This window comes from Podarcis melisellensis (assembly GCF_964234715.1).
Source record: "Podarcis melisellensis genome assembly, chromosome: 6".
NCBI classification, from domain to species: Eukaryota; Metazoa; Chordata; class Lepidosauria; order Squamata; family Lacertidae; genus Podarcis; species Podarcis melisellensis.
The window spans coordinates 79,836,803-79,958,698 of NC_138538.1; the positions used below are offsets into that span (position 1 = coordinate 79,836,803).

Consider the following 121,896-nt stretch of genomic DNA (forward strand, 5'->3'; position numbering starts at 1 on the left):
TCCAGTAACCCTCCAGCCTCTCCTGAGCTGCAGAGGCTCGGGTCAGAGAGGCGGAAGGAACTAAGTTCCCGCAGGAGGAGTGCTCGCCTCCAGGCCAGGAGAGGCGAGTCACCTGTGGACTGGGGCCGCCCTATGCCTCGGGGCAGATAAAAGCCAGCCAGGCCCAGTCCCAAGTTGCGGGAGCAACGTTGTTGGTAGCCAGCTCCTGCCTGCACCCTGTCCTGCCGGATCTCCTGACCTCACCCGACTCCCTGCCTTGGACCCAGCTTCAGCTTTGATGGACGTCCTCAATACTGCTCCCTCGACCTCGGACTGGACTCGGACCTCGCCTCATGGAAACCCACAGGACGAGCACACTCTTCCTTCATCCTCATCTTCCCACCAATCCTTTTCCATTCCTCCTTCTACTTGGTTTTCAGTTTTCTCTCTCTCTTGACAGTTATAATTTTGTGGGTATTGAGCATTCTCAATCCTCATTGAGCTGTTTTCAGTTTCACCCCCCCCTTACATGAATCATTATTTCGGTCACTGACCAGAGTGCCCCTCCCTTACAGATTCTCACCCACCCCGCTATCCCTCCAAAAGTCTATTTGTATTACTGCAAAACTCAGGGTTACCTAGACTCTGCTCATACCTCCCTCTTGGGTATGGCTATTGGCATTTTGGTTACATAAGCACTAGGAGGATGGAATCAAAATTTAAATGTAGGATGATTACCCTGATCTAAGAGGAGAGACTCACATGTAGAAATAGGCTTCGTTGTGCACAGCTGATGTGGAAGGGAATGCAAACGTGGTGCTTATCCAAGCTCCACTGAAAAGGACGGGGGCATATTTTAATGCAGATGGGGAATGATGCAAATCTTCATACGGATCCGCTAGCTGTTGCACATGACTAGTCAGCTGCAATTAGAGCTGGATTGTGGAAAATATGTGTTTCTGAGATGCGGTACGTTAGGGCAGGCAGTAGACCCACAAAGCTTTCTGTCTCCCAACTGTTCAACAATAGCAACACCCCAAAAAATGCTGCTGAAACAAAGGAAGATCAGGGTGGGGATAAACCAGGACTAGATTTTTGAGTGAAAGGATGGTGAGCTCAGTTATGATACTGGAAACGAATTCTCACACAAAGCATGTGTTTGGAAAAACTTGGTTCCTAATTCCGAGTGTAAATCCTTACACAATTCTGTACCGAACTGCTGTTGGTGTGATTCTAAATTCTGGTCCTCAAGCTTATTCATTACCAGCCTACCTATTATGTTCATCACAGGGATCCATAACATGGCCATTGACCATCGTTTCTCTGCCACTGACCATATGATTTTGCACTAGTCACTGGCAAATCCTAGCCAATCCACATTGCCCCCCACATAAAGCTGACTACACCATATTGTGACCAGTCGGATTGTAACTTACTGGTAGAGCACACATTCAAAAGGTCACTGATTCAATTTCTGGCTTCTCTAGGTATGGCTGGGTGAGATCTCTTCCTGAAACCATGGAAAGTTGCTGGCAGTCAGTGTAGACACTCCTGAGTTAGATAGACTAGTGATCTGACGCAGTTCCTATGCATCTGCCCTTCCACTGAGCTATGGTCCCTGTAGCTTTGTGTTTCCTCATTTCACAACTCTGTTCCATTGCTCAGATACACACGCAACACATTCAGAAACAGTTACAGACTATACAGCCCACAGAGCAGTAATTTACTAAAAAACTTATTTATCTCCCTAAATTAGTAGCCAACCAACTGAATCGAAAATTGTCAGTATGGGGAAAACATCCCCCCCCCCCTAAAATGCTTCCACCTTGAGAAGTAATCTAAAAATAAATTCATTTAGATAAATTAGGCCATGAAAAATGAAATTTGCTTTCTCAAGCCAGATGACCTAAATGGCGAAATCTGACAGCGGCCAAGAAAACAACGTAGCAAGGAAAGGCTTTGCAGAATATTGATTTAATGCATCACTTAAGCAACAGAATATCTCAAACCAACATTATCCATGCTCTATTTCCCTATAACTTGGACAGTTTATCTATTCACTTCTCTCAAAGGAACACACACATATTTCTACATGAATTGATTCTATCTGAGGCATTGCTCTTTGCCACAGAGCCAAAATGGAGTTCCTGTTCAACTCAGCCTCTGTAAGACAGATGTACTTTCCAAAATCCTAAATTAAGGCTTAGGGATGGGAGAGGTATTTGATTCAGTTCACATTTAAAAGCAAACCTGAATGATTTGCACTTTCTGAAACATTTCGTGAACCGAAACACAGAATTCTTTGAAATTTGCAGTTCTCTGAACTTTGCAAGGGAAGAGTAATGCGTACAACAATATATATACTAGGGCAAAGTGAGCTTAGAAATGCATATCTTAGGAAAAATGATGCACAAAAATACATTGTATTAGAGGGAAACCTCCCTTGCCAGAAAGAAGCACACTTTAAGGCCCCCAATTGTGCATCAGCAGGCATGTTCCCACCTGCTCATATGATGATAGGTGTAGGGAGGGGTGGAAGTTTTGTAGAAACAGCCTCATGGGACACATTTAAGCCCATGGGCCAGAGGTTCCTCACCCCTGCCTTACTGCAGATGCCAACCACTCACACCAAGGACAAAATAAAGTACAACTTGGGGACACCAACGAGATGGGATTAGAAAGTCCCTGCACTGTGTGACCCCAACCACTGAGAGCCAACCTACTACTCAGGGCTGCACCTCAGCAACAGAAGGAAGATGATGTCAGTGAGGACAGAGGAAGCCCCGAAGAGACCTGAGGCAGATTAGGGCTTTGCTTAGGCTCCTCAGCCTCCCCACCTAACAGCTGATGTGTGGGGTAGCGCAGCAGCTGCTGCCACTTTCCCCTTTTGTCCTCCACCCACCAGCTGACGCCAGGGCTACAACTGTAGCTGGAAAGAGAGTTGTGTGGAGAGAGAGTGGGAGAGAGTGAGCTGGAAAGCAGGGCAAAATAGGCATTTAGAGGCTTTTTAGAGGCTGCTCCCCACTTATGCGATTTCCCTTACATGAGGGGACCCAGAATGTAACTCCCCCAGAAGGGGAGGGGGAGATGCCTGTATAGAACAATTCTCTGACACAGTATAAGGTAGATTCCCATTTCAACTTAATGTTTCCTGATCATCTGTGAATGTGAGTAGACTTTGGGAACTGACTTATGCACTGATGACCCCTTTTTGTGCAGACTGCTTTGGCGGGCTGGGCTTTCACCATGCATGCTATGCACTTGTAGTGTGCCATAATGGTTAGTGGGCAGGGCACTTTATGCTGGAGTACCGTTTAAGATGCTCTCAGGTCTTGTTCCACCCCTGCAATTCTAGGATTCTATAAATTACCAAGGACAGCCACTTATAACAGCAAAGAATCAACAGCCTCTTAGAAAAGTGTTTCATATTTAACAAGCCATCTTGAAAACATCTGAATTCTAGTGTGTGCTTGCTAGCTATCTTAAATGATTAAAACCGTGCAATTTGCAGTTTCATGCGCTTTCAAAATAATGCATCTATGATGAGGCCATGCACTGGGCTTTGCTTCCCACAAAGAAAGCCAGTGATGTGGGCAGAAATATCTTTATGGTATTAATATCTCATATATAAAGTTTAAAGCCATTTCTTTCGCAGTAAGCTATGGGTGGAGTGTGAAAGAAATCTGCAGGGCAGATGGGATTCAGATGGACGTTTTAATGAACACCTTGTTGATCTGAGACCACCCAAAAAGTGGAACAAGAGTGGAAAAGGGCCAACTACCTAAGCTCATTAGTAAGACTACTCCCCCCCCCCCCGCGCACCAAAATTTAAATGTTGGAAATAAAAGGGGCACTTATCGTATTGGGGCATCAGTTTTGTACTATTGAAATATGATATTATGAAGAGAAGAAGACTGATCCAAGAAAGGTCTGCCAATGTCAAAATATGGAAAGGAAACTGTAAGAGCTTAAATTATCAAAGAAATATGCAGTTCTCTCCCTGCTTGGCACCCTCAACAAGGGAACAGAAAGATGCTTCAGTTTTTGCATATCTGAAACTGGGATTCAGTGTAATAACTAGAGATGTATGCACCACCCTCCCAAGAATGCTCACTAATTTCACTGAAAGCATTTTAGATGCTTCCTCACAATCCTTTGATTGTTTGCTCAAGCACCAGCCACTTAAATTACTCCCATGATTTGCTGTTGGTCGGGGTTGGAGGATCTGTGGCCTTTCAGATGTTGTTGTACTCCAACTCCCATTGGGGCATGGCTAGTGGTGAGGGATTATGGGAGTTGTAGTCCAGTAACATCAGAAGGGTCACAGGTTCTCTGCTCCTGTTTTATGTGAAATTCAATGGCATATGAACAATGAAGACTTAAACTGTGGGAGTCATTCTAAGCCCCCTATGAATCCCAGAGACTGTAGTTTTTTGAGACGTAATTATAGCCTTGGGCTGATAAATACATTGCAACCTTTTAAATGTGTCTGTAGGAAGTGGGGTTATTGCTCTGCTGTTTTGTTTTACTTATTTTCATGTTTTTATCCTGTATTTTATTCTGTGAACTGCCCTGAGATCTTATGATGAAGGGCAGTGTATCAACCAGCCAACCAACCAATCAATCAAATAAATAGTGGAATCCAACAACATCTGGAGGACCCACAAGTTTCCCACTCCTAAACAAGAGTAAGGTCACATACACACAATGCAGTAAAAGCACACGCATCCCTGCAAAGAATCTTAGCAATTTAAGAGACCCTGTTTAGTTCTAGACATAATATGTGACAGCAGAAGAAAAATAATGGACGGTGTGTGTGGAGGGAGAGGAATATGACTTAGAAGTCTCCGGAAGCCCAAAGCAGAACTAAAAGAACAATAACATATTATGATGGGGAAAAGTAACTTTGAAAACAGAATTACTTGAAATTTAACTAAATTTAACTAAATAGTTCTATTTAAAACCAACATTTGAAGAACTCCCAGCATTTCAGGTCAGGAGGTACACCAGAAGGCACTAAACTTCCACTACACTTTTTTTTAAAATAGCAGCAAATATAACTTAACGTCTGTAACAGAGTCTGATGCTGAAGTGTTGGCTCTGCAGCCTTGCTGACTGAAGCTTAAACAGGATATAAACAGTACAGGAAAGCTCTTAAATAGCCAGTGCAGGGTATTATTTCCTATGGCTGAACTTTCCCTAAGCAGCCTGCCATACCAAGAGAGTCTACCTTGACTTGAGAAAATGACTTTAAGCTGGTTTCCAGGTGATTTCAATTTCCTACCTACATGTTATTTGGAAAATCTTTTTAACAGATGCTGACCGTGTAAAGCAGGGGCAGCCAAAGTCTCTAAGCCACACACCAAACTCTTCATATGTACAAGATGCTTTTATTCTCCCCATATCTCATACTGCCTGTTCCTCTCCTAACATCATGAATGTGCTATATATGGCTGGGTGGGAGAGAATGAGAAAAAGGGGGAGAGAGAGATCAATACAGTACTGTACAGTCAGTAGAGACTCTTAATCTCAGGGTAATCATATTGGGCAAAAGATTCCCACATTGCAGGGAGCTGGACTAGATGACACTAGTTGTCCCTTCCAACTCTACAATTGGATGATTCTATGATAAGCTCCATCCCTGGCCTTTGCACTTTCACTAGAACCTGTGCACAGAGTCTCACCACATGCACAGGTGCATTTGCATTAGGCTCTCAATGTATGTTCCTATGGATGTACATAAATCAGAGGCAGAATTCCACCCTACCCACCGATAATGCTATCCTGCACATCTGTGTTCATTTGGCCATTTTAAAAACAGAATGCAGAAATGTGGCATCCATATCTATCCAGCTCGGCTCAGTTTGCAGGCCCAATTTGCAGTCCTGGTTTGGACTTTTGAAAGCCTTTCGTGGCTTAAGCTCTGAGGACTTGAAGGACTGTCTTCAAATGTTCCTACTTGTACATTAGGGTCTTCTGTGACCGGCCTCCTGTGGGTGCCTCTGCTATTCACACCATAAATTTAAGATGCATGGCTCTCCCCTCAAAGAATCTCAGGAATTGTAGTTTACCCCTCACAGAGCTAAACTTCTCCACACCCTTAACAAGCCACAGCTCCTATTGTTCTTTGGGCGAAGCCATTGCTTTAAATGTGCTTTAGATGTCTGGGTGGTGAAGAGAGACTTCGGTTGGTGGCCTGTTTTTGGAATGGGGGCCAGGTAGGAATTTTTTTCCAATGTGGCAGATTGGCTGTGGCCACTTGGTTTTTGCCTACCTCTTAGCAATCGTCACAACTTTGTAAGGTTTGGTGGTTAGGCATTGGTTTAGGGGAATAATAATTTAATAATAATAATAATATATTATTATTTATACCCTGCCCATCTGGCTGAGTTTCCCCAGCCACTCTGGGCGGCTCCCAATCAAGTGTTAAAAACAGTACAGCGTTACATATTAAAAACTTCCCTGAACAGGGCTGCCTTAAGATGTCTTCTGAATGTCAGGTAGTTGTTTATCTCTTTGACATCTGATGGGAGGGCGGGGCACCACTACCGAGAAGGCCCTCTGTCTGGTTCCCTGTAACTTGGCTTCTCGCAATGAGGGAACTGCCAGAAGGCCCTCGGTGCTGGATCTCAGCATCCGGGCTGAATGATGGGGGTGGAGACCCTCCTTCAGGTATACAGGACCGAGGCCGTTTAGGGCTTTAAAGGTCAGCACCAACACTTTGAATTGTGCTCAGAAACATACTGGGAGCCAATGCAGATCTCTCAGAACTGGTGTTATGTGGTCCCGGCGGCCACTCCCAGTCACCAGTCTAGCTACCGCAAGGGGAATGTGGGGAGGGGAGGTGCAGCCATCACCTGCCCCTCCAATGAATAGGGTATTCTGTTAAATGAATCCGGGGGTCTGGATCTTGTCCAAATCCCGGAGAGGGGCTAGGGCCATGCCAGGACCCCAGGGAACCCCAGGGGTGAGCACCAGTCAATATACACTGACAGAGATCCCCCTGCTGGTTGTTTACCCTTCCAAACGTCCTGCAGGGTGGGGCAGGAGCCAGATATCGTTTGATACCAATGCCTAAGCCAATACCAGTCACATTTGTGTATTTTAATAAAGTTGTGGCCAAAATTTGCCCATTAACATTTAAACTAAATTCTGTCTCCACTGTGTCTTTATTTCCATTCAGGATGGGTTTTGGGGCTCGAAGCACAACTCCCTGTTGTGTAACGCTACCCTCAGAGAGAATTTACATCATTCTCCTTTTGGTCTCAGGCAAAGACATTTCTTGTGATGAGCTTCTTAGAAGTCGTTTTAATCCTGGTGTCTGTTCTATGATGTTTTTTACTTTTTTGTATCTTTCAGATTATTGTATTTTGTGTATTTACCTTTTAATTGTTTTATTATTCTTGTAAACCGCCCTGGGAATATGACTGAAGGGTGGAATAAAATATGTCTACTACTAGTAGTAGTTAAATTTGTCTCCCCCTCTTCCTCTTCCTCCTAATTCTTCCTCCCCCTCTTCTTTCATCAAAAGAGGGAGCGTGGCTTTCATTTCTCCACCAGTGGAGTGCCTGTTCTCTAAATAAAAGTATGTGGCAAATTTAAAAAGGGGGAGGGAGAGGTGCCTCAAGGGAAAGTCTTGTAAGTTTTTCAGGTGCCACAAACTGAGTATGGCATTCAGTTTTTGTGGGCTACATCAAATGCATGAAGTGTTATCCTGAGTTACTTGGGTGTGTTTCTTCTTGAGATTGATGAGTTTCCATTCCATACATCTAACTCAGGACAAAACTTCATGCATCTGATGAAGTGGATTTTAGTCCCCAAAGGCTTATGCCATAATAATTGTCTAAGTGTTTAAGGTGCTCCAAGACTCTTTGTTTTGCTGCAACAGACTAACACGGCTACACGTCTGGAAATCAGGGCTAGGATACTGCTTATATACTGTTGGAAACAAATGAATACCCACAGGATTTCTTCATTGTAAACCAACTTCTTGGGCACTTGACAATGAATAGTGTTTCCTCATAAATATCACAAAAGAGTGCATTTTAAATTTGACATAAGGGTACAAGCTCATGCATTGTCTTTGGCACTTCGAAAGTAGTTGTACACAGAACCTTTTCAACTCCCATTCAGGACTGCAAGTGTTTGTTAAATGCAATCTAAATTACTGTGTTAAAGTCAGAACAGCTGACCTAGAATTCCAGGTAGTAGATAAAAATATACTGCTCTAAGGGTCAAATTGGATACAAAGAATTAATTTTAAGAAAGAGACCCCGAAAGTCTCCTTGCAGATGATAGAGCTGTTCTACAAGGCTTAGGTTGCTTCCCAAAGAACAAGCATAAATCTGCAAGTCTCACTCACCTATAATGCAATATAGGTGAGTATAGGAACACTAAGAGATAGGCTTCAAAAGGAACCAAACTGTATGGAAAAGGAGAGTTTTTCTCCTGTGGACATGTGTGGACAAGGACACATAGTAATGGTACTTGTAGTCTGTGATATCAGTAGCAGATATTGGCAGATTCAGGTGGATGACAAGAGTTCCAAGCTCTGTACACTCAAATTGTATAAGATTACCATTTAGTACCTCCTTGATCCAAAGGACATTTCAATATCTGGTGTCACATGCTAGATGGGTATCCTAGTGTGGGGGAAGACCAAGAAGGAACATAATAAGAAGCTGAAGCTACTTGAGGGATATCTGAGAGAATGCTGCAAGGGTAGCCAACATGGTATTGCTGTACTCCAGCTCCTATCCTCCCTGACCATTGGCTATACTGGCTGAGGCTAATGGGATTTGTGGAAGAAGTCTTGTTGGCCGTAATCTGAAGGAGAAGGAAAACTCTAATCCTAAACCTCCACTGCCTTGCTGGATATTTTTGAGAGAAGAAAAGACAAAGGAGCAAACCACACACAGATCCAGTGTGGAGCCCCTAAGATGGTTGGATGGCGCCTTGTATAACTCCTTCCAGCAACTCCTGCTGCCAAGCTGGTACCAAACATGTTTCTCTGCTTTCCTTTGGACCATATCAGCAAAGCTGAGAGGGGAGTCTTTTCACAGCCCAGGACCTCCATACATACTGCCCAGCCTTGTGCCTGGGGGAGGTTGCTTTGGTGCTGCTAATGCAATGCTTTGACTTCACCCCCAGAGGTGCGCTCCATTGTCCCTTGAGACAGATGGGTGCCAACTACTTTCTGTTTTGTTGTATTTCTGTTTTGTTCTCTTCATTTGTCAAAAGCTTTCATAATTCTGGGACCGTCCCTGGAAAATCAGGACACTTGGTGGGTATGGTGTATTCATGGAGACCATAAGAAAGTAGAGGGTGTCGTGGGAACCTTTGAGGCTCTTGAAGTTGCTGAGCTACAACTCCCATCATACTTGGCAATTGGCCGTTCTTGCTAGTAAAACAACCCCCATCACCTCATACAGGTGTATGATAGGCTGTTGTTCTGAACCATGATGGAAACTGTAATCCAAACCATCTGGAGGGCACCAGGTTGGGGAAGCCTAATGGACATCATTTAAGAGTAAATGGCCTAGTGGAAATTTTCAGGCAGATTTTTAATGTATTTGGTAAAGTTTGCCTGCATTTGACAACAGGAAACCATATCCCAAGAAGCTATGTTTTCCCAAAGTCCAATTGGAAAAATCATGTTGGCAGGTACAAGGTGCTGAATTTCTTTTTAAAAACACACACAAAACCCCCAAAACCCACAGCTGTAGAAATGTCTTGAAGTAATGAGTGACTTCCCTCCAGGCAAGAATCAACAAAATTTCTCGTTTTCATGCAAGTGATCCATAAAATGACAATATTAGCATGATGAAATATTTGCTTAAACGTATGGAAACAGTCTGTGTATCCGCTGAAGGGTAAGCATGTCAAAACAGGGTGCTGCATACAGTTTAACAAGTAACAGGCTTTCAAAAGACAGCAGCATGAATGCTTTTAAAATGTGCAGGGGCTTTTCCTAAACGCAACACATGCAATCCTAACCGACCTTAGGGTCACTAGTGGATTTCAATTAGAAGTGAGATATTATAAACAAAAGCAAAATAGCTCCAGATTCTGCTAGATTTGCCCCCTTTTGTTTTGCAGAATTCCGATACTTTGAATCAAGTGCCTCTGACCATGTGCAACATTCTTTCTACACACACACACACACACACACACAGACACACACATATATATTAGAATAACAAACTCCCTTGATCGTGTAAGTCTCTTGCGTGGGAATTATTTGCTAGGAGATCAGTTCATTATCCTCAGCAAACCAGTGGCCCTGGCCTAAAACAACTGTGCATAAACTCTATGAAATAGTGTTTATCATGGGAAAAGCACAATCGAAAACCACCATTACAGCAACAGAACAAATAAAACTATTGAAGACATCAGTAACAGAAGTGAAACCTTTCTGATAACAATTCTTCCTATGGCCATAGAAGTTTTTTGTGTTGGTTTTTTTGTGTGGATTTGATATCCCACTTTATCACTACCCTAAGGAGTCTCAAAGCAACTAACAATCTCCTTTCCCTTCCTCCCCCACAACAAACACTCTGTGAGGTGAGTGGGGCTGAGAGACTTCAGAGAAGTGTGACTAGTCCAAGGTCACCCAGCAGCTGCATGTGGAGGAGCGGGGAATTGAACCCAGTTCGCCAGATTTCGAGCCAACCGCTCTTAACCACTACACCACACTGGCTCTGTAGAGCACATGCTTCCTACCACTGGTAGGTCTTACAGCCTCTGAAAGCCAGGGAAGATGTGGTCCAGCAAACCTCCTCTGGAAGGCCCTACCCCCGGTGCCACCACCTCTAAGCTCCTGCTGAGCATAACCTTTAATTTACATAGTATGTCCCTTCCATAATATTTTGCTATGTTCCGGCATAAACTTCAGCTAGAAAATCACATGGTGCGTCACCAATGGCACAGGGGCTGAGCCACACCATTTCTCAGCTCTTTGCAATGCGACAAACTACTTCGTTTTGGAGGCAGCTTGCTTCGTAGGAGAAGATGCTGAATGTGTACCACTTTCTCTCATTCACACACCCACCCCTTGCACTGGGAAAAATATAATATACACATATCTCCTTACCTATATAATATTTGTAAAACAATATACCCAGATTATTCCTAATCCTGGGAAATGCTGACATTGACTGGCGATTTAGAATGAGATCACACATTTAAAAAAAACAGCAGCAAGAAAATAAAACAGAAATGACTGTTCTTTAGAGTGAGGTTTCTTTTATTACGATTTCTTTCCACTTTAATTGAATGAAAGAGAGAGAAGAAAAATTAAAGACCACCAGCCATGACCAAAAGAGAAAGCGAACGCTTCTCAGACTTTGTAACTCTGCTCCCTCTGTGTTCTGGAGCCCAGATGTGGAAAGCCTATTAGATCAGGATACAGTGACAGGGAGGGAAGAGAAAGTCTTCTTGCTACTGACCCATCTATACTTCATTGTAACCATACCAGCAACTGCCCATGCAATAGGACCATCCCAGGGCTTGTAAGAAAGGTAAAATGTTTTATTATGTAAAGTTGCCTTCATGTTTGACCTATGGCAAGGTTCTGTTAGATACTCAGGTCCAACAATACAAACAGCAGGCAGGAAGAGGACAATGCAAAGAGAGAACTCAGAGGCGTCTTTCCATCAAGCAAGTTGCCCAGACAGACAGAGCTCAGCAAATGTGAGAATATTTTTCACATGGTGGCCTGGGATTGGTCATCTGGCATAATGTGATTACCTGGGCATGGAAGATTCTGGGCCTGTTTGTGTCCCCATGATTCCATCTTCTGCCTGGTGGCTCATGAAGCAGAAGACCAGTGCTTCTACTGGCTTGAGCCTCACAACGGCTGACAAGGTGGAGGCAAAGCTGGAGGAAGATTCAGCTCATCTGAAATGCCTGTTGGAATTTTGAGAGGTCTCAGCTGAGCTGAACGTTTTCACCTGAGAACTCTGGGCTTGAAATTAGAAAGGAGAGGAGAGAATGGGGCAAAAAGCTTAGAGAGGTTCATGGGCAGTTAGTCAGGTGCCATTCATTTTGATAGTGGCACTTTTTTTCCCCCTTAACTTTTTTTTCACTGACCCCACCAGAGTTGCAGGTGGTGGGGCCTCTGTGGGTCATTGATAGACAGGCTCCATTACACACACACACACACACACACACACACACACACACACACACCGGATTCCCTAAACATAGCATCATTTCAAGGCAATTTTTTTTTGGAGGGGGAAAATGAGAGCTGCCAGTTTCCAACATTTTAGGTGCTGGGAACCTGCCTCCCCGTGATTCTGTAATTCTCTTGCTTTTCAACCCCTCGATATCTTTTGGAAGTCATCTGTTCTGCCCTCCACCGCAAAACTCACTGAAAACAAAATCGATTCCACCCTGGACTGCTTCATCCATTCTTCTTGCCACCACCAGCTTCTTAATAAGGTATCACAGAATCGATTGATTCACTGCCCACCCAAATGTTCATTTTATCAAAATTAATAACAGAAGCAATTTACATCCCCTCCCAAAGCTAAAAAATCAGTGACATGTTTCCCATGCCCACCCCCTTACGCTCTCCCTCTTTCCCCTCCACCAAAGGCTCAGAGAGGCATATGGTGATTGGCTCAAATTGCTGTTCTAAGCTGCTCTCCTGGCAAAGTGAAGCGAAACAGTGGGAAGGCCAGCTTTGTTTTCCATATGGAGTCACAAGTATGCTGCTAGAGTGGCAGAGAGTGCAACCACACACACACACACACACACAACATGTAGGAAGAGAACGAGTTTTCCAGATCCAAAAGCTATAGTATGGTGGAAGAGGTGCAGGCTGAGAATTTGGAGCTTGGGCTTTGGAGCTGCAAGCTGAAGAATGGAGCAGCCCAAAGCAAACGCTATGATTCTATGAAAGTAAAAATTCACCAACCTGATGCCCCCCTTGAGTTTGCAGTTTAATGTGGAACTACTGAATTTCTCCCATTCCTACATGTAAGTCGTCGTAACATGAAGTAGCATCAGAATCCTAGTCTTCAGTTTCTGCAATAAACAAACAAACAAACAAACAAACAAATAAACAAAAACATAACATTGAGTTTGTAGTGTCATTTTACATCATCTTAAAACATTGATGGTCAATGTAGGCTCTCAACATATATGTTTGCGAAATTGGTGGGAGAGATTTCCTATTAAATTTTAAATAGCAAATTTTATTTAATCATTTTTTTAAGAATCACAGTCTTCTAGGAAAAAGCAACAGCAGCCTTTCCTCCCAAATGCCTAAAAACCACCAACGTGCATATGTGAATGTATTATATTTATTGATTCGAAATGTATCCCACCTTTTGATCCCAGTCTTCAAAGTGACTCACAACGACAAATATGTTATATAACAAATACTTAACTTAAAAAATTAAAACCATGGCGGAAATGGATCCACGTGGAAAGATTGTTAGGCGGGTGGGGTAGAGAGTAAAAGAGAAGTGGGGAACACACATGGGAAAACTGTGAACATGCGGAAGTGAAGCAACAAAATGGCCGACCATGAAGTGTTCCATGAGTTGGAAGCAGATGGCTGTCTTTGTTTGTCTCCTGCTTCTCTTACATAGGCTGGCCAGTCTTGCATGGCTTCTGCAGATGACCTCCCGGGATCTTCACTTGCTTTCCTCCATCCCACCCTCCTTCTTCAGGTACTCTTGCTGAAGGCACAGAAATGTGGAATGCCATTATTCAGCCCTGTTGCTGGAAGGCTGAAATAGCCAAAGGAAATAAGTCCCGCAATAAATGCTGCCGTTGTGTCCGAGCTGGTGATACCTGCCCAATGTTACTTTATCCAGGACATAACACCTACCATGGTGTCACACACGGACTAGCAATATTACTGTTAATCAATCAGAAATCACATTATACATCTACTGTTAATAAAGGCATACTTCCAGCTAAGTCCTTGAGACAAGCAGGCATTCTGAGAGAGGAAATGGATGAAAAGTTTGCTATGAATTACAGCAGTCATTAATCTGGCTTCCCCTTTATTGCCCCTCGAATCCATCAGTCGCGTAGCTTTCATTCAGAAATGGGCCTGTAGGAGGAGGATTTTTATGTTTTATGCTACCTTCTCTTTAAAAATTATATTTGCTGAGGTTGATTAAAGAAACTGGACAAGAAGTACAGGATTAAGGGGTTATAAGGAGTGAGAACTGGGTAGTACCAAGTTGACAGTTTTTAATGTTTTCTTTACATATTCTGAATAAGAACATAACTTCTCCATGTAAAGCAATAAAGAATATATATATATATATATATATATATATATATATATGCTTTCGTAGATTTTCACGGGTACAGGAATGCAGGTTTTGGTGTCCTCGGGTGTCTTCCCGTGTAAAAGTTGGGGTGTCTAGGCGACGTTTCGACGAGGTCTCACTCATCATCTTCAGGCTGGTGCTTTCGGCTTCTTGTTACTGGAACAGAGCAGGATCTCAGTGTTTGAGTTCCTATAAATACTGTTGAGGGGGTGTGGTGTATAGCCTCCAATGTTCTGGGCAGAGAGGAAGTTCCCAGGCTAGTGTGCCTTTTCTTCTTTTGTTCCTTAATTACTTGAGGGATATCTTGAGTGATTTCTTGAGTGATATCCTGAGTACCACTTAGGTGGGTCATTAGGTGTGGATCACCAATCAACCACACCAGACCCAAACCCAGACCCTCTCCACAGATAAATTACAGACACCATCCAGCAGCCAAACCATGGTGGCACCTCCGGATGCTGCACCCCCCTGCAACCCCTACACAGATCTGGCTGACACAGGCCACAAAACCACAGCTCGCCCCTATACACGAAGCCAAGCCAGAGCACAACTAAGTGCAGTACAGCCATCTTCTCAGAAAAACTCTTCACAAAGTTCAAGAGGTCAAGACACAAAGACTTTAGCAACTAATCCACACCTAATGACCCACCTAAGTGGTACTCAGGATATCACTCAAGAAATCACTCAAGATATCCCTCAAGTAATTAAGGAACAAAAGAAGAAAAGGCACACTAGCCTGGGAACTTCCTCTCTGCCCAGAACATTGGAGGCTATACACCACACCCCCTCAACAGTATTTATAGGAACTCAAACACTGAGATCCTGCTCTGTTCCAGTAACAAGAAGCCGAAAGCACCAGCCTGAAGATGATGAGTGAGACCTCGTCGAAACGTCGCCTAGACACCCCAACTTTTACACGGGAAGACACCCGAGGACACCAAAACCTGCATATATATATATATATATATATATATATATATATATATATATATATATATCCGACCAACTATCCATGCAAAGGCATAGTGAACTAAGCAATTAGCTGGAGAGGCATTAGGTCACAAGCTAAGAACATAAAAGCTCTGCAACGTGCCTCTTGTGCAATTATACCTGGAAAACTATGCCCAGCTGAAGTGATGACAAGAGCGCAGAGGATAAAGTCTATAAATACTTTCAGAGGTAAACATCATGGAGGGAGGGAAACTGTCAAAACCAGGACAATCAGTCTTAGCAAGCCATGATAGGGAGGGTTTTTCTTTTCTTTTTAAGAGCATGTTTTAAGCGAATATCACTAAAACAGTCACAAGCACGGTTCATATATGGCTATTGGAAAACCTTACCTCCATGGGCTGGTCCCATATCAACCTTGGCCACATGAAAATTCTTGCCTCACAAATAACCCTGATCACATTGTTACATTTCATGCCACCATTGCCTTGGGTCACTGGTAATGAATGTTATGATGGGATTGGTGGAATCCATGATTATTATTATTATTATTATTATTATTATTATTATTATTATTATTATTATTATACCAAGCTTTATCAGAAGATCCCATTTAAAACACATTACAGAACATCAATGATAAAAACATAATAAAAAGTATACTGGCAGACAGCCTAATAATAAAACATTCATCATAATAACAATCTTCTCCCTGACACTTTTACAGGTCATAAATTATTTATTAGTGGTAGACCTGGGTAAAGAGGAGTGTTTTTGCCTAGTGCCTAAAGACATGTAATGATGGTGCCAGGCAAGGCCCTCTGGGGAGAGCATTCTACAACTGGGGAGCCACCACAGAAAACGCCCATCTAATCTCTCCAGGATGGGGGACATCGAGAAGGTCCTCAGATGACAAGTGCAGAGTCCGGGTCAGTTTGTATGGGGAGAGGCGATCCTTAACGTGTTGAGGTTCTGAGCAATGTAAGGTTTTATAGGACAACACCAGCACTTTGAATCTATTTTCACCAGAGTGGTGGTGGACTTCAGGTCCAAGGACCAAATTTACACCCACCCACCCTCCACCTCTCTATCTGACTGTCAGAACTCTCCCTGGGCAATATCCCTCACTGGCTTGCTCCACACCTTCCTTGAGGCTTTTTACTCAGCTGGAATGTTTCCTAGAATTCTGATGAGTCCTTTTGCTTGTCTAGGAGGAGCATAGAGACAGAAGGTGTGTGTGTATGTGTAAAAACTAGCCTCCAATAATATAGTCTACTGCATTGTACAGAACCACATGGTCACTTCCTATTGTTTACAACTGGACCTTTAGAGCGAATAATAATAATAATAATAATAATAATAATAATAATAATAATAATTTATATCCCGCCCTCCCCAGCCGAAGCCGGGCTCAGAGCGGCTAACAACAGTAAAATGACAAAACATTATAAAATCATTTCATTTTAAAATTAATTCCAATCAACTTCCAATATTCAAGTTTGCTATTTATCAGTAGTCCACAGAGTTTCAAATGTAAAACAACAACAACAAATGTTTTATTCCATACAATGAATGGAATTGTTTACAACTGAACCTTTAGAGTGAAGAATCAACTTCCAATATTCAAGTTTGCTATTTATCAGTAAAACAACAAATGTAAAACAACAACAAAATGTAAAACAACAACGTTTCAAATGTAAAACAACAACAAAAAATGTTTATTCCATACAATGAATGGGAAAAAACTCAAAACTGCAAGAAAACCCATTAACTGTACATTTTTTCAAGGTTAAGAATGTAAAGATCAGAACAAAATTCAAACAACCAGTACCCTTTAAGATGTCAATAAGTACTAAGAAAAATATATTGGGTCTGATGGCACAAGATTACGCCTTGACGAGCATGTCCTCTCCGATCAGCTGATTGTATAAATAAACCATTCACTTTTTTGCATGCCTTATTTTGCTTTTCTGTGTTGCTATTTTTTAAAAATATTATTATTATGGCTAGGAGTCTCAAAAGCTAAAAGTGACCTATACCTCTAAGGGCATCTGGGGGGCCCCAAATACACAATGTAAGCACATATAATGTTTCTAGCTGCTCATGTGCAGGTGGTATAGTATCTGCACATTGGACAAAAACGTACATTTCTGAGGAATTTTATCATTCTATGGTACTTAATAATAATATAAATAATACATAGTGATTCAGAGTGTTTAGATTGCTTCCGTACATTATCCCAGTAAACCTTCCAGCAACCTTGTAAAGTAGGTCAGAGTTATTAACCCCATGCTGCAGATGTGTGTATTTGTGTGCAAGGGAAACAACAGCCTAAGGCCACCTAATGCATGTTACTGGTTGGGTTTTTATTTATTATTTCAAAATTATTAAAGGGAAAAGGGGGGGGGGACCCAAAAGTATGGAAAACAAACACACAACAACAACAAAACAAAGCCATCAGTTCACAGTCACAATACAGGAAACATCCTTCTTAATTTAGACATACAGATATGCCTTCCTAATGTCCAAGTAGCTATCAAAATGAAGTTGATGCTTATATAAAGTATGTTCAAATGTGGCAAGGGCAATGATGCCTTCAGACCATTGCATAATAGATGGTGAGAATTTATCCTCCCAGGCTTCAAGTATAAGTTTCTAATAAAAATCCCTTTTTGTTCTCCTGTCCCCATACTACAGGTGTGCCATTTAAAAGTACGTGACTTTTCCATGAATATAGGAATTTGCCAAGACAAGATTAATACAGACAACAACTTCAGACCAAAGAGCAGATTATCAGAAGGACAAGTGTCAAGGAGGCATTTCACCTCCAGCATATATATGAGTTAAACAACACCTTATTGTAGAGAATCGTGGAATAGACTTGGAAGGGACCCCAAGAGTCGTCTAGTTCAACCCCCGGCAATGCAGGAATCTTTTGCCCAAAGTCGGGCTCAAACCCATGATCTTGAAATCAAGTGTCTCATGTTCTACCAACTGAGCTGTCTCAGCTGTCACCTCCACAGAAGACATTGTTGAGTCCAACATACCCAAAATATCATATATATATATTGCTGAATCAATCTCATATTTAAATCTAAATGAATATCATGTGTGGGTCCTAAAGCATTTCTCCATTGTTTAAGTTACTTAGCTTGTACATTCTAACTCCCAATTTCAGCTGTTGGCGAGAGCTGAACCAAGGTCTTCCCTGCTGTCCAGTTACTGCGCCTACAGAATACTAGCTCTCCGCCTGGGTCTGGCTTAAATTCAGGACGTTTCCCTTTCCCTGAGGAAATCAGTCTACTGACTGTATTGGGGGCATTAAGTGGGTACTTAGGCAGATGGAGAAGGACAGCTGCTCAGTGCTAGAGCCCTTGCTTTGCATGTAGAAGGTTGCAGATTCAACCCCCAAGTAGCACTGGGAGAGCTGCCTGTCAGTGTAGGCAATAGAGTTGGATGAACTAATGGCCTGACTTGGTGTAAAACAGATTTCTGTGGCCGTCCTATTCTGCTTTCCCAGCCCCCACAGCTGCTCCTTCTCACTTTAGAGACACCTCCAGCAGCATATCCCTTCTCTCTCTCTCTCTCTCTCTCTCTCTCTCTCTCTCTCTTTTCAATGCTTCCAGTTATTGGCATTTATGGCGAGAGTTAATCTGAGGCGGCCACACTTGACTATGTGCTATTTTAAGTTACGGTCAATGCCAGCATAAGAAATTGAGACAGGCAGATTTTGAACTGGAGCTGAATACCATTTGCAGCCCCAATTAGCATCTTAATAAATGCTTCGTTATTGCAATCATGCCATTGTTATGTTTTACAAACCTCTTGCGGATTGAATTTGTGTTTGTCCAACCATGAGACTTTTGTGCTACACAGAATAATGGTGAGGTTGAATTTTACATAGGTAGTCAGATGACACATACTCTTTCGTCTGTGACCCAGTAAAAGGGGCTAATGTTTTTAGCCAGTAGCTAATACAAAGCCACAATTAATGTGATGGATTTATGTCTCCTGGATGTCACGTTAATGTAAAACCAAGGCTGTTTCTCTGACATAATGAAAACTCAATGATAAAGGGAGCCCCAGAAATGAATCCCTTTTGAGTTCTGCGAACACCTTCAAAAAAGAATGTGTGTAAATATGAGAGAAAACAGTTTCAAATGAATGACAAAATTAATCAGTGCTACCTTTTGGTGTATTGAAAATGTGAAGCACATGTCAAAACCAGTATCAATTCGTGGTTTATTATCCAAGTGTAAAGGAATATTGGGAAAAAATATTTCATGGTTGATAATATATAGGCAGTTCAGCGAGACTCTTCTTGTTTCTTGTCAGCCAATACAAAAAGTATAAGGAATTCTTTCAAGGTAAGAAAATAATAGTTTCTAGGATTGCAGTGGCCAGAAACGGATATGCTACAAAGAGACAGGCGACAAAGTGAAATTCCAGGCAGATATGGGCGAAAATGTGGAAGATAACAGGTCATGTGTGTGGAAAGAGGGAAGACAAAAGACTGAATTGGTTAAAAAGGTCGAGACCACGTTTGCCAGATTTCCTAAAAGAAAGTGGAGCCCAAAGTTGGACGTACTTTCCATTCATTGTGGGGGGGCACGTTTGAGAGATTCGTAGTTGCACTACGATACGATTATTATTTTTTGAAAGGGAGTGAGAAAATATGAACAGTGCGGAAGCGCATTCCTTTTGTTCAACAGGCTATGAAACGCGCAGACGCTCTTCTGAGGGAGAAATTCCTCAGCGTGAAGCGAAGCCCTTGTTCATGGTGTGTCGACCAAAACCCCCCAAATCCTTAAGTGAACCCTGAACGGAAGCTTTTCTTTCTTTCTTTCTTTCTTTCTCTTTCTTTCTTTCTTTCTTTCTTTCTTTCTTTCTTTCTCTCTTTCTCTCTCTCTCTCTCTCTCTCTCTCTCTCTCTCTCTCTCTCTCTCTCTCTCTCTCTCTCTCTCTCCTTTCTTTCTTTCTTCTTCAAACACTTCCCTCAGACCCCAAACGAAGCCCCGTGTGGAAAGCGCGCGCTACGGACGCGCCTCGACGGGGCTCGCTTTCCTCACCACACAATACACACACACGCGTGGTCTATGTGTATGTGTGTGTGTGTCCCCGTGTGCGTGTAGGGGCGGTGGCCTGCCTCCTCCCAGTCCCCACCCACCTACCCACCCTCCCGCCTCAGCCGGAGAATGACTTCACGCTCGCCGCCTCGCGCCTCTACTAATCCCGTCCCCTTCGGAAACCCTACAGTCATTCTTCCACACGGACTGTGGCGGCGGCGGCGAGGAGGAGGAGGAGGACCCAGACAGACAAGACAGACGAGCTCTCCCTCGGCGCGCGCACTCCCAACTCTCGCCGAGCGACGCGTCGGAGAAAGGCGAAGGGGTGCCCAAGTTATGCTTTCGCCGCCAATGGGGGAGCGCGTCGCGCCTCACGTGACGATGCTTAGACCCCCCCTCTCCTCCCCACCCCACCCCACTCCGCCTGCCCGCCCGCCCACCTCCAACAATCACCATCACCCTGTCTCTTCACACGGGCGCTATTTAGTTCTTCAATTCAGGTCGGCCAGCTCGCGCCGGCGGTGGGATGTCTCTGCGCGCGCCAAAGGGGAGCGCCCCGTTCGCGGCGGCGGCGGCAGCTGCTGGACAAGGGAGACTTTCCCACCACCGCCCTCCTTTCCGTTTCTTCTTCTTCGGCCCGGCCCGACACAGCCCCTGCCCCGGCCCCCCACGCATCCAACCCCTGGGAATTCTGCATCTTTGGTATGCTTCTCACGCCGCGTCCAGCTCGCCGACGACGCCGGAGGGACTTCGCCTCAGCGGGAAACGGTGAGTCCCGTCCCCCATCCCCTTCTTTCTTCTCCGAGCGGCGGGTTCGGTCCCGGGCATGTGTCAAAAAACGCTTCCCCTCACTCTCGGCGGAGCCGCCTTTGGCGCGCAGGTGGGGGCATTCCTGAGGGGAAGACTTTGCGGGGGGGGGGGGGGGGAGAGAGGGTCTCCTGCCGATTTTCCGAGAAAGCCCTCAACTTCATATATATATAAAATGTGCAGAGTTATTCCCTCAGGGCAAAAGTCTGCGAAGCCACGCCGCTGCTTATCACAGACAGTGTCCTGCTTTGTTCGTGAGGGAAAACGAGGAGGGGGAAGGTGGGGTGGCTGGCTGGCTGGCTGGCTGGGGGGGGGGGCGGCGGCGACGAGGAAAGAGGCTCTTCTGGGGGGACGGACGACGAGGACGCTCGGCTCCTTATTGATTTTCCGCGTCTTCCTTTCTCGGGGGGTCTTGAGTGAGGCGCGGCGCTCCGGGTGGGGCGTCGGGGAAGCGAGGGACAAACTTTGCCAAGTCAGCTGGCGAGGGGAGGACGCGCCACACTTTGCAGGCATCTGACAGTTATGATAATGAGGCCGCCCGGAGACACTACGGGGACAAAACGCCTCGCAGGTTCTTCTGGACAAGGTTCTGTGGGGCAAGAGACCCCCCCCCACTCCACTCTCACCCCCCCTCTTTCGAGTAGAATGCCTTTCTTTCTTTCTTTCTTTCTTTCCTTCTTTCTTTCTTTCTTTCTTTCTTGACATATAAATAAATAAATCTCTTTCCAGCGATTTATTTATTTATTTGCCTGCCTAGGATAATTTAATTGCACCTGGGGGGGGGAGAGAGGCTGCTCCCCCGCCCCCCCCCAAAAAAGAGAAACCCCAACACACATAGACACGCATTGGAATTCTCCTCTCGCCTTTGATTTTGAATTTGCTTGAATTCCCAACGGGCTTGGGAGAAGAAGAAGAAGAAGAAGAAAAGAAAAAGGGGGACTCTCTTCATAGCACAAGATCAGAGGGAAGAGAAGACAAGGCGATCAGAAGACATTCATAATAAGGAGCCTTTCCCTGGTGCTTTTTACACACACACACCACGAGAGATTCAAGTTGCTTTTGCTGCGTGAGATTTACGAGTTCTCAAGCAGGAGCAACAGACAAAGCATAAGGAGGGGGTAGTTTCTACTCCTCCTTCTTCTTCTTCTCCTTCTTTGCCCCCTTTTTCTCCCCTCCTCCCGAGAAGGGGAAAAATGAATTCAAGAGTCTCGGAGTATAGCAAGGCACTTTGATTTACAGCTTATGCTCGCATAAAGAATTCTCACCAGGCACTAAAGAGTAGAAAAATGCGACCCTTTATGAGAAAGTTGCATTCTGAAACTAGCTTCACAGGGGAGCGGTTTGGGACGGAGGGGAGGGGAGGAGGGGAGGGCGAACAGGACAATAGAAATCTGATTCAGACCCAGCTAAGCAGGGTCTGTAAGAAAGTGCAGAGCAAAACCTAACACAGAGAGAGAGACATGCAAACTGTTTCTAGCTTCACCCACAGCGAAACAAAACAACGCCCCTTGAAATATGAATTTCAATTAAAACGAGAAAATGGTTTAGTGAGACTCCAGACGTTCCTAATTACAGTTGGAAATAAATCTTCGCGGGCAGAGCCTACGCTTGGTGTGGTTTGTTGGGAAAGGAACCCAAGGAATGCATTTTCTAAAAGGAGGACTCTGCGTGAAAATATCTCATAACCTTTTTAAAACACGCACACAAAGCTACACTCTTTATTTTTTCCTCTTCTTTGTCTGCCGTACTGTTATCTACACCTCCCCCAACCACCGCCCACTGTGAGCTGAGACACCTGAAGGCCAGACATAATGATCAACAGAGCGCTTTACTCCAGCCTGTCTGGATTCCAGCCAGGTCCCCCCCCCCCTTTCCCCATTCTCCAATCAAGCAGCCTGCACGCAATGCACACCAGGCTTATTCTTCAACTGCATGCAGAAGAAGGGTGGGAGTCTTGCTCCTCACACCGTGGCAAGACCCAAGCAAACAATATCCCCTTTCTCTAGCCAGGCGAGGACCCGTTTTGACATGTATTTTCTCTCTGTCCCTCGCAATGCATTTGCAAGCACCGCTATCTGCTCCTCTTTGCAGTTTTGTCAAGCTCACAGTTTACTTTAGTATTCATGCGCTGTGCATTTCATATACTATGACAGTTATGTGACAGTTCCCACAGGTATTATTTTTAGAAAGTGTGGGGTGTATAGAAAGGCATTGCACACATGTGTCTTGCATGGTGCTTCTCTCCCCCCCCTTTAAAAAAAAAAGATTACTGTGTTTAGACGAACATACATAAACATTCCAAGGTAATTCAACAACCCATTTGTAAGAAGCATCAAGTCATTTACTTTGCTGTTATCCCCCTTGTTAGGCAGCTATTACATTGTTTTGAGAAACAACACTTTCATAAAGTTGGACTTTGGGGTGAAACACTGAGGTGTTTATGCCTTCAGAGCTGCACTTAAAATTTCGATGTGGCCTGTGAATTGGTTAAAAGGAGATGAGTAACTGTGCAATTCTACATTTGTTTACTTGGAAGTAAGTCTGATGATGTGCGGTTCAATGGCTTACTCCCAGGTAAGTATGTACAGGACTGTTGCCTTAAAGACAAGAAATATTTAGAGTCGAGTCACTAGGAAATTTTGCCTGAAACCAAATTCAAAGCGGTTTTGGATGATCTTGAACAGGTGATGCATAGGTATGAGTTTTGCAGGAAGTTAACAAAATGGTGATAAAGATTAGGAAAATATTTCCTGCGGCTTTTGCACGGTAAGTGTTTGTTATAAATGCATTATAATGTGCGGGTTGATTCTTTTATGGTACAGTTTAGCGCAGAGTACTGGTTGGTGTAGAACTGCTTTTACCAGCCTAAAATGTGCCAGGTTATGGAAACCTGGTGCAAAAGCAATGAAACTGGCTTTGAATAGGGATGTGTTGTGACCTTGTTGCCTCTTCACCTGACAAATTTCACTAATGATGCTTGAAAACAACAGTAACTTTTGCCTGAAATTTGGCCAGTTAATATTAGTGAAATCTCTTAGGTGAAAGGGTGGGAAGGTCACGCAAGCTAGTTTCACATACCAACCAGTATTCTGTGCCCAGCCATGCAATATAGAAATGGATATGGCCATTATAATACATTTATAGCAAATACTGTTGTTGAGAGTGAAACCTATGCTGTGAGGGAGGAATGCAAATAAAGTGTTGTTGTTTATTTCTTATTAAAGATACATCTGTAATTTTGTGAAGTGCTTTAGGTTTACACTTTCAGGTTTACTCCAATGAGTAAATTGATTTTCTATTCATTTGTTTTTGTTTTCAGTGGTGCATTCACCTAGTAACTTTCTTTCTAAAAGTTCCCCTGACCCACTGAAGGCATTTTTATGAGAGAAAGTATGTGTGTTGGGCAGGGGGCAGGAGTAATGGCATTCTCTAAATAATTTCAATGGAAACATTGTCTGCACACATATGGCAAAGTAACTTGAGTAACATGTTAACTGATATAGTGTAACAAAACATTTCCTTAAAATTTCTATTTAAAGAGGAGACCTATAATGTTGTCCATCTGCATTGTAATGCAGACTATTGCATGTGTATGAAAATACCATCCATATGACAAAACAACATTTAAAACTCCTTACTTAGTTCTGATAGGGTAGTGATAGGGTAGATTCCAGCAGTCTACGTTCTCAGTATGTAACAGCACTATACTATAAATGTATACCGAGAGTTCAAATGGACTTACTTCCTTGTAAGTGTGTATTGAAGTACTTAAAATTAAGTCCCATTAAGCCCAATAGAGTTTTTTCCAACGTGAGTGGGTAAGGAATTGAAAGGTTGTTCATGAAAACACATTCATTCTAGTGTTCTTAATGTGCTCTATTTTCATTATCACTGTCATTTATTCAGTTTACTTACCTCTTAAAGCAGTTTTTTAAAATTACTTCAAATAACTAGAGAGGTTACAGCATCTCGAAAGATGCATTTATCACTGATTTCTACCTATTTAATGCACCAACAGATGTTAATATATATTCAATACTTAAAGAGATTTCATAATCCCAGTGTGTTACTTCACATCTTACCTGTAAATGACCAGAACTTCACCACAATGGCCAATAACAGCCTTTAATGGCGGTAAGTGATCATGTGATTTATTTAAAAAAATGTACAGTACTGGTCTCCTTCAAAGTGTGAAGAGAAAGGTTGAAAACTGACCGTTCGCTGTTCTGACTTCCTCAATGGAAATTATATGGGCACCCATACAGTTTCTTCATTGGGGTGAAAACAGCTGGATTTCAGTTGATTTCAGCAGAGTAATGGTGGAAAGGGAGAGGGCTCAAAAATCCACTTGTGTTCCAAATCACAGCCTTTGTGGCTTTGTAAAACAAAAGAAATACGTAAAAAGGGAAGGAAAAAGAAGAAGAATCACAGTCAGAAATATACACAATGTACAGCTTCATCCCCACTTCTGAGTCAATATACATTCATTAGTACAAAAAGTTGTAAACTTAAAACTTTTAGTTACAGGACTGCTGCTCTAGCCTTTGGAAATGGGAACCTGCAACTGAATTAAGTTTATCCAGGATCAAACACCCTTGCTGTACAGTTCGCCCACTTTTAAGTGGGATTCATTACAATACTGATACTTTCCTTGGTATAATTTTCTGAACAGTAGCTACATCTAATAAATAGTTTGTTGCACAGTTGTGTAAGTTCATTCTGAAGGAGTATCAAAAATCAAGATATTCTCTCTTACTATTATTCATTTTGTGTTTGTGTGTGGCAGTCGTCATTCTCTCTACACACACACACACACACACACACACCATGCCCTGGAATGGTGCTTGGTCTAGAGCATTGTGGAGGATGCAAAAATGGTGGCTGGTTTGCCTACACAGTTTCTGCACCTGTGTTGCAACAAGACGGCAGCAGCAACAACAAAAAGAACTTTAGGGAGAAAAGAAGGAAGCCGTGCTATCGCCAGTGCAAATGGTCTCCCCAAGAAAGGGGAAGAGCTGTAACTCAGTGGTGGAGCGTATGATTTGCCTGTAGAAAATCCCAGCTTCAATCTCCGGCAGGTCCTGATAAGGTTGGGAATTCTCCAATCTGAAATCCTCGCAAGCTGTTGCCAGTCAGACAATAAGGAACTAGATGGACCATTGGTCTGATTTGGTAGAAAGCACCTTCCTATATTCATTTGTGTTAACTGTTGAATAATTTCTCCTCTCCCATAAGAAATTTGGTGAAAACACCAACGCACCACCAATTTCTCTGTCCACAGACTGAGTGGATAATTTTGAGAGTTCATTTGTTATTACCACTAGCCCTTTAAATTTATGATGTGACATAGTGTTGCCTGACTCAGAAATCTGGTTCTTCTGTATTTCCAAAATAACTGTGAAAATGTATATTCACAGTCTCCTGAAGAATCCAGTGTTGTACACCTGTGCCCTATCTATCTAGGTGCACAGATATGTACGTGCACTTACACATGCATACGTGCAGTTGAGTTTCCCTCTACTGATCAGCCTCTCCTATTCCTTGGCTAGAAGAACCCATTCAGACATTATGCAGCAAGCTTGTTTCTTCTAAGGACAGTGGCGTAGCGTGGGTTGTCAGCACCCGGGGCAAGGCAAGTAATTTGCGCCCCCCAACCCGTGGATTTGCGCCCCCTAACCCTAACCCCCAGATGTTGCGCCCAGTGCAGCCAGCCCCCCATGCACCCCCCACACTACGCCACTGTCTAAGGACGAAACCAGTGTTCACAGAAACAGGACCACAAACTTTAAGATTTGCCTTTTCAGAGGAACACGCAGTAGACCTATACTGGGAATAGCAAATTCAGCGTGACTCAATACCATGCATCCAGCACTGCTTTAAATACATGTCCTGATTCAAGGCATTGACTGCTGTAATTACTGCATGAAGTTTGCATCAGCCCTTACCCACATCTTCTCAAATGACGTGTTGGGTATTCTCACATGGTGCTAATTAGGCAACCATTGCTGAACCAGGTCATCCTACTTCCAACACCGGAATGTCTTCATCTCCATCTTTGCTTCCAGACTGTAGCAAACAGGGTACATTATTTAGGTGACTGCATGCAAAGAATAGATGCCAGAAGTGCCAGAAGGAGAACCCAAGGACAGGAGCCATTCTGAGCCTTCCAAAAAGGACAGGGTTGCATGTGCAGGAAACAAAGGTCGTTGCTGCATGCCTGCTTCAACCCCCCCACTGCTTCCAGCGTTGCCACCAACATCTGTAAATCGATGCAAGAAATACACTCAGCACCGCACCCTTTCCCTATAACCGTCACCTCTGAATGAACCTAGCAATAACACCTTTTTTAACAGATCGGCTTTTGTAACAAGCTGGAGTAGAAATCATGGTTATTGGAAATAATTAGAATTTGAACAATGCTTCCACTTGGTGTTCTGCCTGGTGGTAGGAGCCGGCAAGGGGGATGCAGATCATTAAAGAAGCACTTCTTATTGCAGTACTTCAGTGTTACAGCTGCTGTTTCAGTGGGACTGTGGCTGATGTATCTGTAGCGAACTTGCTCCCTGTGCCTTGACTAGTGGTAATGGTCTGTGGCCAGCCACCTGCAGATCAGTAGGTTTTGGAACCATTCACATTTGTGGTGTGCATATGCCAAAGTGTGGTGGAGGAGATAATTTGGCAAGCCTTTAGGATATGGTCTGATCTCAGCACCCCAAATTTCGGTGGGAAAAATGCTACGAAACTTTGATTCGTAAACATGCTGCCCAGTGTCGTGTGATGCTCAGTTGCGTGTAGTTAATTTGTAGCTATGAAATTTACAGACGGAATATTGTGTGGCTGGGATAGGTTGATGGGGTGGGGGGGGGGGTAGGGAAGGTGCTTACTAACCCTATACCCTCTGTATTTTTTTTCTTGTGTAAATCAATGGTAAAGTCACCAAGGAGTAAAGGCTTAAACAGCTCCTCCTTAGCTAGTCTTCCCCTGTAGCTTGTAGCCTGGTAAAAGAAAAGCAATAGTAGTATTTGGGGATAAATTTCAAAACATTTACAAAATGCCTGCACACTTACACAAATGGCTTGTGTACATTTCCAAAATAATTTGCATATTCAGTATACACTTAGACTTAGGCAATACACATTGTTCTGTTTAATTTCCGTCCACTTTTGTCCATCATTACTCTTGTATTTCCAGCAGGTTATTTTTTTTTAACTTCTTCCACATACAAATAACCCCCACCCCAATTAGAGAACTGCCAGATTTATGTTATTGTGCCCATGCAGTCAAAAAAGGGCGGTGGCAGCAGAGGAGGCATAGAATTCCAAATATTGTAAATAGCTGTACTGTGGATCAGGAGGTAACCTGGTTTCGTTCAACCCAAAATAAATTGACACATGGACAGCACATAAGTGCAAAGGTAGAAATCTACATTATGCATTTTGTAAAGCACCCGGTAATGCAGAAGGGGAGACAGGACAGCGGAAAGGGAAAAGAAATGGGTCGACACATCTGTCAGGAACCCAGAAATGTTTGTACCTCATTTAATGGGGTATAAACTTTCCCATGTCAGAAATGAAAGTTTAGCATAGCATGAGTTGTGGCTTTCCAGGATGCCTACTTAAGGTCAAATGTGTTATGGTCTACACCCAGATTTCATGCTGTTTCCAGAGCAGTAGCCCTTTCCATGTAGGAAAGGCTTAGTACGTGAAGCCATCCTTACAGCCTTGAGGAAAAAATTATATCAGAGACATTCTTAGAACGTTAAAAGGACTGCTTGGATTGCCCCGACCTTTATCAAGCCTGTTGCTGGCAACTGAGCCTACAAATCTTGCTAAGCACGGGACATGAGTAAGCGAACATATGCATCTATAGAAAGGAAACGAGCTGCGCAGAGCATTTTTGGAGATAAAAATATGTTAAGGGAACCTAAATGTAAACATACTCCTCTTTGATTCCTTGGCAAACTCTTGCACAGAAAGAGAGGCGGGGGGGGGGGAGAGAGTCTGAGTTTCAACGACTTTTCTGTACGGTAGAACTGAACCAGATGGTCACATGCTCTTTTCTTATTTAGATGAGAGTTTTCCTTTCAATAACATCTTTCTTCCTGACCTGCTTAAAAATTCCAGAGAATGAAATCAGCACAGGATTTTCAATTCTAATTGACCATGTGCAGAGGAAGGGCCAGTGGAGAAATCAGTAGAGCCATTGTGAGACATACTACATCAATCTCGCCTTTGTCTTGCGTCCTTGCTAGCCAGAGCTGAAATAATTAGGAATATTTGATGTATATGGGTTGGCCTAGAATTGCTATGTTAACTGTTTTTATGTGTCTGTGTGTGGAGGATGTAGGTGGAGTCCTTTTTCTAGAATGAGGTGGTGGCCAAGAAGGCATGGTTATCTAGGGTGTGTGCTATGCGTTCATTCACATTCGGTGCATTTAAAACAAAACGTGCTTGAAAATTCACAAAACTTTAAGATATTTGCTTTCCCTCAAAAGGTGTATTTCTAAATGCATTTCCTTCCAAATCACAAATTACTAAATGTACTTTCTTTGAAATCTCACACTTAAAAAAAACATTTCGATAGTTTTATTTTGCACCAACACCTGTGTTAGAACATTTGGAAAGTGTGAAAAGCCTTGGGTAACTTGGGTTCTGGGAGGTTGTGAATCAGTTGGTATCAGAATTCACAACAATCGGGTTCTTCAAGCATCCTTAGTGTCATCCTGCACGCAGGCAAACACTGCTTATTCTCACTGGATATGAGAGAGAGAGAGAGAGAGAGCGAGAGAGAGAGAGAGAGAGAGAGAGAGAGAGAGAGAGAGCGCCACAGACATTATAAGGGAGGGAGGGAGCAAATTATAGCATGCTTGATTCCTTGTCATTGTTAACTGTAGGGTGAGTGTGGCTGGAGAAAAGTGGCTGTGATATGTAATTTATAACTGCATACACTGAAATGTGTGCAGTACTTTCTTGCTGTGCTGTGCAATAATCTACAGGCATGTTCTAGATGTGACAAATAACTAGAAGATGCAAATCATAATACTTTAAAATATTTTTCAGCACAACACTGCCATCTAAAAATTGAGTAAAAGAGCTGGAATTATTAAAATGGCAGTATCATTACCAATGTTTAAAAATAACTATGGACTAACACTGCAAGTACAATCCAGCGGAAGTTAAGCCCCAATTATCTGAATGGGAGATATTTGTCTGTATTCTGAACATACCCATCAGGAGTGTGTGCTGTAAATGTTGCTGGATCATGCCATGCATTTTAATAGTTCCCTTTTAAATTTTATAAGCTCGTCATGAAGGTATGTTGTTTGCGTCACAAATTGTAGTCTCAAATTGTAGTTGAAATCACAGTATAGGACTCATAGAGTTCTCGCTTGCTTCAAGAAAGTCACGATATCTCACCACAAGCTGAAATTTTACTTTAGTCGTTGTATCTAAAAGGAGCATTGCTTGAATTAAACAAGCTGATCATCAAATGTCTGAATCAGAAAATTCCTCTGATTCTCTGGTCATACCATCATCAACAGTAATCAAAGCTGCATGTGTGTACATTTCACAGTATGTACGTGTGCTGAAAAACCACAACTGGTTGTGGCTTTCCATCCCATGGAGATGTATGAAAGTTATTAAAGATTCTAAGACATCTAGCCCAGTGGTTTTCAGTCCATTTTCTAGGAAAGCCATGGGGTTCCTTGGAAGCTTCTCAGGAATTCCTCAGTTAAATTAGTAATGATGCATGGGTTTCTCCAAAAATGAGCGTGCTCACCATTACCTTCCCTGCAATCTGTTGCCAGAGGAAAGTTTGGGGTTGTGCAAAGTCTAGGTTGTGCATTGTGTTTGTGTTGGGCTACGGTGAGGCCCGCTAACTTTGGGAAGTGCCCCACATGAATTGAGTCTGCACTCTGGAATTCATTGTTGCTGTATGGAAGATATGAAGCGGCTTCTCAAGAGATGAGAGAGGAGTCAATGTGGAAAGGTAGAAAGTTTGAAAATCACGAATCAACTTAAGTGACCCATAGTGGCCCAATCTGAAAGCTTTCAGAGATTTAATAGCATAAGTAGTATTTCTGTCTTTCAGTAGATGGTAATATTGGATTGTGGACCAGATCCAAGTGCTCTTGGAGGAAACTGATGCTCTAGGCTTGGTTTTGGCATAGAAACTGCTTTGGTCACCAGGTTGCTCACCTGGGTAAGGTGGTTTGAGCATGTAACACCAATCCTGGCCCAATTGCATTGGCTGCCATTGTTTCCAGGCCCAATTAAAAGTGCTGGTTTTGTCCTATAAAGCCTTAAACAGCTCAGGACAGTAATATCTTATTAATTGAAGGACTGCCATTCCCTATATGAAGTGGGGGGAGGGGAAGGGAGCAATACAGCTCCTTGCCAAGGGTGCAAGGGACCCTAGGTAGGTCTCTGCACAGTTAATACAAAATATGGCAGATAGGCAAGTGGAACACATGTTACCCATTTTCAAAGAGCTCCACTGGCTCCCAGTCTGTTTCTTGGCCTAATTTGGAATGCTGGTTTGAACTTTAAAAATCCTGCAAGACTCATGACCAAGATGCCACAAGGCCAATCTCTTTCCATACCAGCCTGACCATGGGTAAGAGACCCTTCTGTGGGTTGCTGTGATGAGGTGGGGATGACACGAAATATAGTCCTTTTTCTTATGGCACCCTGCCGTAACAGAACTTGCTCCCCCAGCAAAGCTCACCTGGCTGCCCTTTCTGTTACCCTTTTAGTTTGAAGTGAATACGTTTCTTTTCACCCAAACTTTTTATGATGCTTAATCTGACAGATATGTCTGTATGGCTTTTCTTTAAACCACTGTTACGAAACGGTGTTCTTTGGCTGTACCATATAAATCTTTATTGAGACAATTGTTCCACATTTTAGAAACTGCCTTGGAATGCTACACGCCTAAAAGCACTACTCAAATGGGAGAAATAAATGAGCAAAATTACAGCTGGGTATACTGTCAACTTTCGTGCACCAATAAAACGGCATGTACCAATTGGGTAGAATTATGCACTGTATATATACTGCTTACCTGCCAAGACATGGAAGAATTTGTGCATGGAAACATTGAAAGCGTGTTTTGGGATCTCTTAATTTTTCTGCTTGCCCATGAACCCCCACAACTGTGACCACAGTAAAGGACAAAAAAAAAGAAGGGGGGGAGTGATTCTAACAAGCAGGGCAGAATTCATAATCAGAGCACATATACCATGTTCCCTGAGACTTTCAATTGAATTTGTCCATGTAAGAGCTGCAGAATTAACCCTTGTAAACAAAGGGAGCAAAACAGAGATCTTGAAAATGCTTTGGGATAAAACTGCATTGATTCACAGTGAATGGTGAAGTGAGAAAGCATCTGGTCTTCCCTAGGAGTTGGTCCTGAAGGTCTGACAGTTTAAAACAGAATGAGCTGGTTTAGGGTATTTGACAGTTTTCTTTATTAGACAGAATGGAAAGCTTTTTATTCCATCTAAAGAAGAGTTCTGTGAAATTCAAAACTTTGCCAATGCAGCCCAGTTTGTTCAGTGAAAACCCACCTTCATTTGGGGACACTATTGCAGTGAGACCACTACCCTGACACAGACTGACTAGCCCACCACTAACAGGGATCCTGCAGTAGCACCATGTGCCTCTGACTGCAGATCAGGCCCTGTATACTTCTAAGCTCTTGCTAAATACTGGCCCTTACTCTACATACAGATCAGCTATCAATAAGTTATTGGAATGCTTGAATAGAGATATAGTTTTAACCTTTTTTTGGACCTTAGGCTGCAATCCTAAACAGACTTACTAGGGAGTAAGTCCTGTTGAACACAGTGAGAATTACACATGCCTAGGATTGTATTGTTAATGCAATCCACTTTGTGCTTTTAATACAATCAAGTGATATATGTAACTTGTGAAATGAATAGATTAAATAGCTGCTGGGGTAGAGGAGTGGGGGAGGGGAGCCCAGTTGCACAGGTGTGGCTAGAAGCATATTTTGGTATGTTTTCAGTTGGCTTTTGACAAGGACCGATAACAGAAAACATCTGGATTCATAACAGAAGTTTAGTGGATGAGCAGAGGTTGAAGTCTTAAATAACATTTTGTGTCTGTGCCTGCCATTTTGTAGGGACAGAAAATTGCTTTCTGACTCACATATGTGGGACTGAAACAAAAAAAGAAAAAGAGAAAGGAAAAAAAATAGGTTTTTGCTATTCCCCCACCCCCCCCACTTCGGTGAAAACACAATGGCACCCTGCTATGCATGAGCGAATCTGTTAATTTAGGTTTCTCTGTTTCTCATCTTCCCAATATTAAGGTGAGTTCTCCTCATTTCCGTATCAGTTTGCATTTTTTTTTTAAAAAAAAAGACATGAAAATTCATCAGCATTTTAGTGTGAATTTCTTCACATCCTTGGTATGCAGTTTTGCCTAAAGACATTTTTGCAAAGCAGTCGCCCCTAATATAGTGCACTTCTCTATGTTATTTACACCAATATATGCATTTTAATGCACACTTAATGCACACTCCAGCCCTGTATATGCATTTTTGAACACATTACTTGGCTGCATTGCAAAATTCAGAGAAGTGAACATGTTGAAAGTTGATTGTGTTCTGGTTCACATATTGCTGCAGAAAGTGTGAATTAGGTAAGTTTGTCTTTAAATGTTAACTTAATCAAATTTCTCCCTAATCCCTACACCCTGGATAGGACAAGAAAAGCTTCCTTCTGCCTGCTAAGCAGGTTGCGTTAAGTTCCACTGGGCATTTCCCATTGCCTTCTTGTTGGCTTCAGAGCTGTACAAAAGTGCATTAAGAAAGTGAAATGCCTCTTTCTCCTTTCACATTCTAGCATGGTTGAGGTGGGAAAACAGACAAGTTATGATGTGCTTTGGCCTGTGTGAAACCTTAGCCACAAACCATGCATAAGCTGGAGAATGGGAGATATTGTTTCCTTGCAAAGTAAGTAGGGATGGGGCTTACCTTGGCCAGCTTAATTTTAGTGACAAGGCACCCGAATGTATTAACATTTGAGCTGGTCCTTTGAGATAGGGTGGGGGGCAATGGGACTGCCTCAAACTTGATTTGGGCTCATAAAACCAATCCTGAGAAGTGCTTTGGCGCAGTCTCACAGTGTTGGCCCCAGACATGCAAATAGACAACTTCTTCTTCTTCTTCGGCTATCACTCGTAGCCTAGTAAGATTGTCTTCCATAAACACAGTTTTAACAATGAGTCCGTAAGTGACTGTGGAGGCCAATTCTGGATCCACACGTCCTTCCACAGTGGGACTGTACCATTGATGATGGGGTATGGGAAGCACCCCATGGGTTTCTAGAGCTCATTATAACTTAGCCAGCATGGAGAAATTATGCACAGCTGATTGCAGCCATTGCAGAAACCAGAGTTCAGAGACGTATTTCATAGTATTTCCGCCATCTTGTATAATGCTATAATTAGGACAGTTGGCATTAGATAATTGTTTTATGTGACTATTTGACATGCTCATGTATTTTGATCCAAAATAAGCCCCACAGTGGCTTGTAACAAGCAGCACAATACAATGACATGGGGTGGGTACTTCTACAGCATCTAGTAATTATTCAGCCAGATAGTTTGAGCTTCTGGACTTAATGGCCTGGGTTCATCCTTTCTTTAGATAGTAATGTGCATTGCTTCACTTACTTCAAAACGTGGTAAGCCTGTCCTGTTGCATTTGCGGGTGCCCTGCTCTCTCTGCTCTGCTGAACTCTGGTCTTCTGCTCCAAAGTCATTCCCTGATGGTGCCGCTGCTGTCTGAGCAGCAGATTCTCCCCTTTCCCAGTGATTCTCATGCTCAGCAGCTATGCCCCAGATGAGTGACTGGAGTTGGACCTTCTATGACCCTGATGCTGTGATGCTCCTGTGCTGTCCTTAGTGTCTTTGCCATAGCACTGCAAGTCTCTCTTTGTCTGTCTGTCTGTCTGTCTGTCTGTCTGTCTGTCTGTCTGTCTGTCTGTCTCTCACTGACACACAATCAGCCAAGAGGAGCCAAATGCATTCCAGGTGGATTAACACTGCCACCTCCTCCCCTGGTGGCCTCTTGTTTCCTTTAATTACTGCATGGAAAGGGAGAAATTTAGCAGTTTTCCTTTTACTGTGTCTCTGTTCCAGTAGAAAAGCAACCTGCTGTATTTGTACTTGTCCCCTAGCAGCTGAAGGCAGAGGAGCCTTGCCAGAAAAAATGTTGGCAATTCTATAAAGGCAGTTTTCTATTCCCTCCCTTCCCCAAAGATGCATTTCCCAAGAGAATGCTAAAAGCAAAGTTTGCAAATTGCTCTTGAATAAAATTACTCAGTTGCCTGACGTCCTTTCCTCCCACGCCATTGTGATGTGTGTTTTCCAAAATGTGTTGACCGATCTGAAATCGAAATGTAACCATGTTCCAGAAAGGTGAAGCCAGAGCATAATAATGGGGGGGGGGCAGCTTCTGACATTAAAAGAATAAGGATTAAATGCTTTGATACGTAAGGAGCAAGTAAAAGTGAGGGAAATCATATTTTTATTTTTTAAAAAGGATTTCTAAACTATACTAGTGATTTTATTTCTGTTTATGGATTACTTATGCTTTGAAAAGAAAACACCCTCAGAGCTATAAGGTGACACTGCAGGGGTTGTCTGGACTTTTAACTGAGTGTAAAGTCTGTTTAGTCAGTGCCTTCATGCCTAACGCTGACCTTTCACCTTGTCATGCTTCCCTACCCCAGGTGCAACACTCCCCCCAACAACTAATTAGTATGTGCCTGTTACACATGCATTTTGCAAAGTACAGGCTATTTAACACAGCACAGACCCTGTTTCACAAACATGACCTCCTCAAAGTGTGTCTTTTAGTGCATGTCCAAATTTGTTTGCTAATGTTTCCATTCCCACAATCCTATTAAATTAACAAAAAACAAACTAACATAGCAGCAGCAGTTCCCGCCAACCCTGACTTTGCTGCACCTTGTGGCCAGATATTGTGGTATTTCTGTCACACACATAAGAGCCCATTATTCTCTCTGCTCCAGGTTAACCAAGGCCCAGTATATTACAATCTGTAGAATAAAATAAAGAAACCACAACCCTATCCTGACAATAACAACTGAGGCTGCTGTGTGGGTTTGTCTGCAATCAATTCAACCCTGCAGAACCTTTGTCTTTCTCTGTGTCAGGGGATCACTGTTCATGAGGGCTATTTTCCATGGGTAAACAATCAGACCTGCAACCATTCATTAGTAGCCTGAATTAGGATAGTCCAGGAAACGCTCTGTTGCCATAGTCAAATCTGTCAGAATCAGGGTCGAGGTGAAGCAGTTGCACCAGAGCAAGAGGTTTGGGACAGTTCTAAGAAGCAGCAGATCCGGGCCTCTAGAGTGGCTGGGGAAGCCCAGCCAGATAGGCAGGGTATAAATGATGATGATGATGATGATGCCAGATCCTGGAAAACAACAGAACAATTTGATGTTTTGCTTGTTTAAAGAAATCTTCTATCCTAGTGAGTGCAGAACAAAAAATTGTAGAGTGATGATATCTTTGTAGTTGCCCCACTACAGAGTTTCTTATCCTGGCTGACTTTAGTCTTGCAACAGAAGTCCTCTTTTTGATTCCTGTTTGAACTTCTACTATTTTCCTCACCAGGGGTGGATGGTAATAGAGGCTCTTCGCTGTTCCGAGTGGGAGAGGGATTGAGGCAGTCATGGATATCTAGTGATATTTTCCTGTGATTTTCCCCTGCTTTCTTTTAAAAAAGCAATACAGTATAACTGTGTCTGATTTAGGGACTTCCCTATTCAGAATACTCTCTCATGAACTCATGCTCTACAATTATCAAAGGAGGCAGATTGCTACAGTGAATTGATTTTTGCCAAAATTCTTCCACAAGTAAATAGCTAAGAATGACTGAAGCTTGGGGGAATGTCCTTTACCATCTTGGTCCTGATCCAGCTGTAATTATAGGAAAATAGTGACATGCAACACCTGGTGGCCTTGAATGAAGATTTCTTCTTTGCTTCAAACGACACATCTAGTGAGTTCATTAGAGCTCAGATGAACATTTCAATAGAAAAAGGGGGCTGGGTATCCAGATGCACAGTAGGAGGTTGCTTACCCTTAGATAAATCTTCCTTGCTTGATTGGGGGATGTCTGCCACAAGCACCTGGAAAGCCAGTTCCACTGTAAGAAAAAAAGTTCTTGTACACCAAGGTGAAAATATTGCTTGGAAATTCACTCTTATTCTGCCTCATTTCTATGAATGTGCTTGGTCTATGATTATCTTGATGAGCATACCTATTCCTATTGGTGCTGCATTCTGTGTGAGCTAACTATGCTTCATACCCTTCTGAGAAATACCCCACCCCACCCTCCCACTATATATAAGGGTTTGGTGACTTCTGCTTCATTGTATCTGAAGAAGTGTGCATGCACACGAAAGCTTATACCAGAACAAACTTAGTTGGTCTATAAGGTGCTACTAGACATTTTTTTATTTTTTATTATTTTTATTTCGACTGCGTCAAACCAACATGGCTACCTACCTGAATCTATCTTCATATCTGGAGTGGAAGAATAGGTATTGTATCATATTATGGGTGTTATAGGAAATGCATCATCACCAAAAAGGGGGGAGGGAGAAAGGAAGGCACAGTTTTACATAAAATGTTATATATGTTAGCTGCAAATTTAGAAATGATTGCTATAATTTTAATAGGGATATAGTACATCTCACAACCCCAGGAAAACTGATGGAAGTGAGCTCCATCTGCTGTGGAGGCGCGTGATGTTCTGATGGGCAACTTCAAGGCCCCAGCTGCCGTCTCTTCTTAGGGTTCTTTCTCTTCAAACTGTACTTTGGCTGGGCAACCCTTGAAATGGTGTCTGCCTTGAAGCAGAGGACAGCCCTTCAAATAGTCCTCTGTAAACAGGAGAGAGGCCACCCACCAGGCATTGTGAACTATGAGAACGACCACCAGATATTTGATGGGCATCAGTTCTTTGTTTTTGTTTTTAAGAATTTGGAGGGGATGATTGCATGGCCATAATTTGGCCACGTGGATAAATATTGCTTCAGTGCAGGGTTCTGCTTAGGCTGACCTTCACATCACTGTGATATTTCCAGTTTTGTAGTATAGGGCGTGCCTTACTTTTAATTAACCCCATTGACTGAATTCAGAAGATGAATATTGTTCAGTTCCGATGCTCTTCCGACATCAACAGTGGAATACCCAGCAAACATTTTCCAAAAATCCAGCTGAATTGTAAAGTTAAAGAACTCTGGCCTGCAAAAATCTATAGCATTTAGAAGCAAAAAATGATTATTCATCCAAGTGGGAAATTAAAACGACACGAACTTGCCCAATTGATTATTTACTGATTAGCCAGTAACTCTACTGTATAGTAACTCTGCCAAAACAACTGCTGAAAATATAAACCAAGACACAGTTTCAAACATATTTAATCATTGTTAGTGGTTGGTAATATATTGGCTTGCACTGAAGACCTACTTCTGATGTGATTCTAGCCAAGTAATTCACAAACTGTGCTGAGGGAGGGAGAGGCTATGCGCGTGTGTGTGCACGCACACACACACAACACACACACACACACACACGACATCTACCAACATTTCTCTTACCCATTAGTGTGAGTTAGAATGCCCCTGCACAAGCTCCTCAAGATCCTTCTTAAGGAAGAACAAAAGCAGAAATATTATTCTCTGCATTGTTGGTAGCCTAATAGAAGCTTCCAATGCCTTTCCTCACTACTAGTAGTGAGCAATTGACACGGGAGGCTCCAAAGTCACTCAGTGATAGAGCACAATGCTTCCCATGAGAAAGAACCCCAGGTTTAAAGTGACCATTGCACATTGCCAAAAAAGGGGGAGGGCAAAGGAGAGCACATTTGCATGTGCTAATTTATATGCATAGATGTAAAATTAGAAATAATGACTATAAATGCATTAGATCTCACCAGAATAGGGGGTACTGTGACCAGGCGATTCCAAAGCCCCATATTACTGTTGGTAGAAAATAAACTATCCTGAGATCTACAGATGAAGGGCAGTATACAAATTTAATAAGTAAATAAAATAAATTAATAATAATAATATATTCATCCACTTTCACATCGAGTCAAAAGGTTCTGTCATTGGAGAGGCATGGGGCCCAACACCTCTCCTTTTAGAGATCAGACACTGAATAATTCCTCCTTCTCAAAATTTAGAGGCTCGGGCTAGAGTTGTGCAAGAAAGGAAAGGAAATGCCACGGGAAATCAAATTCACTGGTGCTTTATGAAAAACTCCTGCAAGGACAATGCCAACACTAGCTCCCCCAACCTTGCTACCGCCTCGCCCTGCCCCACCTCCATCCCAAAAAGCGCAGCTGCTGCTCCACCCCCACCCCACCCCCTCACATGCTGCTGCAGTCAAAGATGCAGACAACTAGCATCAAGAGAGGGTTGTTTTTTCTTTTTTTAATAAAAAAATAATAATATTTATTAACTGTTTAAAGACTATAAAAAAAAAAGAATTCAACAAAACAATACAAAACAATGCAAAAACAAAAACACTACATTACAATAACACTAAAACATTAAATTAACAACACAAAACAAACACAGTTTAAAATACATCCATTAATTTCAGTGTCTTATCTTTCATTCACTTGTTTCCACGACCTCCTCACACCTCCCTTTTTGTATTCCACTTCCATTAACTGTTTCAGCAATTCCTTTCCATCTTCCTCTGTTTTCTGTCCTGTAATTTGTCTTAACTTATTCTAACCTTATTTTTTCCCTTTAATACCTTAAAAGTCTATTTGTACTTAATTCCTTATAACATTTCTGCTAAAGCCATATAACTTCATTCCAACATTTTCCTAACATTCATTAATTTTACAGTATTTCTGTAAATAATCTTTAAATTTTTTCCAGTCTTCTTCCACCAACTCTTCTCCCTGGTCTCGGATTCTGCCAGTCATTGAGGGTTGTTTTTTCTTCCCCTTTTAAAGAACCATAGTCCAACAAGCAGCAATGAAGATTTAGATTTAGTGACATCTCAGTACATGTTGGCTCCTGACACAGAAACAACATATTTCATTTCCCTTGGTGATTAAAATATAATAGCCTCGTTGTTTGAGAGAACTTGCTTGCTGCTGGCTCTCTTGAGGACAGTTGGGGAGGTCAAACTTAGGTTTGTCCATGAAGTGTAGAGCTGTCTTCTGAACATGAGTGCCAGCTTTGAGCCTGATATCTCAGTCTTCAAAACCAGCATGAAATTTACAACACACTTTGCATTTCCCTCTACCTTCTTTGAAAACGGATGTTGCTATTGAAAGTTTTCAAACTTTAAATTGTGGGCTAGCATACATGTTGGATGGAAATTTCCCCCTTGGCACCAAAGGGAGATTGCCTTCCCCCAAAGGAAATACTACAAGCTTCAGTGGATGGAACTGCGGGATGGGTTTTAATGAGCAGGAAAGGATATCTCAGTTGCAATTTAACCCTCCAAGTGCCTACGTGTCTGGGTTGAACAGTTTCACAATCCATCATTGGCAGCAAAATTAAAAGCATGGGAATTGGGCTGTAAAACCTTGTTTTGAGTAAGCCCAGTTATGAAATAAGTTTGTATCCCACTTCTTACCTCGCTTAACAAAGAAACGGGCAGCAACTTGTAAAGTAAGTTTAAAATAATATTTACTTACTTTATACTCATGCATTGGTTCACAGTACCAGTAAAAACTATGCCAGCAAAATACTTACATTTAAAGTATAACCAGCTTCAGACATGGGCCTAAAGCTGGAGCAAGCAGAGGCATGTCTGTATCCAATGCTGGTCAAAGGGGGGATGATGACAGGAAGTACTATATGTTCCTTCCTCTCCAGGAGAGGAGAGGAAATGACATCAGGCAGAGCCCACTCTACCAATTGTATTTCTATGGTCTGAGTCAGCAATACAACTCTGCGGCGTTAGCTCCTTTTCATGCTAGCTAGCAAGAATATGCATTTGTTAGGTTTGGCAGCTAATCTCCCACAGGAACTACCACAGAGAAGGGAAGGGTTAACCATACCTCCATGCCTGCTGTGATCCCAGTAATGATCAGCATTCCCAGCTGATGTTATTCGCACTTTGAAAAAGCTGCACATTAAAAACAAAGAGGCAATTTATTTTTAAAATCACGAGTAGTTTTGCTCTCAGTCCTCAAGAAAGATAATCACGCATTGTATTACATTTTTCATTCTCTTTTCCCCACTGAAATCGGCTGTCGTCAGTGGGAAGCCAAGCTTGTATTTGCACTTGAATGTAGCATTGTGTTCTCAGCTTGTGCACCAAGACTAATTCTGGTATCTTGGGATTGACTTAAAGCAACGTACTTGCTGTATTACAAACAAACAAAAGATTCACAAGAGGAATGACATGCCAGGAGTAAAACCTAAGGTCTCACTTTGCTCAGCCAGTAGTTGACCTTTTGTTGACCTTCAATGGTACCCCCAAACCAGTGGGTTATAAGAAAGATAAGTAGAACTCATTCAAACCCATTCCAAAAAATTATGCTCAGCATCAATATGGACAATGATGAGTAAGAAGTTATGCAAGGCAAGCCAGCCCTGATGTTAGTGCTGTTTAGCTGGGCTTCCGCAGTTTCACCAGCCCATTGCCCACACAGTTTCAAACCCATCTTCATAGCCACGGCCAGATGGGCTAAAAAAACAATAGAGAGGTGAGATTATGAAAGTTGAAGCTTGCAGGAGCTGACTTTGTGTGCCCAACACCAAAATTCTATTGGCAAAGGATAGCTTGCGTACAGTTATGAAAGGAAGGGAGTAGGCGTTGTAAGATCAACCCACAGACACAAAATAAATGGTCAGGATTTGCAGTACTGTGCAAGGGTTACCCACTGACTGATTTAACAAAAAAGGAAGCTCCTTATACCCTAAAGTCTTCTTTTTTAAAAAAAACTCCCATAAATCAGCCTGTTCTATGTTTTATTTCATGCCATGCAACTCCTGAAGAATGCTGTCCAACATTACGAAGATAATGGAGCTTTCCCCACTCCTGCCCCATTACACAGACACATTTTTGAACGAAGACTTTCTTGACTGGAAACTGTTTCTTCAAGAAAGCTGCTGACTGTACCAGCTGTCCAAACATATTTTTCAATCACTCCGTGTTCCATCCCAGTGCTGCTGAATTGGAGCTTCATTTTAGGGTCAAAAGTAAGTTTAACTGCAGGATCTACTGAATATGAAAAAGAACATAAGCTACACATTCTTTGCTCTATTTCTGATAGTGGTAAGGGAAATTTCCACTTGGTCCCAACTCCTAATTATATTAGGGACTGCAAGGGAAGTGCTTTCCAACCTTTCCAGGAGTCCAAGAGCTGCGGGGCATCATGACAATATCCACCAAGGTCCATCAGTTTCCCAACAAAGGTGGATTTGCTTCTGTGTTTACATTTTGTTAACATTCTTTTCTTTCGGACCCTGTCTATCAGATTTTGAGCTGCAGATTTTATTATTTGAACAGTGCTTAGAACACAGTTGGTGCATCATGCTTACTGGAGGATTGATACATATTTAGGCCAATGTCTTTTGGGCATCTTACTCTGCAGTATTCCACACGGTATAACCCAACGGCAATTTTATTATTGACAATAATACACATTTTATGTATTTTAATTCTATTTAAAGTGGAAGACTGCAGCAGGGAGAACATTTCCATTCCTAGTTTTGAAATGCCTACAAGTTTACTACTCAATGTATATTCCAATTTAAGGCTTATATGACAATTACAAAGCATTTTTACAAATCAGAGTAATAACAACTATATTTTCCCTTTCTAAATCTTCTCCGACACTGGCAGCTCTTTGAAGGGTGTGCAGAAGACTAAAAGTAATTTTATAACAGCAGGCTTTACTTCTAAGTAAACATACACAGAAGTAGAAGGCTGCAGTCCTGTACAAATCTTACTTGGGAGTAAGCTCCACTGAACATAGTGATACGACTACTAAGTTACCATACACACAATTCCACCGTGCATTTCTTTCAGCTGTCCTGAGCTTTGGAAATTTACAAATAATAATACTGAAAGACGTTTCTTCTCCTTGTGCCCAATACATAATCCAAAGCACATTTTAAACTTGACGTGGCAATTTGAAAAAACACACACTTCTGCACGTTATTTAGGCCAGTTGTGAAGATACTTGAATGATGGTTTTTAGTAACAGAAATGCAGGGCCTTTAGTGCAGACCAAGACGTCATCTACACACACACACACAAGAGAGAGAGAGTGGAACCTCGGGTTGTGGACATAATCCGTGACGGAGGCACGTCTGCAACCCACAGCAGTCTCATCCTGAAGCGCCGCGTCTGTGCAGGTGCCAGCACAATTTGGCACTTCTGTGCATGCATGAGCGGCGAAACCCAGAAGTAACCCATTCCAGTACTTCCAGGTTTCCCGCGGTCCGCAACCCGAAAAGACATAACCTGAAATGTCCGTAACATGAGGTATGACTGTATACATATGTCTTTTTTATTAAATTTTGCTTCTTACATCTTATCAGGCATGCAAGCTGTCTGCCCTCTGCACCCGATCCACCCTGGGAATGGCTTTCCCATCCTCATGCTCTTGCCTTATGTCAGGGGATGCAAGGCCAGACCACAACACCCAGAAGTGGGGGGGGGGGGGGATTGCACCATCAGCCCTGCTGGGGCAGGACAGGGGTTTACTTAGGCATGCTAAAGATCCTCCCCTGGGGGATCTGGGCCAAACCACATTCCCCGAGACCACTGAACCTAATATTTCAGTGATGGATCATGGTTTTGTATCATCTCTTTTCTTTTCAGTGTATCTCTCAGAGTGGCCTTTATAGAGACTACAGGGTTTGTTTTATTATTTGACTAACACATCCGCAGACTACAATTTCTAGCCGAAAAATGCTTTCTGGCGAACAACATAAAATATAAGGAAACTTGCTGAAATGATATTCCCTTCCCAGTGTTAACATGCTCTAATATTTAGAGATCACCTTCTGTTTTTCCTGACTCTGTAATACAGTAATTAATAAATGCAAATCAGCCGCTCATTAAGACTATCCATGTAATTATGAAGTCTGACACTTATTCCTTGTCCACGGAGACTACTCATTGTCTTGGGGAACCTAACCCTTCCTCAGAACATTTGTTTTTGCCATTGTCAGTAAATGTGAGCTCAACAGATCAGGTTTTTGTGGCAATTTGTAGCCATATTTTAAAAGAAGAGAGGTTAAAAAAATGAAAACATATGAACTTTCAATAAATCCATCTAATTTATTCCCATAACTTTTTCTTCCTCTCTCGAAGCCACTGCCCATCAAAAAAAATGTTGTTGTGATTCTTCTATTTTGTTGTCCGCCACAAGAAAATCCATTGTTCTCCCTTTGTTTCTGCTTCCTCAAAATATGTGTGGTAAAACAATCACTTAGCCTCCAGTTTGATTTATGTTTTATGTGCCCATGCAATTAGATCATAATGACCAGAGAGGGACATTGAACTCAGAAGGATGCACTTATTGCAATTTTGGATGATGTGTTTATGATTTATGTGCATGTTGGAACTAGAAGCAGCAATTACATGGGCTAAACCAAATGAAGATAAGTGACGGTGGAATATGTTCTGCACATATTCGTTACTCAAATTGGATAGCACTAAGATATTTTAACATTTCTTTAGAAGTAAGCAAGTGAGACAATGAAAGCAATTTTCTCTCTCTCCCCCTGTGCATTTTTTTTAATGAGCACAACATCTGGATAAGACTGAATGAAATGTATGAATAGCACATCTGTTTCCAGGAAGTTTAATACAAAATGTAGAAGAAGTAGACACTGAATTCTTTAGTGCCATGGTAATATCATTCAATCTTCACCATTAAGATTTCTCAGTGTGTTTTGGAGAACAGTTTTTTATGCCTCGAAAATCAGCTTACTGAATGCAGTAGTAGATTTGAACTTCTGTTTATGATGATGAAAATAATAATGCATTTCAACCTTTATAAAAATTGGCATGGTATTTTCTTGTATTTGTAGCATGCATTGCAAAGATTAAAGAGTCACTTCCAAACTATGAAGCTATACCCCCCTTCAAAATGGAGCCTGCTTTTTTTAAAAAAAAGGGGGGGGGGCTACTGATTAGAAGCCAAAAAGTTGAAAGGGCCTGGGTCATTTTTAATGTTTTTTTAACCCATAATTCAATTTTCTTCCATCTCCAGAATTAAATCTGCATTTTAAAAATTCCTCCCAAAATGTGTATTTAATTACGGTTTGTATTTTAAAACACATCATATGTGTAATTTCTCAAAAAAAAAAAAAAACCTATTGAAAATTGGCATTTTGATATAACTGTATTGCAGCATACAGAGATCTCCAAGTCCCGATCTTCACATGAATCCAACAAATGTGGTTCAGGTAATTTCATGTAGAAATCCAGAAAGACTGAATTGCTGAAGCATTCAAAAAGTGAGGGAGCACCCTGACTCCCCACTAGCAGGTTCAAATTTGGCATCATTCCTTCCAGCTGATCACCTTTGGTTGTGCAGGCACCTTAAATCTAAATAGGATATTCTTCAAATTCATAGACTTAAATGACCCTTTCAGAAACTGAAAGAATATACTTCTTCCCACCTTTGACTTCTCATCATAACAATGTCATTGTAAATATTATTAGAGATCTTATTAACTGTTATAGGTAAAGGTAAAGGGACCCCTGACCATTAGGTCCAGTTGTGGCCGACTCTGGGGTTGCGCGTTCATCTCGCTTTATTGGCCGAGGGAGCCGGTGTACAGCTTCCGGGTCATGTGGCCAGCATGACTAAGCTGCTTCTGGTGAACCAGAGCAGCACACGGAAACGTCGTTTACCTTCCCACCAGAGCGGTTCCTATTTATCTACTTGTACTTTGATGTGCTTTCGAGCTGCTAAGTTGGCAGGAGCAGGGACTGAGCAACGGAAGCTCACCCCGTCACGGGGATTCGAACCGCCGACCTTCTGATCGGCAAGTCCTAGGCTCTGTGGTTTAACCCACAGCGCCACCTGTGTCCCTTATTAACTGTTATAAGTCCGCACAATTCATATCACATTTCTGCCTGCTTATAGAAAAGCACTTGAAAAGCACTGATGTGCAGTTCCCCTTTGTGATGGCCCAAGTGATGTCCAAGTGACCTTCTTGGTTCATGTCTGTGTTCTCCACCCAAAGAAAGACAAAAACATTGGAGCAGCCTTTGCCAAACTGGTGCCCTCAAGATGCCTAGGACTAGAACTCCCTTCAGCTCCAGTGAGCATGGCTATGTCACATACTACCATGTTGGCAAAGACTGTTTTGGAGGATCTTTCTGTTGGCAAGATCAAATGGAAGCTCAGAGACACAGCAACTGAAGCTAAGAGGCAGTGTGGTCTATTGCATGGAAAGGGTGGCTTCAGTTGGTGGGCCAAGATGCATGTTATGTTAATTATGTGATTACATTTAAGACATATATTTGAGCCTTTATTTGTTTTAATTATTGGGGAGAAGTTTGATATGGATGATGACACATGAGGAGCGGTGTTAACCTTTCCCCCATGCTGTGATGCTGACAAAAGTAATTTTTTCTCAGAGCAGCTATTTGCTGTGTGAGAGAAGGTGCTATTGGTGGCAACTGAGAATTCTAGGTAAGGTCACTATTTCTCAGCTTCAGCCTATCTGTTAGCAAAGTGAGTTATGGTGATCTACCACACAGTGTTATGTCTGATTCTCACATTTCTTTTCATACCATGGTATGAATGAGGATGTTCAAGGAATTTGTTCAGCTTACGCAGAAGCAAATTGGCCTAGTTCACACTTGCTGAACTAATACATGGATTAGGATGTACTTACCTTTTGGGTTATGCAGTTTTCTAAATTTTATGATGCAGTTCCCAGCTCAAAATGCATAAAACAATGCTAAGATGTCCACACCCAATCCTACATTTGTGTACATGTTATTTTGGACTCTGTTGCAGGATCACATGTTGCAGGTCAGAGAATAACTCACAAAGTAGCATAGACAAGTTTAAGTATCCTATTCTGCAGCAATTGGAATTTTAATCTGTTCCTCAACAAAGATGGCTATATATATATATATATATATATATATATATATATATATATATGCTTTCGTAGATTTTCACGGGTACAGGAATGCAGGTTTTGGTGTCCTCGGGTGTCTTCCCGTGTAAAAGTTGGGGTGTCTAGGCGACGTTTCGACGAGGTCTCACTCGTCATCTTCAGGCTGGTGCTTTCGGCTTCTTGTTACTGGAACAGAGCTCTGTTCCAGTAACAAGAAGCCGAAAGCACCAGCCTGAAGATGACGAGTGAGACCTCGTCGAAACGTCGCCTAGACACCCCAACTTTTACACGGGAAGACACCCGAGGACACCAAAACCTGCATATATATATATATATATATATATATATATATATATATATAGCCAAATGTCAATTGTAAAATCTGGAAAATTGAAATCATATATAAACATAAATTATCAGATGTCTAGACACAAATGGCTAATATAAAATATGAAAATTTAGCAAATATCCAGTGTATATTGGTGATCAAATTCTCTTTGAAGATAATTTTTAGAAGCAAATTGATTTCCAGCTTTGGAGATAAATAATAGCCTGAGATTTCCCAGCATCAAAGCATTCTTGGAAGTTTTACTGTCAGGGGGTATTTTACATAACACAGTATTTGGCTGCTCTGTTTATTAACGCATAAATGCCTTTGTGCTCACTGTCCTGGACAAGTGTGCAAGATGCTCAGTTTATGAATGACTCATTTTCAAGCTGTAAAAACACATCTAAGAAATCTATTAACAATAAAGGCCATTTTAATGTGTTCCTTTATTGCTGCATAAATGTCACCATCCATTAAACCAATTTAACACAAACACAATTTGCTTGGTTTAATTACTCAATCTTTGAGGATAATAATTGAAATTTCATGGAGAGGGGCATACAGTTTCTGTTTACTATGCTACCTTTATGTACATTTTACACCTTGTGCCACAATATAACTTTACTAGCAGGGAGTGCTAGGGGCTGCCTAGTGTGTGTGTGTGTATATATATATATATATATATATATATATAAAACAACAAAATGTTTTTTAAATAAAAATTGTAATTTGCGAGTTTGGGCCCATCTCACCAAAAACTGGGAGAAGTCATGTCAAATTCACATTTGGGCTTGTCATCATGATCAAAAATGGTTCCTGACACCCAAATATCAACCAAGACTCCCACCCCAGGAACACTTACACCACATTTGACAATGATATCTCAAGAGGCGTCCGAATGTGTAGAGAACAAATGGACAGAAAGACAATTCTTTCTTTCTCTCTCTCTCTCTCTCTCTCTCTCTCTCTCTCTCACGTTAATTATCAATTACCCTGAGCTCTTTTAACAAAGACTAAAAACTGCTAGATTTCAACAGAATTTTTCAGTGAAAGTATTTTTTTGCTTTTCTTCTGTTATCATAGCCAACGTTCTAGTCTATTTATTTCAACAAAATGGCCTTCAACGGGTGGTTGCAGGGGGTGGGCTAGAATCACAGAATCATAGAAATGTATAGTTGGAAGGGGCCCCAAGGATACTCTAGTCCAGTGTTTTTCAACCACTGTTCCGCGGCACACTAGTGTGCCGCGAGATGTTGCCTGGTGTGCCGTGGGAAAAATTGAAAAATTCGAAAGATTTAAAAATAAAGTATTTTATAATTTTTCATATTTCTGTTTACTTACTATTTCATAATAAAGTAATTATAAAATACCGTATTTTTCGCTCTATAAGACACACCAGACCACAAGACGCACCTAGTTTTTGGAGGAGGAAAACAATAAAAAAAATATTCTGAATCTCAGAAGCCAGAACAGCAAGAGGGATCGCTGCGCAGTAAAAGCAGCAATCCCTCTTGCTGTTCTGGCTTCTGGGATAGCTGCACAGCCTGCATTCGCTCCATAAGACGCACACACATTTCCTCTTATTTTTTAGGAGGGAAAAAGTGAGTCTTATAGAGCAAAAAATATGGTACTTTATTTGTGTTTATTTGATTCCTATTCAAGAAAATTACTTTATATATAGTCAATATAGGCACAGAGTTAATTTTTTTAACATTTTCTAATGGTGGTGTGCCTCGTGATTTTTTTCATGAAACAAGTGTGCCTATGCCCAAAAAAGTTGAAAAACACTGCTCTAGTCCAACGCCCTGCAATGCAGGAATAAGCAGCTGCCCCATATGGAAATCAAACCTGCAACCTTGGTGTTATCAGCATCACAATCTAACCAACTATCAAGCTATCCAGGCTTCTTTCTCAGGAGACAATGGAGGAGTGCACCTTTGGGGGATGAAGTCAAACTGTTGGGATGTTACAGCACCTGCTGAAGCTGTAGAGACTGTTAGAGGAGAGAGATATTTTCTTGCAAGTACAGTAAAGAACACTTGAATGGTAGTAACACTTGAGTAGACAAGCTCAACAACTTTGGTCACTGCCCCCTGTGTATCTGAAGAAGTGTGCATGCACACGAAAGCTCATACCAAGAACTAACTTAGTTGGTCTTTAAGGTGCTACTGGAAGAAAATTTTTTTTGTTTTCACTATGGCAGACCAACACGGCTACCTATCTGTAACCCTCCCCAAAAGATTGACAACTCTTGGCAATGACAACGAGTAGATCACTGCCTGTTTTTTTTAATACAGGGAGTAGATTGCAGTCGCTTGGAAGTTGGACGTCCCTGAAGTAGAGCTTATTGGACACAACATAGCTTAGGACTTCTTGTGGGAAGGCCTCACTGTTAAATGACTGAGACCGGTACAGTGGTACCTCAGGTTACAAATGCTTCAGGATACAGACGCTTCAGGTTAAAGACTCCGCTAACCCAGAAATAGTACCTCGGGTTAAGAACTATGCTTCAGGATGAGAACAGAAATTCCGCAGCGGTGGTACAGCGGCAGTGGGAGGCCCCATTAGCTAAAGTGGTGCTTCAGGTTAAGAACAGTTTCAGGTTAAGAATGGACCTCCAGAACGAATTAAGTTCTTAACCCGAGGAACCAGTGTATTGCAATAAGAAGATAATAAAAGAGCCCTTAGATGCTGAGAGAGCAGAACGAGCTGAGGGAAGGACAGCAAGACAGCATAGCCTGGAGGCGCAGCCTAGATTCCCTACTGCAAGATAGGCAAGGAGTAAAGCACGCCATCGTGTACTTTACTGGGAAGTTATCAGTGTGGGGAAATAAGTACTTTCAGTGGCACAAATGGAATGCCATGCTATGATTTGGGCCTTGGATGAGTTAAAACCTTATATATGGAGACACTTTTCCAAATAGTACTGGGCTGAAATGTTCAGACCAGATTTGGGGTGGTGGTATTTGTGTGTCCGCAGGAGGGGTGAAAAGCGAAACCACAAGAAATTTGTTACTTAGCGTTCCATCCTTGAAACTGGTTTCAAAGCCATTCTCTTTTCCTAAGGAGATCGGAGAAGTGCAGTTCTGTGAAATGGATCACATAAATTTGGTAAATAATCCAGCACCCTCACTTTTAGTTAACAAGGTAAAGGTAAAGGGACCCCTGACCATTAGGTCCAGTCGCAGACAACTCTGGGGTTGTGGCTTTACTGGCCGAGGGAGCTTCTGGGTCATGTGGCCAGTATGACTAAGCCGCTTCTGGTGAACCAGAGCAGTGCATGGAAACACCATTTACCTTCCCGCCGGAGCGGTACCTATTTATCTACTTGCACTTTGACGTCCTTTCGAACTGCTAGGTTGGCAGGAGCAGGGACCGAGCAACGGGAAATCACCCCATTGTGGGGATTTGAACCGTCAGCCTTCTGATCAGCAAACCCTAGGCTCTGTGGTTAGACCACAGGGCCACCCGCGTCTTGTTAGTTATCAAGACCTGGAGCCAATTCTACCTCCTTCAGTTATGCGATGTTTGTTGTTGTTGGCATCTGTCCAAGGGAGAAGTCAAACTGAGGTGACCTGCCTGGGGCACAAGCTTAGGCATTGTGTATGGAGGTTTTGGGCTGCCCAGACAACAAGATCCTTGTCTCAGTCTTGCAAATGTGGTTCAAAGGAAAGCAGGGCAATAAGTGTGGCACCAACTGCAGGTGTTGCTGGAAGGAGGTGCAGAAAGCACTAGCCAACCATCGTAGGGACTCCACTCTAGATTTACTCTTTAGCCCTTTCTTCTCCTGAAGATATCCTACAAGGCAGCGGAGCTTTAGGATCAGAGTTTTCCTTCTCCTAGATGGGCTACCTTCCCAGGTTGAGGAGCCCCATCTGCCCCTCACTTCCCTCCACAGCAAGTGCAGAAACTGCCTTCTCAATCGTTGGACCCACTACTGGTCTTGTCCACTCAGTCCACCTGAGCACGACTGTATACTCTTTATAAAAGAATTGACTACTTTTACAAGAATGTATAAGGAAGACACTGCAATGATGCTGACAAAACTTCTGGTCCTCCTTCATTGACCTCTATTCATAGATCCCAGATGGGTCAATAAACGCTCACCAAGTCTTTAAAGATAGAGGTTAGCAGTTATTAAATTACTTGCAGGCAAGGGCAATGCATTTCCTCATTAGACCCTCTCTGCTCACCCATCCTTTATTCTTCTTTGTGACTGAGAGGTTTATGGATACGTGATTTAGATTCACAGTCTCCCACATTATACCCAGCATCCAGTATGTCACTGGGGGTGAGGGACTCAGGAGGTTGTTTACATCTGACCCTAAAAGTAGATTTAATACCCCACTCCGGCACAACCTTATAATGCATCTTGTGCATATATATTATTAACACATTCATACATACAAGGAAAAATCTTCCTTGTAGTCTTGAGCTTGTTTATCAGTGTTTCTGTTTCTTTTACATCGGTATGAGGAATTGCTGTTGTTTTACTTGTGGTAAACATAATATTTATTTATTATTTTTATAGAGTATCTATGTATATAAAATATATATTTTATAATTTAGGGTAAGTTTACATTTTATAGTAATGGAAACCATCTTTCATGTACCCTCCAATATTTCTCCAATGAAAATAGGGATGTCCTATTCTATTATTATTATTATTATTATTATTATTATTATACTCTGCCCATCTGACTGGGCTGCCCCAGCCACTCTGGGCAGCTTCCAACGTATATCAAAACACAATAAAACATTAAATCTTAAAAAAAACCTTTCCTATACAGGGCTTCCTTCAGATGTCTTCTAAAGGTTGAACAGTTACTTATCTCCTTGGCTTGAGGTTTACATAACTCCATATCCTCCAGAATTTCTCCAGTGAAAATAGGGATGTCCAAAGGAAAAGGGGGACATTCCTGGATCAAATCAGAAACTAGGATGGCTTCTTTAAATCCAAGACTGTCCTTGGAAAATAGGGGCACTTGGAGGGTCTGACATCATTCCATATGACAGTTTTTATGACCTGTTGTTGCAGCACCTCCCAACATGCAGCAGGTGATCTTTGTCACACCATCACCACCAATCCTGGGAAAGAGAAGCATGAGTGCTTTTTGTGTGTGGTGGTAATCAATGGTACAGAGTACTGTCACCTCTTACCCTGGCAGCCATAGTATGCTTGAACCCACATCACTTCTATCAAGGTATGAGTGCTAGCACCTGATTTTTATCTGGGTGTGGTGCAAGTCATGCAGTGTGCAGGAATGCTTTTCTACAAGAGAACAGTTTGCTGGTGGAGTCATTTAAAGGGGGCATGCATCCCTGTAGTGGCTGTCCTATGCAAACAAGACATTTGCCTTCGTGGCTGTGGAAATAAGCTACAGAACATGTGGGCAGCAGGTCAAGCTACACTGGAGCAGAGCAGAATTTCCAGTGTGGCTGCTGAATGAGGTTTCGTTCCTCTGCGTAGTTCCTTGCCCGCCCTGCTAAGAAAACCAGGAGGAGCTATATAATCCAGAACAAATTCTGCAGCAACCCTAACTATAGGAAAACAGCATGATTTTCAAGCAGTTTAAGTTAAGCTAGTGCAAAGCACACCAGATCCAGACCCTGTTCCAGAGCAATCCTGTTGCTGGCTGAACCAGCCCAAACCAGGCAGAAAGAAGACTAGAATTTTAAAATAGTGTTTGACTTGCACCACTTTTGTTGGCAGTGCAAGTTCTGCCAGGTTGCCAGGTTACATGAGTGAGCTGAATGGAGCTAGAACACAGCGTAAGTCCTCCCCTGCTCAGTCAGGCCCCCTTTGGGGGACTTAACACTAGCCTTACAGCATATCTCTAGCTGAACAGGGAAGTTACACTAGCATAATCCTGATTGAACCAGAGATCTACCAGATCCTAACTTTCTCATGCTGGTAGATCTTGAGTTTGAATTATCCCCTTGGTTTTCAGATAGCTATGGTCAGCAGCTAGGTTTTTTGGAGAGCCTCCTTGGGGAGGGGTGATTGACCTTCCTTTCCCGAGCTGTTAGGAAAGCTTGTTGCCCAGCAGTGGGTCTGTGTGCCTTGAGTTTTCCTCCTCCTCCTCCTGTGTATTTGTGGAGGCGAAGGAGGAGCGCAGCCAGGAAAGACATGCTGCGCCATTCCAGCAACCTTGACACATACGTGTGGTAACCATAGCGGGGAGGTGGCGGGGACACCTCACTGTCAGGCGCAAAAGAAAAGAATAGAAAAGACCCTACCTCATCTGAGTCCAGCTTCCATTTGTGGCTGAGCAGTGATTTAAGCCTCATGCAGCTGCAGAACAAATGTAGTAAAATTTATTTACATTGGCCCTTGGCCATAACAAAAGCGGAGTTAAAAAAGAAAGAAAAGAAACCACCCCTTTGCATTCCTGAAATCACAGCCCTTGAAGCATTTGCATAAAGCAAAACCAATAGAAGAATGCAAGTACAGTTTGGTGATGAGAAATAAAAATTTCTCATCAACAACAGTTAGTGGTGGTAGTAGTTGTAGTTTAAAAAGTATGCACTAATCACTAAGCCTTTTGATCTCTAGGAGTACTTGATTTGATTTTACTGGCATCAAAGACTAAGCACACCAATCCTTTTTGTTTAAATCTATCTTCTTCCCACATACCCCACTCCCCAAGACATTAGAACTGTATGAGGGGGGAAGGGAGGCCCATGGCTTGCATTCCCATCATTTGGCTCCACGACTCCTTCCCCCACCGCCACTCGCATGAATTCAAGGTGTAATTTCTGCAGAGGTGAGCCTGCTTTCCTCTAGTAGGCTCCCCGTGGTTGCTGAGAGTTCTAAATTGTGTAAGGAGTACAGCATGCTCTCCCAGCGTGGACGCTTTCTCCATAGCTCTGCCCCACCCCACCAGCTGTGACTGGTCACAGGTAGCTGAAAATTCATCCGCTTGGTGACAGTTGGTTCAGGTTGCTTCCCTCTAGGTTATGTCAACAGAAATGAGACTTCCACAAAGAGGCTGTGTACATGCCATACATTTAAAGCACATCCCCAACCACCCTGGGAACTGTTGTTCGTTAAGGGTGCTAGGAACTATAGCATGTAGTTCCAGGGATTCTTTGGGGAGGGGATGGATGTGCTTAAAATTTATGGGGTTGCATGCAGCTAAAGTAACATTCCTGAAGAGAGACGAGAGAAACTCTGGCTTCCCTTGCATATGAGAGAATGTTACGTGTAGTATTTGTCTGTCTATTTATAGAATGTCTGAGTTGCATTTTTAAGATTAGGCAATCACTCATAGTGACATACTTTTTTTAAAAAGAGGGTTAAATTAGAACATTAAAACCACAATACAAAGCAGAAAGCTATGCAGATAATTTCAAGAAGGAGCCAGTGGATGCCAGATAGAATAAACATGTTTTTTTCTGGCACTGAAGTAGGAGAGCCAATCAAACTTCCATTGGCAGTGAGTTCCAAAGGGTAGCTGCCATAATAGTAAAATCAAAGACCTCCTATTATAAGAAATGGTGGAAAAAGTAAGCAGGGCCTTATTAAATGCTTTCAAACTAAGCACTCTCTATGAGCAAGCTCTACGTTTATTTGGGTCTATCCTGTATTTGGAGCTGTGAAATGCAAGCAATAGAACTGATCCAGCAATAGTGAAGTCCTAGGCAGGGGTGGTGCATCCCATTTCGCTTCTTGAGGAAAATCAGAAAGTGCCACCCTGCTCTGCCATCCCCCTCTGAAGCATCCTTTGCTGGTGGTATAAAGTGGCGGTGGTCAGTTTTGGCAAGATTTCACAAGATTTTCATGGGTGGGTGGGGCACTCATGGGGGCAACAGTTTGGGGGCTTCTGCCACCCAAATGGCTGCTTCACCCCACTTCATGGGCAAGCCAGCGGCACCTCAATGCCCAACAAATTTATTTTGGTGTGAGCTTTGGGACCCCTCCTGAGGTGTTGTTTATTGAGCATTCATCCTGATTTGCTTGTGGAAAGCTTACACAGAAGTTAGATTGTATTTGCTCTTTGTTGTGCATTTTTTATGATTTGTTAGTGGGGTGGTTATATGATGATGAGTTTTGAAGGCAACAGAGCTCTCAAGTTCACTTTTAACTGCACAAAGTTCTGGCGTGTACTTGGACTGCACAATCAAAGTAGTGATCGTGCAGAGGCATGCTGTGTCAACAACATTCTGCTTTATCAAACTCATGTTGTGTGGTGTTGTGTACAAGAGCACGTGCTGCAATCCATTTGTTCGGCTCTACATTACTATAGAACTCATTGTTTCTTTGGCAGCAAGAGCCTAGCATCGTTATCCTCCTTGAATTCTTAATAAATACATGTAATCATTTCACAGTGCTCCAACTTCCAATTCAACAGTGTTCTTGAAGTCTTTAATGTTGCATCCATCAGTTATTCCATTGCCTTGCATGGCACAAGTTGGGAGGGTTTAAAGAGGTGCTCAGCCTGCGCATGGGCTGCTGCCAGAAAGCTCTTATTGGCAACGACAATCCATGCAAAGGGAGAGAAGTTCAAACTTGCTGTTGGAAATCCTTGTTTGTGTTGGTGCTCCACACTTGGGGAGTGATACTGAAGTCGACTTCTACCACCTCTTTCATTTCTTACAAGCTCATGTCGTTCTGGAGCATGGTATGGAATGAAAAGGGGTTTAACACCAGCTACCTGGTGCTGCTTGAAATGTAGCCACTTCAGCCGGCTAATCTCACAATGGTCCACTAGGGGCCCATCATTTTGTTTCAGGACCCCCGCAGGTGCAGAGTCTCTAAATGTTGCATTTGATCAGACAACAAAATGGGAGAAAGTGGATCAACTATTGCTCTCCCAAACGCAAATCATGAGCACCCACCCACAAGGGTTTTTCAGTGTCAGCCAAAGGCAGATGGCCACATTAAATGGACTGGAGACGTTACATGGTTGATTGAAGTGGAGCAAATTGCTTAACAAGATTTCATTTCTCATAAGTTATTAGCGAAACATTCAAAAAGCAACTAGGACAAAACCCTCCCCCCATTGCCAGTATTTTGCAGCAAAAACTTTAACTTAGCACTTTTTGTTATTTGCTTAAATTAGGGTAGATTATATTAGCACCTCCCCCTGCACAGGCATACAAGTTCATGCTATACTCAGGTATATATATTTTCAAATCAGTCAAGTTCATTCCAGCCTGCCTTACAGAGAGGTTCTTACTTAGCATTCATCTCAATACCCATGTACAGTGTAGCTGTTAATCTCCCATGTACAAAAGAGTTTGGGGGGGGGGAGGTTGAGTAGGAATGTACTGTAGGTATATTTTTACCTGTCTTCTCAGAGTTAACTCTTATCTGTTTCTTGTATAGAGAGGTGGGAGAGCAGACATATAATTTAGCAACTATATATTAAATGTCCAAGCCTGTAAAGATCTATGCATTTACAACTTTGTACACTTGAGAATCAACAGAAAAACCTCATCCCTGCTGTTCTGTTTTTCAAGGTCACTGCCAAAACAACATGCCGTGTGTGGCACACAGTGTAATTTGTATAGGAGGCATGGGAGCAGATGGAGCCATAATTCAGTAAGCCAAGCCCTATGCAACCAACTAATATCAAACTATATTTTTTTCCGTGGCTTGCCTTCATACATTTGACTTTCAACTTCCATAAATACCAGCCTTTCTGCAAGCAGGAAAGAAAATAGTTAGGGCCCCAGTTCTGAACTCACTTATCGCAAGCCAAGGGAACTCTACTGAGGGAACTCTTCAGCAATGAAATAAACATTGTTCCTCCATATTTATCTTTGTGTCATTTAGATCAGAAGAGTGCACTTGGAGCTCATTTTCCTTCTGCCACCCCCCACCCTCCCTCCACCAAGGTAAAATGCAGACACCACAATTTCTGAGCAGGCAGTGGAAGGAAACCGTTGTGAATCACCTGCCTGGTCACTTGTACTTAAAATTAATTCAAACAAAAACTAGTGTGTGGGGTAAAATGGTTTCTGGTCTGTACCACTAAAGACTGCAGACGGGTGAAATTATTGAATGCTCTTTTATCCTCCAAATAATAAAAAGACTTCTTTAGAGATAATTAAAATCATATCAGTTAGAAGGGTTCTACTCTATCCTTCATCTTTGCATGCAAGTTTTATGGTGCAGGATTTGTTTGTTTTTTAAAAATGTGGGAGCTTTCAAACTTCATTCATTCATTTAATGAATGCACCACATTTCATATGAGGATCACATATGGTTTAAAAATGCAAAAATGCATAACATAATATCAAATGAAGCAATACTCCCACGCACCTCGTTTAAAGGGCCATAGGCTGTTTAATTAGCCAGCAGCCTGAGTGAATAGAATGTTTTTACCCGCCACTAGGATATGCAATGAAGGCACCAGGCAAGTTTCCCCAAGAAGAGCGTTTGAGGAACCCACAAACATGCAGCACCACCTATTGCCTGCTTTGCGGTAATTCAGTACAAGAACAGATTTAACGCAGAGTCTGATACTTGTGACTTGGTATTAAGGCACCAGAGTGATGAGGGTCACTAGACAGACTCTGAAGGTTGATTGAAAAGCAACCATATGCTAGGACTGGGTGAATCAGTCTATAGAATCATAGAATTGCAGAGTTGGAAGGGATCAGGAGGGTCATCTAGTCCAGCCCCCTGCAATGCAGGAATCTTTTGCCCAACCTGGGGCTCGAACCCATGACCCTGACATTGAGTCTCACGCTCTACCGACTGAGCTATCCCAGGTCCGTGCAACATTTCACATGTATTCATTCATGTGTCCATTCATTCCTGTTTCCACATTAAAAATCAAAATCATATTTAAGTAACTATTTTATGTGCATTCTATTCTAAACTAACTTTGTGCTAAAATATTAATTTTAATGCATTTTGGGTACATCTAAACTGTCCAATTGCATTCCAAGCTGCACATTAGTTCTGGTGGTATGGATCAGGTCTGCTCACAGAGATAATTCCTCAAGCACTGCTATGCACTGTGTCGTTGGGTGCCCAGTCATCTGTATACATCTGTCGGATTTAAAAGGTCAGAACACAAACAAGAGTTGTGCAAGTGGCCCTCTCCATAGGTTTTTGTAGTTTGATTTTAATAACTATATGTGTGTGTGTGTGTGTGTGTTCCTGTTGTTCCTTATCTTCCAACATATACATTTTTTGTTCCAGGAAATGTCAGGAATGCCTTCTGGTTGCTTTTAAATAAACATGAAAGACTCCCTTGCAAGACACAGTATTTTAAATAATTACAAAGGAGGAAGTGTGCTTGGATTATAACAGTTTAAGAGTTTTGAAAGGTCAAGAATCTCATGCTGTAATTAACATGCATTATCTTTATCATTGAACCCAAAGTCTTCTGCTATCGCCTACCTCCATTAGGCTTGGGCAGAATTTTAATATGTCTACAGCATAATCTGCTCCTATACACTTAACACTAAGCTGCGCTGCTCAACTGGGATCTAACATTCCTCGACACATGTTACTGTTGTCATTTCATTTGTCACTAAAACCTTGTTTACTTGCTTCCTGTTATTAATTATTGGGAACAGGATCCTTTCAGGCTAGAGAAGTAGCTCTTTTAACTCCTGTCTAGACTTTTCAAGGGAAATATTGATGAGCCCTTTCATGTTTCTGCTAAACCAGAGATAGAGATAACAATGTGTTTTAGTGCAAACAATGTAAAGCCTCATTATTTCTTGCCCAAAAAATATATCACCGCAACTCCTACCCTCCTTATTAGTCACTGGAGCAATAATTTCTTACATAGTTGGATACTTCCTCAGTTTGTCAGACTGATTAATTAACGGCTCACACACAGCAGGAGCTCAGAACTGAACAACCTACAGAAATTGTAAAAGATCAGCATTACTAGTTCATAAAATATTGGAATGGATCCCCATGTAGAAAGGAAGGAACAGTGTTCTGAGCATTCTTTGCTTTCATGTGACCATTCTAAAGTCACCCATGCTTTCCTAAAGATTTCTGGATGGTAGGTGAAGATAATTTGAATAAAAAGAAATAGGCAGCTTTGCTCTAATGCCCCGAAGAGCCATCCTTTCTGCGGAGAAGATACGGGAATCTAAGATTCCGAACAATATTTGTAAAAAAAGGTTACAGCAACTTTGTCTACTGCAGTCTGCAGATATAGCCTGCATTTGTCTGAATTCAAAGAACTGTGTGAATACTTATCCCATAGCTTGCAGTTCGTTTAGTGGATTTTCTCCTAAATCCAGCCCACTCCCCTCCCCACTTTGACTATTACTGTCTGGCAGTTCTTTTTAAAAGCTTTTGACTCTCTCCAGCTATGAGAGTTCCCCTTTTCTAAGCCCCTCTAATAGTGCTGAGTGGACAAAAAATTACAGATGCGGGGAAAGCTGACAAATGACTGCACGGTCCCTCCTCCTCCCTGCCTTTCCAGTGCCTCGACAGTCAAAGCTTCTGCCAAAACATGCCTGAAAGCTAGCGAAGGAGACAAAGGCACAAAGATCCCATTTGCTCGAGGAAAATAGACTTCATGTGTAAAACACCAGCAAGAAGAATACAGAGCTGGCAAGATGTCCAAGGCTTCAGAGGCAAAATGCAGGGGAAAGCATTCTTAGGAAGATGAGAATTGTATATACTAAGCTCAACAAAATAGCTGCAAAGAGGGACACTTTACAGGCATGATAGCTTCCATGAAGAAAGACTGAATAGAAAATTCTCAGTTTTATAGAGCACACTCTAACCTTTTACTTCAGGCTGTTCATGATCTTCGCCAAATAAATATTTTTCAAGCACTGCAACAAGGAAACTCAATATATTAATTATGCAGATGAAATAATTTTGCATATATTTCCAGAACTCAAAGGATTCCTTTACAAAGCAGAGGTGGAGGCAGCAATCCTGTACACACAATCTGAGGTAAATCTCATTGATCTCGGTGAGATTTACTTCTAAGTAGACATGCTTAAGATTGCACTGTTAGGCTCTTAGAATTCGTGGTGGTTTCTGCAGTTAAGATGGCAAAGCTGGAAATGAAGATCACAGAGAACAGAGATGAGGCAATGGGGACTGGGGGGAAAAAGAGAATGAAGATGTCAATGTCATAAAACACTTCCTGTATGATACTACAGATTTTCCGTAATGGAATATCAAAAGATGAAGACTGGTACTTGTTATACAAATAAGGCAAATCTGAGGATGGCCATAAATTTCATAAATACCTGGCCAAAAATCCCTAGAGGTTAACCACATCTCCTTCCTTCCCAGTCCCCCTAGCCATAGCCCTTGCCCATAGAAAACCAGTTCTTCCTTTGCACCACTATTTCTACTTAGATGCCCACCGATTTTAGCTTAGTGAAGTTGCTGTTGTTTTTGGCATATAGTTCCCAGACTATATGCTTCGTGAGACAGTAATCCAGGTGTTTTTCTACTCAGATGTTGTTGCTGCTCCAATCAGGATGGCCAGTTGTTAAGGCAGGGGGAGTTGCAGTCCTACAAAATTTGGGCAGCCACAAGTTTTCCATAGCTGGTTACAGGAGTCCTCTATTTAAAGGATTTTGTCAGTGAGACTGACCTGCAAGTTCTTTTTAAAAGCTTTTGACCTACTGACTGTTACCGTAATCTACTTACTGCCACCAAGACGTGTATCACAACTAGTTGAAAGAAAGATGGCTGACCCTCCATTTTCAAAACGGCACATCAGATTTTGAAATATTGCTATTTTATCAAATTTAACTAATTATTTCACTGTGGAAATGACTTTATTTACAATGTTTTGCAAGAACTAGTTTCTAACGTATAAATATTTTTCTCCCTTTTGTTAATTTTCTCATTTTCCTTTCCGTAATATAAATCTGTATCTGTTTTTCTTATATTAACTTCAACAGTGAAATCCAGGTAATTCTGCTTGAACAAAACATAAGAATTCCAAGTTTCAATTAAGGCCCACAAAATTTCTTGGGACTGGGGCGTTCATAAATCTCAAAATATCTGTATTTATTGTATGTCTTCCTCATCATGAGTCAAAGCAACTGTTGTTTTTTATTGTAAGATTACATTTGCCGGGTTGCTTCATGTCAGAAATTTAAACTCACCTTTCATGACAAGAGTTTTTAATTGCTCAGTTTTGAAGACTGTTGTTGGCACCCATCTGTCTTGAGAGACAATGGAAGAGTGCATCATCAGGGGTAAACTCAAAACTGTTACAGTTATAGCACTTGCTGGGGCTGTAGAGACCAAAACGGGAGAGACATGTTTTATTGCAGCTGGGGCAGATGAAGGAGTCTGCACCATGGCGTTTCTTCTTTCTCTGCTCCTCCCAGTAGACATTTCTCCTCTGGTCATTGCTGTGGATACACGACCTGGCTGTCTGTCTGCAGGCACTGCGGTCGTATGCAAAGGATTCCTACATAGAAGGGTTAATGCTTTCAGCCTTCATGTCACATTTACAGACATCTTTTTAACACAGAGTTGGTCTGCCAACAAGCCTGGTGCCTGAGGCCAGCTCCCTGTAAAGGACGTCCTGCGGGATCCTGCCTTTCTCCCCACCCCCATGTACATGACCAAGCAAGTGTAGACATCGCTGAGACAGAAGTGCGAACATGCTGGGAATCTGGGCTTGGAAGAACACATCTTTGTTTCAGCCTCTGTCCTGTCATGTGATGCCCAAAATCTTCCTTACACAGTGTAAATGGAAGGCATTGCGGCCTTGATGACTGTAACCATTATATATATAAATATGTATGGAATATGGAAATTCAGAAAGAAGCGGGAGTGCTACCCAGAAAAAGTTCCACTGGGCTTCCATGCTATGTTACCGTGCTGCAGATTAAGGCCGTGGTTCAAAACACACAGGGAAGTGTTCCATTGAAACCAATGTGATTTTAGAACTGTAGGTTTTGTATACAAGTCATATCACAAACTCAGATTTTGTTGCAGAGTAAGAAAATCACACGCACACACATAAACACTGGTTTATAGGCAGTGTTCACATAAATGTATGTATGTATGTATGTATGTATGTATAATCTTGTAAGCTAATTAAGGTCATGCATTAACATTGTGAAGCCCAAATTCATATCTTGGATCATATCTTGATCCAATGGAATAGACTTGGTAAAAATAGCGTATTGAATAACGTTTGATATGAACAGTTACTTTTTAAAAAGTCAATGGTGTAAGTGTGTTGAGCATACTACTAGCTTTGGTTTTGAAAGGAGGCCCTTTTGTTAAGTATTTGCAAATTTGATTGACATCTGGAGTGAAGTTCTTTGAATCTCTATATAGATTATGACATGGAATATTTTGCTCCTGATGTTCTAATGTCAAGTAATATTTATTTTAGTGCAATCCTATAAGTGTCCACTCTGAAGTAAACCCCAGTGCATATGTTCTTATCCATACTGAGGCATTTTAATTGCAGACTTAAAGGGTGGGATCAGTAGGAAAACTTCTATTTAATTTTTTTCAACGTGTGGCTCCAGTACAGCTAAAATTAACCATGAGAACAATCCGTTGAAACAGCGTTATAACATTCACAGTTTTTAGTTGGACTTCTGAACATCTTAAGCATAAAAGTGAAAATATAATGTGAAAATATAATGTGTAAAATGTTGCAGGTTGGTTATATTCACAGTTTTAGGTTGTGTTACTGAGTAGCTTAAATAAACACACATTTCAAAATGTAATGTATAAAATGTTGCAGGGGTTTCATACGTCCTCATCTCTCCAGGTCACACATCCTTCTGCTTTCCTGTCACTCAGATGGAGATTTGGAAATGTTGGCATAATGCTCACCTATACAACTTGCAACCCATCAAAACACGCAAAGCTCACAACCCGTGTACAGTACAGGCGGGAGTTACAAACTAGGCTTTATATCAGGGATAAGGAACATCCAGCCCTATGGTCAATCTTGGCTTTCCAGGGGTGGTTGAAGTTGAGGTCATTTCCCCCCAAACCACAGCTACCTGTTTGCTGGGTGATGTCAGCTGATGGCCAGGGGGACACAGAATACTCAATCCTGCTAGATGCTGCTTTGCCAGTGTGTTCCTGCAGGCACCTGTTTTTTCTATGAGAGCATACCAGTGGATTTCATAATGGGCCAATCTCTTTGGCAGAGGGATTGACCGCAGCTGCACATCATGCTGACCTATGTTTAAGCAAGAAATACCCAAGCAGGAAAGAGCTCCAGTGACTCCCAGGCTCACACAATTTTCACTCCCTTCTCTTCTTCCCATGTGGCTGGGTGGAGCTTGGAAGCTTTTTCTCCCAGCAACAATGAGCTGACTTTAAGGGGAAATGAATGCAAAAGCTTACAAAGTCCTCCTACTGGCCACAATGCTGAGAGAGGTGTTCAATTCCAAAGCTAACTGCAGCTCCCTAGGTAGGCTCGAACCACCAACCTTCTGGTTAACAGCCAGACACACTGACCCATTACAAGAGTAAACAACCAAACCCTGATATGTGTACACACTGGGTTTACGTATCATGGTAAATCATGGCTTAACATACTTCCAAGAAGCAACAGCAATGCTTAGAAGAAAAGAAAAAAAAACACTTCAAAGAAAGGGGAGTAGGTTACAATAGTAAGTAAGTAGATATAGTATTCCTGACAAACCAAGTTTTATTAATTTTTTTTAAAAAAAACAACAACCTGTTTTTGCAATTATTAAAATAAAAGAGAGACGTAAAATAATACGGTGAAATATGACTGTGGCGTGACAGATTATTTGCATCACAATTTGCATCACAATGCATTCAATGTTCAATCTGCTATTGTGCTATAGCATACAACTAGGAAAATAGTCATCATTGTGACATCTGATGCAAGGGAAAGGAGAAAAAGCAGGTTTCTGTGCTACAAGTTCCTCTGGAGGTGTAGGCAGTATCACTCCACTCCCATTGCACCCCATGTGGAGGCTAGGTTTTGTCTTTTTTTTTTTACTACAGGCTCCCTAAATGCTTGCCGTATTTTTTCCCCATAGGAAGGAGTGGGAATTATTCACAGATATGAGATAAAGAAAAAGTACATTTGAGGAAACCATTGTAATGAGGTGGGCAAAGCTTGTTCTTTGTTAGAGTGGCCATGGAGCCCTCTCTACAGAGAACAGTCTTTTATATTACTGGGCTGACCTCACTGTGTTACTGCTAGTATACAAAGTCTTTAACAACTTTGGTCAGCTTACCCCAAATGTGCCAACTAGTCTGCTTCAGTTGGTGGAACTGGCACTTTTACACGTGTCACATAGTACCTGCAATGCATCTGTAAGAACTCGATCATTTGGTGTGATGCTCACCAACACTTTGGAGCTCCCTACCTATTGATATCAGGCAGACTGTCTTACTACATTTTTATGCTGAGGTGCATCACTTTGTAGTTTTGTGTGGCTGGATAAGATGTATCTTTTTGGGCAAGCACTTGGAGGAGACGAGACTTGTTTAGATAAATGAATTCATTGCTGCTGTTGGTTTTTAGTAAAGTGCTCCTTTAGTGAGTTGTGTTTTGTATCTTAAGGGCTGTGTTATTTATGGAGTTTATAGATTCTTTTTATCTAATTTGACTTTGTTGTAAATCGCCCTGTGGTTTGTTCATACAACAGAATATAAATCATCCAAACTAAATAAATACATAGGAAAGAGACAGATACAGAGGTTGCATGTTCAAGCAAGCACTCCAGTGTGAGAGCCAGTGTGGTGTAGTGGTTAAGAGTGGCAGTCTCGTAATCTGGGTAACTGGGTTCGCGTCTCCGCTCCTCCACATGCAGCTGCTGGGTGACCTTGGGCCAGTCACACTTCTTTGAAGTCTCTCAGCCCCACTCACCTCACAGAGTGTTTGTTGTGGGGGAGGAAGGGAAAGGAGAATGTTAGCCGCTTTGAGACTCCTTAAAGGGAGTGAAAGGCGGGATATCAAATCCAAACTCTTCTTCTTCTTCTTCTTCTCCTGTGGTATCCTCCAGATGTTGTGAAATTCAGCTCCTCTCTTTAACACTGGCAGCAGTTGATGGAGGTTACAGCCTGCCACATCTGGAGAGCACCATGTTGGCTATTCTTGTTGTAAGATGTCCCAAGAATTAAGCTGGGGTTGAGCATCCCTACAATGACTTTCTTATCCATCTGCTAGCAGTCTTCCTTGCTATGGTGAGATGGTGATTAATGAATTAATTTCCATGTACATATCTTAAGGTGATGTACAAAATACAGTGCTGCACAAAATATATAACTACCAAATGCCTTGGGAATCAAGCCTGCTCTGTTCTGAATGGCCCCACCAGGAGTTCTCTCAACTTGAGTGTGATAGAATGTTCAGAATTCAGAACGAACAAAATGTGGCTTAGTTGCAGGACCTGCAGGAATGCCTGTAAAAAGTGTTGAAGGTGTTTTTTTTTGGGGGGGGGGGAATGAAGTTTCTTTAAAAGCGACCCCTGAACGGTTAAGTCTGTCACATGCAGAGCATCATCATCCTCTTCATTCTCACCATCCTCATCTTCCTCATCTCCCTCCCCCCCCATCTCACACACAAACACACTGTATCAAACTACCGGTACATTTACACAAACCTACCTTGTTTACCACACTATTCCGTTTGCCCCCACTGTCAATATATTTAAATGCAATCTGAAGACTTTTTTGTTTGCACTTTTGTTTGGTTCTTAATTATTTTGTGCTGGGGGTGTAGTCCCTTAGTTAACTATACTGCTGCTCTGCTGTATTTTATTATAGTGGAGTAATTTATATTTATGCCTTACTGTATATGGCTGTTTTGACAATAAATTATGTGAAGCCACCCTGTGCTCCAAAATAAAGGGTAGAGCATAAAAATAACAAATAACTATTTCATGATGTTCCTTTATCCATGCTGCTTTTGTTAATACACAGAGAGATGTGTATTAATTACATTTTCCTTCTTTTCCCAGATGAATTGGAAGAGGCAGACGAGTGACAAAGTTGGCTCAAGGCAGTTGGTCCAGCATCTTCTGTGTCTGCTCACAAGGAGCCGATGAGGCATGTTATCAGTCCATCAAGATGCAATGCAATGGCCTCTTCTGCCATTACATTCTTAGAAAAAGGCACAAGTAAGTTGTTTCTGTGAACTGTATCCAAACGCACGAGTGGTGAGGAATATTCATCACTAGAGACACCATGCTTGATTTTTTAATGCTGAATTTGATATTGCAATTTCAGGATTTTGTTTTTACAATGGCATTTCCAGTCCTTGGTGCTGCAGAGATCGTTTGGGCATACAAGAGCAGCTGTTTGTTTTTAAACACCCTCAATAGAACTTAGAATAAAAGCCACCAAAACAAAATTTAAAAGCCTCACAATAAAAAGCAATAAATGTCGCATTAGTAAAAGAGATTGAAAACAAACAGGTTAACCATGTCCTTCAATGTGTTTGCAGTTTCTAGTTACACATATTTCATCTAACCTCTCTTCAGCCATCTCAAAACCATGAGCACTACATCACTGTGCAGCCGAAGGTAGCCTGGTACAAGAACTATGTATCTTTGGTACATTGCTTATTCTAGCCATCCTTCTCCAACCTGTTGCTCTTCAGATGTTTTGAGATACAGGTCCTATTAGCCCACAGCCGGCATGGTCAGCAATCAGGGATGGTGATAGTTGTAGCCTTGAGAAGGCTGCTTTGTGCCATTTTATATTCCCAGCAGGTTGTGCTTTGTGTGATTGAAAGTCTCTGAGGCGACCTACTTTTTCTGCATATATACAAAGCATATTTAGGAAGCTTCCTCTGCATCCCATCCTACTCCATCAAAAGGGAGGAAGGGATCTACTCGTTTCAAAAAGCCTCACTGAGTGGTCAGACAGGCAGTCTGGAACTCGAGAATTATAGGTGAAAGGAATGAAATGAAGGCCTGAAAGCTATAATTTACCTTTTTGTGGTGTCATCAGAAGCAGCTGTTAGAGGCAGGCAAATTAAAGATTTAGGCTTCCTCGGACAGTTAGCTCAGGAATGGAAAACTACTGAGAAGAACAAACAATCTGTGCCTATCTAAAAAAACTTCAGGGTCTTTTGACCTGCCTGGTTTGTTTTATTCTCATCTCATCTGTTCCTCTGGCTACACTGCTCCCCATGTATGGCTGCAGATTGCAACCCTATACTATTCCCTCTCCCCCCCCCCACTCCAACCAAGTACTACTGAGATAACTAGTATGAAGCACTGAGAAGCAGAGACTTGGCCCCCAATGCTGTCACCATCTTAAAGTTCACTGAGCTACTTTTCAATGGCATGTGACAGGCTGCTTACTTGCAAGGTGCCCATGCAAAACCCTTAGCATTTCTAGGTAACACGATGGGGTGTCTCTGTGGTGGTTAACAAACATCTACCTTCCCTTTTTTGGGGAGGGGGGAACCACTGAGGTTACTTGAAGGAAAAACATTTTTTTCCATACAAATTGTAACTGCCTCATAAACTGGAAATTATATAAAGCCGAAATCCCAAGTCTGCGTACTTTAAAGTAAACTCCATCAAGATCAACAGGACTTCTCCAAGAGGAATACAGTGGTACCTCAAGTTACAAACACCTCTGGTTACAAACACTTTGGGTTACAGACTCCACTAACCGAGAAGTAGTACCTAGGGTTAAGAACTTTACCTCAGGATGAGAACAGAAATCATGCCGCCGCCACCGGCCCCATTAGCTAAAGTGGTACTTCAGGTTAAGAATGGTTTCAGGTTAAGAACGGACCTCTGGAATGAATTCCGTTCGTAACCTGAGGTAACACTGTATATTCAGGGTTGCAGCATTAATGGGAAATATGCTGCTATTTCTATATCAGATTCCTGACACGTAGGGCAAAGCTTGTCCCACCCCAAAAGCTCTTTGCCTCTGCTGCAAAAAGCTCCCAGTGCCCCCCCCATGCAATTATTGTTATTTATTTGCTTGTTTATAAGATTTCTGAGCCACCTTTCATCATAATCTCCCAGTATATATAATCTATAAATACTCTTAATGTATCATTGTAGTATAAAAACAACCAGCCAACAGTAACCAGTAAAGCCATTTCAATCAAAACAGAATGGAACAGTATAGTATAGCATGTATGTGCATTATCAATACCAATATTTATTAGTCCATTTTCTCACCAAGTGACCCAAAGGGACTTACATTGAAAGCAATTAAAAACAACCAAGTAAAAACCTAAAAACATAGCTTGACAGCTCCTGCCCAACTAAAAGAGGTCTTCAAATTAAGGGTCAAAAAAGCCTGAATTAAGGGGGGGGATACCTGTATGTGTGGCACGCCACATGTTCAGTCCCTGACTGTACCCATATCGAGTTAGGAAAGTCTACAGTGGGCTTTTACTCCTGTTCCCTCAAACATGAATATAATCCTCTGTGCAGAGCAACCGTAATAAAGTGTGAGGTCTATTCACATTCAAGCAAACATGAATTAAAAAACAACAATCCCTACAGACTCAACCCCTGTGCTCAACACAGGTAAAGTTGCAGGCTTAGTGCACATAGCAGCACAGAGAGAGAGATTTTAGGGTTGGGTCTTGAATATGCACATCTGCCTCCCATCCACAGATGCAGCATTCAGTGGATGAGGCAGATTCATGGATATGCCTCGTGTTGGCTAACCTGGCTTTGGAGCAGTTAGTATTCCCATGTTGCAAATGACCTAAGGCTAGATAATGACTTTCCGAAGGCCCCCTCCTAGTGCATTCATGGCCAAGGAGAGATTTGAACCAATGGGATGGCGGAGGTTCTGTCTTACAGCCCCTCACCCATAGCCATAACACCACATCGTCCTTGTCCAAAATGAGCAGCTAGCTATTCAGCATGGTAGCGGAACACGATGCAACGTCTCGCTAAGCGTTCCGTGCTTGTACGTTTTAGCAGATCGTGAGGAATGTTTTACAAAGCAGGGAAAGTGAAACAAAGAGGAAAAAAACATATTCGTTCAAGGGGGGGGGGGGAGTTGGTGATTTGTTTGCCCCCTTCGTATGCCGGCTGTTTCTACACTAGAGGATAAATAGCTGCTTTTATGTTGAACAATGCTTACCACATTCGCTGACAAGCAATTGCTTTCTCTCTGTTTAGTCAACCAGGCTTCCAGATAAAAGAAGTTTGGAAAGAAGAGGGGGTGGGTTTTCTTTCCCCTGCAGTGAGGAGAGACAAAACAGCCACAGTATTTGTGCCTTGTCCGTTGCTTAAGCAATGACTGAGCTGAATATCTCTAGTAGAAGTTTTGTTGCTGTTTATACCCCCCCCCACCTCACTTCTTGCCATGTCTACACATAATCCAGGCTGGGTGTGAATGCTAACATTGGCCTTCTTCAGCCATCTCATATATATTATTTGGTGGTGAGTTTGTTAAAGGCTCCACCTTCACAAAAGAAAACTACTGGAGGAGGAGAGGGGAGTCGGCATTTTTGCACAGATCCTTCCTCTATGAATTCTTTCAAATAAAAAGAGAGCCCCCACACCCTGATTAAGGTAGAATTAAGGCCCCTTCAGACTGCTGAGATGTAAGCTCTGGCTCCATTTATGGCTGGGTTTTGTTTTTTGTTTTTAACACACACACTACGGACTAGACTGTGATACAAGGGTATGCATCATGAATGTGCATCATACCATCTGTCTGTTCCATTTGTCCGTGTGGTTCTGCAGTCAAAACAAATCCGTCAACCCAGATTTGCTAGTGGTGGGTTGCCTAGGAGCCAGGATTACAGCATTGCTCTTGCGTGATGTGTGTGTGTGTGTGTGTGGTTGCTGTCTTTCATGATATTGCTTGCCTCTTCAATTATGCCCCCCTCCGCGCGCACGCACACACACACACACACACACATCTCAGAAGACTTTTGAAAGCGTTTCAGGAAGCATATCCAATTCCTCTTAAGAGAGGCTCAGAAATGCACCCAATTTGGAGCAGGGAAACTGAGGAACAATGATTCATGTGGCTTATTATTCCTTGATGTGCAGATGAAGATGATTTATTTGGTTTCTTACCTGCCCTTCACCACAATTTAAAGGACAATTTAGAATATTTAAAATAAATTGTAGCCACAAGAATAGGGTGGGTCTTCAAAACACACATCTCAAGTGACAAAGGAATCTTCAGCATTCACCAAAAGCTGTATAGTGGAGTGGATATGCCAAACACAACTCTGTGGGAAGGGAATCTCACTACTTAGGTAGAGAATTTCCCTCTCCACCAGCCCAACCTTCTGAGGGCAGTGGAACTACCAGGAGAGCTGCTTCTTGCTGATCTTAACACATCATGAAGATGATGGCAACAATGATGTATGAGGAAAGCCAGACAGATGTTCTGAGTGGGCCTATGGAAAAGCGATAGGTTACTGATGCTTTTATTCCCAATCTGGCAACTTCATATTGTGCAGGCTATATCTCAAATGAACTTAGATATTTTATATGGAAATCTTGTTTGGCAAGAGCTTACATCTATAAGCTCCATGGGTAGGCTGGAGACAGATGGAAGTTCTAGGAAGATAGGTTAATGTCAAGAGACCTACTAATTACTTACATAGGTAGCACTCTGAAATACTTGGTCATGTTCAGCACCTCTGCTCTCTCCCCAGTTTCAGCCTTCATCAAATGCTATTTGCAAAGGGTGGGTTAGTGACTGCTCTTGTCATTCTCCGATTGGCCCTGTCTTTCTGTCTTGCACATGTGCAAATGGTGCTCCCCAACATGAAGAAAGCCTAAATTGTATCCACATTTCCATTTTGCACTGCCAGAAAGAAAACATCAAAGATTTGATTCTGCGTGTCATATGACTGCCTTTCTGCAAGGCAGAGAACCCAGTGCAGAGGGAGACAATTTATCTAGATAATCCAAAATGGAGGCTACAAATTTAATTCAAAGTTAATTTGGTGTTGCATTACGGAACAGCCTTTATTACATCCTGAGTTGTATTCAAGGTAGTCCCTGGTTCCATCAGTGCAAGAACTTCTCCTTATTCAATGAACCGCTCTTCCCCATTCCACCTCCCACTTGCTTCCTCCATCGATTCTGGGGGTTGCCCCTGCCCTCTGCTGCAGATTGGGGGGGGCAGTGCAGGATGTAGGTGGGATGGGGGGAAGTCCTGCTGCCCTAGTGCTAATCTTTGCGCTAGTACAGTTATTTTGTTGAATATCTCCTCATGTGTTCATTCAGTGATTTGATAAAGCTATGACTTGCACAGCACAGCTAATCCTTTATGACTTTACTTAGAAGTAAGAGCCAGGAAGTTCTATGGAGCTTACCTGGAAGCCGTTGTAGATTCGATGGCACTGTTAGTGTCTATTGTTCCACAGCATCGTGGTCTAAGATGTTTCATAAGTTTAGGGTATCGCATTCCCATGGCTCCCAATCGTCTGTTGTGTGATCTACTTTAAAAACTGCCGCATGTCTATTTTTAACTGCTGTTGATTTTGCTTGTCGGCTCAATTTTGTTTCTAGATTTCATTTCGTCTTGCTTTTAGCTAGTACTTTTCATCTTACCATTGTAGAAAGGTAGGGAATAAATTCATAAATAGCCTGTGATTTCCCCTTATTAATTGATACTATACATACTCTAACTCATACCGTCCTCCATTGAGGAACAGTGTTTACGTATTACATATTCCCCCCACCCCACACACTCAGTTCATAGTGACTTCCCCCCTTCCCCCTCAGCCTCAATGGAACAGCCAACTCAGGTTGTGCATGTAATTCCTCTCAAAGGAGCCCAGGGCGGTTAATGAGAAGTCCCATGACAAAGAGGCTATAGGTTGAAAGCAGAGAAGTGGAACATGGGAAGAGGCCTTATACCAGGTCAGTATTGTCTCCTCTGACTGACTGGAGGTGGCTCTATGGATCATTAGCACCACTTTTTTAAAACTAGGTTCCCTTGTGATTAGGGAAAGTGTGTGTCCACTGAGTGTTATCTTGTTGCATCATGTCACCATGCCCATCTCTGGACTCCCATTCACATTAGGACCAGGTTCTACTAAGGAGGTGTGCTAGTGGGAGCCAGTGCAAGTGTTCCTGCCTGTGCAATGTGACTTTCCCCTCTCCTCTCTTGCCCACTCTGTGTTTCCCCAGATTGGCTCTTGAGAACCCACAGAACACCACATGGATGGAGTGTGGGAGATTGCTCCCTTGGGCTACTAGAAAGCATGACATTGATGCTTCTCTAAGTTTCCCTTGTGATTAGGGAGGGTGGGAATGCATTGGCAGCTGCTTCTCCCATCATGTTAGTATGCTCATGCCCGGCACACTATGTGCGTGGGATAACAAACAGGTGCAGTAGGGAGCCTACAGCACCTACACAAGCTCCTCACTTGATTCAGACCCCCTGATCCTCACTTGATTTAGACCCCCTGTGCAGGGCTTACTCTATGCACAAGAAGATCAAACCTATCCATTCTTAAGGAAATCAGCCCTGTGAGTGTTCACTGGAAGGACAGATCCTAAAGCTGAGGCTCCAATACTTTGGCCACCTTGTGAGAAGAGAAGGCTCCCTGGAAAGACCCTGATGTTGGGAAAGATGGAGGGCACAAGGAGAAGGGGATGACAGAGGATGAGATGGTTGGACAGTGTTCTCAAAGCTACTAACATGAGTTTGACCAAACTGCGGGCGGCAGTGGAAGACAGGAGTGCCTGGCGTGCTCTGGTCCATGGGGTCACGAAGAGTCAGACACGACTAAATGACAACAACAACTATCCCATGGAAGTACCACAGGCTCTGTGCTGAAGATGTGGATGGCAGTGGGCACAGCAATGACAATGTGGATAGCATTTCCCCAGTCTCCCTCACTGAATTTTAATTTCGGGGGTGTGGGGGCCAACTACTTGGATAGGTCTTACAACAGGCATAGGCAAACTCGGCCCTCCAGATGTTTTGGGACTACAATTCCCATGATCCCTAGCTAACAGGACCAGTGGTCAGGGATGATGGGAATTGTAGTCCCAAAACATCTGGAGGGCCTGTCTTACAAGATGCCAGGAATTGAACATCAACCCTTCTAAATGCAAAGTATGTACTCTATATACCAAGTTATAGGGTCTGTGGAGGTGGGTATGGAGAATGCAAACGTGGCAGGAGAGGGAGGAGAGGTTTCATTGCCTAAGTGGAACTTATTCCGCTTATGCAGTGACTTCAGTGGATTCAACCCACCGGTCTCAAATGCTATTTTTTTATTATCAGCAGTTCATTTTTAATGTGCATTAAGAATGCTTTTATTAGTGTCCTAAGACTGTAATGAATCATACTTGGGGTGTGATTGTCACCAGTCCTTCGGCATTTATTCACTGCAGCAGCGGCAAAGCTCTTTTGTTTAGCTTTGTTAATGGATCAAAGATTTCCAGATGTGAACAGAAGGAAGTTCACATTACTAGGAGAGCAGCGACTTTGTGCAACACAATCAAAAGAGAGTGAATTGTTTGGTAAGCCAGCAGGCAGCCAGCAGCTTACAAAGCTTTAGAATCAAAGTATGTAGAATTATTGCACACCTGGGGCATGATATGGTCAGAGTTATGCAGCTGAAGTCCTATTGATTTCAATCAATGGAATTCGAGCACTTGCTCCCCATTGAAATCAATGGAACTAAAGAGGGCTTAACTTTATATTGATTGTGCTGTTGTTTCTTAGTTGCGGGGGGGAAGGGAGGGGGGAGGACACAAATTTTCCAAAAGATTTAGCCAATATTACAAAGACTAATTCTTTGAATTTTTGAGGGTTAGCCAGGTTAATAGAAAATTACATCAAATCCTGAAACGGAATTCATTTTAAACTTCCATCTTAAAACTGTAAAATGTCCCTTCATCCATTAAGTTTGCTAAATAATAATAAAAAAATACAATTGCAGTAAGTATTTCTACTGTTATTTAATAAAAATAGTTCAGTTGACTCACTTGCTGTGCGTGAACTTTATAAGCATTAGCAGATATTATGGGATGGAACCCCTTGTTTTTCTGCTGGAACACTATCCTAAATATGTGCAAGTCTGTGTAGAAGCAACAGCAATAATTTGAACTGAGATAGAAGAACATAATCTTCAAAGAGCATTGCATATCTAAAGTATAAACTAGCTTCTCCATAACGCTCACTTCAGAGACTACTAAACGATAACCTGAAACTGCAATCCTGTAGCCATGGGCCTAAGTCCTTTTTAACTCAATGGGACCGACCTCTGAGTGGACTTTGTGCTACTTGAAAACCTTAAAAATAAGATTTCTTACATTGCGTGATTCATTTGTTTTGATCACTAGTTCCCCCACACAATGGTTATATGACTTTTGGGTTTGTGTCATTTTTCAGCAAGCCATATCACCTTTTTTAAAACCACATTACTGGATTATTCTTTTTAGCTGAAAAGAAAACGGGACATGTACAGCAGGTGATAGATTAGCAGTGGCTGAGAAAGAGAATTGTAGGCAGATTGTATTTCGGTGGAAGGGGCAAAAATATTTTTAGAATACTTAGATTTCTCAGTCAATCACCTCCTTGAAAAAAAGTTGGATATTCAGGCTTAGATATTACTATGCCTCACACAATATAGACAATAGTTGCATATGAGCTATGTTTCTCTTTCTGTATCCATACTCAAGGATTTTAGCTCTAGTAGACTCAGAGTGGAATCTTATACGAGTCTGCATGGAAGTCTCATTGAGTCCAGTGGGATTTACTTCAAGGTAAGTGGATGTAGAATTGCAACCATGATTCTAAGCATATTTGCTCAGAAGCAAAGCCCACTGTTTTCAGGATTGCAGCTTCCAGTGTTTAGAAGGCAAAATGAATGAAACCTGAAGATAGAACAGAAAATTGCCATAGGCTAATGTCAGGGAACTGCCATCGGCTCAGGGGCGACAGGGGAAAAGGCGGATGGATTACAGAGAGCCCCCAAAGATCGTGGGAAGCAGCACTTCCTCATTAGAGGAAGGAAGCCACGCCTCTAGTGGGGAGGAGATGCAGGACTCGGAGGATGCGAGGCGGGGCCAGGACACCTTGCCTGAGCAAAGCGGGGAGGAGGGAGGTCCCCCGTTACCCAAGTCTTCCTTGTGCAGTAGGCTTTCATGCAGAGAGGGGAGGCGCAGACTGGGGGTCAATAAACTACTCTGCTGGGGAAGATTTAAGGAGCACCCACTCTCAGATTCTGCCAGTGAATGAGCAAGACATGGAATAGAGGTGCTCTGCATTCTAAAGTTTTTTTAGCACCAATAAGAAAGCTTTAGAACACACTAGTGAGGCATATTGCCTGATTGCTCTTGAGCAACCACCCGATACCTCTAACAGCTAACTTAAGATATTATTCGAAGAATGTAGAATAGAAATCTGTAAGCAGTGATCAGAGAACTGAATGAAGAAGTATAATTCTGATAGCTAAATGGACCGCTGATGTGGTGCATGCGTGTATAATAAAATGGAAAGCCATCTCATGGCTGAAAAATGCCAAAATGTGTGCACATTTAGGAACATTTAGAACATATGAATGGGATGTCCACTAGCCCAGCCACCACCTTCTCCCTCTGTTTCTACACAGCATTTGATCTCCAATTTTCTGAGTGTTGAAGGATGCCTTCCAGACTGTAAATACAATTTCAAACTGAAATGTGCAAATTAAGTAAATATACAGTTTTGTAATCTCAGCTGCGGAATATGTGCTTTTCTATTACAAAATGTAGTTTTCCCTCAGTTCAAAATCGCAGGTTACTTTTGGTTTTATTTACAATGGACTAATGCAATCCGTGACTTGCTATCCTTTCATCTATTAGAAATATGTTACCCATGAGTCAAACAATTGAAAACAGTCGTAGCATATTTAAATAGGTGCTGTAATTTGTGGGAAACCTATGCAGCTATTGATATATGTACCTATCAATTCTGATATGCCCCATTTCTCTGTACAGTTGATTTCTCTGATTTACATTTACAGATCTATTTAATTAAGCTAAAGCAGAGAAGTGCATGTAGATCAGAGACAGGGTGGATATTGTGCAAGATTAATTTGCATTTTGCCCTAGACAATTTAGGCGTTGATTTTTTAGAGGAGCAAACCAAAATTGCTATGTAGAGGTGGTATGTTTTTAACTTACTATCTCTCTCACGCATGAAAATATTATATTCACCAGAAATAGTCACCACTGCAATGTGCATGTTCTCTTTAAAGTCAAAAGAGTTACTCTGCTGAAGATTAATATATGGTACAGCCAATGGTGCAGACAGCCTTAGACACAGGTGGGAAATGTTTTTCAGTCCAAGACCACAGTTCCTCATAGACAAACTTTCAAGGGCCGCATGCCAGTGGTGGGTGGTGCCAGAGGCAAAAAGTTAGAGGAACAACAGGTGCTATTCTTGCCTTTGTGAACAGTAGGCTGCATTGCAGCCGCACAAAAAATCATACATCTCTTCATCCTCCACCGAGGCAAGCAAGAGGATGCATTCTAGCCAGGCAAAAGCACTCAAGGGGAATGCAGAGCAGGGCTGGTGATGGGTGTGGTCTGGGAAGGGAGTGTGAACTTGGGAGCATCTCAGCAGCCAGGCATAGGATATTGAAGGGCTTTAGGTTCCCCTCCTTTGGCCTAAGACATTTTGGAGCCTAAGGCAGAGCATTAAAATGGCACCCCATGCTGCATAACAACAACAACAACAACAACAACAATACAGAAATAACTAAACTGCTGATGATTTTCTACCTTTTAGTGGTAGCCTCGATTTGTCATGCTTGATGAACTACTTCTGTAGCTAGGAACTAGGCCAAACTTGGGTCCCCAGCTGTTGTTGGACTACAGCTCCCATGATCCCTGCTAGCTATGGATGATGAGAGTTGTAGTCCAACAACAGCTGGGGACCCCAATTTGAGAAACACTGAATGAGGCTCCATGACCATATAAAATTTGGCGAATGATGACATTCACGTTGAAGTGCTTGAAATGCATTTTCTCACATTTTGAAAACACAAGACTGCTAGTAATCAATCACTTTCACCACATTTCAGGCATTTGCTGTAACATATCCAAAAATGTATTCAGGTCATGCACAGGCTTTTTTTGTGTACAGATGGATGTCAACATAAGAGCATAAGAATAGCTTTTTAAATGCAAACCAAAGGTCCAACAAAATGCTTTTCGGGAAGCCCGGAAGTGGGGCATGGGTACAACAGCATTCTCTTCACTTAGCAACTGGGGAAAGTCAGAGCTAGCTAGCAGGGTTAGGCTGTGTGTCTGGTGCTGGGAGCGGATTCCTGCTCCCTGGTTCTTGAATGATGCCCACTTCAGATGACTAATGTGTGAAGTTAGCTCTAGTGGAAGACCTGGGCAATGGCATTTTAGGCATCAAGCTCATCACAGATCAAATGTTTGAATAAAACCTCAGTTGCCAAAATTATTTGCACTTTTCATTCTCCGCAGAATTTACTTATACCGTCGTTAATTGGCAAGGACAGGCTAGGGTTTAATCTAAGAAATATGGAAAGACGATCAGATCCAAAGATAGACCAAGTTCTTGAAAGCACTTTTAGCAGCACATGCCTTCTTGATTTTGAACATCATGGGCTTTGAAAAAACAAACACAACACTCTGCATTACTGCCACGATCACTAAAATGCTTCGGATGCGTTGGGAGTCTAAGAAGAAGCCGTTGTTAAATAGTGCAGATATGTATGTGGGGGATTTGAGTAGGAGTTAATCAAATCATTCAACCATGGCCTATTTCTCTACTAAAATAATATATAGTCTGACAACAGAAAGGACAGCCAGGGCTCGATCTGCCATTACAATCTCCATTCAGTCTGTTGAATTTCTGCATTGCTAAAATCTCTGCCTGTTGCATAAGCTTTTCCTGTATGCTCCAGTACTCAGTGGCAATTAAATGAGGCTCAGAAAGGCAGTTTTTGACCTCAATTTGTTGGTTTTCATCAACTTAAAAAGTTTGACCTTAAGGATTTTCTTGGGGGTGGGGGAAACATTCCTATCCGTGCTACATACCATGCGTTGTTGCATTATCCTATAGAAACAGCTGCTGTGTGGAAGATTAACTGTGCATATTTTCAAACACAGGACTGTGACTCAAAAACATAAAAAAGAAGTACCCTCCATTGCTTTCTCACATTACACTGTAAGAGAGGCATGGATGCTCCCTTGAGTCTCAGGGATATGAAAGCGAAGCATACTTATGAGAACAGAAAGACAGGAAACTAACTTTGGAAACAAACCTTGGCTGGTGAGGTCTCACTGCTGAACTTGGGGTTGCTGCCAAAAGCACAAGTTCCATTTCAGTTCTTCTCATCCCTAGTAAAGTTATTTTTGTTCCAAGACCCTTTGCCTAGCTAACTCAGTGTTGTGGTCTCAGACTGGGGCCTTTGCTATTCACTGCCACTTGACCCTTAAAAAACACACTAACAAACCTAGAAATGCTTGAGATTGAACCTGAGCTCTTCTGCATGAAATAATAATAATAATAATAATAATAATAATTATTATTATTATTATTATTATTATTATTATTATTATTATTACTCTTATTCTTATTATTTATACCCTGCCCATCTGGCTAGGTTTTCTGCAACTGCAGATACTTGAGAAATTTGATCTTTCTGAATTCCCTTACAGAATTCTGATGTGGATTGGAATTTAGATAGACACCAAATTTAACACATCTCCAGATGCTGTGGCACAGTTCTTAGTGGTCTAAATGTACTGATGCCCACATTCAAATATGTATTTCAGGTGAAAAGTAACAGTTAAAGTACATATTTTGAGGAGGGAAATTAGCGTTGAAATACATCATATCTTGGAATTTTGTTCCAAGAAGAATTTTGTTTAAGCATAGATTAATGCTGAAGTGGAACAGAATTGTTAAAAAAAGGTGTGATGAAAGTCAGATGGGTTAGAAACAGCTTCATCCATCAGGTAGGTAAGAACAGGATGCGGGATTAAATGGGCCTTTTGGTGCGATGCAGCTTTCTTATGTTCTTATCCATTTTGCCACCTGAGGCAGACCACAAAATGGAGCTTCTCCTCTACATCAGGAGAAGATCTACATCAGGAACCAGGGGAGAATTAATATCTGCATTGGGAACAAGGGGGAGGGGACCAGCAGCTCCTCCTATTCACCAAGAGGCTGCTGTAGAGATGGTATTGGGAGGGATGCTGAGGAGGCAGCAGATCTGGCCTTCAAGGAGCACACCACAGCTGTCGCTGCCACCATAACAAAAACATTCCCTGCAGGCGGTATCTGCTGCCTCTGTGAATCCTGCCACCTGAGGCGGTCACCTTACCTTGCCTCATAGGTGGGGTAGGGTGGGGTCTCCATTCACATTTTGCATTTCTGGACCTCATAACCGCATCATTGTCGGGGCAGAGGAACAACACGAGTAAGCTTGCCTAAGGGGAGAGAGGAGGTGAACATGGGCTGACTTTTCATTGGCAGCTCTGTGTTTAACACTACATCTGGTCCCACCCTTGAACATGCAGTGAGAGACGACTCCAAAACAGAACGTTGGCGTGTGTATGTGTTCAGATATGGGAATGATTTGAGAGAGAGAATATGCCCTTTCTTTTAAAATAAGATACACAATGTTAATGAAGGCAGGCAGACTATGACTGGGTATATAATGCATTATCTAAAGACTTGCAGTACATACTCAATCTACATCAGTGCAGTGAAATGTGGAGTGTTTGACAACATCATCTGATAGCATAATTGTATCCCTTCCTTCCTGAAATTACACCACTATTCCACAGAACAGACAGACATCTGGAAAACCTACTGCATAAGTAGCAGCTGTGGTTCCTGTGCTAAATTAGGAAGTCAACTGGGTTTCCCCCTGGTTTTGTTACAAACCATTTTTTGTAACTTTAGAGGTATAATAACTATTTGCTAATTTCATCTGTGAAAACAAAATCAGAGAGAGTTATATAGCCTGACTTTTCCTTGCACTTTAGAAGGTTTTGCAATATGTTGCATCAATTATTTATTTAAAATATGTTGCGTATAAGAACTCTTGCCTCAATTTTGATAATTTTGTTAGCCATCATTACCTCCAGATTTTAAAAAGGCCGAGGCAAAAATTCAAGCAGAGTGTAATTAATATAAGGAATGTGTCGTCATACACTGATGGGCAAAAATGTTAAATAAAAGATAGTAACCAAAAACTACCCTGATTTTGTAAAGAAACAGAATTAAATGAGGACAGATTACTTTTCTCTTTTAACCAGTTTTGTAATCACTGCTCAGCCACTGGAAGAGATTTACAGCTCAGCCCTACATGTGTCTACTCAGAAACAAGTCCTGCTGAAATAAATAAGTTGTGTTATGTGCAGTTAGGATTGCAGCCATAGACAAGCATATTTTCGAAGGAAGAGGCCACAACTTTATTTGCAGGACTTGTAATGGGTGATTACAGCAAGTGCAAGAAAGCATCCCATTACATATCACCACCATCGTGTGTATTAATTAAAATATTAAACGGGAGCCATCATATTAAATAATAGCTGCATTTTTCAAGTTTAAACACAGCAGTGTAGCATCCTCTGTGACATGGTAGAAGTGTCCCATGTTGCTTCTACATTGGCTCCCAGTACGTTGCCGAGCACAATTCAAAGTGTTGGTGCTGACCTTTAAAGCCCTAAACGGCCTCGGTCCAGTATACCTGAAGGAGCGTCTCCACCCCCATCATTCTGCCCGGACGCTGAGGTCCAGTGCCGAGGGCCTTCTGGCGGTTCCCTCATTGCAAGAAGCAAAGCTATAGGGAACCAGGCAGAGGGCCTTCTCGGTAGTGGCGCCCGCCCTGTGGAACGCCCTTCCAGCAGATGTCAAAGCGATAAACAACTACCTGACATTCAGAAGACATCTTAAGGCAGCCCTGTTCAGGGAAGTTTTTAATGTGTCATATTTTACTGTATTTTTGGTTTCTATGGAAGCCGCCCAGAGTGGCTGGGGAGGCCCAGCCAGATGGGTGGGGTATAAATAAATTGTTGTTGTTGTTGTTGTTGTTGTTGTATTCATCAAAGGTTGGTGTATTCTATAACAAACTGAAAAAGCAAAATTTCCAGGGAGGAGAAACCTGAAATTTATGGACACATTTTAGTGGGGAAATCGTCTCATTTGAGGATATCCAGATGTGTGGATTTCAACCACAAGATTCATTTTCTCCCTAAAGCGCAGCGAAAGTCTTTCTCTTGATTGACGCACCAACGCGGCTCCCCCATTGTGATCTTTTATTCTGCGCTGAGTTGTACAGCTTAGGGGCCGGAGCTCATGAAAGCAACGTCCACCTGGAGGCCACTTTAAATTGCTCCCTGTGGTGTCTGTCTCCATGCAGCAAACTGTTTGTGTGCAGTGGATTGCGATGCCAAACGGGGGGTTTTGGGGGAAGGATTTCTCACCATGACACCACAAACCTCCTTAAGAAAATGCAAAGCATCCTCCATGTAAAAGTTATTTTGTGTGCATTAGTGATATTTCTGGTACACAAGCGTGCAAGCTGCAGTTTGGGTGCTTTTAACAGACAACCCACTTGGAGAGAGCTGTTCATATAGTTACGATTTTCCAACACACGCTCCCACTGATGATTGCGGTGGGAACCAAGCATATAAGCCTCAGGCCTTGTTTACCACAAGCCTTTTGGGTTTGGAAGCCAACTCATTTCTATATGGGCTGAATGGCCAAGCCTTGAATGTAAGAACAGCCTTGATCTAGCCCAGGGACCTACTTTCTGTAGTAGTCAACTGGATGGCTTTGGAATAGTTACAAGCAGACAGACATGGTCAAATACATTTTGCTTCCTGAAGCGAAGCAATGCCCCACATTTCATGTACTAAAGCCTATAGGAATGTTATGGATCTCACTGCAGCATTGGCAGTGGGAAAGTTTCTTCTGTGGCATGTAAAAGCAGGATGCTAGGGGTGCTCACAGGTGGAGCTAGCTGCTCCAGCACCCAGAGCGGCCCACGGGGGTGGGACTAGCCACCTGCGGGGCGGGGCTAGCTGTCATGGGGGTGTGTCAGTGTTGGTTTGCATCCCAGGGGTGTGTGTCAACGTCAGCGTGCGGCCCAGGGGAGTGCGCCAGTGGTGGGGAGCATCCCGGGGGGCACTGCCAACGGCGATGTCACCCCCCTCAGGGAAGGCACTCAGGCTGGCTGCACCCACTGTGCTCCGCTACAGGGGGTGCTGCGTGGGATATATGTTATACACTGCTCTGTTCTCATAGGAAAGTAAGAAGGTATTGGCTTCTATTCTGTGGCATAGTTTTAATTATTTTAATTAGCACGACAATATTCTACATCATTCATTTCAGTGCAAAGGGGAAACATCCCAAAGGCGGGGGACGACCACATCATCAATTAAATTTCGTTTGCAGACTGAAAGCAGAAATAACAGTGAACAACCAATTGTATTTACTGAATGGATTTCAAATCTGGACATAGAATAATAAGCCAACATTAGTAATTTTCATTTTCACTCGAATTCTCTGACATCCCTAGTTTTCCAGCACATAACAACCTCTGCTCAGGCCACTTCCCCTTCTGCCCCCCCTGCATTTGCCTGAAGTTGCCATCTCACTCTTCCTAGTGGTAGGGCTGGTCCATCAAGCTGAGCATTAAGTTCCCATGTGCTGATGCTCTATAGAAACTGCCTCTGACTATAGAGGATCCCTGTAGTAAGCATCACTATTGATAGTTCCGTCTTTGGTGAATTTGTCCAAATCTCTTTGTATTAAGTTACCTAAGTCAGCCGTAACCACCACATCCAGTGACAGTAAATTATGTCTTTTGTGGGGGGGGGGGAATAACTTTCTTTCTTGCATTCATATGCACACTGAGTTCATATAGAAATGTGTATGTGTGCAGAAAGAAACACACAAATAAGAACTTGTGCCAGACGTCTCCTCACGCGAGCAGTGTGACATCAGAGAATATAAAAGATCACAGAAAGTGCCTCTGTGGAAAGGGGTTTCCGGTTTCTAGCACATCCTCTTCACGGAAGTAATCACTGTAATTTTACCAGAGTACCTCTTCTGATGTTTCATTGCTCACATGAGTAGATTACTCCAATATAGTCCAGATGTTTCAAGTTTGAAGAAGGCAAGTATGGAGAACAATTATGATAACTGAAAACAACAGGGTATCAGAATACCCCACACAGTGTAACAGTTGCTTAGAACATCAGCTTCCTTCTGTTTGATTACATTATCTTGTTGTTCAATTTAGCTATTAAACCACACAGATTTTATATTATCAGGGTTGCAGTTTGATTAAGAACTTTGACCAGGTAAGTGTAAGTACATCTGCAAATTAACAAAACCATAATATGCATATGTTCTTTTTGGAGATAGTAAAGGAAGTGTGAGGGTATCGTAGTTGCAACTTATAAAAGTTAAGTTACAACACATCAAAATGAAAGGACATTTAAAAATAAAACCTCCTATTATAACTAAATCAAATAGTTATTCAGAAAGTAAACAATAATGCCTGTTACTCACAGCTCTGCTGAGGGGCAGTATATAAATCTTTTAAATGGTAAATGGTAAATAAATCAACTTTAGTTATTAATAAACTCAAGTGATGGAAATGAGCACCACAGATGAATAATCTAAAGTGTCAGTTGATCTACCTATGGATAAAAATGTACAACCTAACACTTGAAACCCAAAGCAGCAGAATTTAGTTGCACCTGCTTATTATTATTATTTTTTAAAAGTATTGGTACTTAAATTAGTTAGCTTGACTAACCTGTTCAGATGGTTTCAGTGGGGCTTAGTTGCAATGAAATGTAAATAGGCTTGGAACCATTTTGCATGTGAACAAAATTATGATAATGCACATTCTTCAACGGAGAAAAGTGTGCTCTGTGATTCAGAATACTTTCTGCTACCAAGTTTTAAAATGGCTGCACTAAGAGCATTCAATCACAAGTACTTATATATTTTACATGTTTCCTTTTGATGATAGAAGATGTTTTAAGTAAAAAATGGCAGGGGAAAAAATATTTTAAAATACATGTGACCAAAAATAAAATTAATAGCAACATCAAGATTTTACTAGCAATCAAATCTGTGTATACAATGACGTTGTGTTTGACAAGCGTGAGCAACTTCCTTTATACTTTATACTTTTGTTTCACTTTATACTTTAATGCATCTATTATGATAATCTCCCACATGTTGCGGGTGGGTGGGTGGAGGAATACAAGTTTATCCCAAAATTCACAACTACAATACCATAAGCTATCTGCATGAGTTTTAGTTAGATAAATTACTTCTAGTAAGAGTAGGATCTAGCATTTGCAGACAGTTGCAGCAAATTGTAGTACACACCATCATATCTTCTATGAAAAGAGTTCAGGAAGGTTCACTTCAAAGCCAAGGGCAATCAGAAGAAAACATAAATCAATTAGAACTCTTGAGGGAGAGGGAGAGAAAGAAAGGAGTTACATCAGCTTTCTTGAATATTGTAAGCAGGATATTGCAGGAGCATGGGAAACTGTAAGAAGCCACAGAGTCAATAACCATAATGCTCAGCTGACCACCACTCAAATCCAGTGTTAAGGACTTCACTGCCCAACACCAGGAATATCAGAAACTGCAACTGGTAGCCAGGCCATTATTGCATCTAGCTTAGTATTGTCTACCCCAAGCTGTCTGTGTGATTAAGTCCCATTTGGACAGTCTATCACGAAAGAGGGGTGGGTTGATCACATGACCAGCAGCTTCTCACAGACATATGCCTAGTCTGAGGGTCCATCATATGCATAACCTACATGCCGAGGCCATGTTTGAACATGTATGAACCCAGGTCCCCAAATCACAGCCCTGTCAGAGAAGAGCTCCAAAGACTCAGAGGACTAGGTTTATTTACCACTGGAGACAGTCAGTGGTAAATAAAGATGAAGGTGATGTGAAAGATGAAGATGAAGGTGAAGGTGATGTGAAAAAGGCAGGTGATGTTGAGGATCTACTAGGGATATCTATGCCCCAATAAGGCATTCAGCCCCCGTGCTTCAGGTAGCCCCTGTCTTCTGAATCTCACAATTCTTCCCCTAAATTATCTTTAGTCCAGGAGGACCCTTCACCTCACTCCACCAGTCCCAAACCCAAGAGGAGATATTCCAATCCCACCAGGGCACACACCTCACCAGTGATGTTGTCAGGACAGAAATTTGACGCAGAAGTCCAAACTAAGTTCTAAATGTGGTTTAAGGCTCTCCCTTGCTCCAAAGTTGGTAACCATATTTTGGATAAAATTGGAAACTGTTGCTAATGGGAGGTTTCACGATTTTAGTCAAGCATGTCATAAATGGGCAAAAGGCTTGTTCAACATCTCAGTTTATTAAGCCAAGATATAATCATCAGAACACAGCCATTATGTCCTGGAAATGAAGGGAAAAAATTATTTCTGCGCAGGCAGCTACTGTTCTTGTCCATGACATTTTCCCTCTGTATTTTGCATATTTTTATTGGTGGATTTTGAAAAAAAAGCTTTCTTTCTAAAGGCCATTCAAAAATTGCCAGTGCCTTCTGCAACTTGGGCTCAAAGTCAAAGAGTTCTAGCAAAGCTGAAATTTTCAGAAGCGACTATCAGTAATTAAAGACAAGTCTTATTAAATTGGGGAATAAAGTCAGCTAAATTAGATCATCATCATCAAGAGCAGAAACTGAACATGCTACCCTTCTGCAATGACTGAGTATGCCTGATCAAGATTGCACTAAACGCCTGCCAATATTTCCAGAGCAGGGGGCAGGGAGTGGGCCCTCAAGGGTGGGGGAAAAAAGGCCCTGATTAGCTGAAACCTTCGTTCCAAGTCATATTTTTTCTGAATGTTCAGAATCCCCAATTGTCATAATTTGGGATACAGTTTTAAGGATTCTTTATTTTTCCACACCATCTGATCCCAGCCAATCAGCGATTCTGTATGAGTGTGGTGATGCCATAATGTCATGCAGCCTATCAGATTGGGCAATGTAAAGCATCACTGACTGATGTTACTTGCTGCAGCCTAGTGTACTAAAAAAGAGAACGATGGCTTAGTTGCCTCAGCATTTGGGATAACTTTCCTCACTTCTAGCATCCACTCTGAGCAAGGGGCACCCAGACACAACAAGCATACATTTTTTCTGCTTGCTATTACATCACTGAAACAAATCCCCTGTCAAAATATATAGGACTGTGCCTCCAAATGATCTGGTTAATCCACTGAATGACCTCTATGACCTCCTTGCTGTCAGGATGTGATGTTCCTTTATCTCTCTCCTACCTTCACAAGTTTGCTAAACCATCTCTCCACTTCCAGTTTATTTGAAACTGACTGGCCACTTCATGCATCTCATAAAGAGTGCTCTTGCCTATGAAAACTCATGCTGCAATAGATTCATTACAGTTATATACCTCCTTTCCTCAAAAAAAACAACAACCTCATGGTGGCATACATGAGTTTCCCCAGGGCCAGCCCATCCATGAGACAAGGAGAGGCAAGCTCCTCAGGCGGCAGAATCCATAGGGGTAGCAGATCCCGATGTAGATCTTTATTCTCCCCTTGTTCCTGTTGTTGATCTTCACTCCCCCCTTCTTCCCTGGCAGGGAACGGGGCCCATTTTGCCTTGGGCTGGCCCTGGGTTTTTATCCTCACACAGAAACCTGTGCAGTACTTTAGGCTGAGAGATGGTGACTGGCCCAAGATGACCATGTGAGCATCATGGCTGATTGGTGATTTGAACCCTGGTCTCACAGGTCTGAGTCTAACACTCTTAACCACTACACCACATTAACCTTTCTGCACTTCTCCAATAAACTACTATAAAATAGAGCCACTGAGCAATATCCACTAAAATTCTTCACAAATGAATGACATGATTCATAGTTGCTGGAGGCTACTCTACTGTGTTTGCTTTCCTTCATCAGGCTAGGATTACCACCATTCAAGGAATGGTGCCAATCCAGTAGTGTGCTCCAAGTTTTCCCTCAAGGTTAAGCAAAGGTTGGGTTCAATTTCAGCTCTTCTGGTCCTAGTTTTGGTTTAATGGTCCAGGCTTGTTTGTTTATTCTTAAGATTTATATACTGCTGTTTATACGCTAAGGTCACAGGGAAGGTTACAGAGATCCATCAAAGCCAGGCACAGTCTTAATACTATGATATCAAAAGTCAGTGTACAAGTTTCTCAATAAATAAATAAATACGGTAGCAACTCAGTGTGCTGTGGCTGTGAAGAACAGTATTTTAATCTTTATTTAATGGTTTTTTGTGTTTTAATATGGGACACCACCCTGGTATGTGTGATATGACAATAAATAAATAAATAAATAAATAAATAAATAAATAAATAAAATTGCCCTGACAGGCTCACTGGAGATTATTAGGAAAGCTAGAAAATGCACAAGTATTGTGCCGTTATATAAATCTATGGTTCAACGCCTTTGGAATATAGCATGCCTTTCTGGTTGCCCCCTCTCAACACAAATAAAATTTGCACAGATAAGGTCAACTGGAATGATCATGGCCTAGGGGGGCTCTGTCTGATAAAAGGCCAAAGCATCTGGGGCTTTCTAGTTCAGTGGGAAAAGATGAGTGATAGAGAGACGTTAGCAAGATAAAAAAAAAAAATTATAAACCGTGTGGCAACAGAGACATTTTCTTCCCTCTCTCACTATTGTAGACAAAGGGTCCTCCAATGAAGCCGAGGTTAGCATTATACTCAGCAGGGCTAAGAAACCGGAGCAATTCCTCACACAACATCTAATTAACCTTTTTGAAACCCAGTACCAGAAGATGCGAGACTGACCACCAATTTAGAAGGTTTTAAATACAAGTAGACAGAGTCAAGGAAGATAAGTGTATGAACACATCATGAGAGGCACAAATAAGAGCCCCAAGTGTAGTGAGGCAGCGTATATCTGTGAGCACCAGATGCTGCAGAGCAACCAGCAAGCATCTGCCTGGCCTCTGGTGAAAGCAGAACATTGGAAATAGATGGTCCTTTGATCTGATCCAGCAAGGCAAATCTTAAACATTCCTATGAAGATTCCTTACAGAGCAAAGGCTGCAGCTGCAGCTCTTGAGGAACATATTTGTGCAGGACCATAATGAACTTTCTCATCTGATCTAACATCTGCAGAACAATTCCAGGATGCCGCAGATAGGGAGATCCAATTACAAGTGCCTGTGGGTTTCTTGACTATATGCCTGGTAACACAAGCATCGCCATGCACAGTATAAGTAATTGGGACATAAATATAATTTCTCTGTTCCATAACCAAAACCACCTTGTCCCACCTCCTTGATGATCGTTTTCCACAAAGCCCTTTGTTTCCTAATTGTATTGGTAATTTCAGATGCTCTATGCCCCATCGTCAACTCGTTTGGAACATGCATATTCCCATCAAAGTAAAGAAAAGGCTATCTGTGTGGGGTTTTTTGAGAATCACGGCTTTCATGGAAGATTGCCTGATCCCATTATTGAAAATCAAGAGCAAAATGTACACAGAGATCCGTGTCAAAAGCAGGAGTGAAGGCAGCAGTTGATTTATATACATTTAAACCCACAAACTGGATTTGTAACCCTTTTTATTTATAGACACAGCTCACCATTAAAGCAACTAGCTATTATTTCCATATGTCCATGAAGAGAAATTTTACAAATGAAAATAATCTGAGCATAGCTCAACTGTTTTTCCATGACTAACCATGATGATGCTACAGAAGATGGCTTTAAATGCTTTCTTTGTTCGGTCCCCCCCCCCCCTGAACAGTTACATTTCTAGATGGACTCAAGTTGTAAACTAATATTGAGCTTCTCGTTGAGGCCAGACTTTTTTTTCCCCCGTCAGGGTTTTTTTATGGGCCTAATGGGATTAAACTTGGGTATCCCATATCGCCCATGAAAAAGATCAACCTACATTTTACTCAAAGCCTGACATTTGTTTTAATATGAGTCATTTTAAAAAAAGGATTGCTTAAAATATAACACACTAGCCAACCTTTCACCCCACATTCCTCCCGCCTCAAAATGACAAATCAAGGATCCTAATGTTAATTCTGAAGCGTTAATTCACAGCTATTTCCCCCTTATCAAGGCTGTGAGAGCTTGCTACGATTCTGCAGGACCGAAAAGCTACAGAATGCAACACTGCCTGGAAAATTCAGTCTCCTAATAATGCCAGCCTTTATGGGTGTATGCCACGTTTTGGAACTATGCAGGCGGTTCACATCATTAAAAAAATAAAATAAAATCCAACATAAATCATGCAGTACAGTATGCAATAAAATAAACCAAGTCACTTTCAATTCTGCATCATATACAGCACGAGATAAGGTTAGCAAGGGCAGGCTGCAAGCCTCACCATCAACTTAAACCAAAGACCTGAGAGAATAGATACATTTTAAACTCATGCCGGAAACCCATTGGGACGGGTGCAGGCTAGATCTGTGAAGGAAGGGCACCCCACAATGTGGGCGCCTCTGTTGAGAATGGCATTAGGAACAGCATCGTGTGTTACCTTGAGTTCCTTGGAGGAGAGTGTGATTGACATGGCATTGGCCCGTGCCATGCTCACACAGCACCTCTTTCAAAGGAGAGAGAGGGAGGCTGCAGCATGCATTACAGAAAATATCAACAACAGCAGAATTGTGTAAAATAGGAGAAATTTGTTTAATGATATATGATGGAGCAGGTTTTTCTTGCTCAAGGTCTAAAGTTTATGCATTCTGACTAATGTATTTTAAAGCATGAAGTACACAGAGGTATTCCTATTGCATATAGAACATGCAATAGTGCATGTTATGTACACCGTTGTGTACAGAGTAGCCTCGGGATAAAGAAGCCCATATAAACCCCACTGATTTTTTTAAGACTGAGACCACAACTTTGTACTAATTTGTCTGAGTGTAACCTCATAGGATTGGGCTTAATTTCAAGTAAACTTGTGGACTTAAACTTACTTCTGAGTAAATGTTAAGAGAAACAGGCTACAGAGCTCATATCTGGAGGACTTTGACCCTGATGGATTGTCACATATTCACAGCTTCAGCCAACAGAGCCAACAATAGGGGTGATGGCAATTTTTAAAAAATAAACCGCAAACTGATACATAAATGAGAAGCTTGGAGAAATCAAAATTAACGGAGTCATTCATCCCTAATGTGATCCCTAATTTGTCCATCCCTGTGCTTGGGATGGTTGTGTAGGGTATTACTGTGAAATAATAAGATGGAAAAGTATATTAGGACCAAGACATTATCAATATACATTGATAATATACAATATACATTAGGCTGTAGAAATTTTTGTAAACAAGAGAAGAAGAAATGAAAAAAGGCAGGTCTGTACACCAAAAGTTGTTGACAATTGCCTGACCGGTAAAATTGCCAGAGTAATTCTTATATTCCATAGATCTAGACTTCTAGCAAACATAATCAGTGTCTATGCAGACTTATGAGAAGTTTAAAACAAAATATTTCAGGTGTCTCACATATACCAGAGTTATTAACTAGTACTAGCCAGAGTTTTGTAGAACAGGGCCCCAAAGAAAACAGAGGAATTACCCCAGAGAGTGGCATTAACATCCTAAATATACACACAGTTGAAAAGCTATTTTCATTACAGTATTTATACTGGAAAGTGCAACTAATGGGACCAATATGCTTGGGATTAAGCATTTTATGCAACTGAAGATACTTTTCAGTACCCATGAGAATCTACTGGAACATTTAAAATAGCCACCATTAGAAATACTGTACACACACACCGTGGGAAGGCGGATTTCACCTTCATTTTGAAGGGTGAAAACATACACCACATACCAAGAGGTAGATTATGAGAGAATGCACATAACCAATTGATATCATCCAAGCCGATCTATTATGAGGAGAATTTCACCACTCCTGCCTCTCTAGAATTTGCATCAATTGGGTGGGTGTGGGGTAATTCTCCTCTCTGTTTTACAGTTACTGCAGATTGGTTTGCCAAGTTAGTGCACTGTGAGAATATACCATTTGGTAAATAGTCATCTCTAAACTACATAAACATGCAGGCACCCCAAACTGTGAGAAGTATTTCTTTAATAATAGAATTTCTTCAAAAATATACACAGTCCAAAAGAAAATTCGCATACTCAAAGGCGGTTACTGAAAACATCAACACTGAGCTTGATGCAGATTGATATAGATCTGTGGAATAAGTCAAATAATCAACAAACCAATCTGTGCATAGATCTGTACTCGACTTATGAGGCAGTGCAAAGGCTGCCTCTTTCTTACTTAAACATTTTACAATTGCTTAGAACAGTGAATACCTCCACTGTGGCTGTGTGCTGTTGTTGCTCTAAAATGCTCCCAGGAAGCAAGTTCTCTTTGGAAATGGAATGATGGATTATCTAAGTTTATAGGCGTATAAAAAGCTCGAGGTGTTAATGACAAGCAGATAACAAGGCTAGATATGTTACTTGTTAATGAGCTCTGCTGCTTGAACAAATGATGTAGCAATTTACCTAATACAGTAGTCCTCAACCTTTTGTGACCCAAACATGCATTTGGGGACCTATTTCTTATTTTATTTTATCTTTTATTTGTATGGTAGTAGCGCTACCCATCTTGGATCAGGCTGTGATCCAGTAGAGGTCCTTGACCCACCAACTGAAGGCAGATAATAATGTGCAAAGGAATTAAAGGAATTGTAGGAAGGTGTGTATGAGAAGGAGGATTTGCGGGGCGAGTTCCCGCTTCCCACCAGTAGAAATAAAGACACACGACACCATTATTTAGGTTAATGGGCTAAAATTGGCCACAACTTTATTGGTTACAGGTGATGAGTGGTATTGGCTTAGGCATTGGTGCTAATCGACTGTCCGGCTTCAGTATGTCTGCCTGAAGGCCGGGAAGGGTTAACACCAACAGGGGGAGTCCTGCTGATGCACATCAACTAGGAACTCCCCCGGGGTCACTGCTTGGGGGTGTGCCTTGGGCCCTGACCTCCAAAGGCTTCGGACGGGGCCATGCCCCCCAAAATCCTTTACCGGACTACCCTTCAGTAACTGAGGGAGGTGATGGCGCTTCTCCCCCCATTCATCTACATAACAATACCCCATCCAATGCCTAACCGCCAAACCGAGGAAGTTGTGACAATTTGCTACGAGGTAGGCGAAAAAACCAAATGGCTGGTGCCAATTTGCCAAGTGGAAAATGTCAGTGTTTGTAAAAAGCAAAAAAAAAAAAGGAGGAAAAGGTTCTGACCTCCCTTTGCCTCTTCAGCCTGGTCCTCGGACCCTTGTCGGCACAAAAAGAGTCCACGAGAATATCCTTGCAGAGTTTTATTCTTAAAAGTCTTTGTGCAAAACACGACTGAATAACTCCACACACCAGCACCAACCAACCCAAACACCAGTCTCAGCAACAAACTAACATTTCTCACTTATATATACAACTTGGTGCAGACCGCTGAGTCATGCTGACCCAGCTTTATTCGCATTAAAGAAACAGCGGCCATTTTAGCCGTGACACCCCTTCTGTTTCTTTAAATGCGAAAAACCCCAACAGAAACAATACATACATACATTATATACATAAACCCAGTTTTGTCATCAGTTCATTATGGCATGTTGCTGGCAAAGGCTTGGTGAACAAATCAGCAATATTATCTTGTGATTGACAATACTCCAGTTTGATTACCCCATTCTGTACACAATCTCTAACATTCGCATGACGGATAGCAATATGTTTTGATGCGGATTTCATTATTTCCGAGCCCGCTAATGCAATGCACGATTGGCTATCTTCATACACTTGGATAGGCAAATCAACTTTACAATTTAGATCTTTTAGTATCTGTATAAATCACATGATTTCATTGCATGCTAGCGACAGGCTCCCATATTCTGCCTCACAGGATGAGGTTGCAACAAATCCTTGTTTCTTTGACCTCCACCCAATTATGGAATTGGCAAACATCACAACCATTCCACTTGTAGATTTTCTGGTAGCTACACAGCTTCCCCAGTCCACATCAACAAATACTTCTAGTTTTTCGTCTTGTGTACTTGATATCTTCAAACATACATTTAATGTCCCCTTTAGATATCTGATAAGCCTTTTCAAAGCACACCAATCAGCAGTACTGGGTTTAGATACACGTTGACTCAGAACATTTGTAGCACATGCAATGTCTGGCCTTGACCACTGGCTTAAATATAACAGTGATCCTATTTTTGAGTGATACAACTCAGGCTGATCAAATTTATCATCACACACTGTCTTTGGGAAATCTGGTGTCATGGGAGTCTGAACTGGCTTGCAGTTTTCCATGCCAAACTGCTCTATCAAACGAAGAATTTTCTCCTTCTGACTCAATAGGAAGCTTCCATCAGCTTCCTGCCTTACTTCTACTCCCAAGTAATTGCTTACAGGCCCCAAGGCTTTAAGCTTAAACCTCTTTTCCAGTTGACTTGTGAGCTTCTGGATCTCATCTGTGGAACTCCCTGCCACAAGCAAATCATCAACAAAGACTAAGAGCATTAGATATTTGTTGCCTGATCCCTTGGTGTACAGGCATGGATCAGCCACACTCCTTTTAAAACCAAGTTTTACAAGGGCTTCATTTAAACACTGGTTCCAACACCTTCCACTTTGTTTGAGACCATAAACAGCCTTTCTCAAACGCCAGACTGCACCATTCTCCTCTTCAAACCCAGGGGGTTGTCTCATTAACACTTCATGGTCTAAATTTGCATGCAGATATGCAGCATCAACATCAAAATGGTGCACTGCTAGTTGTCTTACAGCAGCAATGGAAAGCATTAAGCGAAAAGTTTCACTCTTTACAGTGGGAGAAAACACTTCATCATAACTCTCCCCTTTAATCTGAGTGAACCCTCTGGCTACTAATCTGGCTCGAAAACGTGGTTCCCCAGATGCAAGGGTTTTCCTTTTGTAAACCCACTTGCATGACACCACTCTGCCACCAGGTGGCGGCATTATGACCTCAAACACTTTGTTACGTTTAAAAGAGTCCATTTCTTCTTTCATAGCTTGTTCCCACAAAGCACGTTCCCCAGGGGGTAAGTCTAAGACTTCATTATAACTTTGTGGTTCCACACAACTCACATTGCATACTCTCACTCCTCCTAGGGTCAAACGCTGAGGAGGTACACCCTTGTTTGAACGCTGGGAGCGCCTAGGCACTATTACTTCTTCTTCCCCCCTTATCTCTGGCTCTTCTTCCTCTTCCTCTAGAGAAGTATTATCTTTTGCCACATCTTTTGGGGAAATCTGTGCCTCCTCCTCCTCCTGCTCCTGCGTTGCCAATGGCTGAGAAGAAGCCTCTTCTCTTACTTGCAGGGGCAGTAGGCAATCTGGGTTGGCATGGATCACAGTCCATCTGTCCTGGTCAGCGAAGTCTGCACTTCGTGACAGAACTACTCGTCCTGGGCGTAAATTGAAACGCCACCCTTTGCCATAGGACTGATATCCCACAAACCGCAGTCTCTGCGCTCTAGCACCCCCTTTCTGGCGCTGGGCTTTGGGGATGTTTACATGTGCCCAAGCACCCCAGTTATGGAGCATTGTCCACTCTGGTTCTTTCCCAAACAACACACGATAAGGAATATCTTTTATAGAGCTAGACCAGGTTCTATTAATCAAAAAGTTCGCTGTCAGAAAAGCCTCGCCCCACAGCCTATGGTTGTGACCCAATCCTGCATCCACTAGCAGGCAGTCCTTTACTGACTGTATTACAGCCCCACGTCTTTCACACAGACCATTTTCAGCAGGGCTATAAGGGTTAGTCAAACGATGAGTGATCCCCTTACGTCGCAACCATGTCCCAAATTGTTTGTTCAGAAATTCTCCACCCCTATCTGTTTGCAACTGCACAACAGGGCGAGCGAAGAGCTTTTCAGCTTGGGCAACCCATTCTCTGAATGTGGGGAAACACTCAGATTTCTGCTTTAACAAAAACAACCAACTAAAACGTGATTTATCATCAATTACCAGAAAAGCATATCTGGCGCCTCCTTCAGTCTTCTGTGGAAAAGGGCCTATCACGTCACAATGGACAAGTTCTAAAACCTCTTTAGATACTCTGTCACTTTTAGAAGCCACAGGCTTCCTCTTAGATTTGGCCATTTTACATACATTGCAATCTAGGAAACAGTTACAGCTGTTTACTTTTAGGTTCTTGCACACCTTTTGCATCTCTGAAAGCACACGGAAATTGGCGTGACCCAGTTTTCTGTGCAGTTCATGTACACACCCCTTATGAACTGGCAAATTATCCTGAACCACCTGGGCTGCTTTAACAGGCTTGTCCTGCATTACATATAACCCATTTTCCAACTTTGCATGGCCACATACCTGAGTTCCATTCTTTATCAGACAGCCATATCGTGTGAAGTTAACACTATACCCTGCATTAATCAAACAGCTTACAGACAGCAAACAATAGTCCAAACTGCTGACAAACAGAGTCTCTGGTAGAGTAGTGTTCAAGCACTGCAGGAAACATGTTCCCTGGCCATCAATCTTGCTTCTACGACCATCAGCAAGATAAATTGAGTCTTTTCCATCAGCTGGCTTCCCCAGGGTCTTAAAGTCCTCCCGACTGTTGCAGATAATCCTGCTGCTCCCAGAGTCCAGCAACCATGTTCCTCGAGGTATCTTCCTCTCCTCTCGAGAAAATGCAGAAACAAACTGAGCAGAACGCGTGTTCTTCTTCTCTGAAGAGAACCCCTTCTGCTTGCGTTTCTGCGTTGATTGCTGTCTCTGCTCCACGTCGTCTCCTGGAAGTCTTGCCCTGCATTGACGTTGGAGATGCCCAGGTTGGTTGCATCTATAGCATCTCCTCACTGCCATGGCCAAGTCCAAACCTTGGCGTTGCTCCATTGGCAGATTCTGCTGCTGGCCCCCTCGACTGTAACTCCTCCGCTCTTGGAGTTCAGCTTGTTTATCTGACCTTCTTTCTGCTTCTTCGGTCAATCTTCCAACCACATACTCAAGGGTCAGATCTCGGGGACGCATACTCTCCATGCTGTTAATCACGGGCAACCAGCTTTCAGGCAAACTTGAAAGAATAATGTAGGTTTGGTCAGTCTCATCATAACGCTTACCTCTCTGCTGTAGTTGAAGAAACAGAGATTTCAGCGTTTGAAGATGAGTTGCCAAACTCTCACCTTCTTTCATAACAGTCCTGAACAGCCTTCTGGTCAGAGAAATTATAGTTCCAGCAGTTTCTCTGACATGCATTGCCCTTAATAAATTCCAGCACTCAAACGCTGTGCTGGCATTTGCTACATGCAATAACTGAGAGTTGCTCAAACACAGCATAATTTGGGCACGAGCCCTTTCATCTAGCCGTTTTTTCTCAGTAGAGTCAGTCCTCAAAACCTCAGTTTCAACACAGTCCCATAGTCCATCTCTCCTTAACAACTGCTGCATTTTAATTGACCAACTCAGCCAGTTGCTTTCTGAGAGAAGTTCAAAAGGGATGCCTCCCCCAATATTTACAACTTGGGAAGACTGGAAATCTGCCATCTCTGCTGGTGCTTGCTGAGCCCCTTCTGTGGGGCCTCCAGCAAACTCTCCAGACTCTGTCTTTAGAGTCCCACTAGATGGTCCTGGCTGGCACTCACCGGCTTCTAGCTGCTGCCTCTGTTGACCCTCAGGTCCCGCCTGGCTCTGCAACTGGTGTAGCCGCTCTGTGAGTCGCCTACTGTGGTCCTCTAGCAGTTCAAACTGTTCCAGTAGCCGACGCTGAGTGCTTTTCTGGTCCTCAGATCCTAGCTGCTCCAGCGTCGCTGCAGACAGTTACAGCTTGCCACCAACGCAGAGCCACCGGCTCCATACACCACCAGGACTCACCAGCTCCCTGCTGAGATGCTGTCAGTCGTTTTGCACTCTGCACATGCTCAGAAACACTGGGCCCATAACCTGTCAGTGTTTGTAAAAAGCAAAAAAAAAAAAAGGAGGAAAAGGTTCTGACCTCCCTTTGCCTCTTCAGCCTGGTCCTCGGACCCTTGTCGGCACAAAAAGAGTCCACGAGAATATCCTTGCAGAGTTTTATTCTTAAAAGTCTTTGTGCAAAACACGACTGAATAACTCCACACACCAGCACCAACCAACCCAAACACCAGTCTCAGCAACAAACTAACATTTCTCACTTATATATACAACTTGGTGCAGACCGCTGAGTCATGCTGACCCAGCTTTATTCGCATTAAAGAAACAGCGGCCATTTTAGCCGTGACAGAAAATTCCTACCAGGCCCCTTAATGGCAACCAACCGAAGTCCATAGCAAGGTCAAAGTAGAAACCTTGAAGGGTGGTTGGGTGGGAAATTCCCCGGCTGATCAGCGGCAAAGAGGAAGCTCCTCTGCCACGCTTGTCTTAAATGCTGCAAGCCACACACCCCTGAGCCAGCCAATTGGCAGAGGATTCCCCTGATCGCGCGGGGCTGGGAGCCAGCCTCCGCGCGCATGTTGGGGGCATGAAGTGGCTATCCGGAAAGATGGAAATGGATCAAATGGAATTGTTGAGGGTATGTATGCAGGAGAAGGATGATAAGCAAGAGGTTGGACGGATGCTTTAGTTAAGATTCCTGCAATGCAGGGGTTGGACTAAATAAACCTCAGGGTCCCTTTCAACTCTACAGTTGTATGATTTTATGACCCCTCTCTGAACTGGGGTTTGTTAGTTTGTTACTTGAATCTGAAAGAAACAATGCAGGTGTTCCTAGGTAAGAAAACGAAATGAAAGCTGTTTACCAGGGGCCCCTGAAGTGACATGTCACAGCCAAGACCTTTACTTGTGCAGGCAAGCATCCGTGCCCCGATTTCTCTGGATGAGTGAGGACCATGCATATTCCTGAGAGCTAGACACTCAGCTTGGCTCTCATCCACGTCACCTGGGAGATGCCACTTCAAACTGAAGAAGATATAAAAATGGTCCGTGAACAAACAGAATGGGGGGGGAGAGTTCCTAACTAGACTTCTGTGACAGCCATTCTCCTGTGTGCCAGAATGATGATTATTTACACAATGAGGCAACGCTTTCTGCCTGCTGAATGGCAGCCTGCTTTTCTATTCACCACGACAAGGCAGCTCTGAAAAGGGGCCAGGCATTACGCAACTAATGTAAAGCCTTTAGGATCCTATTGAACTCCCAAGACAAGAGGTTTTGTCTTGAATTGCATTTTCAGAAATTGGATAATGAGATTAAGAAAATGGGGAGAGTATTATTTAAAAGCAAGTGCTTCTGCTAGATACACTGTTGGTTGCCCGCTGTAATTATAACTAAGAAGCATCTCTCCACTCACAGTTTTTCTCAAACTTGGGCCCCCAGCTCTCATTGGACTACAACTCCCATCATCCCTGGCTCACAGGACCAGTGGTCAGGGATGATGGGAGTTGTAGTCCAACAACAGCTGGGGGGATTTCAAGTCTGAGAAACACTGATAAGGTATCTTCAAACATGATGTAATGCCCACATAGGAATCACCGCCATGTGAAAAGGGGATTCAGTCTTCCTGTAGATCAGGGGCTGAGCACTTTTTCCAGCTTGAGGGCCACATTCGCTCCTGGGTAACTTTGCAAGGGCCATTTTCCAGTGGCAGGTGGGGCAAGAGGCAAAAGTCAGTGGAATGTAAATACTGACTTTGTAAAATATGCTAGTTTTCTACACACAATCACACAACCCTCTCTGTCCTCTATCCAGATAGCCAAAAGGCTGTGTAAATCAGTCTTGAATGTCACAGGTAAGATAACATCATATACATTACAATGAGTAAGTTGAGATTCCTGCATTGCAGGGGGTTGGACTCAGTGTTTCCCAAGTTTAGGTCTCCAGTTGTTTTCAGACTACAATTCTCATAATCCGTGACCACTGGTCTTGCTAGGGATGATGGGAGTAGTCCAAAAACAGCCGGAGATCCAAGGTTAGGAAACACTGGACTAGATGACCCCAATGGTCCCTTCTAACTCAACAATTTTGTGGTTCTATGATTCTAATATTGACAGTTCATGAATGTCTATATTCGTATCGAATTTTGTGAATGCCTGAAAATTTAGAGGTATGTCAATGAATAGTGACAGTCATTTTAAATGTGTTGTGTGTGGGGTGGGGGGTTATTGGTTTGTTGTTCTTACTTTTACTATGTATATTGTAGTTTTATGTTGCCGACCGCCCTGAGCTCTGCGGATGAAGAGCAGTATACAAATTTAATAAATCATCATTTAAATGGGATTATCAGAAATTACTGGTGTATGTCCTGAATATGGGGAAACATATCTAGTGTTGGACACAGTGAAATTCATCTAGCATAATCAAAATTCACATGTGAATGTCACACTCACTAAATTTTTTGGCACTAACTAACACAAACAGGGGAAAAAAACCACACCTGCAAGTGGTGCTCAGAGCAATGCTCATTTTCAAAAGTATATATTTAAGATCCTAGGTATTCAGAAGCATATTGCTTCTAAGTAGGGTCTGACAGCGAGATGTCCCAGAAACTTTGAAGCAATGGAAAGATCAGATAAGTGTTAATCCGTGCAGTTTCCTACTGGCTCTGATATCTTCTGTGAGCACATCCCAATAATACCTTCAGCCAAGTGACTAACATCCATCATGTGCAGCTAACTCTCACATACTCCCTTCCAAGAACAGGAAAATGAGAAACAGGCTTTTGACTGGAATGCGTGTTTGGGTGCTATTATTGCTGGCCCAAGGCATTCTGCTGCCTGCAGCAAAGCCCCTCCCCGCCCCCAAATAACAAGGGCCAATGCTTGTAAAAGTATTGCTGCACTATTCAAACACATCCTACTTTTATCTGCTCGCTTTCCCCAGCCAAGTGTTTTCTGAAGCAGATTGTATCACCTACCTGCTGACCCTCAGCACTATTACAGTAAAATGTGGTTTGTAAACTGGGGAGACCGGGGGGGGGGGGGAATTGGCCTCGCTTGTGATATTTTGTATTTTATTGTGGCTTGTGGATATTCAGATTTGGGTAGAGGGACTAAAACATAGGAAGATAGAGAGCTGCCTTAGACTGAGTAAGAGGCATGCAGTTTTATCTACGTTGATTGGAAGCTGCTATCCAGGTTTCAGACTGTGCATTCCCAGTGCTACCTGAAGATGTGGGGTAGAACCTGGGACATTCTGAATGCAAAGCAGATGATGTACCACTGAGCAGCAGCAGCAGCCTCCTCCCACAATAGACCCTTCCCTTCAAAAGTTGCAATGAAGATGTCTTCGGTTTGCTTGGTCACAAGCACGTGCATGCTATTGCAGTTTGACAACACAAATCTAATGCAACATGAATGCTCAAGGCTAGCTGTGCAAGTGGTTCACAATGCCTACAACCACTGCGGATTTTAGGTACAAAATAGAATGAAAATGACTGGCCAAAGCAAAAATTCAGTTTTTGTTTTTAAACCCAACTTCAAAACAGGGAATGAGTGCATTGCCTATTTCCATTTCTTCAGTCTGATATTTGGGTCTGTACTGCCTTTGAGGGAAACTATATCTTAAGCAAGGTTCATTTCTCTTCATTAATTAAATTATAGGAATCTGTGAGACGGTGCCCTTTCGTTCCTTGTGCCTCATCATATGTAAACAAGGTTTTGACGGAAGAGCAGCTAAAGTTTATCTTTCTCTTACAGAATCAAACTGTCTATACAACTTAACAACCACCCAAAATGAAATAAATACATCGGTATGATAATTGAAATGGATTTTTGGAATAACCACTGGGTTCCTACCTAGGTAGTGAATCATGTGATGGCTATTAAGGGGAAACCAAATTATTTCCAAAGTAGCTTTTGTACTTGCCATGTACATCTTTTGTTTTGTTTTTCTAAAATAAGCAGTATCATTGCAGTGGTTAATTCATTTGCCAACAGACCATAAGGGTTCAAGGCAAAAGCAATGTTGCACGCAGGTCAGGAGAAGCAGGCAATGTACGTGGTGCTAGCAGATGGATGTGTGCTGCTGCATTCATACATGCAAAGGCAAAACTTGAAGGGACTCTATTCTTTAAGCCCACTCCACCCTCACTCAGATTTTGGATAAAATTAACCAGTTGCTTCAGGGCTGAGTAGGAATTTTGGCCTGCACACCAACTGGCCTAAAAGCAAACTTGGAAATACATACTCGGGTGAAGAACAAAGGGATTTTGAAGCCAAAATGAGTTCGGATAAGACTAGTAAAATTCTTTGAGGGAAAGTTCATATTGTTCCATTTCAAGTCAAGAAACAGAGAGTAAATGCCACTGAGTAAAGCAATGCTTACTTCTCAGTAAACATGTGTGAGACTTGACTAAAGAGTTTTTTGCCAATAAAATATCACTCTCTCCTGATCACAGTAAACTTACTACACTGTACAGATGTCTACATCCTCAAGATAATTGTTATTTAATGTTCATTTTCCTCTGGCTGGACAGTGATTTTTTAAAAATATAGGTATGTGACCTGTCCAAAGTTGCTGAGCAATATTTGAAGCATAGCAGCACAATTCTAACCATGTCTACTCAGGCATAAGTGCCGCTCAATGGTGCTTACTCCCAGGTAAGTTGGCACAGGACTGCAGCCTCAGTTTAGATTCTGTTCCATATTTACTCCCATCTTTCCTAAAGAGCAAGACAAAAAATACCTTCCAAGTTTGCCTCTGGTTTCTTATGTGCTTATGCAAATGTATTTCCTCAGAATTAAAAAAATCCAACTGACAGAACTCAAAATCTTTCCATCCACTATGCTTCCTTTTTTCTCACAAACTGTCATATTAAGATGTTCCCCTCTCCAGTTTGTGCTGCAAACACAAGCATGGTCTCTTGGCTGCCTATACTTGTAACCATCTGTTGCAATGGCAACATGCCCAGTTGAAAGGAGCTTGCTTCATTTCTCAAAGACAGAGGTGCTAAGAAAGGTTTGGATGGACAGGTGACAGCTTTGACATCTCTCTACAGACAGGTTTTTCACCTTGAGGCATATTTTTCTCCCTGTCCTAGTTTGACAAGATTACATCTGTTGGCAATCAAGGTCCATAATTCCCCTCAACAAAGTGTTTCAGTACAGCAGAAGATCACCGGCATTTTCCTTTGCCAAGAGAAAGATTATTTCATAACCAGAATTCTGCCAAACAGAATATCCGAATACATATAGCTTCCAGACATACTGTTCTGATAATCTCATAGAACCATAAAGGATTCAGTCTGATGCTAAAAAAACACAGTCAGTCCAATCACATCACTGGCTGCACATAGCCAATCAGGCTCAATGTAATTGCTAAAAGTGCCTAATGAGAAGCTTCGCAGCCATATTATGAGAGCAAGAGCAGCGGCAGGGGAAGAAAATAATTGCGAGGAGAGGAGGGCTGATGTCCGAGTCTCCAGCTGGAATGGGTAGGACTTGAAATACAGACTTTTGCCCCTCCACGAGCCCATGCCAAGTCAAGCCCAGGCATCTCCAGAGTTAAGACACAGCTTAGCATGAGTTCATTTGTGTTCCCAGCCATAAGAGCTGGTTGCCAGTGCTGATTCTTTCCCTGACCCACACTTAACTAGCAACAGTGAGAGCTTGTGGCTCAAGTCTCCATTAGGCTTTACCGTGCAGGATTCCCATCCATGGGGAGGCGAGATCCCACAGTGTCGCAATACAAAGGCAGAACCACTAACAGGAGGAGAAAATCACCCTTGTCTTCATAGCACAATCACCTAAGGACAGGTGCAATGCCTTCTACTGCACAAGGGGTAGTGAACCTGGCTGTGGACCTCCAGGTGTTGCTAGACTCCAACTCCCATCAGCCCCAGTCAGCGTAGCCGATGGATGATAAGAGCCAGGAGTCCAGTAGCATCCCCTGGTCTACCTAATCTGGAAACTTCAAGACTTCAGGAGGTGCTAGTTGGTATTATTCCATTAGGAGGACACAGAAGAAGAACCTTCCTTTTCCATGATACCCAGTCAGTATAGAAAGCCTACCACTGGTAAATATCACATTTTAAAACTAAAACAAAAACAAAACAAGGAGTATGCTAAGACAACAGAAGGAAAGCCATTTGCGCTTTCTGATACACCCTCAGGTCATTTTCCAAAACATAAATGAAAATGTTGGGGATGTTTCTTTTGTCCAAAGCAGCGCTAAGTAGCTTTCGGGGCTAATTAGCTGCCTAGGTAAAAAAAACCAACCCAAAACCACCCTACAGTAATTTTCCCATGTGCTTGGAAATGCTTAGATAGGCTTTTTTCACCTTCCAGTGTAGTCTTAGAGAACAGCAGTAAATCAGCAGGGTTATGGAAAGAGCTAACTTTCAACAGAAACCCATTAGACATACCCATGTGATGTATCTCACTGCTTTTACTGTAATACTTTCCAGACAGTGCTTTTTAGTTCCTGGTTCATTAGGTATTATATATCCAGTCCTTGGGCAAGAAACATGCTGTGGGAAATGCCTTGCTCGCCCTGGCCCTGTTTCAGCTCCATGCGTGCACAGCGACAAAGGCTGGATACAGGTTGTTCCAGCCAGATACTCAGCAACAGCACTAATCAGTTGTTTGGCAGGGGACAGGAGGGAGACTAAGTCAGCCTCCATCTCCCCACCCTAAATTCCATTAGTCTTATTGGGGCTATGTGTGCACAGCTCTGGCTGGTGAAAGGCTCTAGTTCAGTTGTAGAGCATCTGATTTGCGCACAGAAGGTCCCAGACTCAATCCCAGGCATCTCCTGGCAGGGCTGGGTATGTCTCATGCCTGACCATGGAGCAACCAGCAACCATGGAAATTTGCTGCCACCCAGGTAGATGGTGGAACAGTGTCCTGGCTCTGCATAACGCAGATTCCTATGTTCTGTTTGGGCTGTGGAATTGCACACAAACGTGTACATGTGCGCACCTGATTCCTGTTTCTTCGTTACATTTCTCTTTAATTATCCTCTACAATCAGAAGCCTGTGTTTTCTGACTGTGTAGTTTTATTAGAGTTTAAAAAGAAAAATACAAATATTATTGTCAAACATTTTGGGGTGTAAACTTAAAACATTAATTCAGACATCCAAGCCAAGCCATCATCATGTAAGAACAATATATTTGGGGAAACTGGTAGGGACATCCGAACCTGGGACTTCTTGTATAGCAAAGCATGTGCTCTACCCCTGAGCCACAGCCCTTTCCCCTGCACCAGTAGGTGGTGATTGCAGGTCAAATCACTAGCCAGGAAGCTTCTTTAAAAGTTTAAAATCTGTATTGGCTCTCCACTGGCTTTTGAAGATGCACCTGTTTACAAACAGGTATGCACACAGACATGCACAAACCTCAGAACCACTACACTCGCAGTAGCTCTGGAACTCAGTCTTTCATTCAGAAATTACCGTATTTTTCGCCCTATAGGATGCACTTTCCCCCCTCCAAAAATGAAAGGGAAATGTGTGTGCATCCTATGGGGCGATTGCAGGCTTTCGCTGAAGCCTGGAGAGCGAGAGGGGTTGGTGCGCACCGACCCCTCTCGCTCTCCAGGCTTCAGGAAGCTCTGCGCAACCCTTGGGAAACCGGCATGACTTCGTGCCGGGCTCCCAAGGGTTGTGCAGAGCTGCCTGCACTCCTGGGCTTCCCACAGCTCTCCCAAAGCGCAGAGCTGCCTGCATTCCGAAGCCTGAAGAGCACGCCTGGGCTTTGCGCAGCTCTCTGCAAGCCTGGGGAGACCGGCGCGGCTCCCTAGGCTTGCGGATAGCAGGCTGTTCTGGGGGCTGGGGTCAGGGGAAGCTTGGGCTTCCCCCGCGCCAGACCCGTGCCTGGGGGGGAATATTTTTTTCTTTATTCCCCCCCCCCAAAAAAAACTAGGTGCATCCTATGGGGCGGTGCGCCTATGGGGCGAAAAATATGGTAGTTTTGGGAATAGATTTGCCAATGGACTTGAGGTTTTAGAAGTCTGCAGAGGAAATGAAGGGAAAAGGCAGCAAAAAGGCAAAAGCGAGTTTACATGGTGCTGTAGCACTAAGATGAATTTAAAACAAATGTTAACTAACATCTAGCTGATAGGAAGATGAGTGCATGCATTTCCCTTGGGGGTGGAGGGTGGGAAAGAAAGCCTGATGAAGAAGTTGGATTAGATTGTGTTCTGTACTACCAATCATCTGTTCAGGGGGAAGGAAAGAAAGAAAAGAAGGCTCCGCCTGAACAGATGATCAGTAATATGTAGTCTCTGCTCCTTGAGCAGGTTTTTTTAACCCAGGGAAATGTCCCCACTAAGCTGATTTGCAAATGCTTTGTTTTGCTATTGGAAAGGGGAAATTGCATCCTGTATCTGTACACACATGTATAGATATATTTCTTATTGCACTAAATAAGGCCAAGTTTATCCTGGCCGTGACTGTATAGAAGGAGGAAACAGACTTTGGAAATCCATTTAACAGTCTTGTGCAAACTCATCCAGGAAATTTGAGGTACGGCAGTCTCGTCTCAACTTAAAAAGGAGCTCTCTGTATATTCTCTCCCACACACCATGAAAAAAAGAAAACAAGTGCCTTTCCAAGCCAAATCAGGACAACTGTTAACCAAAAAAGAAAAAGAAAAAAGAAAATCCTCACAAAAGGAAATTAATGTGCATGGGAAACTGCACACAGGACACTGTGTGATGCCTTAAGTTTGTTGTGTGCTGATTTTCACGTCTCCATCCTGTTTCCTACAGTATTATTTCTGCTAGATTGCTCCTGTGTCTTCGCCTACTCACTCTTTCCCAGAATCTGATTCCAGTTCCCACTGTCTAGAAAATGGGATTGCCAAGATATTAGTTAAATCATCCGAACCTAAACATGAAGTCAGGATGAGAATATTTGCTTCGGGGACAATAATGAGGAAAGCAGTTGTACTCCTGTGTGGTTGATTTACAGAACAGATGAAGGCATTACGATTTATGAAAACCAAACTAGGTACCTCTCTTCTAGAAATAAGAGATTGTGCCATTAGCAAAACAGTGGAGATCTTGCAGTCCAGAAGTGAGGAGAAAGTATGTTTTAACTAACCCATTACTTTTTGGTTTGACGTTGGTGCTTTAACTTTTTGTAAACCCAAATGTGTGTCCTGTTGGCACATAATGAAGTAAAGCGGCAGATCACAAAGTAGAGATTGTGGGATTGTCAATATTAAGGCCATGCTCTGTTGTTTTTAGACACATCTGTTTGCTTTTTAAACAGTTTATTTTACTATTTTACTGTTGTGTGTTTTATTATTTATGTTCCGTATCCAACCCTGGGATAAAAGGCAGAATACATATATTGTTTAATGAATTAAGCTAGAGAGGCATGTGTGCTGTCACATGTCTGTGTAGCACACTCTGCTGAAATTAACGTGAAAGATGTTGCAACCAATATACTTCTGTGCATGCATTGGAGCTTGTGACCTAGAAGAGATAAAAGGATAATCATTATTTATATACTGTACTGCCCATTTGGAGTTGCTCGTTAGAGAAAATTCCTCTGGGAAGCAAGATTAGATCAGCCGGACCCAATGGAATCTTTGTGGATAATTTTGTTCTGTTTGCAATCTCTGCACTTCCTCAGGCAGGTTGGTTAGCAGTAGCCCCCGCGCATGCGCTTGTTCTGAAATTAGCATGGATCACCAGCATCCCATCTCTGTAGGATTGCCGTGCACACGTGCATTATTAGTTGGAGAGCTTTATTTCAACAGTGCACTCCATTTTCAGAGAGCAAGTAAACGTATTTCAAGTGCCACCAGAATAATCTTTTGGGTCAATAATAGGCAGTAGGAAACGATGAACATGCATACTGATGTGCTGATCCTACTTGATCAGTGCATATTCATGTCAAGCACTTTCACATCTGGTGCACAACTGCCAGCTTCCTTCAGAATTCAGATTTTTAAAAAATTAATGGTGGTAACAACATAAAGAGTTAATGTGACTAAATTGTACTGCTCTTCTACACATTTTATTTATTGCTTAACAGTAAAACAACAACAACAACAACAACAACAACAACAACAAATAATAATAATAATAATAATAATAATAATAATAATAATAATAATAATAATAATAATATGTCAATCTGGACAGCTCCCAATAAAAGATTAAAAGCACAATGAAACATTAATTAACTATTCAAAACTTGCCTGTACAGAGCTGCCTTCAGATGCCTTATAAAAGTCAAATTGTTATTTATCTCCTTAACATCTGATGGGAAAGCATTCCATAGGGTGGATGCCACTATCGAGAAGGCCCTCTGCTTCCCTGTAGCTTCGTTTCTCACAAGGGGGAACTGCCAGAAGGCCCTCGGAGCTGAACCTCAGTGTCCAGGCTGGACGATGGGGGTGGAGAAGTTCCTTCAGATCTACAGGACTGAGGCCATTTAGGGCTTTAAAGGTCAGCACCAACACTTTGAATTGTGCTCGGGAATGTACTGGGATCATGGAATTCACCCAGTGTGATACAGTGGTATTTCATATTGAAAAGCACCACCTTCCTACCTATGGTCTTCCCTGCAGAATATTACATATTATGTTCGGATAACAAAATTTCTTACAAAAGATTTTATTTGCAAAATCCTACACTATTTGCAAATTAGGAAATGGCAGGTGTAATAATTTGGTCCTTTGGTTGCTGATATAACAAGTTGCATTTATTTTCTCAGGTTGCAGCAATATGATGAACGTGCAGTGCAAGAGACTCTTCAAGACAGCATGAAGTTGAAACCAGGAAAAATGGCAAATATGAAATAAGGAAAATGTGAGGTACGTCTCTACCTGCCACTAAAGGTGAGGTTGGTGTAGACTGATGTCAGCTGAATGAAAAACAAATGGGCTTGCAAAACACTTTCCATTCTCTTTTACTTCTCTACCTATTCCTACGTTTGCCTATGGCCATTCACTTTGTCAAAACCTTGCAAATATCTGATACCTGGATTTTTCATCGGCGTTTTTGAAAACTGAACGCAGCAACCAACGACAAACCAATCCTATATGTAGAACAGAATAGACACCATTCTTGAAAAAGGGATGTGTAACTGAGTGAATGGAAATTTTGAAACCAGTTGTAGTGGTGCAGATGTTAATGTTGTTGGGTTTCTTGTGTGCAAGAATATAAATATAAGAAAAGCACTGCTGGATCAGGCCAGTGGCCCTTTGGGTCCAGCATCTTGTTCTCATGGAGGCCAACCAGATGCCCATGGGAAGTACAGAAGCAGGACAGGAGCTCAACATCACTCTCCTCACAAACAAAAAGGGACACGGGCGGCGCTGTGGGTTAAACCACAGAGCCTAGGACTTGCCGATCAGAAGCTCAGCAGTTCGAATCCCCGCGACGGGGTGAGCTCCCGTTGCTCGGTCCCTGCTCCTGCCAACCTAGCAGTTTGAAAGCACATCAAAGTGCAAGTAGATAAATAGGTCCCACTCCAGCAGGAAGCTAAACGGCGTTTCCGTGCGCTGCTCTGGTTCGCCAGAAACAGCTCAGTCATGCTGGCCACATGACCCGGAAGCTGTACGCCGGCTCCCTCAGCCAGTAAAGCGAGATGAGCGCCACAACCCCAGAGTTGGGTCACGACTGGATCTAATGGTCAGGGGTCCCTTTACCTTTAAACAAACAAAAATAGTTCAGATGCATGGTTTCCAAACTGATCAAAATAATATTTAGGAGCAACCCAGTTTCAGCCTTGCTGGGCAGCAGTGGCCTTTTCAAAAAATGGCTGCTTCAGTGATGGAAACTGCAAAAATGCAATATATAATATTCCCAAAAGAGCCCCAGGGCGGCAAACAACAAACTAGCAAAACAATACATTTTATAATAATATACATTAGGAGCATCTAAAAGCATGTAAAATTTATAAATGAAGTTATTCCAATGTAATACCAGCCTTTCAGATGTAATAAGATGTAGAATAATAACATATGTTCTTTTGGTGCTTTATGCTTTGAGGGTGTATTCGCATGAGTGCACTGCATACCAAAATTTCATCAGTGACATTGACATGTACATGACCACAGATGTCTTCATTGCAATTCATTCTTTTGACGCGGACATTTTCCAGAACGGTCTGTTTTACATCCACATAAATCACTTCCTAGCAAAAATCCTAAACCTGTGAAAGAGTAATCCAATGTGGTTTCCATCCCGTTGCTCCAATTATAACCCCTGTGCTGACGGAGGTTGCAAGTAACCACTTCTTCACCCCCATACACATAGCTGTCAACGTTTCCCTTTTTTAAAGGGAAATTCCCTTATTCCAAATAGGATTCCTCGCAAGAAAAGGGAAAAGTTGACAGCTATGCCCATACATGAATACCCTAGTAGACGGCAATGCATGATATGTTATTGTAACATTTCTTTTATTGATTGAATGTATTTGATGGAACTCAGCATCTTAAAAAGCAGAGACATCGCCTTGCCAACAAAGGTCCGTATAGTTAAAGCTATGGTTTTCCCAGTAGTGATGTATGGAAGTGAGAGCTGGACCATAAAGAAGGCTGATCGCAGAAGAATTGATGCTTTTGAATTATGGTGCTGGAGGAGACTCTTGAGAGTCCCATAGACTGCAAGAAGACCAAACCTATCGATTCTGAAGGAAATCAGCCCTGAGTGCTCACTGGAAGGACAAATCCTGAAGCTGAGACTCCAATACTTTGGCCACCTCATGAGAAGAGAAGACTCCCTGGAAAAGACCCTGATGTTGGGAAAGATGGAGGGCACAAGGAGAAGAGGAAGACAGAGGACGAGATGGTTGGATAGAGTTCTCAAAGCTACCAGCATGAGTTTGACTAAGCTGCGGGAGGCAGTGGAAGACAGGAGTGCCTGGCGTGCTCTGGTCCATGGGGTCACGAAGAATTGGACATGACTAAACAACAACAACAACATTTGATGGAACTACCATGTGAAAAGCAGCACTTGCATCTCTTCATTCAGTGATATATATTCACCGCAGTTGTACATCAGTGCAAAGTACCTTTCAATCCTACCTAAAAACATGTATTGAACTCCATGAGTTTCAACACTGAAAATATGAGTGTGTCTGAAATCCTGAAGACTGACTACATGTCCCATGCTGTGAGGTTCTGCTTCCTGCAAATGATGACGAGACGTCTCAAGCTATGGATTCATGAAAGAGAATCAATGCCTTGGTTATCTTCTCACCAAGTTTCATAGCAATATCACAAACATCTCTGTGTGTAAAGTGCTTTGCCAGACCAAAGCCACAGCTTAACAGAAATCTGCAAAAAGAATAAAATGGCGAGGGCTTCAGTGTAAGATTCAGGAGTCCTGATCTGATTTCTCAAGCAGTTATCAGTGAAAGCAGCATCTTACATGAGGAACATTACTCTTGATTGCATTTCTTCATGGTTCTATGGGGTGACAGTACTAATGTCAAAATGATGGATGGTGGAAATTGCTGGCTAATCAAGATTATTTTGTAGATACGCCTTGAGATAATCTCTATAAGAACTTTGAACAATTCAGTCTTGTTTTCAAAATCCATAGCAGTTGATGGACAGAGATGTCTCATACTCGCATCACATTCCATGCAACATCTATTGACTAGTATGCATGACTAGAAAACCAGTTCAGCATACCCGTGACACTTAAGAGCAGTCCCAGTGTTGAGTACACTTATCTATCCAGGACCATCAATAGCTACTGCATTAACATCAGGGCAAGTGTTGTCCGTGTTTGAAAAACAAAGACACTTTACCATCAGCCTAAACCTGAGTTCTCCAAATACTAAAATAGGTGGTGATCTCTGCTGTCTTTATGTGACAAATTACTGGTAATTGCATATTCTTTCCATGACTTGGCAATGACTGTTGGGGCTCAACAGGGTAAATGGGATATGGGGGTGCTCTGTGAGACGTAAGTATAGCAGGCAGCCAAGGTAGTTCACTGACGACCTTTCAGTGTATGGCCAGTGACACCCATATATATATAACCCCTTTAAGAGAGGGACCCTGGAATCGCCGCCACTGGGGGGTGAGTCACCACTTCACACTCCCCCCCATATGGGGAAGAAAAGGCTGAAGGATTCCACCCAAGGCCATAACCAACAAAGTTGTGAGGAATTGCTACGGGGAAGACAAAAGCTGCCAATGCAGGAAAAATTCTTCCTGGTCCTTCAACAGCAACCAGTCAAAGACCATAGCAGTGCCTGCTAAACAGGAAGAAAAAGTTAACCTGCAAACAAGAAACATTAAACAAAGGGAGGGTAGGGAGGAGGTATCTCCAGAGCCAACTGTCTGGCTATTGTCGGCTCCATTGTTAGATAAACCACCACTTGCCTCTATTGATACAGCTGCAGATGCGATGCTGCTGTGCTTTCTCTGCATCGTACAGTTGAATCATAGGCACTGCAAAATGATGAATGCTGAACACCAAGAAGCATCTTCTGTGATACTACTCACGCCTTACAAAGCCATCTCTATGAGGGCTGTGAATACAGTGTATTTCCACAGTCTGGTATAAATCAGCTTCCCCCAACTTGGTGGTGTTTTGTGCTGCAACTGAAACTCCCATCAGCCCCAACCACCATCGCCAAAGGTCAGGAATGATGAAAGTTGCTTCCAATTATATTTGGAACACACCTGCTTAGAGGAGGCTAGTATAAATGGATCACTAAAGGAGTTTTGGACAAGCATCACAACACACTATTTTATCGGTTTCTGCTAGATGCTGTGCTTCCTGTTCACACGCACATTTGAGATTGTTTCCCCAATATCACAGATTCCAAGAGCACATACCATCTTTGAGACTGTGCAGCAAACCAGGAATAATTGGAATTAGTTTATTCTTGTAATACATAGCATTGTAGTTGCTTATCCTGTCCACACCTTGTTCTTTGAATTGGACTCCCCCCCACCCCAAGACCGGCCACATAAAGTGCCATTTCTGTGTCCGTTGTTTGAGACGTATGGCATCTCTATAGAATTTTGTAATGCAGTCAAGATGATAAATGGCACGATTTGCCACTAATTGCAACCTGTTGGGAACTTTGATGTCCCTCAGCTAGGTGGGGAGTAAATTTGGTTCGGTTCTCATTTCCCGAAACAATATGCCGGCCAAAGAGCAGCTACTTATTTAAATTTACACTTTCTGAATTTTGTGGTGCAGTTCTTGAACAACACAATGCTGGAAAAAATGTTATATTAGAGGAGAAAGTGATATATAAAATACATGTGTTAGTGAAGATTACATACAAAGTGCATTAAATCAGGGGAAATTGTTTTCCAAAATGTGAATATCAGGCAAAACAACATGCATAAGTGTACATATTAGGAGAAAAGTGTTCTAAAATGCTGATGATTTTCATGAGGGCTTTAAAGAAAATCACAAGCTAATGCAGTGAACTGTACTTGAGGTTGGCAAAATGAGAAAACAAGAGAAATTGAAAATGGCATATTTGTCCATCCGTACCCTCAACTCTGTCATAACCTTTCGGACTTGATCGTTAAGATTGAACCTCAGTGCTTTTGTCAGTTTAACTTTGTCCCCTTACATCAGAAAAAAGGAACCTTGAAGATCGACTAACATTGCCTACTAATTAAAAACACTAATTTAATCACAAACTGAAATTGTAAATAAATTAATAATAATTAAGAAACCCAGCACTTTGAAATGAATAATATAAAACCAATGCAATAAATATCAGCAAAGCTGTTGTAAATTAGAATTGATTCTATGCCAATTTGTCATCAGCAGGCAGAATGCTACATTTGAGCCAAATCCCAATACTTCTACTGGTTGCAAATTAACTCCCATCTTTGATGTGCAGCAGACAGTTGCTTTGGGTGCTGCTTCTTGTGCAAATCGGCTGTTTGAAGCACAGCATGGGCAGTTGCATTTATGGAGTTATACTTTGTTATTGCTTTTCCTCAGCCACAAAAGTATTAAGTTTAATAGCATATTTATATTAAAGTGTAGGAAGAAACCACCAAACCACCGACTCCAAAACCTGAGAGCACTGCATTTCCAATAGTCAGTTTAAGTACTGTGAATAACTGCCACAAACATATGGAGGGAAATTAATTTTAGGGTTGAGTTGAAATTTCTTGGAAAATAATATTCTGATAAATTATCTGATTAATTCCTTTGCCGGGGTTGGGGTGTCCCTGAATCCTCTCCTCTGAGGTATGCTTTGGCCCAGGTCTTTAGTTGAGTCGGTAGAGTATGAGACCCTTAATCTCAGGCAAAACTTGCATTTTCTAAAGGAAGGTTCCTGCCCATTTCCCTCTACCTGTAATAAGCTTAATTGGCACTGTTTGTTAACCATGTTGGTGAAGAAGAAGAAGAAGAAGAGTTTGGATTTGATATCCCGCCTTTCACTCCCTTTAAGGAGTCTCAAAGCGGCTAACATTCTCCTTTCCCTTCCTCCCCCACAACAAACACTCTGTGAGGTGAGTGAGGCTGAGAGACTTCAGAGTAGTGTGACTGGCCCAAGGTCACCCAGCAGCTGCATGTGGAGGAGCAGAGACACGAACAACCCGGTTCCCCAGATTACGAGACTACCACTCTTAACCACTACACCATACATGTGATAGTTCTTCGAAATTTTCTGCTGATTTTATTTTTTTGCTCCCACCCAAACTGTTGAAGAACATATTGCAGCCATGTGGCAGCCATTCACTTGCATGGGAAAGAATTGGGATGAAGATAATCCTACTTACTCTGCCTGATGATCCCAGCTCTGAAAAATAATTCTCCTGTTTTAAATACCCAGCCTCTTCGCCAGCATAGCTCTGGTCTGAGATTTATTTCATGGTCATACTAGAGTATGACAGAATTTTGGACAGAGGAAAAATCTCCTGCCTTTCTAATAGTAGTAGTTAGTGTCACCCAATGTAATGGATTGGCACAAAGTTCAGCACGGACAAAATGAAGCAGTTATTCAAACAACATTTAATTAACATACAGAATTCATTACCACAAGTTATTATGGCCGCTAGCTGAGATGCCTTTTATGAAGGAGTAGACAAATTCGTGAAGGATGGGCATTTAGTGAAATGGAACTACTAAATTGTACACTAGTGTTGAATGCTTCGTGCTGAGCAAGGGAACATCATTAGCTTTGATGGTCTGTTTTAGTCTAGTCACCATTAGAAGCAAAGTTCCAGGCTGATCACTGGGTGACCTTGGCCCAGACTTTGTCTCTCAACCTCAGACGGTTCCTATGAGAATTAAATGGAGCAGGTGAACCATGTTTGAAGAAGAAGAGTTTGGATTTGATATCCCGCTTTATCACTACCCGAAGGAGTCTCAAAGCGGCTAACATTCTCCTTTCCCTTCCTCCCCCACAACAAACATTCTGTGAGGTGAGTGGGGCTGAGAGACTTCAGAGAAGTGTGATTAGCCCAAGGTCACCCAGCAGCTGCATGTGGAGGACCGGGGAAGTGAACCCGGTTCACCAGATTACAAGTCCACCGCTCTCAACCACTACACCACACTGGCTCCCTTCAAGGTTTGCCACCTTGAGAAAGGTGGAATGCAGATGCAATCAGCCAGTTGATCAAAAACTATTCATCTAGCCATGCAACGAAGGAAGCCCAACACTCACATTACCTCGTGGGCAGCTGTAATGTGCTCTGAATTTGCCACTTGAGCCAAGTTTGTTTTTTGTGGAATTGTAACTTAAGAGCTAAGCTTAAATTACTCTTGCCTCAGGGATGCCGTCTAAACCTTTCACAGTTACATTTGCAAGTTTTGACTGTGTGGAGTACAGCTATCACCTAGTATATTTCTCCATCCTTCTAGCAGCCAAGAGGAATGTGGTGCTGAGATTTCACATGGGGTGTAACCATCATAAGTGAGTAATTGCGTATAAACAGGCAGCAGAGCAGGGAAGTGGAGAAGTTGTCACAGCTATCCTATTTTGGGTAGCATTCCCATGGCAAGAACAATGTGTGGTCCAGCACTCTGTTAACATAACTTATTAATCTTTCTACAAGTGAATACATAGAGGTGAGAAAGCAAAAAAAAGGGGGGGGGAGACGGAGTGTGAAACATCCCAGACTTACAGAAGTAATAATGAAATAGTTTCCCTCTCTGCAGAAGCTATCATGTTCAGTTACAAAGCAAAGTCTGCATGTGGAAACCCAATAGTGTCAGAGATAACAGTGCTAATTGGGAGTGTCCTCTGGGAATCAGCTTCACTGTGAAAGTCATTAATGTCAACAATCACCACAATTAACTCTTGATAGAGCAAATCCTTCATGATTATTTCTTTATAGCCAGAGAAACTATTAGAGCTCTCCAAAACGGTAGGCCCAGTGCAGCCATTGCTAACCATCTTTACGTCTAATTTATTTCAACTTGAGTGATTCAATTACATGCGTGTCATTGCCCTTGAAATCAGCAAGACTTGATAGTGCTTAACGTTGCCTGAGTCATGCCAATTATTTTTATGTATACAGTGCTATGCATTAATGTACCTGGTACTTTTTATGATAAGCAAAGGAGCCAGAAAAACCTCTCCTGATTTCTGGAAATTATGGTGTCATCAGTGTCCTGTTTTATATGATTTCTTCTACAGGAAGAAATAAACCTACCTAGATGGTTTGGCGGACAATTTTACTCTCCCAAGGCAAATTCCCATACCTATTGGGGTGGCAAAAATGTCCCCCCCCGCCCCCACAAAAAAGTGATGTGTTGTGTCAGAAGAAGGACGCTTAATTTTACTTCTCTAGATCAGTTTTTGTTTGAAAAGCCATGCGGAAAATTCTTTTGCCTAAGAAATTTCACCATCTGGGGCAAAAAAAAGAGAACGAACCCAAAACACAAGAATCAACTGGGATTTTCTGGATATATTTTATGCCAGTTGGATTTTTTTTACCCCAGCATGTCATACCACTTGGGACAAAAGAAAGACCCCCGAACCCAGGATTTGATTGATGGACTTATTATGTCTCAGGTGCTTTTTATGTACTGGGGGAGGGGGGAAATGACTGAAATCGGGAAACATAATGTTTACTACTGTGAGAGTGCCAGTATCATATAAAGGATTATGTTATAGGTCTACTTTTGTGACAGTTCTACAGTGAAAAGTACACCTAAGGTTGACAGCACCCCACCCCAATTCGTTGGAGAAAGGTTTTCATTATATATAATATGTATAGGATTTGCTTATTAAAGTAAACACAAAACATATATTTGAGTAAATTAATGGCCTTAAGTTCTTCTTGGCCTCCAGATAGATAGATGAATGAATGAACAACATTGTTTCATTTTAATTAACCATTTAAAAGATGTCGCTTGGCCTAGCAGTAAAGCAAATGTTCTCTGCAACACAGCACCCATATTTTCAATTTAGGTCAAGCCATCAAAGACGATGCAAAGGATTGAAGACGGAAGATGAGATGCTCTATTTCACATATTCGCCCTCTGGAAGAGCTGGCAAAAGCAGCCACTTAAATTAAGTACAGGTCATCAGACAAGATATTTAATCTATTCCTAAGACAGACAACTTCCACAGCCGAAATCCCCATGGCCTTTAAAGCAACACAATGAACTACTTCCTCGTGTACTCCTGTCAAGTCATGTTAGGTTCCTTCTTTTTTAGAAGTGATATTTCATGTACGCTTATGACCATATTGCTCAGAGCAAGGAAAAGTGTTTTGGTTTATTTATGACCTACTAACCTTAAATAAAGAACAAAAAAAAAAGTTTCAGCCAATCTGAATGTTCTCAGAAGCCCGGAGATATGAAATGAACATAAAATAAATCTGGCATTTGTAGTGCAGACCAGCAAAGGCACACATGGCCAATCCACAAGGTTTCTTTAAAAAGAAGAAGATGGAAACCAGATGATGGAAGAGGCAGGGGGAGAAGTCATTGTTACCCAGTGTGTAATGTGAAAGGCAGACCACAGAACTGAAAGTTTAGGAGAGAATAGGGATTTTCGAATTGCACTCAAGGTGAGAAATAACAGGAGAATGAATGGTAGTACTGAGCTTTCCAGTACTTTATTGGGGAGGCAAAATGGAAATGTGAAGCAGCCAGCTCTATTGTTTGAAGACTGAATGAGATGGACCCGACATAACTAAGGGACACATTTGCCTGTTTGATACCAAGGATGTAAGATACAGAATTATGTGGTGGTGGGGAATAGAGTCACAGGAAGAAGACAGCAACTGAAAAATAAATACAGAAAAGGAAGGGAATAATTGGAAGACGTTAAACATGACTGGTCCCAAACTATGAAGTCTGCTCTCTTTATTGGGACAATGGTGAACACATGCAGATGCATTCAAAAGGCTATAAGGCACAAAAGACTTGCAGTGATGTGAATACTGAATAAGTCTGCCTGAGCTGAAACTACTCAGAAGTCTCAAGCAACCAGAAAGAGGGAAAGCTACCACCAGCACGGTTTTATTTTATTTTGACTAGGAAAGGTATGTCTTAATCTACTCAGAACAGCAAAGAATGATTTCTGTTAACAATCCTACACATTGCAGCAGGGCTGGAGATGGCTTCAACAAGAAGGCAATTTTCAGCAGCATTTCCCACGCCAACCATACCACCCCAGCTCAATGAGTGGAGTCAGATGACTGAACTGTTCACATGACACTTGTGGTTAATTTACAATAGCCCCCTAACCCATTTGATTCTCATAACGATCGTGTGATGTAGGCTGGGGTGAGAAACATTGGCACCAGTGACTTAATGGCTGAGTATTTGAACCTGGTCTGTGCTGAGCAGTCTACAGTTGTTTTATTCTTCTAGTTAGGCCAAGATGTCTACTAAAGTTTTGGCTTAGAAATAGAATTAAAAGCAATAATCCAATGTAGCAGTCTGGGAAGGACATACTAGGAGCAGTTCCTTTGATGCTTGAATCACTTTTTTGTGTGTAGTAGCATGCATTATTTTATTAAGAATGTTATTGTTAAAGCTATTTGGGCTTCAGCTTATACTGGTGGTTATTTGTTTTAACTGGCCTTTGTTTTTCAGAAAACTGTTAATACCACTGCCATTGTTAGTTTTTATACTGCATTACTTTTATAAAGTTGTAGGCTTGGGTGGGCTATGCCCCAAAGGACAGCACATAAATCACTTTATAAATTAAAAATAAATGCGAACTAACTCAGAAAGTCCAAAATTGAAATAATGCCCTGATGCATTAAAAACAGCTCTTGCTTAAACTTCCCTACATTTGTAGGAAACTTTGGTCAAAACCTAGGCATGCTTGCTTGGGAGTAAGTCCCAATAAACTCAACAGGACTTAAATAACCAGGCGTGGGATTGGGCTGCTCCTCTTCTCCCATGACCCATTGTGATCGAAAACTACTTGAGAAGCTAATCTTCATCACCCTATCCTTGCATACAACAACCAAGTATGATTAGTAAGACAGTCCCCTCCATATAAATAGTTCTTAACAACAACAACAACAACAACAACATGAGAGGACAGGTTTACACCCTTGATGCGCTTACAATCCAAATATCAACACAATGGAGGAAACAGGGACGTGTGAAGGCAGGGACAAGAAGGTTGAAAGTATTCAATTATGTTTCCCACAGTTACGGAATTCCTTCACTTAGAAACTCACCTCAGACCAAGCCTGGAGATTTGCTGAAAGATGTTATGCTTCTATTCTTTTTTTGTGTGTGATCAGGGACAAGTCTGAACTGAGGCAGTTGGGGCCATGTGTATCTCAAATTAATATTGATATATATTTAATGTTTAACATTGAAATTGTGCTCTCTATTTTATATGGGATATTTAAAGATTTATTGTTAAGTTTGGGAGCGCAAACGATGCAATAAATTGCCTGAAACACCAGGATAGGAGTATGGGGAAGGGGGGAGAGATAACACCGCTGGGAACTTGGAAGCTGAGAGACTGAGTTGTACACAGGGATGTCCCCACTCCAAATCTCTGTCTCTGCTCAGTTCTCTAACTTGGGAAAAAGAATAATGCCCTGCCTTATACGGTTGTTGTAAGGGTCTATTAGAATTAGATAATCTATGTTATGCTCTTAGAACAGCAAAGTGCTATATAAATGCTAGGCATTTTTGGATCTGAACAATGGACTAAAGCTATTACTATTCTGCACAATTTCCCAGTTTTGTTTTGTTTTGAAGAAAAGATAAACCAGGGGGGACGTTTTGATCTGATGTTAAGACTTTCCTCCCAGGATTTGAGGGCTGTATCGCCCACTATTCCTGTACCCGCAGTCCCTGAAATTACATTAAATGGCTCACAGGAATTATTTACTGAGAATTGTTTGACAGAACAATTTAACGGGATGGTCCTATGGTCAAGTGTTGTGGGACCACCAAATTAAAACTGAGTTTTCTATGGAACTGGAATCATTGTATTTTCTTAAAATTTCTCTCCCTTCCTCCCCTACTTTCAGACATTTGCGGGTGGATACTGTGAAGTCTGTGGAGTTCTGCTTCTTGTGGTTGCTTCAGTGAACATTCAACGCTGTCGGTGAGTTTGGGATTAAAGTGAAAACCATCGACCGTTGATTGTACCCTCCAGCTAACCATCCTCCTCTTTGCTTCATGAGTGCAGACCTTTCGCTGAAGACTGCCACAAAACCAGCGCACAAGATATTTGGGTTTCTCGGTGGGGGAGGGGAAGAGATGAGGGAGCCCGTCTTCCCTTGCAGGGTTTCACAAACACAAAAGGTCACAATTAACATTCATTGCTGTCGGTGGGTTTAACTATGTGGACAAGCTCACTGAACAATGAATGCAACTGTGGCCCCACTTTTTACAATCGTAGTCAAGAGGAATACTGGCTTTGAAAGCAGCACCAAGGTGGATCTCTTTGGCCGAAAACCTACGTTTCTTAAATCAAGAGGCTCAGATAATTTCAAATTGCTTGCTTGTCTGTGTCGTGTGGGGCCAGGAAGACCTCCGAGGATGTCACTTCACTGAATTTCATGATTATGTCAAATAAAAGTCTTTGCTTTTTATCTACCATTTATTACCTAGATTGGAGGTTCTTGACCTTGTTTTACCATGAATATTCTTTAAAACAACAACAACACTGATTTGCTGTCCTAAAGGACCTTCAATGTAATTAAGGCTAGTAACACTCACAGCAAAACTCGTTACTGCCCTTACCTAGGAAAAAGAAGGTCAAACGAAAGAAGGAGGAACAGGACCCCATGGGAACGTACCATGTTTTAAGATCTGTGGTGGAAGGGGGGCGCAAACGAAAATTCAGTGAACGAATGAACACAACTTTCTTTATTGTGCTGATTGGACCTAACGTAGGACCACAATGACCAATCAGGACACATGATGAGAAGGATTAGGGTGAAGCTAACCCCTCCTATGGAGGTCTTGCCTGAGCCCCTGAGAAAAAGCAGAAACATAGGACGCTGCTTTATAACAAAACAGACACTAGTACATCTGTGTGTAGCTCAGTATAGTTTGTTTCCTGGTCCTACCTGAAAATGCCAGGGATTCGACCTCAACCCTTTTACATTCAAATCTGTGCTTTACCATGAAGCTTTGGTCCTCTCCTAGATACACATTCATGCACAGGTTGCATCAAAACAGAAGGAAGGAAGGAGTCTTTGTTTTCTTCCAGGAAGTTGTCTCATATCCCTAAACGACCTTAGAGGTGAAATGCAATCCACGTGTGCTACTGTGACAACAGCTCATTTTAATTTTGTCCTAGAACAAGAGTATTCTTGTGATTTTGTGTTTTAATTTGCATATGTTATGCTTCAGAAGCTTGTGTCTGGGTGTTTTCTTTTTACATCAGATGAATATTTTTCTTTGTACATAATTTGTTTTAAGGGTACAGTTTCCTGACAGTAAGGTTTCTATACAATTGACACCAACACTCCCCTTTTCAAAAGTATTGTAAGCCACAACTTCCTCATAAAAAAAGCATCACTAGGTATTTTTATTTAAAAAGAATTCAGGTAATATTTTCCAGATGGAAAGAGCGATCTGTTGCAGAAGGTGCTGTTCAAATAATTGTAACAACTTGATTTTGGAGCCTGTTATTATAAATTGCTTAACTCTGTTGCATTTTCAAGTGTTGTGAATTATTTTCATTATATATTACATTCTTTTCAAATATTTTTAATACTTATCAGAATGAAGAATGTCAGGTATTGAGAAGACAAATATCCTGCCGTTTAAGTGGAATTTTTAATGAATGCACCATTGATATTTAGCAGTAATTGGTTAATGCATCAGAACGACAGCTCCAGATGAAAACGAATTTCTTTTAGGATGAAAAGTGGTATATTAGTTGCCTGTTCTTTTATAATATTTGGTTGTCTAAGTATTTAAAATTATCGCTATTTCAAGTAATTCATTTCGAAGTTGTGCTGCTTTTCTCAAAGTGTTTGAAAAGTTTTAATAAATATACATTATTAAAGAAGCAAGAGAAAAGGCAAGCTGGCCACAGGCACACTGGCCAGAAGACCAATGTCTGTTGAGAAGTTGTACATGCAAACTCTTCCCAACGAAAGGAAGATCTGGTTGCTG

At 42.1% G+C, this 121,896-nt stretch overlaps 1 long non-coding RNA gene across 1 annotated transcript; it reads left to right on the plus strand.

Annotated features, from left to right (window-relative positions):
• The first annotated feature begins 20,795 nt into the window (after positions 1 to 20,795).
• On the plus strand, positions 20,796 to 121,431 carry LOC309371907. Its single transcript, XR_014169340.1, has 4 exons — positions 20,796 to 21,057; positions 66,459 to 66,617; positions 108,098 to 108,197; positions 119,793 to 121,431. It is a non-coding gene; the product is annotated as an uncharacterized lncRNA (long non-coding RNA).
• Positions 121,432 to 121,896: the final 465 nt, after the last annotated feature.